Source organism: Orbicella franksi, chromosome 13 (assembly GCF_964199315.1).
Source record: "Orbicella franksi chromosome 13, jaOrbFran1.1, whole genome shotgun sequence".
NCBI lineage: Eukaryota > Metazoa > Cnidaria > Anthozoa > Scleractinia > Merulinidae > Orbicella > Orbicella franksi.
The window spans coordinates 12,646,394-12,789,730 of record NC_138157.1 but is presented as its reverse complement, the minus strand read 5'-3'; the positions used below and the strand labels follow the sequence as shown (position 1 = coordinate 12,789,730).

Here is a 143,337-nt window from a genome sequence, read left to right as displayed (position 1 = left end):
GGAAACGGTAACACGATTCAGTTAAAAAGTCTACAGTCTGTAGTCTGTATTTTACCCTGACAGTCTGCATTTTACCCCGGTCTGCAGTCTGCAGTCCATTTCTGTGTTTTACACCGTCCGATTTAACACTGAATTAGAATCAGTGCTGCATATTCCTCTTAAGAAGAAGCAATATTACTTACTTGTTGCAGGACTGGGATATGACATTGAAACATGTTTTTCTGACGAATTACATGACACTGTAAATATGTTTCAATTATGTATTTCACAAAACAATTGCTGTAGAAACTGTCTTTGGTAAATCTACCTGGCCTGTTTCAGTGACATATCGGATGAATCTGTATCTCTTACTATCACAAGAAGTGCTATATTATTGTCACATTCCACAATTAGCAACAGACACAGCTTTGTCAGCTTTCAAGCACATGTCAGTGTCCAGCAGGCTATTTTGCTTCGCATGTACAGCATTATAACAACCATGGATGTTGCACTATTCCTCTGTGTTTCACTACTACCAGTGACCTCTCTAGTCACCTTTTCGTTTCCCAAAGGAAATACTTTTGTGTCTCTAGAGACGCATTTTGTCCTTCGAAGGGAATTCACGAATTCCCAAAGGCTAGATTTTTTCTGGTTTGTGTCTCGCAGGACAATATTTTGATCTTCGAAGGGAATAATTATGGTATCATGGTAGGTGGATTTTTACGAAAAATGCGAAAAATCTTTCTTTGGCTGTTCAAATTGAGAAGACTGAGATCAATATTTTGCAAAAAGAATGGGGAAAGGCTTTTTTTACTTTTTAAGTTAAAGCAAAAAAACTATTTTTGAATATTATTAACCCCTTACAGCGCGTTGACACCTCTAATTAAAATTCACCGCCAGTTGTCACAAGTAACGCGAATTGTGGTGTGATATTTCATTTGTGCACGCGAACTGTTCTTGATCTGGTTGTTTCATCGCAAGTTGGCTTTCGTTCTGGTCAAATTTTCTTTATGTCAGGACGAAAAATTCTTGGCCATTTTCGTCTTCGAAGAGACCGCCGAAGAGGCGAAAATCTGGTGGAACCCACAGTTTCAGCGTCGAACTAGATCTTTGGCTCTGAGCGACCGTGGGTCGCACTATAACCAAGAAGAATGGTTGAAGGAACTCGAGGACACTAGTCCCGCCGATGAAGCTAAAGGACAAAATAGAACAAGCGCTAGTCGCACGAAACTGTTGTAGAACGGACGCGATTCCGAAACTTCCACAACGAGAGAGTCAAGCGCAGATGTAGATGTTGACAATGTAGACCTCGAGATTTCCTCTTTTTCATGCTTTTTGGCTTCACGAGGCATGGTTTCAAAAAATGTCTGGAGAACGAAGGAACCTAAACCTAAGCAACATAATACCAATGCCGCCGACGAAATCTTTTAAGTAAAAGATCACGGCAGTTTAACTTGTAGTTTGTCCCTTCTCGGACGACTTCACTGCGACGCGCGTTTCCGCGCCAGAATATTAGTCGTCTGTTTATTTCAAATTGTCATAACCCATTGTTGTGGTAAACTGACCCATGCCGACATCTGTCAGTGCGGAGGGGATTTTTAACACCTATTCATACAGATCTCATAAAAGGTTTTTCGTGTTTTTCTCGATAAAATAAAACTGCATATAAGGACGAACATTTTTAGTTCGTTTACGCGCGTCTTCCGATGGAATTGGCTGAAAATCGGCAGGTATGTTCTAGGATACCTCCTTCGAAAAACCGTGTCGCACTTTGTTTAATTTCGCTTCCGTTTCAAAGTTATGCCCTCTTTTGTAGAAGGAAACGTCCGCATTAAAAATATCAAAGTTTAGGAGGGTGTAGAAAAACAAACCAAACCACATCTGGAAAATCGCAGACACGATTTTTGAGGGTGATGTGTGAGAAAACATTTCCGATGTAAATCACGCCGCTCCGATAATTCACACGCGGAAGTGAACCAGTTTAAGCGAAGCAGTGTTTCTGGGTATTTCTTTTAATATCACTCCGACAATAACTTTTTAGAAAATTTCAAAGATATGATTGTATTCTATAACTATTAAGCTTTCAGAAAATGTATAGGTTGATGGGGTTTTCTTTCAAAGCGCCGGCGTAAGAGCGCGATTTCCAAACACTGTCAATCCACCTACCATGATACCTTAATAGTTTCCCGAGGGAAAATGTTGTAGCCCCGAAAAGGTTTATAAATCGCTAAATCCTGTACGATCCTGTACTACAAGACGGCCATGATAGCCGATTGATTTGTCCAGCTTGACATTGCGAAATGCTTCATGTACAGGATCGTATAGGATCTGGCAATTTATAAACCTTTTTTGTATCAGCGATTCTGGGAACGTATTCCTGATCAGAAGAAAATTCTATCTGCACCCTCAGAAGCCCAAAATCTTTTTACGAAGAAACACTGTGCACATTGCTTGAACGCTGTGTCTGATTACTGGTCCAAAATAGGATAAACACATAAATGCAGAGTACTCTTACCTGAAAACTCGAGCTCCCAACCAAGACGTTTTCGATACATTGTGCGTGAGTAGTCGATAAAACCTCGATCATTGGAGAGAGCAGGATTTAGCTTCGCTGGTCGTTTGGTATAGTTTAAGTCCAAAATGAGACCAGCAGACGTTCGATTATAGCGTTCGTGTAAAACCGAGAGAAAATGAATATTGTACATTTGTCTATTTTGTAACTACGAACATCGGACCGACTTCCGTTCGACTTCCCGGTTACAGACGACCGAATAGTTCCGAACACAATCCGAAAATTGGACACTCTACTTACTTACGCACATGATAACATAATGGCTACCGTTGCCTAGCAACAGTAGCCACAAGAAAAACCATATGTTCATTTGCAAATTCAACCAGAATTTTCTAGAGTTGCTCACTTCCCAACCAATGGTCAATAAGAACTCGGACTTTCGGTGCGAGGTTATAATGACAGCTACTGTTACAACCTATATGGATCATGTGGCTCAAAGCAGTAATCAGCCGAAGTGCTAGTGAAGATCTCACTTTGGCTACTCAGCTAGTTGCATAATTCTAAAGGAAGGTCCTATATGTAGCCGAAAAAAAAGGGAACTGACCTGATCCCCACCCATAAGGACCAGTCTTGCAATTCAACTGGCATGAGTTTCCAAACCAGAGTCATCCCACTCCCCCCCCCCACCCCCCCTCCCTCCTTCAAAACAAAACACTGTTGGATTGCCACAGTCACCGAGGAGAAAAAATCAGCCAGATTTGTGGCAAACTCTCTGATGCCAGCTGCTTCAGCCTGCTTTTGGTGTCTCTTGCTGTTCCAGTGAATATTTCTGGAACAATCTACCCTAATTCAACAAAGCTTGTCCAGTGACGTGCCAAGGACGGGCAATTCACTGCCTTTTTCCTCTTGAGGCTGTGGCTAGGCTGGGGGGAGCTGGTGATATAAGGTCAATAAGCCTTCCTGTCTCCATGGCATCACAGCTACAGCTGTATTAGAGGGCTCAGCTGCCAATATTGAGCAGCAAGAACTAGTATTCCAAAAAGTATCCTTAGAAGCCCTGCAATTGAATACCTAACTCAAGGCCTCCTAGGGCTATCATTTAGTTCATGGTCTGGGCTTCTTTGTGCTGCAGCAGCCCTGAAGCAATTGAATGGCGTCACGACGTAAATCAAAGCAGTGAAATTTAAAAACCTCCTATATGCATACCGCTGCTTTGGTAAAGTCTGCATTATCTGGAGTCGACAAGAACTAGTTCTTAATCCCACCCACCCACCCCCCCCCCCCCTCCTCCCCTGGATAGGACACCAGTCGTCTGGTTACCTCTCGGGTATTTAATTTGATGGCGCCCTTCTGAATAAAGGTACTACAATGTTAGCATCTTTTCCAAGAATTTAACACAGTGTCCTAAACCAGGGGTTAAACTCATTCTCCTCAACCCAATTAAGCCACAGTGCAGCTCTGTATTGCTGGTTACTGCTACAGACACCAGGATACAGGTAAGTTCCAGCGACTTCAAGACAGGAAAATGTGTCCTAATGCAGACTATACATTTGAAAGGGCATAATATATGTTTACAACACATGAAGCTGCAAGTGAGATTGTGATAGAACAAACCAAAGTTGGCTTTTATCCCGGGCGAAGGGGACTACTCCCAAAAATAGGCTATATACGTACATCTAGTGCCGCTGTGAAGGGTATGGTTTTCAGGCAGTTCAGTCTGAGATAGGGTATAGAAATCAGAAAGTGTTGGTCTAGATTAGGGTACAATGTACTGAGAAAGTGGCTGGTGAATAAATAATTTAGTCTAGAACAGGTCTTTTTACCAGTAAGGTTCGGGTATAATAGAAATTGAAACTCAGAAATGGTTTAGTTAGGATATATTGGACTACAATAGCGATAACGTTTCTGCATGGAAAATAGCTACTCTTGGATAGGGTAGGGGCTTTTGGTGCCTGAATGGTCTAGAAGCGTTACAAAATCAAGCTGATCATGGTCTAGTATAGGGTAAGGCTTTCAGTGTCCCAGTGGCGCTTAAGACCTCACTTAGAGATTTACAAAGTACCCCCAGGGCCTACATGCATATCATGCATTAAATATCTACACATTCTTGTGTCAACAATGCAGGCAAGGAGAAGAGTGGTACAAGGTGCGCCGCATCTTGAACATGAAAATGTTGAAACCCGAAGTTGTTGGTGAATATTCACAGCAATTGAATGAGGTCACAACTGATATGTTATCCCAGATGAAGACAACTCGAGATGATAATGGCATAGTTTCCAATATTCAACAGGAGCTATTCAAATGGTCTTTAGAATGTGAGTGTTTCTTTGTTAAGCAATAGAACAGTGATGTCATTCAAAACCCAGGCTGTGGTTACATTTTAAAAAATGTTGAGGTGTGGAATTAAACATTCCCCATGCAAAAAAAAAAAAAAAAACAGAAAAGGAATATAGCTAGAGTGAATTGCATTAATTTTATAATCAGGTATAAATTGAATACGTTAGATCGTTTCGTTGCCTTTTCATCTTTACTTTAGAGTTCACCAGTTTATAACATCAATTATCGAAAATAAGGCAGAAAAGCTCCTTCAAACCCATAATGATGTCTGATAGCATGTCTTAATCCTGTGTCATCTTTTAACAATTCCAGCGGTTGGTACAGTCCTGTTTGAAAAAAGATTTGGGTCCTTTACTAAGTCACCCTCAGTGGAAGGAGCGAGATTTATTGCTGCTGTTGAAAAGTTGTCTCGTGAAATCCTAAAGGTTTTCGTCACTCCTGTTTGGATTGACAAGTTTTACCGGTTCAAGGCAGTTCAAGTGTTCTATGATTGTATGGATGTCATGTACAACTTTGGCGACATTTGTATTGAAGAGAGGTTGAATGAAATTCGAGACAAGCTGGGTAATGGAGACTTTAACGACGAAGATGCCGCGGATTTCTTGACATTTCTGATCAGCAGAGATGACATAAGCTCTAAAGAAATTTCGGCAAATTTGGTGGAAATATTGATAGCAGCTGTGGAGACGGTAGGAATGAACACTCACTTTTCTTAAGACTTCACCTAGCTAGCTCCTAAGACGTCAGCTCTTTCCTCCTCCTCCTCATTATCATTATCATTGTCGTCGTCATCATCATCATCACTATCATCATCATCGTCATCGTTTTCTCTCCTTAAAAAAATCTTTATTACTTAAAATTAAACAAGGAGACCTCCAAAAAATCACCCACCCAAATTCGAAGTGCATTATCAAGTCACTGACCTGATATGGCCACGATATGATGACTGGGTACGGTAAATACCTAATCATGCCCTTTTAGTCCGCTTTGGCGGCATATCAGGCTCGTTTAGTCTCGCTGAGATTATTTTGGCTCGACTACGTTTGGCCAAAATACAAACCATTGGTCGACCAAACTCGCCGGTTATGCCGCCGAGGCGAACCAAAAAGGTATTACTTCATTACAAATTCAATCAACCTTACATTTTTTATAATTATTTTCTTATTTGTCAGAGAGTGATTTTTTTTTAAATTCTTTTTTTAAGTGCGAGTGGTGTATCAAAAAGACGGCTAATTTGAGTGTTTCAGAAAAATCATTAAAAAAATCACGTTTAGTTGAAATCGAAAAACGTTTTCGAGACGCTTTTTTATGTGGACTTTCAAATGGGAAAAACATATTGTATGCGTATGAGCACTTCAAAGCTGAGAGCTTGTTGAGCTAGTGATAGATACTGGGAGATAAATTTACAATACATTCTGATGAAAGATTTATTCATGTGATTGTATTTTGCAGACTTCAAACACGACTCTGTGGACGCTGTACTCGCTTGCAAGGAATCCGGACGTGCAAAAACAGCTTTATGAGGAGGTAAACTCGGTTCTGCAACCTGACGAACTTGCCACTGCTGCCACGTTACAGAAAATGCCGTTTCTTAGGGGATGCATCAAGGAGACTCTAAGGTACGGTACCAATTCACGTGCCACATTATCACGGATATAAATATACTGCCCACACCAGATAAACATAATAACGCACTTTTTTGCACAGTAGTGTCCTCAATATTCTCGGTGAAATTTATTTTTCCCTGCTTGTGGGATGCACAGCCGATGTAGTGTACTGTCTTCGGAAAATAATTGGCAACGCCTTGAAACTGAAGATGCGTATGTCCCCCATGGTTGTCCCTGGCTACGAAGGAAATTTGTGAAGTTACTTTTACAATTATAATTGCAATATTTCATAGTATCCCCGGTTATGGTGAGCCCTGGGTTTCACGTGTTTGAGGAATGGGGAGATTTTTTTACTGTGAGGAAGGTGCAAGTTTTTTGGTCGTCTGTTTTTCAGGGTTGAAGAACACCTTGGTGGATCTCTACCTGCCTTGGTGATGCTTTTATATCCGTGATGAGCATCATTTAGGTTTACAATCTCTGTTACCCAACGGTGTTCATCGTTTAGTTAAATTAAGTTTTAATTTCTTACTTTTTTTTTTTTTTTTGCACTAGGATGTTTCCTGTGGCCTGGGAAAACGCTCGCATTCTTAAAGAAGACATTGTCATTCAAGGCTACCGGATACCGCCAAATGTAAGTCATCAGTTTAACAAATGAAATGTTTTACTGATCTGAGACTTTGCTGTAGTGGACAATGTCTTCAGACACCAAAGATTCCTTCTCTTTTCTTAACCCGTCGACCAATGCAAAAGAAGCGAATAAGTGAGAGTTAACAATTGCGGCCCAAAAATTGTTTTTCGGAGCTGTTTTTACCTCTGGGTTTTTCTTTTGCTTCTTTTTCGCCTTTCTACGAGACAGCATGCGTCGCTCCTAGCTGTTTTAAAAGTCACTTAAGGTTCAATTTAAGTCCAATATTCGGAACTTTTTAAAACCGAAACCACCTGTCAAAATCACCGAAGACGTCCGAACATTTTCGAAGATTTCCGCAGGAATCTCAAGACTTCTAAACGTTTGCAAAGAACTGTCAATGCGTGTGCAACAAATCTTGTGTAAAGGTGTTGATCGAACTGTTGCGAGACGTAGAATGCAACAGTTGCTTGCGGTTGCTCGTGCTGCCTAAAAGGGAAGTTCGGAAGTTTGCTAAACTCTATATATAGACCCTTGGCTCCTAGGTGGAGCATAGGTCGTCTACAGTTTTCTTCCACTGCTCTCTGTCCTGAGCTTGTCGTTCAATTTGGGTCCATCGCAGGCCTATTTGCCGCAGTTCCTGTTCGGCTGATCTTCTCCAATTGTTTTTCGGCCTACCACGGTTTCGTTTGGGAAGTTCGGAAGTTTGCTTAACTCTATACAGTCCTTAAGGTCAATCCAAGATCATTCATTTCATAAATTTGTCTTTTATTTCTTGGACAGACAATGATACGTACCCCAATTTATGTCATGGGTCGTAATCCAGAATTGTTCGATGATCCCCTGGAGTACAAACCTGAGCGGTGGCTTAGGGATGATTCACACAGGACCCCATATCATGCGTTTGCCACGCTCCCCTTTGGATTTGGCACCAGGATGTGCATTGGTAAGTACATACATACTGACGGCTAAACCACAATAAATGAGTAAGGTGATCTCTTTGTGCCAAAACTTTCTGATGGCATGAAACTTGTAGAAGATAACAGTACACACTAGTGTGCGGACGGACTACTCGCCTATTTCTTGTAGGGACATGTATCTGTTATGTTGCGAGGAATATGTACCTAACACTCGACAGAGGAGGTGCACAGTAGCCTCATGGTTAGTGCGCTCGCCTCCGGATCGAGCGGTCTGGGTTCGAGCCCTGGCCGGAGACATTGTGTTGTGTTCTTGGGCAAGACACTTAACTCTCAGAGCCTCTCTCCACCCAGGAGTATAAATGGGTACCAGCGAATTTAATGCTGGGGGTAACCGTGCATGCGATGGAGTAGCATCCCATCGAGCGGGAGGCGGGAGGGGGGTAAAAATACTGCTAGTCGCTTTATGCTACGGAAACCGGATTTTTTTTCCACGATCCGCAGAAAAGAGTTCCCGCAAAAAAAAAAAATTCTCGCAAAAATTTTATCCGCAAAAACTTACTCTACTGGCGAAATTATACTTACAAACATCACAAGTATAATCTTGTTGCTGCCATCAGCCACGTAAAAGCACGATGTAATTGTGATGGAGTGACACTGGATTACTGTGTTGTACATCTCTACATATTGTTTCACTTGTCAATTGCATGCTGCTTAAATCAAAAACGTTTTTAATTTAATTTCAATTAAACCTTAACTTGATTTGAACAAAATTTCAGCCACGTAGGACTGAAAGTGTTGTTGCGAAGAATGAGCCCTCTTAAAAGAACGCCTTAACGATAGAGCTGCCGGCAGCTGTAACACCTTATAACCAAGAATACACGTATACGGTACATCATTTAACTTGCACAAAATGGTAATATCATTTTTGTTAGTTTTACGTGAGATCCACTTTGCACTAGTGAAGTTCATATTTCACTAGTTGCATTTGGTTGTGATATTTCTCGACGACACCAATGTCATCTACTGTGAGCGCGATATTGAGGTGTATATAAAGCAGTTCAATATATGTTTAAAGAGATTTTTTATTCTTTTGTTTAACAGGGCGGCGTGTGGCTGAACTGGAAATGCATATTTTTCTGTCTCAGGTACGTGTAAAATCTCTTTAGAAAAGGAATAATTGGATAGGAGAGGAGTGCCTTCTTCCGGCAACATCGGCTATTACCCGAGCAGAGAGTTTACTGACAGTTAAAAATGTTGTTGTTGTTGAATGTTTATGGTGGTCGATGCAGTTAGCTACAACTAGCTAGCTACCAGGCATACCACTTAATCTGAAAGAAACAAATATTGCAAATAAACATAACAGGCTTAAAAATCCCAACTGGCGGGAGGCAGATCAGTTGGTTATTTACAAGCGTGACCGAGGAGTTGAACTGGGGTCTATCAAGAAACAACTCCAGCTTAGTGGTCAGAGCGGGACTTGAACCCGCGACCGCCGGATTTCCTAGTCCGGCGCCCTAACCACTAGGCCACGCTGTCTCCACTAATATCGTCCGCTAATATTGTTATCGCTTTCTTTTCGTCTTATTACTGATGTTCGACTCGGCAATAACCAGGCGCAGGAATTCTGCGGAAAACTGAGGCTAGCCTGAAATGTGAGCCATCTTACGCCCCCAGCCCAATCACCTGGGGATTAAGCTGAGGGTGGGAGATGACTGACATTTCAGGCTATGTGTAGGCGTAGTTCCTTAATTTTAGTGGGCTTTGTTTTCTTTTAGTTGTGTTCTGGTTAATATTTCCATCACTTTGTCTCCTTCAGGTGTCACGAAGCTTCTGGATTGAATCCCTTAATGAAGTAAAACCAGTGAGTACTGGTGCTCTAAAGCCTGACAAGGAAGTCAAGTTGGCACTTGTAGATCGCTAAGCGATCGAGAGCACTGAGAAGACGTTGAATGAAAAGTCAACTTCATCATTTTGTATACAGTCCAACCCCTATTAAGCGGCCACCTCTTAAACGGCCACCCCTATTAGGCGGCCAGTAATCAAAGTCCCGATGAGGGCTTCTTTGTTGTTTTTACCTCTATTAAACGGCCAACCCCTTTTAAGCGGCCGCTATCCATTTCGCCGAGGGTGGTCGTTTAATAAAGGTTGAAAAAAAAAAAAAAACTGTGAATATCGCAGGATGTCTGTTGTGTATAGATGATACATGTAACGCATCAAAAGTTTTCCGTCCACACTAACTCGAAGGAATTTAAAAACTCAACAATTACCGGTCATTTTGAATTTGTGTTTGAGGAAAACTCGGTCAGGGAAATCACGTGATTATCGTGACGTCATCGTTTTCAAAATGTTTTCCGTCCACACGAAAACGAATAGGCCGCGTTTTCAAGTTATTCCGGTTTGAAGAGCGTTTTCGAAAAGCTCCGTTTTCTTGACGGATCAGTGTGGACGGTAGGCCTAACAGTAGAAATAAAGCTGGTTTTCAAATTTCTCCGACGTAGTGTGGACACTGCCCCAAGCGATAAAAATTATCTTTTTTTTTTTTTTTTTGGTAGAATGTCTCTGAAGCGTAATGTTTCGATTAGTTTGAATATTCTTTTTCAGGGTTTTTGCTGCATTAAATATGGCGAACGGTTTCCTCTTGTCCATGTGCCACGCTATAGGCTGCTGGACAACGACAAAAGCTTATCAATTTTAATATGAATGAATCTTTTATTTTGTTGCTCGTTGCTATAATATGAATGCAAGTAGCATCAGTAATCGTATTATTTTGTAAGCAGTGTAAGAATTGGTATCGTAAGTTAAATAAGTAATGGTATCGTTTTGTAGATTGTTATGCAAATTGTATTATTTTAAGTAGCACCTGTAATTGCATTGTACTATAAGTAGTGTAAGTAGTGCGTAAGAAATTGAATTGTATAAAAAGTTTTCGGAATGTAATGGACTTTAGTAGTTGTATTACTGTTGTAAATTGTGGAGCGAGTGACGATTGGTTTTGGTTTTACTTCTGATTGGATGATAAAGAAGCGCGAGTTTTATGAGGCAATCGCTTGGCGTACCAATGCAAAACCAAAGCAAATGCGAATTTGCTTTTCTACACTCAAGTGAAGCATCTTTATCAAGTTGCATCGGCATCAGTTTTACCAGAGTATAGTTATATAGTCATTTGCATTTCTTGCATTTTCAAGCGCCATTCAAACTTCACTCTAAAATATAATTACATGGGAACGGTGTTTGATCATGAGTAGTGACTAGAAGTTACAGGAATAGAGCCTTTTTGTCATTGCTACAAATTTTAGCAATAGTTTTCTTGAAGCTTAAAGGGACACTGTCACCATTTTTAGCATGATTTTGGAAATCTCAAACACACATATCGATCTTTGGAAGCTGAACAATAATGGTTTTATTTTGTAGAGCAGTACTCGACAAATGATTAGAACCCATCAGGAAGTGAGGATGGCTAACGATGGCGAGGATGGAAACAGATTGTGATATGGATTTTTGAAAAAGCGTCAGGATGTCAGTTTTTCAAAGGTTTAAGTTTGGCTCGAAAATCGTTGAAATTTTGCAAAAATGTTTCCACACTGTGGACTTTCTTCAAGAAATTGCTTTTAATCATTTAGTCAGCGCTAATTAAATCCTTATTACATGAATTTAGGCCGGACCATTCCGTGAATTCAAGTTATAACAGTTTTAAGCAAGTACATCGTGACTGTGTCCCTGTAAAGAATCTTCAATCAATCTGAACGTTCTACATAATGGTTGCCAATAAACACGTCTTTAAATTTGAGTCGCACTATTTCTTTCTGAGAATATAGATGTATTAAAATAACCAAAGCACAGTCTACCAGGAGTCATGTTGACACAGAATACAAGGTCGAGTGATCTCTTTAAATTACTTGTCTGACGTTTCAAATTGATTGGCCGTTGGAGAAGAGATGGCAGCAGAGTACCCGCACCTCCGCCAATAAGATATGTTAAATATTTTGGGTGAATGATCGGATAATTCTCTACTAGCCTTAAGTTTCTAGTTTCTCATATCAGGACTAGTAGAATAGAAACTACTTAAGCCAGGAAAGCCTTGGAAACAATGATCAAAAGATGTAAATAACTTAAAGGCGTCTTTCGAAACCCGTCTCTGAAAGAAAGGAAAAATTCGTGTCCCGAGCAGGATTCGAACCCGCGTCTCCCCGCACACCAGTCGGGCGTGATATCTACAACGCCATCGGGGCAACTTAGTGATGTGAGTAGATAGAACGCGGCCAAGCCAAGGGACATTTTCCTTCGAGACACTTGTGTGTTTCGTAGCTCCTCCCCGACAATATTGAGATTACGTTACAAGTAGAATAGAAACTGTTCTATTCTACTTGTTACCTAACTCTTAAGAGGTGGTGCGACCGACCTGCATGCAATCTGACCGTCCGTTATTCCGTCCCAAGCTGGATTTTTTTTCTCTCGGTGGACTAGTTCCCGTGTGAACAGTCCGCTGGTTACCCGAGCAGCCTGTTATGTCGGATTCTTAACAACGTTTTTATTTGAAATATTTTAAATTGGACTGCACGTTTTAAAATTACTGTGTATAAATAACTTTGTTTTACTTTTACAATTAACACAACGCTGGGATATTCTCATTATCCGTCAACAGTATTGACATGTAATAGTACTCCTGTTCTGGCCCTTCCTGACAGACTCATTCTCGACCCCAGAGCCCTTCTCTTTCAGTGGTGCATGACCGACCGCGCACCCTGTCGAGAGAGCGAAAGCTCTGGGGTGAAGAATGTCACTGACCGAGAAAGCTAGACTGCTGAACTATACCGGGAATTCACAAACATTATGTTCACTGCTTTAGAACAGAACAGAAACGGTTATATACCAAACACGAGAGACCGTGTTTCATCGAGATATCCAAACATCGAGAAGAGAGTTCAAAATGCGACGCGCACCGGAGCATTTTTGACGAAATTCTAGGTGTTTGGATAGCCGATGAAACATTGTCTCGAATATTTGATATATCTCCTCAATTGAAACAAATACTGAGGAGTAAACGCAGAAGTAAAATCGTCAAAATCTATGCTAATTAAGACCGGGTATCCAAACTTCCTTCACGGTTGTGATTTTCTTTGTTTTAACTTGATGAATTATTAATGAGTTTGAAAATTGTAGATAATAAAGTAGCCCGACTGGCATTTCATTCCTTTTGTCCATCTAAGCGCATCCAGTGAAATAGCAATGACAAAAACCAAAGAGGAGAGTTCGACAGTATCAACAAAAAAACAGCTGCTAAATCTGCTGATCTTTTAAAAGCATTTCATTATAACAGGTCAGGTCGATTAACGGAACTGTCGATAGTTTGATACAGTTTTACCAGCTTACCGCGATGATGATCCAAATATGGAATCTCGTTCATGATCATCCTCTTGCAAGTTTCGTTCAGTTCTTTGGGAAGATTTGCTTTCACTGCATAACCCTGCACTAACCTACCAGCGTATGGTTTGGTCAGAAACTTCCCTTCTCGTAGACAAACTACTTTAATGGATTCTAATTCTTTTCGAAAGAGCGCCAGATCCTTGTAGAAATCATCACCTTCTTCTTTTATCATTTCCCACAGCGTTTTGTTAAAAAAATCGTACAATAACACATCACCCGAGTTCCAAATCCGAATGTCCTCTTTCACTTTTCCCGGAAGATTTTGTTTATGTTTATCCATTCTTTCGTTGAGTTTAAAATACAAAATGTCCTCGATTTTCCAGCAAAAACGGCGTTTTAAGAGAACAAGCGATTCATCGAAGTATTCCATAAGCATAACCAGGTCAAACTCTTGTTGTAGAAACCGAATATAGTTTTGTACAACAGTTAAATTACTGTGATATTTTGTATCCAGACCCAGTTCAAAAAGCGCTGGATTCTTTATCAGATTTAACAAACCAGTAATGTTCTTGGCTTGTTTTAGATAAAATGTAGCATTTTGAAGGAACGTCTGCAGCGGTGACTTAACGTTTCGCAACCCCAGAAAACGTTTGTCTAGACGAAAAAAGTTGAAAACAGACTCAAAATGTTGAGTTGGTTCCCTCAAAAGCGTGATGTAACGTGTCGTTTCCTTTGGGAAGAGCCAGTTCATGGGAACCTTGTTGTACCTGGCGTGATTGCAGAGGATGTTTGGCGCTCTGCCAAACGCCTGCGCAAACCTAAGCTGAAACAGGCGTGGCCAGAAAAAGCTGTAGGTCACTCTCACAGAGGGTACGGCGAACATTAAATCCCTGCTATCACCATAACGGTTTAAAATATTAGTCACTGTGCTTGAGCCTGTCTTGTGCGTCTTGAGAAATAAAATGTTGTTTACAGGCTCGCATGTGGGTAGTGATGCATCCACCGCCTGATCGTCAGTAAGATAGTCGCGTGTCTTCGCTTTCAATAAGTCGTCATTTAGGTCCGTAATCACGGGCTTGCATGGAGGCGGCGTGTCGTTGTTTAAAGCGTCCCTGAAATCTTTCCCCTTGTCACCATTGCAGTTACATTTACCCAGTGTCGGTATTAAATCATCGTCCAGGATTCTTTTTCTAAACGAATAGATTGATAATAAGCACTGTAACCTGACACAAGGTAAGGTAAAGTCCCCGTTCGAAACTAGTGGCTCATACGAGGTGCGCTTAATTTCTGTTTCTGTTTCTCTAGGAGTATTTTTACTTCCCCTCCCCCCCCCCCCCCTCCCCCTCTGTCTATTGCAGGTTACTACACAGCGTTTATTTTCACTGGTACCCATTTATACTCCTGGGTGGAGAGAGGCACTGTGAGAGTTAAGTGTCTTGCCCAAGAACACAACACAATGCCCCGAACCGCTCGATGTAAAATTGAGGGCGTAAACCGTTGGGTCGTACCAGTCCTTCCCGCGCCGATTATCTTACTAACGTTCTCTACAAATCGTACGAGCATCAAAACAAAAGAACAACCCCACAAGATTGAAAACAGGCTTTGGTATATAGTTGACCAGACTCGACCCAAGCCACCCAGGTATATTTAACTATTATTCCACGAGCGCGCGTTGGATATGACATGATAGACAGCTATAATTAACCATCTTATATCAAACAAGCACAAGTGGAATAATTGTTTTATTAAAAACGCTCCCAAAACATAGGAAACTAGAATACAAACAAAAAACGTTCCAAAAATCACAAGTGCGCTTACCATGCTCTACTAACTCTCTCTTACAACTCTTGAAGTGCATTACACAGCGATCCAGTTTTCAAGTGATATATCAAACACGAGAGACAGTGTTTCATCGGGATATCCAAACACCGAGAGAAAATACGTAAATTTACGACGCGTAGCGGTGTATTTTTGAACAAAGTCGAGGTCTTTGGATAGCCGATGACACACTGTCTGGAGTGTTCGATATATCTTTTCAATCGAAACAAAAACTCAGGAGTAAACCGAGACGTAAAACGGTCAAAATCTATGCTAATTAAGAACGGGTATCCAAACTTCCTTCACGGTTGTGATTTTCTTTGTTTGAGAATAAAACGTATTACACGTCAATTACAATAAACGTTTGGGTGGAAATGATGAGGCCTAGGGGTACAAGGGATGCTGGGAAACGTAGTATGATATCCGGCATCGAATCCTTTCCTAATAGCAAAAGTATATTTGATTAAATGTGTTGAATGTTTCTCAGAATCATTTCGTAAGAAAAATTATCAACATCGGCTTCCCACAGAGATCACTCTTTAGCGCCTTGTTTACACATCTTCTGAAAATGGCAGACAGAAAATACTCCTATACTGTTTGTACATTGATCGAATTGCATTATAAACTTTTAATCGAACACCTTAAGTCGGTAACCACGATACTGAGTGTTTTAGAAAAACACATCTGTAAAGAATTTTTTTGTTCCTTTTATCTGGGCGATTTCTTGAACTCCTTTACTCCGTACAACCTCTTCTCGAGTTTGACGAAAAATAAATAAATAAACGCGATTACAGCACAAAAAATTCCAAACCTGAACTTTCGAGCGAAGCTTTCCATTAGATTCAAAAATCTTGAATTCTAATTTGAAATTATTTTTTATCCTTATCGCAAGAATTATACGCATAAACACTACATCGCATTCGACAAAAACATTTGAATTCGGCAATGCTGTCAAAAGCACAGCAAATATTGTTCGTTATTTCTATCGTTAATTTTAGTAATAAATGAGAACTTCCTTCTGTTTAAACAACACAGAAGAAAGTGGACAAGTCATTCTAGACAGATGGCCAGCTTGTGTACTCTGAAGATGCACACACTTGTGTTATAGCAACTGTCTTTACTTTGACAATCTTTTTTAATTATTTTCGCTTCAATGTCACACGACTGTGAAATTATACCAGAAGTCTGTAAATAAAAAATATTGAATTTATGGACTTGTTAACACTTATGATCCCTTGAATCCTAAGCCGGTCTTGCCACAGAAAAAAAGTCTTCTTAATGAGCCTTAGCGCTTTATAAATTATTGTGGTTTTTAATGTGTCAGCGTAATTTTCCGAATGTCTGTTTCCTATATTGACATTATGACAAAAACAAACTTGGCTTAATGAAAGAAGATCCATTGCTCGATCTGGGTTCATATTCAACAACGTAACATTCATCGTTCAAACTGAAAGATATTCAGTTGAAAGCAATATGCAGGTGATACGGCATACAAATCCTCCATGAAAATGCAAATAATGTACAGCTGTATTCCAATTATACATAAACAAGTATAAAGATACAAGGTTTAGACGTTCCACTCATTATCCATGGCTATCTATTTTGTGTCGCCATTCACCACGAGTCTCCAATATTCCTAGCTTTTCTTTGGTTTTCAATATTCTTGATTTTTTAAAAAAAAAAAAAAACCCAAACGTTTAACATTCGGTGACCATTTTCAACCAGCCGTTAATCAACGTATCAATCGCTTTCGCGTCTTATACAGTTTATTCATCGGTGTTAAACAGACACTAAAATCGCTCAGTATTTTCACATTTCCTAGCAATATGATCAACGGAGTAAGGTACACGTATAATGCACACATCGCAAGAAGATACATGATATTATTTCAACGATGGCATCGTTTCAGAACAATATGTTTCTGTCTGAGAGATCACTTGTGTATGAATATAAATAAAAACAGGGCTTGTACTTACTTCAATTCACAACCAAGGTGATCTGATGTGTAAAAATGCAAAATAAAACCAACGATGGTTGACATACAAATTAAACACAGCACAGTTTTGCGACGAACCAGTGTTATTGCTATCATCGCAAACTTAACTCTCTTCCCGAGCAAATTGTATTTTTTACGCGGAAAATAATACAACCATCAATTAGCATACCATTTAAGTCACATATCAGGCGGTATCCGGCATAGTAATGACATTTTCAAAACATCTTGTCATAATAAAACACAGATGGAAAAAATTGGCGATCATAAAGATGTTGCCCAGAGTCAGTGAGGATAGCAAAAGGTCCAAGCGTGCCACGTGATGAGGAAAAAGTTATTTTCTTACTTTTAAGTTTTAAGAATTTGTCTCACACGATTTAAAGAACTAAAAAACGTAATTGGCATTATCATTCGATGCATTTTTTTTTTTTTTTTTTTTGCCCTTCCTTTTCATTGGCCGAGCACCCATTCTCGTCCCCACAGGCCGCGCTCCTTTTGGTCAGCACCAAGAATCGCGACCTCTGGCCAGGTTCATCACGGGAAGTCCGCGATTCACGGACTTCCCGTCACTCTGCGCATGCTCAGAGTCAAGTCTGACAAATCTGATAGGCTCCGGTCTCATTCTATTGTGTTTGCAAAGACATTCAGAACCAGAATCTCACTGGACCTATCCAGAGGTCGTGATTCTTGGTGCTGACCAAAAGGAGCGCGGCCTCTGGGGACGAGAATGCCGAGAGCCCACCACGCGACCTGTAAATAACTGCCCACCAATAATCGTCTGCTCATGCGTAATACCGTCTAAACGTGTTTTGCTGCAAATAATAATCTGCTCATGCGTAATTGAAACCGCGCTCTCGGGTGAAAAATATCAGATCGCTTCCTTGAGCTGTCAAAGAAAGCATACTTGGTGATCGCATGATAAAACAGTTATTGAACTCGCCACTGACAAAATTAATTACGATATTTTTCTCAACTTTGTCCAATATTTGTTAATTGTTCTGCTTCCACATCAGAAAATTTCCGATCGTTTGCATCTCTTTCTGTCAGACGGCTGATTTAGAATTTCAAAACCCAGTCCAGCCACTTTGTTTACCTTTTTGTATGTTGTTTTGTCTGTTTGTTTGTTTGTTTATTTGTTTGATTAGAACACCAAGCTACTCGGCTATTCGGCAGCCAAACATTCATACATTAATGGTGAGTTTAGACCAATTACATAATGTTCCTAGGCAGCTCTCGTCCGGAAAAGGCTGTATTGAAGGCCTGTAAATTAAGCCTCGTTCACACTAGCGACGTAACGACATAATGACATCGCCATAACGACATAAGGAAAAGATCAGTTTTATCTTTATGTCGTTATGTTCTTGCTGTTATGTTGCTTAATATTTCATTATGTCTACATGTTTACACTACAAACATAACGTCCTTTTTACGTCGAGATAACGTCCTTTTTATGTCATTCGTGACGATGTCGTTGTCACACACTCGTTATCTGTGTAGTCACGCGACACTTGCGTGACCATAGTGCCACCTTGTTTATAACTTTACCCCTAAATTGCTTTTGGCTGAATTTGTTCCATAAAGATACAATGCGTAAACCTTTCCGATTCAGCTCAAAACTAGTCCAGTATTTATCAACTGCCGTAAAGTTGTAATTACTTCTCATTTCAACACGGTTTTACTGGTACTGACTCGAAGAGACTCGAGCTCGGTAGCATATGATTTCTTTAAGTTATACACCTGCCACCTGCTTTCTTCGAATCATTAAGGGCCTTAAAACATCATCTATGAATAACAAACGGGAGTCCAGCCAAGTCAAAGACAAAACAGAGGCTTTTCTGAAAATTAAAAAGTTGATTGAAATGCTCCTGAATATAAGCTTACGTTGACGATTTAACACTTTGAGCCGAGCGCCAATGAATTCTAAACCTTATTTTGACAATGTTTGTGCCAAATTTCATATTATAGTCAACAAAGGAGCCGTTAAACAGAATTCTGTAAGGGAAACCTCAAATCATGCATAACAACAATGCCTAATTGTCTGGATGTCAGTCACACAGCAGAACTGTATTAAAACGTGAATTCAAATCCCTCAAGCCAAGGTTATTTCTTAATATTAGTTACCACATGTGAACTTGACAAAAATAAAATACGGTATTGTAAATCGCGAAACTGAAGAAGAAAGATGACAAAGCGCGCACTTTCGAACTCTCGAAATATTATTGACAGCTCTAAAATTGCCAGATAGATTAGACTGTGTGTCTCCTTCTTCTTAACTGTCGCCTCAGTGTTTCCAAATTGACTAACTCTAAAGCGTTTATTGCAGCAGAGGTGAAAGAGTTTACGTGGAAGTTACTTATGAAGAAATCCTTGACTTATTGAGGACGAAACTAGAACATGTTATTGTATGTTATCACTACATTTGCATCTAATAGATCGCAGTCAAAGAAAATACTCACCTTTCTGACGTGGTGGGGGATGCTATTTCGAGAGGACTACTTTCAAATACTAGAGAAATAAGTCCAAGAAGGAGGAGAAGGAGGAATATCAGCAGTAAAATCCATCTCCGAGGACGAATCATAATCATGGCGGTGTGATGGAGTAGATTGCCAGCCGTGAGGATCGTGTTACTCGCGTGACTAGAAATCGAGAGGTTAAGCATGACGTTTACGGCAACCGGCAAACGGCAAAAATGAAACTTTTGTCGTCTCTCTTCAGCTGTGTGTAAAATTAGAGTAAAATTATTTTTATTTGCAATGAATAGTGGGAGACGTTATTCCATTTTTGTGGGCTTTATTTACGGATTAGAAGAAAAGAACTGAAAATCAGAAGTTGCCTTTGCCGTTTGCCGTCTGCCGTTAACGTCATGCTTGAAGTGCCACTAACCCCCCAATTTTTTTTTTCCTTTAATAAAATCTTCTAGTTTCCGTGATTACTTCAGCGAAAAAATTTTCTCGATTGATAAAATCCCTGCGTTTCTACAGGCGTTTAAACATGTAATTTCTATGTTCACGAGCGCGCAAAGTGGGATCTGGGTCGGGCTACTAGTGACGTCACTTCGGGAACCGGGCTAATTTTGACTGAGCTTCGAGGGCAGTTAAAACATTTTTGGGTTATTTGTGATTCATATTTTATCAAAACTGGACAAGAACTTTAAGTGAAAGAACTGTATCATCTCGCATTACAATTAGGAGTCTAGCTACGATTTGGACGGCTGCAATGTACATATTTTTTTCAATTTCGAAGTGCGGGTCACCGTCGAGATCGCCGCGTTGTATAATTATATTTAGGTCGGGATCGACAATTTGCCGGTCCATTTGGGTTATAAAGGTACAAATAATGACTGAGAAGTTAGCTTAAAGTTCTTAAAGAGTTATAAAGATGTCAATGAACACGAAGAGTTGGTAATTTGACTTAACGGAACGTGCAAATTGCGGAGTGTCAAAACATATTTACATTCAAACATTAATTTCCCCCGGAACACAAGTTAAAATGCGATGCAGTCGTACTCCACTCCTGCCTACTTCTCCAGATCAATCATTGAAAATAGTTTTAACATAAGAGATAAGCAGAGATGCCGGCAAACAATATTCGAAGGTGAGGAACTTTTCGCTTCGTTATTGTCGACCGACCGTAGTATATGCATGGTCAATTACTGTGTACGAACACAAGCTACGCAAATTTGCATATTTCGTACTAGTGAAATCATGGAAAATCCTTCGACAAGATCTTGAAAAGAGGTTCAGTATACTTTCAATTAAATGAATACATTTCTACTTCACTGTCATTTTAAATGAAATGTCCATTTTACCTACGCTAATAACCTGGGAGTCCTCGACTTATTAGTTTGCGTTTCGGTTGACTGAGAAGTGCATTCGGGTTGGTACATTTCACTGACCCCTAGTCCATGGACTACCTCGATGGACCTGGCCCATGGACTACTTGAATGGACTAACCATGGACTACCCTAAATGGACCACCCTGAAATTTGTGGGAAACATAAATTTAACGATGCTAGAACCCGAACAAAAGATGCAATCGATCGACAAACACAATTACGGAACACTTGCGATGTAACAGATGAAGACGAAATCTCGCAAGATCAGTATCAATTCTTTAAGGGTGGATTTGCATCTCGCTTGATGGAATGACAGCTGGGCTTGTCGTCCTAAAAACTGGATCTTTAAAAAAATAATCTCGACCACTTTTGTCCACTATGGCTTTCCATACTTTTAAAGATTTATATCTCGCAAGCGCGAGCGAATTTAATTTATATTGCAACCCGAGCAAGAGTCGACCAGGGCCTCGTTTCTCGAAAGCCCCGGAAACTTTTCGGGTCCGTAAAGCCATTTTCATCTGTATCTAAAAACCGAGAAGTGTATACGCCTGAAACTTCTTCTATGAAGAGAACCTTTGTTCATATTAAGAATAGGTGAATAAAACAGCTCTGAAGTCATAAGCTTCGAGATTTTGCCATGGCCTTCCGGGTGCGAAAACTTTTCGGGACCTTCGAGAAACGGGCCCCAGGACAGCTCTTTGAGCTGGAATCAGGAGCTCTTCCGACAGTTTTGCCCACAGAATACATCAAAAGTCGAATTTATCAAATGTTTGTTTGCGCCAAGATCTGTAAACTACGAGGGAATGCGTCCATTGTCGTTATTTCGCCTTTGAGAAGTATCTTTCAAGACCAGCTGCTGGAGATGGGATCACTCGGCCATATCACTTGATAGCATCACTGTTGCCGATTGTACCATTTCATCTCTAAAGTTTGTTCGAAGCCGAAGAATTTATGGATTTTCACGGGACTTTACCTTAATTCCTCGCCTCTCTAGCCTGAGATATATATGTGACGTACACCCTGTAGATTAAAAGCTCAGTTCAGTAGTATCAAAATTTCCACTTTTAACAGCCGATCTATTTTCCAAGCTACATGTAAGTGGATTCTTTGTTTTTCAACTACAGGTTCTTGCCTTTCTCACAAGTTCCAGACTTCCCGCGGCCATATCGTCTTTAGCCGAAAATGACGACGACTAAGAATAAGCCATTTAGTCAGTAATCTGTTCGAAATAATGTTAGTCAGTAAACAGCAAAACGGAGATTAGTCTGGCAGTTAATTTAATTATATGATTTTCTAATTTTTATGAGCTTTGGATGACCTTCGTTGGCAAAATAAGTCATGATTGAAGCAAAATCAGCTTTTGAATTATTGAAACTCAGTGACGTAATTTGGAGGCGCGGTTGGTTAGTGTGCTCGACTCCGGTTCGAGCGGTCTGGGTTCTAGCCTAGTCGGAGACGTTGTGTTGTGTTCTTGGACAAGACACTTTAGTCTCACGGTGCCTCTCTCTACCCAGGCCGGTGTACAAATGGGTACCGGCGCCTGGGGTTCGAGTGCTAGGGTCCTGCACTGAACTAGCAACCCATCCAGGGGCGAGTAGAAATACTTCTAACTCCCTTCCTGTTACAAAAACCGGATAAGCTCCTGCCTGATGGGCCGCTTGGCTCATATACAGACTTTGCCTTTCCTACCTATTGCGCAATTAGTGTTACGCTGTGGACTCCTATGCGCGTCTTTTAAGACCGTTATGGGATACCGTTATGCGGACACCATAGCAAAACGGCACACTGAACACTAAAAGTAAGCTTACTTCCTATAGTCGACCTCGCCAGGCAAACCAATTTCGGCTCAAAGCAATTTACTCCATTAGCTCCCTAGCTTTCTCATTCACACTCGCTCCGTGGCGTTGGAATTATTGAAGCTGGATGCCGCCTAAGTCACCCCGGAAAAAAAGTTTTGAGCGAAATTGTTCGAGAACTTCGCGGAACCTCGGCAAAAAGTAATTACAGTGGAGCCCCGTAAATAGGGTCACCAACGGGCCATGAAAATTTAGCCGTAACGGAGTGGCCGCCTGATTAACTGCGAGGTTGGTCTTAATTGAGTGACATCTTAACAGATATACATGTATCACAGTTGCACTTCTAAACAAGTGGTCTTTAATAAACATCTGGAACGTAGATATAATTCAGTTTTAAAAAAATTGAATCTGCAATCATTACATACAATATTAACAGTGGGCCGGAAAGACGAACATAACTGGTTTGAGTGGCCGTATAAGTAATATGGTAATAGGACTAAGTGGAGTCCAGTTCGGTCGGTTATCATAAGAGTGGTAACAAAATCGGACGACCGCGCAGCGGGAGTCTGATTTGTTTATCACGAGTATGATTACAGACCGAATTGGACGACACGAAGTCTTATTACCAATTAATCATAAAAAATTACAATTTCCGAGAAAAGAAGAATAGCCAAGTTATGAAAGAAAGGGAAAATTTGCATTAAAATACCTACAAAGGAGATGTAAACATTCTAAGGCCACCGCGCCTCCTACCGGCGATTAGGCGCCAAAAACACAAAAGCGCAAGCACGCACGCACGTAACTACAACTTTGAATGTGATTGGTTGATTTAAACTACAACTTTGAATGTAATTGGTTTATTAAACTGTCCGATAACAAACTGTCCAATAACGAACTGTCCGATAACAACTTGGCATGTGAATTAGTGGAAAATGGGAGTTTTTCAAACCAATTACAATCGAGGAAATTGTAATTTTTATGATTAACGGAGTAAAATTAAGTCTTATAAAGGATTATCCGGGTTTGGATTTCAGAATGTGGCCGTTGGCTGTGGTAAAACTACAATTTACATTTTTATCCTAAAAATGTTGTTATTTATTTGTCGTGAAAATCAGCAACCTTTCACTTAAGTACCGCATACGCTAAAAAGTCGATTATCTTTCCTACGTTAATCAGTTCATATTTTGTGGTTTATACGGTTACGATAGCAAAAAAAACATCATTATACCGGCGCTAAACAGTTAACTCCATTGAGACCCTCTCTGATTATCTTTCTTGTCTTTCCTCAGGTTTATTAGAATGCGCTGTTTTTGCATCTTTGATTTAACAAGATGTTTTGCTATTCGTCATTCTTAAGGTCGGCGCACACGAGGGAACTAGTCCCTGCGACTAGTCCGACTGTATCAACGGTTGAACAAGTCGCGGGGACAATGGATTGCAAAACAGTCGTTTGTGGACGTTTTCGGAAGGCGCGAAGCGCTGTAAGCGCGATCCTTGCGTGTGAAGCGCGCGGGCGAGAATTTTAGCGTCTCTCCCCATTCTCCCTCGCCGTTTTTACATTCGCGCAGACCTTTCGTTCGAATATTGACCGTCGCCCGCATTCGCAAAAAATATGACTGTTTTGCAGTCTACGGGGACAAGTCCCATCGTGTGAACTAGCCATTTTCGCCGCAAAATCTAGTCGCAGGGACTAAAATTTGGTCCCTACGACTAGTCCCACAAATTCAAACTGGTTTGAATTTTTGGGACAAGTCCCTGCGACTGCAAGTGAACTGTTCGTGAGAAAAGTCCCTGCGACCAGTGATCAACAGTCCCGTCGTGGCACATCTACAGGGCACTAGTTACAGATATTAGTCCCCTTGTGTGTGCCGCCCTTTAGCTGACATTTTAAGAGGGCCCTGTCAGTCCTGTGAATGGAACTTGTATCAAATGGAACTCGTTTTTTCCCGAGCAATTTGAAAATGGGAAACAACTATTGTTTAAAAGTTCTTCAACTCCAAAAGTAGCAATTCCCCTTTTTCCTACCTCCTTCCCCAGATCGAGCATTTGACACGTTGGGGTCAGGTTGTATGACTATAAAATCTCCAAGGTGATATCGTACCCAACGTGGTGCATTCGTTCCAAAGGGCTGCCCAAGGGTAAGGTAAGTGCTTTTCGAAAAACGCAACCTGTTTTATTTGACTTCGACAGAAACGACCCAGAAAACGTTAATACTTGATCCCCTTATCGAGATTACAATAGCTTCGACTAGCTTTTGCCCTACCTCCACCAACGCAAATGACACGTGACACCAGAAGAATGCAAACAAAGGCTAATAGCGCAGCCGTTACGATCTATCCTTGGGATAATATAGGGGAGATATTTCACGAAAGCCTTTAGAAAGGAACTTTCGAAAATAGGTTTAGATTTAATATTCTCATACTGATATAATGATCACGGATGTTTTAATAAATTTTCTTTACGAAGACCCACTTCACCAGCTGGCATTTCAGTCTCAATAAGGAGGTTTTTTCTTGTCTGTACTATCATTACGCTGTAGTTACTTTAGTTACCTATTTAGCTCTAGACCTTTTTATAGATTTCATATTTCAGATTTTTATTGTTTTGCACTATTTACAAAAATTATAACTTTAACACTATTTACTGAAATTACATTAATTAAAAATAGAAAAGAAATATAACAGTAAACAATTGGCACGACATATCAATTATATTAATATAAAAAAAAAGTACAAAAAGGAAAAAAAAATATATATATGAAAAATAAACGCGCAAAAGGATGGCAGAACGTAGATAAGCTATATGCAGAATATAAGCAGGCCATACAGAAGAGTAGGATTGATTGTTTAAAAGGTATAGTTTATATTGGCACCCCACACTGAAACGTTTATGCAGTGAGGGTTCCGCCCCGGGGTCCAACGTCAACCATTTTTATTTCTTTGCCGTAGCAAATGATAACCCTTTCACGTACCTAAAATATGCACACTGCGTGCCTTTTCTTTACCTTGGATTGAAGAGCCCCAATATTTACTGGATGACTAAGCCGTAATAAATTTGAAAATATGTTTCGCCGAGACATATTCCTAAAAGGCCTTCCAAATATCCCAAGGACAGTTTTCACTAACCTTTCCTATCCGCTGTTGCTTATGAAATCTCTCTCTTTTACATACCACAAGCCTTAAGAGGGTGGCACTATCGGGCGGAACCAGGGGGACTGACACAGGACACCCACACTAACACCTGTTCTCAGACTGTGAGGTTAGCCGAGTCCCCGGAGCATATGTTCCTGAAAATCCTCAGTGTTGTTCTTTTTTTGTCGAAGAATAGAACGTTAGCTACTGTTGCACAAACAAGCTTTATTATCTTCAAAACTGCAGAAACCAAAGGGAAATATAATTTCGATTCGGTCTTGGCATTCAACTGTACAGCACTAAAGAATGCTTACACGTATTTGAGGCTGATATAAAAATAAACAAATGAATAAACAAACAAAAGTCTAACTAAAAGTCTAACAGAATAACATGAGGATTTCATACACTGATCACAATGGCTATACCAGTATTTTTCGTCTTATGCAGTGTTTTGTGTTTTTAACCTAACTGTATCGTAATCTTAATTCGTGTTAAACGATCTTTATTCGTGCAATTAGCTAACCGAAGGACAAGAGAAAGGCAAGCATATTCTTCCTTCGCCCGTTGTGAAACGTTACTGAAAATAAACGCGAATTACCATCGTTATTATAAAATCTTTGCACTTTTGTATTCAGAGAGGGATTAGCACGGAGGGGAGGTGAACCAGAAAATGCCTGGAAATTAGAACAACAGTTTATTATTTTATTTGCTGGTGGCTTATATCATCACAGTTAGACTTTTGTTTGTTTATTCATTTGTTTATTTTTATATCAGCCTTCAGAGCCAAAATTCGTTATATTTACCCAAAATAGGATGAAAGATAACGCCTTCCAAACTAAAATGTGGTGTTCCAATTTGATAAAATTCAGAGTAAATACCAAGAACCACTTCAAAAATGGCTACTTTTTCGGTGTAAAATAGAAACCTGTCTCGGAGAAAAGTTATTTTTACGTTGCAGGCTTGGAAGTTCCGTTGGAAATGAGTGCAAAATTGGCCTAAAGTGAAACGTGGAGCTTAGACGGAAGTCTATGATTGCCATTTAATTCCAAAGACGATTTTTGCAATATACTAAGAATCTTAAACTGGTGTTAAAACTCAGAGGAAAAGTTTCCCTGTTTGCAAGGAATTAAAAAATTCTTCCAAGCAATTTCCTATTCTTTATTTGAACTGAAATGTAATGTTTAAGTCACGCATAAGACACCAAATGATTTTTTTGAATTTCTCGTCTCGAGAGGTACCTCCATAGAAAACGATTCAAAATTTCTGATCCCCAAACAACACAAGAGAGGATTCAAAATTTCAAATCCCCCAAAGAACACTAGAAAGGGTTCAGAATTTCTGATCTCCCAAAGAACATTAGAAAAGGTTCAGAATTTCTGATCCCCCAAAGAACACTAAAAAGGGTTCAGAATTTCTGATCCCCCAAAGAACACTAGAAAGGGTTCAGAATTTCTGATCCCCCAAAGAACACTAGAAAGGGTTCAGAATTTCTGATCCCCCAAAGAACACTAGAAAGGGTTCAGAATTTCTGATCTCCCAAAGAACATTAGAAAAGGTTCAGAATTTCTGATCCCCCGAAGAACACTAAAAAGGGTTCAGAATTTCTGATCCCCCAAAGAACACTAGAAAGGGTTCAGAATTTCTGATCCCCCAAAGAACACTAGAAAGGGTTCAGAATTTCTGATCCCCTAAAGAACTCTAGAAAGGGTTCAGAATTTCTGATCCCCCAAAGAACACAGGAGAAGATTCAGAATTTCTGATCCCCTGCAGCAAAGCCAGTGTTACATCCAATGTAGCCACATTAAATCATAACATTGAAGACAGGGTTTAGATCTTGCTGCCTGCCTGAACAATGTCTAATCAAAATATTTTTTCTTGATAACAATATTCAATTAGAAATTTTATACAAATATAGCATAATTCTTAACAGATTCCATACACAGTCTCAGATTATACTGAGAGAGTGATGAAGAACAAGTTTCTTCACAGCAGTCCATTAATATAAGTAACTGTAAACATCACACATTGTATTACAATGATCTATGCACTTCAAAATTACAGTAGCTGTAAGTCTAAAAAAACAATATCAAACAGTACCTAAGAGGATAGGAAAGTTCAGAATTGACCAAAAAAGTGAGATTACTCAAACTGCACAACTGTAGGCATAAATGCAGACTCCACTTCCTCTGGCAGAATTAGCTCACCTTGTGTGAAGGAAAAATTTCTAACAATTTCTGTTTAACATGGAAACAAGGCACCTCACTGTTATCAAACAAAAAGAGCGTTCAGGAACACTGCAGTGCATTACAGGGATGACAATTAAAGACTGCAATTTACATGTACATTTAAATTTGCAGTTGATACATTTAAGTGGGTCAATGTACTCTACATACATGTATACAGTGTCCTCCAAAAACCTGTTGTCATATAGCAGCGGCCATGGACTTTAGCTTTGCCCAACATGTTTTTACATCTTCAGTCTAACTTTTTGAGTGGGCTACCAGTTCATTCACACTTCAGTTACGCAACCAGTTTAACCATGCTCAAAGGAGAAGGGTGTGGGTAAAATTGTTTTTATAAAGACCTGACAGATATGGATGCAAGTATTGCAGCTAATGCTACAAGCAATTCTATTCTTTCTTTTTTAATTTGGCACACTCATCTTGGAGATGTTTCCTGGTAGCTGGCAATAGTTTGCTGTCCTCAGTTAAAGAAACCCTCCCAAAAACGATCATATCTTATTACTAGTTTATTACTAACTTCATGCTACTTGCAACTATCTCATTCTTGGTTGACGGATGAAAATCTCTATCTTTTTCTATCCAAGAGGTTTTGTAGATAGAGGATAGCTATCTTTGGCATGGCTTAAAGTTAACTAATATCTATCCATCAGATAGTTAGGAAATAGATAGACTAGCTAAAAACTAGCTTCCTGTATAGATATTCAACAGATGCTTAGATGGCCTAGCTATCCACTAACTTGTCTATCCAAAAACCACCACTACTGTAGTAAGCCAAAAACTATCTGAAGTCTAGTCTTTATATTGAACAATAAAACACTATCCCATCTGAAACCTACCTCTGCTGTAGTTAGTAAAAAGATAGCCTATCTGAAAACTACCCATCACTCATATCGCACTGTGATAAGCTACCCAAAAGCCAGAGATAGTAAAAAGATAGCAGCCAATCTAAAAATTATCCATCACTCATGTACACGTAGCACTTTAATATTAACCTAGCCAAAAGCTTTCTTAGTCACAGGTGGTGAATATATAGCTAACTATTGAAAACTCTTCATTACTCATTTTATATTGAACTTTGATACCTGCTCTTCAAATCCTAAACCTGAGTGAAATCTCTGTATTTACATAGGAAAATGTATAAATAACTCATAGTTTTATTTAAACCTGCTACAGTTGTACATTAAAATTTAATACCAAAAACAGGCACATCCAGATGCAAAAGGAGGACAAAATCTGGCTGAAAATGAGTTTCCATTATGTTGCGATTTATCACAAAACTTACTTAAATTTAATATATATCTTTCAAAAATCCTGTTTGAAACACTTCTCAGCTACTTAAATTGGAGTCTAGTAAATGTTTACATTCTTCAGTAAATTTTCATGAAATGTAAACAGATTTCGTGACCGGAAAAGCACAAAATATTCTTGAAATGAATTTCAAATTTCAATTACATTAATTTCTTCATGAAAGTATTTTTTTCAATTAATTTTATCCATGAATCATGTGTTTTTCAAATTATGGTAAGCCTTATGTACAAATTTCTGGAAGTGGTGAAAAGTAATTTTCCGTAACCTAGCTGTGAATTATATCTGCTGTTCTAAATAACCTCTATTTGCATAATGAAATGCCAAATTATAAAAAAACCTTTGAAATACTGCCCAATTAAAGAGAACTTCAACCACCCTAATGAAAATAACATCAGTCTTTTGCAACTCAAGTAATAAGTGGCAAACAAAAGGTCTTGATAATGTAATATGCACATCTAACATAACCTCAAGAGCACCACCATCAACCTGAAAATCAAAAAGGTGAAGGATGTTGCTTTTTGATATCTTGTGTTTTAGTTGTTGTATAATAAATACATGTATGCCCACTTGATCCTAGACAAGATATAGACTAGCTATATGAAATATATGTAAACTACATGAGAGAGCTCACATTTATTGCACTTATTGTACTTTTACAATGAATGATTTTCCCAACGCGAAATTGTTTGTATATTGTTGTGTTGAATACAGTTGCTTTCATAACTCCTTTAGGAAATGAACATTTGCATTCACGAAATCAACAAGACTTAACAGTGTGTTAAAGCATCTGCATCTTCTGTAATCTTCCACGATCAATTTAACCGGCCAGAACGTTTCCAGTATTTCAAGAACCTTCACAAATTATGCAAGAAAATCAGTTTACCTTGGAAAGCTGCAGGGACCATAAGCTTTCTGTAAACCTGACGAGTGTAAGAGAAACCGCCAGCTGCTGGCAAATAGTTTGATTGCCACACTGTTTTGCCGACGAAACTTCATACTTTTCCACCTTTACTGGGATTTGACTCAACTGGAATAACAACGGACATCTGTAAACAATTTGTGACTGCTTTCCAACGTAGAGCAAGGCTATAAAATAACAGAGCTTTGTTATCGAATCCTAACAACATTCACCACGATCTTCGCCCGCCATTTTGGTGTTTCCGTCCGATCCCATAATCCTTCGGTGAATCTGATAAATGAATACTTTTGACCAGCAGATTCCCTTTCTAAAGGAGTCGGTTATTTGCGCGCAATTTCGAATCCAACATTGTCAATAGCAGCAAGAAACATGGAATGATTTGTCCAAGTTCAAATGAGTATCTTGATTGCTTCGGTGAAAGAAAGGCAAGTCGCAGAAAAGTAAGTATATCATAATTGTTGCTCAACATTATAGTTAGCTGCTCAATCTTTGAATCGAAATCAATGTTGTGGCTGAAGAAATTTCGTTGTTATATTTATTTCGCGATCACTGAAACACAAGAAAAACGTTTGTTCTCCTGATTTTATTAGCACCCGTAACAAGGAAATTATTCACACGCATTTCCTATGTATGAAATGCTTGCATAATAGCTTGTTAGTGTGCTTTTTGAAGAGGTAACTTAAAGTTTACACTGAATTGATTTGAAGCTACAGATCACGCTCGATACACTTCACTACCGCATTGCCTACATACTGCTCTTTATTCTTTACAAAAGAATACACTCCCGATCAATTGATTAATGAAAAATAATGTTAATTCTATCGCTATTTATAAAAATATTTAGCTTCAATTGCTTCATTGCAGAGCAGAGGGGAAAAAAAGGCAAGAATAGCGGCCGTCAATCCGAAACGAACACATTAAAGCAGAAACGGAGGTGGCGCAGACGGCAGCTGAATCCTGATTAAAATTCTTGTTATCTTTGATGTGAACTTTAAATAACATCTTGTAATTCTGGAGCCTAAATTCATATCTTTTTGAATTGAAAATAAAACCTTTCACTGTCCGGCATGAAACTGCAATTTTTGTCTCGATCCTTTGGCGTGGTTTTAAATCGTTATAAATAATGACCTATCTGTGAATATTTCATTTGTGTACTTTTCTGATGCCCTTTGCTCTGTGATCCATTTTGTCTGTAATGTGTTTAAAGTTACTATCCAATCGTTACTTTTTAGCTATCAGACATCTAGTTAATTTCTTGTGAATTATAAATAGACGGCTATTTCTGTCCTGTCACCTGATAAGGGGGATCAGAAATTCTGAATCCTTTTAAGAATTATAGGTAGATGACCGTTTTGTTCTGATAAGTTATGCAGTGGGGGATCAGAATTTTTGAATCCCTTTAAGTCATGTGGGATCAGAAATTCTGAATTGTTGTAGAATTATAAATCGACAGCTCTTTCTATCGTGTTGGCAGATTTGGTGGGGGAGGGGTATCAGAAATTCGCAATACTTTTAGAACCATGAACAGATAGCCGTTTTTGTCCCGTGAAGTGATGGGGATCAGAAATTCTGAATGCTTTTAGAATTATAAGTAGATGACTGTTTTGCTCTGACGGGTTGTGGACTGGGGATCAGTTTTTTGAATCTATTAAAGTCTTGGGGGATCAGAAATTCTGAATCCTTTTAGAATCATAGATAGATGACCGTTTTATTCTGATAAGTTGTGGGTCGGGAGATCAGAAAATCTGAATCTCTAAAAAAGGAAAGCGCGATGGGTGCACGATCTTTTTTACATTAAATTGTACATTTTGGTGAAATTGGATGTATTGTCCCTGGCGGACTCAACTGAACACTTCTTTTTCTCCTTCCAATAAGCCAAAACCAATCGGAAACACAAACTTTTTCGGCATCAAATACCAGTACCCTTCGGAATTGTTCCAAATTGGAATGCCACATTTTAGTTTGGAAGGCGTTAGATAAGAGAGTGACTCCACCATACAGGCCTTGCTCCCGAAGTAATCCCTCCCAACGTATTTTGAAATCACTTCTGTTTTTGGAATCGAAATCCCTGGAAGGTCTGGAGGCTGATCAGTGTGGTATGTCGGATACAGCCTTGATTAGCCTCTTCCAGGTGCTCGGTTAGTTAGCAATTCGCGTCAAAAACGGTGAGTCTTTTTTTTTCGCGTTGCTCCCAACGTAACTTACCCTGGCCCCAGAGGTTTTCTTTTTCTTTTTCTTTTTCTTTTTCTTTTTCTTTTTCTTTTTCTTTTTCTTTTTCTGTTTCTTTTTCTGTTTCTTTTTCTGTTTCTTTTTCTTTTTCTTTTTCTTCTTCCTCTTCTTCTTCCTTTTTTCCTTTTTCTTTTTCTTTTTCTTCTTTTTCTTCTTCTTTTTCTTTTCCTATTTTTCTTTTTCTTTTTCTTTTTCTTCTTCTTCTTCTTCCTTTTTTCCTTTTTCTTTTTCTTTTTCTTCTTTTTCTTCTTCTTTTTCTTTTCCTTTTTTTCTCTTTTTTTCTTTTTCTTTCTTTTTTTTTCTTTCTCTTTCTCCTTTTCTTACTCTTTTTCTTTCTCTTTTTCTTTCTCTTTTTCTTTTTCATTTTCTCTTTCTCTTTCTCTTTCTCTTTCTCTTTCTCTGTCTCTTTCTCTTTCTCTTTCTCTTTCTTTTTCTTTTTCTTTTTCCTTTTCTTTTTCGCGTTGCTCCGAACCCGAACTCACCCTGGTCTCTGAGGTTTTCTTTCTTCTTTCTACTACTGAAGCGAAAATGCCGCCACGGCGGTCAAAGGGAGATAATGAAGATATGCAAGTGAACATATTCCAACTTCTGGAGCCGAGTATCGCAGAGGAACTTTAATAAAACTTGTGGTGTCACCAGCGGCTTTTAAGCATTTAGCTGAAATTAAGGGGATTAACACTGTTAGGGGTTTACACATCATGCCAGCATTATTTTGAGCATAATAGTGAAGCAAAAGAATCGAGAATTATGCCGGAATAATAGTGACAAAAACTGACTGATTCCGGGCCTTGGGCAGGTCGAGAGTATTTTGTTACCACCTGGTGGTCTCAACGTGAAAAATTGGCTTCAGTATGCAAGAAGGTTTTGTTAATTCAACCCTCTTCTGATGCATCAGAGCGAGTTTTTTTCATCACTACGAAAATCATTTCGTAATAATCAAGACAGAGCGATGGAGAATTATCACCTGCAGTTAGTGTTTCACACATTACGTTCAAATTTTTCATTTTTATTCTAATAATCGCATGACACTTTGAACATCGAGAATTAGTACAAAAATGAAAATTTTGAACATAATGTGTGAAACATTAAGTGCAGCTGATAACAACGTGCAAATGATCGACAGAAACTTCCTGTCTTAGCTTCCCACTAAGTTAACCAACCATTTCGATCTTACATGACGTGGAAAAATATTCTCTAAAAATGAAACAAAAAACAACCACAACGAAAAATTAACCATCTTAAACTGCCAAATAGAAGGCGTAATTCTACAGCAATGAAAAAGGATGAAATAGAAAAAATGGAACTCTGTTAGCCATCAAGTCAATTTTAGAAACAGTTGCCAAACAGAGAGAAAAACAGACAGAAAAACACCAGGAGGTTTTCTCTAATACGTGCAAGTTAGTATCCCAAGAAAGAGACGGCTAGTATACAAACCATCACATATGCCTGTAAGGCTGATTGTCTTCTGAATTAGGTTCAGACTTATGTATGGAACATAAAGGTTTGTTGTCAAGAAAAGCTTTGTGCACCTTGGCAACTCATAAAATACTGCTCAGTCAAAAAAAGACCATAATTAAAAGAGCTAAAAGTTACGAAAAGAGAATCTTTTATGAAGACATAGGTGATAATTATCGCATTTATATACACAACTTAAGCAGCTGGGAAATTATTATCTTTCATATATATATCCACTTGAGAGCAGAAGTAAAAGAGAATTTTACATAGACATGACCGAGTAATGGGAATCGGCCGGACTTTATCATGCAACATTATATTGACGTTGTCACGTACTTAATTGCTTCCTAACTAAGAAAGTTGCTAAATAGCACTTATGCACTTTATTTATTCCTAATCATTAGGAGAATAAGTAGTTTACGAAATAACTACAAATGATGGCAAAGGAATGAGGTTTATCACGTGGCATTGAATCAAACAAAGAGCAGTATTGAAACTTTATTTACACGGTTTAGGACAGCTGAAAACGTCTCATGAATTTAAGAAAATTACAAATCAAGTTTGTAGAATAACTGCAACTGAAATGATGGCAAAGTCAGTGTCCAATAATAGGTCTAAAACCGTTCTGCAAAGTTTCTTTTAGTCATAGTGTATATATTGAATCAAATAAAAAGCAAGTTTTTTAATAGACGTTTTTTACGACTTTCAGATCGACTAAACCTCTCGCTTGTACGTACATACGTTTCATCAGCTATTACGCTGTTCAAAGTCATTTATCTACGGAGAGCCTTAAGTTCTTTACGATAATTGCTGCTGAAAATAAAACAGATACAAGGATTTACGGCACTATTTGCTAAAGCCATAAAATAGACAACAGAGAGAAAGTATGGGACGCCACAATTAGGCAATATGTTGATATCCGTAAGGACAAGAATAAACCAGAAGATAGCAAGGGGCAGCCAGCATACTGCACACCCTAACACGATAGCAACGGCCATCTTTAGCACATTTCGCTCCCTTTGCTGACGTCGTTGTCCAGCGTTGGCTGATTGTGCGCCTGGAATCTTCTGCGACTTGAGCTTTAGATAGATGATAATGTAAATTATGGTTATCAACACCAACGGGATAAACATGAATACAACTGTAAAAGACAAGAGGTAATTCTCAAAGGATGAAGACTCTCCAAAAACTTCATTCCAATGCCGCTCACAAACAAGTTTTCTTGGATATTCAACAAGTTTGAAGGCAAAGAGCTCTGGGGAGCTAACAGCAATCGCGACGATCCAAGTGGCGAGAATGAAGAACGGGCACAGCTTTGAACTGATGAGTGGAGAACGGAGAGGAAATACCACAGCACCAAATCGATCTACTGCTATCAGAACAAGGCTCTGAATAGACACAGTAGCAGAGAGATCTGCTAAGGAAACAATCAGCTTACATAAGGCCTGACCAAGAGGACCACCGATCAGCCAGGAGTCTATATAGAGCTCTTGTATCCTCCTAGGGATAACAATTATCGGATGCAGCAGATCAGACGTGGCCATGTTTACAATGAAAAAGTTGATGGGTTTTCTCATGGTTTTCGTTTTGTAGACAATTATTCCGATGACGGTGTTCCCAGTCAAAGAAACAATGAAGATCAGGCAGTAAGCAAAAGTTGATCCAATTTTTTCTGCTGTAGAAGCGCTGGGGCAGCTCGATGGCTGTGTTCCATTCATCGTTGTATTCACGTTTTCCGACATTACCGTTTAGTTTTTGTTTCCGCTCTTACGCTCACAAGTGAGTTTTCTTCTGGTTGGTTCATCAAGTATAAACGTCACTCTATTTATGTTCTAGCGAGGGCAGCTTGATGTCGTCATTCGCGCGAAAAGAAAGATTGATTAAGAAATTTCCATAATTGATAGGCAGATCTATATTTGTTCCAGCTATAAGCTGACTATTTGAACAGTAATTAGGGTTTCCTATTTCGTGAGTAGCTCAACAAAATGAAGGGACCTATCAGCTTTCGCCCCAAATTGCTTTTTGCTTTTTGCCCTCCTTTCATATCTTTACATCGACGAAACTGGAAGCAGACGGCAAACTGGAAACTGGCACTGCTGCGCCAGATGAAGTAACGACAGCTGGCTTGGTTGTTTCTCAGAACTGTTCCAAGCATATTAAATAGTCGTAAAATTTTCTTCTTTCTGTTATTCCTTGGTCCTGCACCAAATTGTCCATCAAGACGAGTCAGTGAGAAGACAGGATGTTCAATTTTAGAACCCGTGCTCAATAAATAATATCATCATTTTGGCATCTCGATGCCCTGTCAGATGAGAACTTTTAATTAATGTCTAATATAATGACAGTTTAAACCGCCTTATTAACGGCTGTATGAGTTGGTAATCACGTTTCCAAACTGCGATTCGTGCAGCAGCACTCCGGATAATATTTTCAAAAGCCGCTTTCTCTTGTTTTCATGTCCTTTTTACTTTATGAGGGTAGATATTGTTTAATTGAGTGCTGGCCATTTGCCCAAGTGTCCCGATCATTTTACGATTTAAGAACTCGCACTCGTTTGCTTGCTTACATAAAATATCCTGGAAATATCCAACTAAAAAGACTGAAAAGCCCCAGGATCGACTCTCCACCTCTTCATGTCTAAGGCTACTGTTATTGTCTGTTTACAGCTCTGAGATGTCCTTAAGATGTTTGGGGGGGGGGGGGGGGGGGCTTCGAACAGTATTCTCTTCTCCCATAATTGCTCTAAATTTTCAGCGCGGCATGAGAGTAATACAACCAGTGACGTCACTAAGCTGTTTTGGCCGCGCCAAGATGGCCGCCAATTTTGGGCTTAACCAGCCAACTTTGAACGGCCAAAAAAAAACAGTTTTCGCTTACCGTATGCGAAAAAAGAAGTCTTCAGTGTTTCTAAGTAAGGCTGAAACTTTATTACTAAGCAAAAATCTCACATACGAAAATTTCGTTTCGGTAGCACTTTAACTGAACCCTTTGTGGCATACTTAGTACTGAAATATGGAATCCTAACTTAGTACAAGGGTTCCCAAACTGCTGTGATCGAACACAGTGGCTATAGCGGGTGTGGCAGAGTATGCGCGCTTGGGAAAGGAAAATAACAAACTGAAAGTTATAATTATGTTAGCGGTTATGTTGAGCGATTGGCTTCTATAGCGAAGCACCCTAATCAAGGTCACCAGTAAATTAAATTTGATTAGAACTTGAAATTAAAAATACGAATATCGGGTTTATAGGTTAAATAATTATATATATTCCTGGTTAGGTGTAGTAAGTAAGGATAATATAGGGGTAGAGTGTCTTATTGTTCTTGGGGAGGGTACTATTTCTCTTTAAGGGATAGTAAAAAAGGTTCCTTGTAGTTGGGGTTAGTTATACGTACCTACCGTAGGTATGTGAAAGGGTTACCATTTGCCATTTGAAAGGGTTACAATACTGAATATGCCCACTGCGTCCCTTTTCTTTACATTGGATTGAAGAACCCAAATATTTAGTTATAATTAGATGTGTTTGGTCGAGGCATATTCCTAAAAGGCCTTCTAGATACCCCAATGGCAGTTTTCACTACCCTTTCCTATCCGCTGCTGGTTATGAAATCTCTCTTTTGTATACCACAACCCTAAAAAAGGCAGCACTTTCAGGCGGAGTCCGGCAGGACTGACACAGGGCACTCACACTAACACTTTTTTTCAGACTGTGAGGTCAGCCGAACCCCAGGAGCACATGTTCCTGAAAATACTCAATGTTTTTTTTTTTTTTTTTTTTTTTTATCGAAGAACAGAAGGTTAGTTACTGTTGTACAAACATACTTTATTACCTTCAAAACTGAAGAAACCAATAGGAAATATAATTTCAGTCTTGACATTAAATTGTATAACAATAAAGAGGGCTTAAACGTATTTAAGATATTAATTTAAACAGAATAAACATGGCGATTTCATGCAATGGTCACAATGGCTATGCCAGTGGTTTATGTCACATGCATTGTTTTCTTTTTCTAACCTAGTGCACTAACCATTCATGTTAAACAGCCTTTATTAAAGTAATTGGTAAACCCAAGGACAAGAAACTCAAAGGCAAGCATATTCTTCCTTCGCCGTTGTAAATAAACTAGTTTGAAATAAATGCGAATTACAATCGTGATTATAAATCTTTGCAATTTTGTATTCAAAAAGGATTAGTACTGACAGGTACTGAGTGAGGGGACGTAGTATTTCATCAAAACCACGGTTTAACTTTGGTTTAACTAAAAAATAATAATTTTGGGTTTTGTAGAGTTTAACCAGACCTTGTTCACTCCAACTTTTGGCGTTTAGGGAACATTTTCAAGTCTCGTTCATTTCATTTTATTAATTTGGAATCAGAACTTGTGTCGTAACAATATCCATGTTACTACTGAACGCCAGGTAGACTTTTAACTTCTGGTCAAGGGTTTTCAGTGTATATTTAGCTCTTTTTAGAAAAGCAGCTCCAGTTTAAAGTTTCAGGTTTCTGAATTATCCGTTTTACTAGTCTTTTGTTTTAGTTTTTTTCCAAGTTGCTTGCAATTTATTTCAAACTTTTGTTCATCATCTCACCTTCATGTGAGATTTATATTATTTATTTTGTTTTCCCCATAGACAAATGTTCCCACCCTTTGTCAACAAAATACTGTTTGTTATTGTTGTTGTTGTTGTTGTTGTTTTGTGTTTTCTCAGCAATGTAGTTAGGTTCCAGGTCCCTCAGTCGGTGGCTTGGTCCTGGGATAAGGACATGTAATACTGGTTTTGAACACCCTCAGGAAAATACTTGTCCCAGTCATCTGGCATTACCGGTTCCACCAAATCACGCACGTCTACCAGCTGGTGAAATGCAAAGTACTGCGAACACATATGAAAGAAGTCAGTAAGTGTATAATTTCAGGAAAAAATGCAACTGCTCTCTCTTTTTTGGATATTTCAATGAAGCTAGCAACGCGCTAAAAGAGGGATTGTAAGTCCATATGGGACAATAGCAATATTTTTCTCATTGTAGGGCCGGGTGTGAGAAGAATTGATTCCAGACGTAATGATGATGATGCTGTATGCCATGAAATAAATATACGTATCCTTGGTTTTACCTCATTGAACATGACCCCATTGAATCCTCCTTGCAGGAGACACCTGGGCCGCACGTCCCATGGTAAATCTATGCCAGAATAACTCATAATCAGTTTTTTTTTTCTACAGATAGACTTATCAACGTATTTAAGACCGCAAATCGAAAACAATTGAGATTTTGGGAAAAATAATATTTGTAAGTTTAATGGTGTTATTTAGCAAGTAAATTTAACCCATGAACGAGAATGCAATTATAGGTATCTCGAGTTCCGGAATCTTACCAATCTTTACCGGCCAAATAGATTGGTAAGTAGTTTGTGGTCTGCTTTTCCTACAAATATACCTTTGATAAACATAAAATGTTGATTTGTAACGAGCGTAAGAGAAAGAGAAAATCTGAGTCTATAACAGAATATCAAACCCATGACCTCCCAGACACCGGTTGGGCGATCGAACTACTGAACTAGCAAGAGACACTAGGTGACCTTGGCCATTTTACCAAGTTCACATGTGACACGCGTCCTGCACACTGCTAGGATCAGCAATATTGAAAGCGTCATGTGATGTCCCCATTCTTATCATGCGACAACCCCTTCTCTTCCCTACCAAAATAGTTTGCTTCCTGATCGCTCTGTCCATATCCATGCTGGCCTTGAATCCCATCGGGAGAATAGCTGTCCCAGCCATGATCACAATACTACAAGCACACAAAATGCCAAAATAAAAAAGTAAAATTAGGTAATATTCCTACTTGACATGAGACAATGATTGGGATCCCGGGATAACTCCCACTATATAAAAATGACTCTGATCAGTTACAAATCGTCATTTCTTGGAGCGTTATTTCAGGAACGAATGCAAACCGTCTTTACACGACGCGCGATATATACAACGAGGGGGTAGGTAGGTAAAGTCTTCATACGAGCCACGTGTCTCCAGTGAGACCGGAGCTTATCCCGGTTTCTGTAGCATGAAGCGACTAGGAGTATTTCTACTCCCCCTGGATGGGACGCTAGTCCATCGCAAGGTTACCCCCCAGCATTAAATTCGCCGGTGCCCATTTACACACCTGGGTTATGAAAGGCACTATGGGAGTAAAGTGTCTTGCCCAAGAACACAACACAATGTCTCCGGTCAGGGCTCGAAGCCCGACCGCTGGCTCCGGAGTCGAGCGCATTAACCATGAGGCCACCGCGCCTCCCAAGTACACCGAGGAAAGGGGAAAAAAAGCCATAAATGTAACAACTACATGAGCAACTTCCGAACTGTGATTGTGGACAAAGGCCACCGAAAATCTAGCCATGGTTCGTATTAATCAATCACTCAAGCCAAGCGAGTATAAAGAATAAGAGAGTTGATCTCGCACACAGGCCTTTTTCTCAAGACAATCTCTCTCAAGTTATTTTTAGATATGGTATCCAGTTTCCTCGAGGATAATGTTACCACGCGCGTTACGTGGATGTTTTCGTCGAGGATGAGAATGCGTGCAGCGCTCCTTGGGCTGTCCACGTGAGTGAAATCCGCGTGACAGGTTTGGTTATTTTCAAGAAAGGAGGAAGGGTTAGAAATCCATGATATTGAGCTAAATGGTCTAAGACAATCTCTCTCAAGTTATTTTTAGGAATGACACCCAGTTCTCCCGCGGGTGATATTACCGCGCGCGTTGCGTGGATGTTGTCGTGGAGGATAAACGTGCGTGTAAAGCCGCTTGGGTTGTGAAACAAGCCTGCCACTCACCATTTCACATTGTTCTATTGAGCCACTGATCATGCTCATTGCAGCGGCTTCGGTGCCAGTGGAGTTCTTTGACTCTAGTGACTCCATTGGTGACTGTCTTCTCGTGTCTACTTTGTCAGGTGGGCGCTTAAAGGAAGGACTGCGTTCTAGAATACAAGAAAAAAAACAGCAACAATAAACAAGTTTAGTACATTCGCGCGACCGTTCGGAAGACCATTCACGCTATAAATTGTTTGTGTGCATTGCTACTTGCAGTTGCAACATTTAGAATCATTAGAGACACTTAGCACCAAGGTTTCCATGTTAACGGCAAACCGTAAACAGCAGTTTCAGGTTAGGCGTTTGGCGTTAGACGTTTGTAACCTCTGTTGGTCTAGTTACGAGAACATGAAAGATTAATTCACCTGAAGAGGCCGCCATATTGAATTTCCAGACAACAGCAGTGTTTGATTTTCAATTGGCAACAAAAGGTCCTATTTTCACTCATTGGCTAAAACATTATATCTAAGCATGCACTAAAAAGACAGGTTTACTAATTTCCTTACTGCGCACGTGGTATAAACAGAAATTCAGGATAAAAAACGTTCAGGTAAATCACTTACGTGAAAACCTACTTCTCGGGATTGAAAAACCGCCTTGAGATCTCCAAACGTGACCCGGCGCTTAGTCACGTGACTTCTAGCGGTTTGCCGATTGAGGTTTCCGCTGAAAACCTTGGTGCTAAAAGGGGAGGCAGTGTGGCGGGTTCAAGTCCCGCTCTGACCACTTAACTGGAGTTGTTTTTCGGTAGACCCTAATTCAACTCCTCGGTCATGCTTGTAGATAGCCTACTTGTCTGCCTCCTGTCAGTTGGGATGTGTAAGCCTATTATGTTTATTTGAAATGTTTCTTTCTTTCAGTTTAAGTGGCATGCCTGTGAACTAGCTGGTTATATCGACCATTATACACATTGAACATTGAACAATTTCTTCTTTGAACATTTAGACACAATTATACAGAATATGACTAACATTTTCTTCCTCCTTTGAGGTACCTTCACTGTTTTTAACTAAAAGCTTGAAGGTTCCAACTTGCCTTATCTCTGATTTCTTATTATTTTTTTTTTTTTTGGAAGGGGGGAAGGGGACGGTTATTTCTGACACAAATAACTCATTATCTGAACACAGAGAAATTTGACAAAATCTTTTTCGCGCTTAGGTATCTACTTTTGTGTAACTATGTATCGTGTTGAGGTAGTGATGCCGGCACATGATGGAAAACAGCGAACAGCTGCAGTTTACTTATCGATTCCTCCTTTCACGAAACCAGGAGAACTGAACGAAATCTGGTTCCGCTCTTTCCATTTTTGGAAAACCAAATAAAAATTGTGCGCGAAATGTTTGCTTAAATGATCGATCTACACGCTAACCGGGCAATCCGACTGATATTTCCGTTGTGTGACTGAAGATAAACTTGGCAATTTGAAAAAAATATAATTTCTCAGTGCATTCAAAGAATAAATTGCCAAGACGGAAATAAAGAGACAACACGCAGTACATTGTATAACATAACTATTCAAGGTTTATTTTAGTCAAATCTGACGGTACCATAGCGTTGTCCATAATGGGTTCGCAAGTTACTGGGGAAAAGATACGGAAGTCATACGTTTTTTTAGGTTATCAGATGTGATCCGAGACCTGAAAAACATTGAGCCTAGTTGGAAAAAAGGTACAGCTTTAACGTAATCTTGAGAAAACAAAGCATTCTATTGAGCTCTTATATATTGAAAACCGACCTTTTCGGGAAGCTGCCACAAACAAAATGCAAATCACGTTTGTCAGTGATTGACAATGAATAAAAGAATGAAACACGAAGGCGAAAATTTCAATTTCGACAGACATTCATGTGTGTGACAAACGCTTTAAAGGGTGTTTTTGGTATGGCTTCATTTTGACACCATTTTTTTTTTCAAAAATCAGATGAACTTGCAGTTGCTTACTGTGATTTTCAGTCCGATGGACTCTGAGATGCAGAAGTCAAACTATTTCCTGGAGCTCACACTGCGCACTTTCCATGGTAGCTTGCTCTTCAGGCGGAAACAGTACATCCTCTGCTGTCGATTTTCCTTTCGCCGAAGCATCCAAGAGTAACTGGACAGCGGCGAAAGATTTCTATCCTAATTTCCGGCTACACCCAAAACTTCCCGGTTTCCCCCGAATTGGCAGAGGTTTATTTATGCACTATTTTACTACTGTAATTAATAGAAGCCATTCTTCATCTATTCCTCATAAAATTGGTCATGATTTATGGGCTACCTTTACAACGCACGCGCTCTGAAGGCTATCATAACAACGTTTTTACTTTAGTATTGAACCCATACTATTAATCGCCATCTCTCTTTATTGCCTACGGGCAAGTGAATCAAAAGCGTGGGCACATTCCTCAATGCACTCAACTGCACTAAAAAATCATAGAACTCAAAAGTGCTCATTTTATTTCCAAATCGACAGTACGTTATATTTGAACAAAGTACAACGCGCGAGAAAAATCGCTCTGAAGAAGCGGCGTCAATTTTATCAGTCTACTTCGAGACGTTGATTACGGCTAAATCAAGAATTCATTCGACACTGAGCAGACTAAAACCTGCCAAGACTCCTCTGGACTTCTGTACCGTGAGAACAGGCTGAAGACCCAACATCAGACAAAATAAAGTAAGGCTGTCCAGTTTCTGTTTAGTACAGGACTCTCTATAGTCTTTTTTGTTTGCTATTTAATTTTTTTTATTATTTCCTTGTTTCGGAGAGGCCGTGAACGAAACAAAGCATCACCACCCGTTGCGATTCAAATGCTATTGAGACGCTTTCAACTAGCTACATAAACTTCCTTTTTCCAGAATGTCCTGCAAGATGTAAATCAAACTTGGCGCAGTGTCAAATGCTCAACTAATGAAGATGCAGCGAAGTGGTAAAAGATTAGGTGATCTGTGTTTCTGTTGACACTGGCCCATAGCCAATTACCTGCTTTCTGTAGGATACCTGTACGGCTTTGTCGTTAGGTCTTTCAAAGATTATAATAAGTGTTCAACGTCCGAGTAAGTATCCAGTGGGTGTTGTTTTGAAAACATGTCCTCGTTGCCTAAACGCTTAAGGCCTGTCATCGTTCAAAACAACAAAAAAAACAGTCTGCATGCAAGTCAGGTGGCCCATCAGGCCGGAGCCTATCCCGCTTTCTGTAGCATCAAGCGACTGCGGAGTATTTCTACTCGCCCATGAACAGGATGCTAGTCCATCGTAGGGTTACCCCCAGCATTAAGCTCGCCGGTACCCATTTATACACCTGGGTTGAAAGAGGCACTGTGAGGGGAGTGTCTTTCCCAAGAACACAACCCAATGTTCCCGGCCAGGGCTCGAACCCAGACCGCCCGATCCGGGGACAAGCGCACTAACCATGAAGCCACCGCGCCTGCCACGCCGTCGTCGAAGGACACACTAAAAGATTGTTTTATTTTTCTTTTAATCTTCAGTTTAAGCGGACTTTCCACTTGTAGTCTGTTACCGAAAAAAGAATTCCCCCAGCTTTTCCGCCATAAGTTTTCACAATGCCAGTACAATATTAAAGAGCCCGCCGGCGATAAAAAAAAAAAAGAGCACCATTAACCAAAACAAAAGCGGACATAAAAGCCAGTGTTGCAATATAGATAAGACAAAGGTGTCTGAAGTGAACAGAACACCTGCTAGCTGGTTGCCGAGTAAGATAAAAGAATGAAGAAACAGTTATGTCACAGTGTCTACTGAAATAGTTTAAATCCAAGAATTCTTTCAGTACAACTTCCTGTAAACATTCCGGAATAGTTCAGTGAGATGAGATTCATGAAGGATTCTTTATGAAACGAAGCATTATCCAAAGCTAACGGAGAGAGACTTGTCACATCCTTAAACATTATAAACACAGAGAAGTAAAACAGTTGTTGGGTGGCTGTGCGATAAGCGGTATCAAAGCACATTAGTGCCAATTATCTATAAGTGGCTAAAAGCATTGAAATATTGATTTGCGCAGCGAAAAAGGTGGAAATGGGATTAGCAGGTCAGGGAATAACCCTTAAAATTCTAACGTGACTTATTACCATGTTTTAGTCATCAAACGGCGCGTGCTTCGCGAAACAATTTCAAGACCTGGAGATGCCATGCTTGAAATAACACCCTTAAAGCCTGGCAGAGACTCGATATCGATGAGTCTTTTAGAACCCTGCTTGTTTTCAGAGTAGTTAAGCGACTACATTGCTGGATTCCGTAAGCAGATGAAAATCAAATTCCCCTGGCATAAATTTATCAATTCCGGACTATGGTCCAGCACTCGTGCCTAAGCGGTTCTTTTCTCGTCTAACTTGCATCAAGATTATTACAGTTTCCAACTTAAAATTTCGGCCTCTTTTGCCACTGATGAAGTTCTGTTAGGAAACACTTTTAAAAATTAGATATGTCAAGAGCGTTATTCAATTCATTGATTTGAAGACTCACAGGCCATCAAGAGGGAAAAAGCGGAAATTTTGCTGAGCTGAAGTTATGTGCCGTGTTATGGTAACCGACCCTAAAATTCGCAAGTTGCAAAGGAATCAGGGGAAAATAACAGTGAAAAGAAAGAGTAAATAGCGTTTATTTCTCTTTGATCAAAAAGTTCCAATATTCTTATTCTTCGACGTGAACCAGTCCTAGAAATTCTACCATTCAAATTTGTCGGACAACTTTTAGCCCGGAAGATTTGTGACTGAATCAAAGAAAACAACTGAAAAAACATTCTTGCTTCAAGATAATACAAAATGTCTCGAAGGTATGTTATTCGCTCCGCTATTTAACTTTATCCTTCTCTTATTTCTTTATTGATTTGTTTTTTCTTCTTCAAACTTCTTGTCCTTGTGATATTTAACACGACGGAGCGAAATCTGTTTGTTTGTTTTGTTTGTTTTTGCCTCACTCATTTCTGAAATTACAGGCTTCAAATATAATTCTGCCCTTGATAAAGAAGCCTTTTACCGGAATACAAACTCCTAGCGCATTGTGAAAAGCTAAATCTTTGCTGGATTAAATTTTTTTTTCCTCTAATCGAGGCAAAATTCATTTCTTACCGAAGTATTTTTCGTTCGGAAAGAATTTAATCAAATATTTTAATCGATTAATCGATTCAACAGAGAATCATGCCTATAGCGTTAAAGGCCGCATTTCACGAGCACATGGTCATTTAAAGGACTGCAGGTACCCTTCGAATGTAAAATTGACAAGTATCGTCAACTATTGCCTTTGAACAGAGCAAATTGCAGAGACATGACACTCGCACTATACCTTTCAGTTTCGGCTTAAACCTGAATGCTCTGTACGGCTTGCTTCCTTCTAAGCTTCCCAGCTCCTTTACTTCGACGATATCTGGCATCTTATGAAGAGCACAGCGAAACCTGGTCTTCCATGTGGAGGGATCGGGTTGGTCGCCTTGCCGGTATTTTCCGGTGTGTTGTGCCCAGCGTTTAAAGAGCTCCGCATGAGTTTCAAGGACGAACTCGGGTTTATCCACCCGCACCCAGGGAACTTTGAACAGCCCTTTCTCTCTGTCGATCCACTCCAAGCCATCAATATCTCCTCGGTTGATCTGCTCTTCTAACCACGGTGTAAAACGCTGTCGTTCCTTCGTCAGCCTCGAAATTCTTTTGCCGCGTTGGAAGGATCGATCTTCTGACGAAACTCGCTTATTCTTAGATAGCATTTTTGGATTCTTGCAGTTTCGTGCGACGAGTTATTTCCGAATTACAACTCAGTTCGAACTTTTCTGGACAGCTTTCGCTTTCCTGCTTCGAACTTTCACTGCATGCGGATGGGCTGATTGATCACGCTAGATTTCTTTGCGCCGAGCTCTGAACTGCAAGAATTGGAAGCTTAAACGAACGAGGGTTTTTTGCTGAGCTAGTTGCCTCTTTAAGTTAACGCCCCTATCCTGAGTGGAGCACCTTACTGATGCCTTCGCTGTGATTGGACCGGGATGGGATCGAGGTAGTTGTTTTAAAAATACTCTGCTTAATTAATGGACTTCAGAATAACATCATCGACTTCCGCACTGTAGATAAATCTATAGATAAATCTATACTTTCGACTAATATTCTTTAATAGACTAGTAGTCTTTTGCAAGACTCGGCATCATTCACTCAAAAATCACACGTAGTAAAGCGCTAATATCCGGTTTTTGTCACAACAACCGTGAAAATATTGCGCGGTTTTGTCACTTTTTCAAGCTCTTAAATCCAGCAGGCGACTTCACGATACTGTTGCGGGTCAGTTCGTGATAACTGTTCTCCATCTCCTTTTGTTTACCGTCGAAACCTAATTATGTTTCCCTTATATTATTATAGAGAATCCGTCGCACGCGCCTTTGTTGTGTTTTTATAAATAGATTTGCAGTTTTCAACATCATTAACCAACCGAGACCGTCCACGCGTGACATCAGGGTGAACTCAATAACAAAAATAGCATCCATGCGTGTCTGATATGTCGAGTAATAAGCCCAGGTACAAACTTCAGCACCTATATTTGACAGAGTCGTAGAAATCCGGGGAAGTATCATCTAGGAATTCTTTATGGTAGTGTACTGCAGGCAGGAATTTTTTAACTCCATCTTTCTTCAGTTCAAATGTGTGTGAGTTTGCATATCGCTTTTAAGACCTCTAAAATCTATACCGTATATCACATTTACAACGAAGAAGTATTTGCATAAACAACTTTCGTCTTGAAGATCCCTTTGAAAATTATACCGACTCTAGATGCTTTACTTTGCTATGTATAGCCCTTTCCCACACTTCCCCTCCCATACAACTTCCCTTCCCAACCCCCTTCAACCCCTCTTCCCCCCTCCCTTCCTGCCCTCGTCCTTACCCTCTCCACTTCGTCCTTCCTCTCTGTAGGGGGTATCAATCACAATCGACCCTACCACCCCTCCCCTACTAAACCCAGGATCTGGTTTCATTCTACTTCCTTAATTTAGAAAGCTATGTACAACAGAGTTCAACAGATCTTGTCTAAGCCTGATACAACACGACAATCACCCTGTATTTACATTTCGCTGTAAGAAAATTTCATGAGAGAGCGATGGCGACGTGGCAAAGTAAATGTCGCGGCACATTTCAGTTTACTATCTCTAGTTTTTCGCTTTCAATTGCGCTTTCCAACCAAATTTGTCATATTTATCAAAACCTTTGACAGTCTTCCGTCCGGTGTTATCGAAAGCGGATTATTGATGCGCTAATCAAGGAAGACAAATCTGAACTTCACAAGGTCTCGTCCACACTACGCCGCCGGGAGGAATTTGAAAACGCAGGTTTAACTCTGAAAACGCATCAAATGTTTTTCGTCCATACTGCGCCAGAAGAATTTGAAAACGCAACAATCAGCGGCCGTTTTGGATTTTTGTTTGAGGAGAACTCGGTCAGGGAAAGCACATGATTATCGTGACGTCATCATTTTCGAAAAATTGCTTTTTCAAAATGTTTATCGCCACACGAAAATTAACGAAAAGCCGTTGTTATCATATTCCTCCGGTTTGAAGAGCGTTTTCGAAAAGCTCCGTTTTCGTGGCGGATTACTGAGTGTGGACGGAAGGCCTAACCGTAGAAATAAAGTTGCGTTTTCAAATTCCTCGGGGGTAGTGTACGTGGGGTCTAAGAAGGCAACACAAAAGCCTTTTGTTTCCAATTATTGAAAACAAGTATCTTGCGAACGTTCCCATCATGGACAAAATGCGTGCACTGATGTTGCATGCAAATTATAGTTAACAATTAGATTATTCGCCCTCGATGTTTATTGTGTGATTGTGTGACAGTTGACGAGGGCTTTCCTCTTCAACTATCACGCGATAGAAATCGAGAAAGGATGATCTAACTGTTTTAGTGTCAATCGACTAATCGTTGAAAACTTTAGCTAAATCCTCTTCACAGACACCTCCAAAATGCAAACAAGCGGCCGTCATTTTGTTAAAACGGCACACTGCTAGGCTGCTCACTATCTACAACAGAATGGATAGTGGATAGTAGCCAGTCAGAGAACGGCATTCGTGGTAGAACGTTAGTAGATTTATACTAATAAAACATAGATTTTTTTACGCCATCCCAATTTTCATTTATCCGCAGTTACAATAGCATAAATCTGAATCAAGGCAAGGCTCGTCTTCAGGCCAAGACCCGCGCAAATAGACGTTTTTAGCTTGGGCGGTTTATTTTCCCTTTGTAGACCACGTGACATTCTTTAAAGAGTTGTTCTTTTATCCATATAAAAATTCTTCATTCATATACCTGCGACTATTCGCAAATTTGAAAGGCAGGAATTCTCAAGAGTATCATCACATGGTTTGAAATGAGGAAACAAACCGCCCAAACTAAAAACGTCTATTTTTTGCCCTTACAAGATCAACAGAAATTAATTAGTGACGTTTCTGATGACGTCATACCTTTGGCAGTGAGAAAACCTCAAATGGGGTAAGGTTTAACATAAGCCAAATGGAAACTGTTAGTTCTATTATTTGCCTTTATCCAAAATACTATCTGTTAAGTTTCCGAATGGACAATTTTTTTAAAAATCAGTCTCCTTGTGTCAGGCGACCCGTTTTTCTAATTTTCTCTTAAACAGTAAACCATAGTAATATAAAAGGGACAACAAGAAAAATACAACAAAGTTACGAGTTACAATCATAATATGGCATCTCGGCGCCCCATTTCCAATTTGCTTTCATTCCAATCAAACAACCGATCTAAATAATCAGCTTTTAAAACGAAAAATGACTGAAGGTCATTATATTTCCAGCGCCTAATCGTACCTTTATGGTTCGCTTCGGCGGTGTATCGGGTGACTTTGGTCGAGCCATGGTTCATATTTTGGCGAGACGTAGTCGAGCCAAAATACCCATGGCGAGACCAAACCAGCCTGATATGCCACCGAAGCGTACCAAAAGGTATGATGAGGTATTTATCGTATCCAAATTCGGCCAAGTGACCTTGTTATGGTAGACATAACGGATTAGTGATCAGATATCGCAGAATATCAGGACTGTAGATATGCCTTCTGATTGGCTTATTGCGAATTTGGGTGCGGTAATGATAAATAGCTGCAATATGATTGTTCTCTGATTTTATGCAAATTAGCTTTGAGTCATGCTTTATCTTCTTGTTCAAACTTATAATTAATTCAACATGACAGAGCGAAATCTGTTCGTTTAGAAATTATGGCCTCACTCGTTGCTTCGCAGCTCCTTTCGACGTAAACCTGAACACTCTGTGCGACCCATCTAAGCTTCCCAGCTCCTTTACTTCGACGATATCTGGCATCTTCCGAAGAGCACAGCGAAACCTGGTCTTCCATGTGGAGGGATCGGGTTGGTCGCCTTGCTGGTATTTTCCGGTGTGTTGTGCCCAGCGTTTAAAGAGCTCCGCATGAGTTTCAAGAACGAACTCGGGTTTATCCACCCGCACCCAGGGAACTTTGAACAGCCCTTTCTCTCTGTCGATCCACACCAAGCCATCAATACCTCCTCGGTTGATCTGCTCCTCTAACCACGGTGTAAAACGCTGTCGTTCCTTCGGCTCCCCTAACGTTGCTTCGCGTTTGACGGATCGATCTTCTGACGAAACTTGCATCTTGGATAACATTTTGGGATTCTTGCAGTTTCGTGCGATGAGTTATTTCCGAATAACAACCCAGTTCAAACGTTTCTAAACAGCTTCCGCTTTCCTGCTTTGAACTTTCGGGCCGGAATACTAAAAGGACAATAAGATGATAACCATAACGACTTCATTTATATTCCATATATGACATCTCGTCGCCTCGTTTTAAATTTCCTCTTAATTCAATCTTGAAAACAATCATAAACAGGTCAGCGACCTAAGAGTAATCAACCTTCAAAGCCAAAACTCATTAGTACGCTGGACAAAACTGTTCTGGATCGACGTTTTACCACAAAAAATTAAAACAAGCAAAGTGGCACGACTAATTTTGTGATTGTCTTACACTCTACTAAATTCCACACATGGAAATCACGCAAGAAAGGCTTTCGTCACACCTTGTCCAAATTTGGTAATAGAGTTACAGAAATATGTAAAATAACGTGATTTCTGAGAAATAAGAATCACATTTAGAGTGTTGTTTTGCGAAGAAACTCTTTGCATGCTGGTGGATTTTTGGGCAAGATTTTGACAAGAAAGCATAAGAAAGACATAACTTTATTTGGCTACTGAAATACGACACTGTCTTCAGAGACTTCTCTTCTTTGAAGTCTTTAAACTGATCTTGCCACTAGACCGGTCTTCCGCCTGTTTTGAATATGGATGCCTTTAGCTCACGCTTCGTACAAGCCACAATTGCACAAGATACTACTGCGTTAAAGCGTGATCAGCCGAGAACCTCAAACAGTGCTACTTTTGCTTTTAGGAAAGTTTCCGGACCTTTTTCGGAGCTCACCTACCGGGAGCTTGCCATTCTCACAATTTTTTTGCTTAACCGCTTGAAATAACTTTCTTTGGTTTGCCTTGTGGCCTTCAGTGGTAGTAGCATCACAACTTGAATCTTTGCTTCTCTAAACCGCTGATGTATTACAGGATTATAGTGCTGTTTAGATGGATATCGCTCCTTCTTCATAACATCTCGTCTAATTCATGAAAGAATTCCACGAACACGCAATGATGTTCTTCGTACAACAACACTGATCTAACACTACCATGTCAATGCAAACTCTGACTATTTTTTTTCTCAGAAATCGCGCAATTTTCCGCACTTTTGTTATTCACTCCGCAAATTTAGATTCTCTGTAACTCAAGTCTTCCTTGCGTGATCGATATGAAAATAAATTTCCATGTGTGAAATTTAATAAAGTTTAAGACACTCACAAAATTATTTGCATCACTTTGCTTGTTTTAATTTTTTGTCGTAAAACGTTGATCCAGAACAGTTTTGTCCAGCGTACTATGGACTGCTAATAAGGTACGCTCGGTTGATTTATTTATATTTGGGCAAGCATGAATTTTTTTCGGCATTTCACTGTTCAAAAAAAAAGGCGCCTCCTGCCTGCTGAGAGGCTTTCTTGCTTATATATTCAGTGGTGTGCTTATATGGATGTAATATGTAAAGAGTGTTTGTGGAAAAAATGTGTCTTCGCGCCGAAATTTATTGCATACCGCGGGGAAATAAAAGGCTCGGAAACTTTTAGGTTAATTTTGTCCGAAAAAATTGATCCCCCACGAAAACAATACACCAGCTTTCCATTAGTGGCGTTAAAATGTTGCTGCTTACAGGAAAAATTGGAAAAGCATATAAAGTTCGTAACTTTTATTTATTTACACGATCGACCAAATTCCCGCCATTTCTTTTAAACTTGGAGGTTGGCGCGGGGCCAAAACTCGCGCATGCTTATTACATTTTGCCGCTCTGAATATGCGGTTCTTGGATAAGACATCTGACTCTCCTAGTCTCCCTCCAACAAGGGGTATAAATTACTAGGTACTAGCGTTAGTTCAGCATCCCATCCAGGGAGAGTAGTATCAGGGAAACCAGCATAAAGCGCAAAAAGAGTGCACCATTAGACTACGAGCAGTCCCTCTTTCACTTAGTCCGTCGTGCGCGACGCGAAAGAAAACCGCGAGAAAAAAAATAGTCGCGCGAAAACCTGGGGGCGAGGAGTGCGTTCCTTGCCCCCAAGATTTGGCAGGGCCATTTTTTTCTCCCGGTTTTCTCTCGCGGCACGCACGACAAACTAAGCGAAAGAGGGACTACTCGTAGTCTAGTGCACCATAGAGTGCACAATCTTCTAGAGAGATTGGGCTCTACTTAAAATCGGTTGATAAACAAACGGCTAATAAAAAGTACTGCGGAAAACACGAGTGAAATAGAAATTCAGTAACAAAGCTAAAGTAATCAAGAGCCAGTCGTGAAAGAACAAATATAAGACACCTGATTATCTATCTATCCATCTATCTATCTAATATAACGGTTTAAGGTTTGAACAAACTAATCGTTGGATTTGGCTTTCGCATGATACAATTGATTTTCTTTTTCGGCAAGTATATTCTTATTATTCTGCCGACTTTAGGCTGAAAATAGTCTTGTCTACATATTTAGATTACAGAGTATATTACAAGTATCTCAGTTAGATAAAACGGGTGCGACCAGGAATTTAACTATCAAACAGAACTGACAAGTGCCCTCGTCATGTCAATGTAAACATGTGCCCCCGCGTACATTTGAACTTCGCTGTCGTAATTTTTTTAGATTTTCATCTTTGTTGTATTTTCCTGCCGTGGTTGAGATTTTAGGCCAGCCTTGTCGCTGTTTTTGGAGTTTTGAGGCTAGCTTCTTCACGGTTTCTAGCCATTGTGATTCGCCGTTTATTGCATGTTCCGGATTACGTGTTGGTTGATTAAAATAGTTCTTTGGAGTTTGAGCCTGCAACTCGCTGAATACAATTCCCAACAACTTAATACAAACTAACGTATTCACGAGGGAATAAAAGGTGACAATATGACAAAGCTAATGTGCATTAGCTATCAGCTGGTACACACGCACTCTGAAGTAATATATCTAACACGAGAGACAGCGTTTCATCGAACACCGAGAAGACAGTTGAAAATATGACGCGCAGCGGAGTATTTTTGACGAAATTCAAAGTGTTTGGATAGCCGATGAAACACTCTCTCTCGTGTTAAATATATCCTCTCAATCGAAGCAAAAATTAAGGATTAACGTGGAAGTAAAATCATCAAAATCCATGCTAATTAGGACCGGATATTCAAACCTCCTTCACGGTTTTGATTTTGATGAATGATTAATGAGTTTGAGAAGGTACTGAGCAAGCCTGGACCGGGTTTTTCAAAGCCCGATTAAGGTGGTCTTATACCTTAAAATTTAATGGATCAAAAAGTTTGTTTAAATATGGTGAAGAAAGATCAATTGTGTGCTATTGCAGTCAAGAAGATAAATTAAATTTTGAGAGTTTTACTCAAAATGGTTGCTATGGAAACCAGCCACAGCCTTTTGAGGCAGTGTTTTACAGTATTGACACCAACACTTCCTGCTCTTTTACAAAACAAGATTTGACTGTCAAATAAGCATATCGTGTAAGTTTCTGGTTTTTTTTTTGCGCAGTGAACTTACGTTTTGACAGTTTACTCTTATTTTCGGTTCTTTTTACAGGCTTTATTTAGAAATAATCTTATTTTATACCACACTCAGTGGACAAATCATCTCATGTTACGTGACAGACGTTAAAATATTTCGCTTTTTTGGTTTATATCATCATGACACTATTGGCCTTTGATTAGCCTAAGATTCAAGATTTCTACTTAAAAATCTTGCAAAGTAGAAATGTTGGCGCGAAGTCAGTCGGTACAAAAGTAAACAATTAAGAAAAATGCACTTTAAGTTTCTTACACGAAGTATTAAGCATTTAACAAGCCACAAGTACAAATAGCGGGGGGTGCAGATTGAATCTCGGGAGAGGGGTTGCAATGGTTGTTCTATTTTGTAAAAAGTTTCCGCAGTTGTGGGAAATATTCCTTTTCATAAGGGAAATGAATGAGCCTGTGATGGCAATTCGAGGCAAAGCTTTTCACAACTAATTATACCAATCGAGTTGTGCATGTCTTTAAAGTTTTTTCTAAATCGTTTTGTTCATATATGTTAAAACTAATCTATATTTTTGGTCACATTCTTAAAGTAAACAGTCATTGCTATGGCCGCTGCTACGTGAAAAAACTTATATCATTGTGTATTTTCCTTAAATTTCCAACTCATCTAGAGGGAAATTCGGCAAGATCGTTTCAAAATGTTTTTGACAAGTCCTCTAGGGTCTTAAGTCTTGTATTTCCAAGAAATTGATTTTTCATGAACATCGCCACATTTTAGGGTACCATACCCCCTTAAACTAACCCAGGATTAGCAAGAATTTTGATTTGAGTTTTGTAACTCTACGGTGGGGTTTTCTGTTTATATTGTTTGTCCTTTAGTGCTCTCAGTATTTGAATAATCTCAAACTATCAAAAACATAAGCAGTGAAAAGCATTTATGTCCAAGAAAAATTAATTCTTCCGTGAACTTTTTATCCTGGGTTAGAATTAACTGGCTTTCGAACAGCCCGGCCCCTGAGGATGTCTAAGTCCCTCGAGCTGGAAATCTGTTCAGCATCTGTGTTGTAACTTGTAATAATTTTTCTGAGATAATCAGGGACTCCCCGATTACTTGAAAAGCAAAAAGGCACTCCTTCAATCAAAGAACTGTTTTCTCTGATAACAAAGAGAATGTCTGACATTTTTCGAGAACGCGGTGGCGCGTGAGTCGCGCTGGTTTTTTTGGGAACGTTTGTGACGTCAACATAATTGATGCTTACGTCATAAATTGAAAACACAGTATCTGCCTTCGGGAGGATTATTCATCAGAGAGAATACATTTGAGATTTTCGAAGTTAACTTTCAAAGTGAAAGCCAAAAAAAGAGAAACAAAGGTGAGTATGAGGAAAGATAGACTCTTGGTCAGGAGAAATGCAATATCTGATTTGTTTCTTGTGTTTAGATTTTGCCCGATATCATCATGAATATGGTTACTGCTCCGCCTTCACGTACAAGTGGAAGGGCTTCAGTTAAGTGATACCATGAGAAAGATCAAGAAAATCAAACGATTTGTTCAGAATCACGCCATTCTTTTCACAGTGCTTGGAATCATCTGCCTTGTAGCTTTCTCTCTTTTTCTTCTAATCCTTGCTGTCATGGCGATTCCGTTAATGTGTGTTTTCTGTTCGTTTATGGCTTTCCTGGTGGTGTCTTCCTCTATCGTTTTCGGATTTCTTTTTAATTTTGCCGTGGTTGTGTTTGTCGGCGTAGCGTCTTGGTATGTCATATACCGCCTTATAAAGATTGCAGTTGTCTGCATCCAAGCATGTTTAAACTACATAACGTCTTGCCAGTACTCCAATAGACGAATCTACGAGTTATTTTCACAGCTTCGTGAAAGCTTTACTGGTGAGTTAGCACAGCAGCGTGTGAACGTGGAAGAATGTGTCGACTCTAATAATTCAAGTGAACTTGAAGATATTGAGCCAGATTACAGAGATGGACGAGATAAATTATATGACGCACTACTTACCAGGCCACAGTATACAGGGCGAGACACGTTTGAACCCTTTCAATATTAAATGGTACAATAATAGTGGAACTTCGGGTAGCCTGACTCTCAGACAGTCTAGGTCGCTAACGGCCTGAAAGGAGGGATCGCATGTCCGTGAGAGACCTGGAAGGTCTGAGAATCAGAAAACTCTGCTTTATGGTAGGACAATTTTTTTCTTTCAAAATGCATTTAAGGTATTCATCAAACATGTTGTTCTGGTGCATTTAATTTTAAGTAACACTTTAATTATAATATCAACAGAAATTTTCCTTATTCACAGGTGTCGATAAAAATAAAAAGTAGAACGAAAAACTCTTACTAAGTAAATTAACTGGAGAAATTGTATAGAACTACCTAATCCCGAGATATTCAATTTGTTTTTACTGCGAGACAAACTGGAAGTTCCGGTCACCTTGCTCTATTACCGATATCCTGTCTGAGCGCTACCACCAGTATACCGCGGTCACCTCTCTCAAAGGTTTTTCAGTATTATGGTTTCTGTTCATCAACACCTAAAACATTGTTTTTCTTTCGACTATTTTCTCCGTCTTATTTAAAACAATTACATTATTATCATGGTCAACGATAATTGTTGTCCTGTGAGTGAAAAGTCCCGCATAATTTCTGGTTTCTTCCCGGTCACTGACTATATAGGACTATTATTTCTCGAACTCATTATTAATTTATCAATTTTAAACAAAGGAAATCATGTGTGTCTGTGTCGGTGTTTGGATATCTGGTCTTGATCCTCCTTTGAGAAAAAAAGATGGCAGCTGTACATTTTACCACAATACCACGCGAGCCTTACACCTTACACTGTTTTAGTTTTCGTGCGCTACGAATTATGGGTAAATGTACCAGTCGCCATCTTTTCTCCTATGGAGAATTAGCATAGATTTTTTACGATTTTATTTGTTTTCTCCTTGGTTTTAGTTTCGATTGAGAAGCTTAAGATATATCAAACACCCAAGACAGTGTTTGACCATATTTCCAAACACCTACTTCTACACCTATCTTCTCGATGTTTGAACATGTGGTCCAGTACATGCGTTCGATATATTACGTGGAAACCAAACCGTAAAAGAAGTCAATTATTTTGATCCTGTGGAGTTAAGTTGATTTGGAACTTTAGAAAGCAGTCGAAAATTAGGAATTCCTTAAGTAGCACGGACTTCATAACTTGATTTTTGTTCGGTCAAAAGAAACTAACTTAGGTGAAGATTTTCACGACACCGTAATCTGTAATGTTCGCACTGAATAGTGATCTGAGAGGGGAATTTTGTTGTCTGCGTTCGGAACTTGGAGTGTTCTACACGTTTTCCTTCGTTGGTCACTGTAAAAGCGGTCATACATTGTCAAACTTCACTTATTAATCTAACGAAATTCTACACAAAATTAATGAAGATAGGTCAAGATAGCTAACGAGGCGTGTAGCGCCGAGTTGGCTGTAATTATCTCATATGCAACCAGCGCGAGTGGAATAATTGTTTTACTAAAAATGCCCCCAAGACATAGAAAACTAGACTAAAAAATAAAAAAAAATTAAAAAAAGCCAAGAACTCACGTGTATGCTTACCATATTTGTAGAGCATGGTATAATGGCTCATAGCCCATGATGGCTAAGCCAATGAAAACTCGTGTGGGAGGAGACTAGAAAGTGATTAAACAAAATTAATTAACTGGATGAAAAACAAGTTTCCTTCCGTGCACCTGAGGAATAGTCCAACGAGTTCGATTTCTAGAAATATTACGGCATTCAGAAAAGAAAAAAACATATTTTGACTTGCGACAAGAAAGCAACATTAAACTACCTTTTGTTCACTTTGGACTCAAAACTACATTTCAACAACAAGACTTCAATTGATTGGACACTCCTCAGAGTTAAAAAACTTGCACGCACCTTTTGTTTCATCAGCTAAAGATAATTTATTTTTTATTGCAATAAAAAGTCGAGTAGGAAAGCACTTTTGGTAAACCACCACGTAGTACTACGAAAATATCGCTTCTTGATGTGACAGCAATGATTTTCATTGACCTCACATAATTTGGCGTGCGCAACGTCATACCATCAGGTCGCTTTCGAAAGTGAAAGAGAGTAAGAGTATAAATTGAAAGTTCCGCACTAGAAACAAGCAGGCGAGGAAACCCGAACAGGGGAGATCGAGCCGTCTCCCCTGCTAGGAATCACTTTGCTGGGCCCCGCAAGAAAAATGATGGTCTTAACGTCCGCGGTCTAACCCGGGGTCTTTATGCTATAAAACCGATAAATCCTTTGATGAATCGAAAATGCTTGTTCAGTCCAGATGACTGGATTTTGGCCAAGTACTTTTTTGCATGTTTACGACTCCTAGTAGGTCCATCTGTCCTCTTACAGGACAGTTATTCAGGCTTCAAGAGCCGTAGATACTTGTATAACTCTCACGCTAACGCACACGTCTACCAACCTCGTTCCCTGGGTCCCTCTCTCGCTCCAGGGAGCGAGAAGAAGAGAGACCTTAGAACGAGGTTGCACGTCTCCTTCTTTCCTCCCTACCACCCTCACAGAACATTGTATAACTCACGATGAAAGTAATCAGTAACCAGTATTCGAACGTAACCCTCTTGTATACCTGGCGTGTCACAGAAAAATATTATTATACTGGTAAGAACTAGAACCTTTTTGGGAGACAAACTTTAACAAGGATGAACAAGATACTAAATGAGCTGAGCCCTGAGATTTAGCTAGTTCATGCATAGCTCATCCTCGGAGACTCCGGGGTAGAGGGAAAGTCCAAACGACTGACAAAACATTAGACTACCAGTAGTCCCTCTTTCCCTTAGTCCGTCGAGCGTGGCCATAAATAACCTTCGAGGAAATTTAAGCGTCCATTTTTTCCTCGAGGTTTTCTTTCGTGTCACGCACGACGGACTAAGCGAAAGGGGGACTACTCGTAGTCTAGCAAAACATCGGCACAGAAAAAGTGGGAGAGAACGAAAACGGCCGTCCAACTTTTTCTTCGTCTTTGTTCCTCCCGTTGTTTCGGCTTTCGCTCGCTCCCACTGACAACCCTGGGTCTCCAAAGATGAGGACAGCTATGAAAAACACTCTTGTCGTTGGTTAGTCCTCAACGACAATGGTGACTGCCTTCACTGGACAATTACAAGAGACGAGCTACACGTGTGAAAATCAGAAGCAACACTCTATAACACAAAATATGTTTATTAAACAAATACTTAGCGGCATCCTACCTAAATATAGGTGATAAAAACTATTTAAAAATAGCTTGATAGTTCAGCAAATTGTTTTGAGCCCCTCGGATGTACGACCCATCTGAACTCAGCATATGAAGGGCATTTGCTTCTAATAAAAAGGACTGGGTGTGAGACAAGTGCCTAAGGGGACTGGACCTCAATTGGTGTCGAAAGAATGTCATGCAAGACCTGAAAATTTTTCACCCCCCTCGCCATCTCCAGCCGCCAAAAAAATGTGTCCGTAATTGTAGCTAAAATAAACAACACTTTATGTACATTTGTGAATGATATTCTTTTTGTAAATGGCTGATTCTCCTGAGTGAAGGAGAGAAACAAGAGCCTCAGAGGTGAAAATACTCGTTTTTTGTTTACCCAATAAGGTCAAAACGTTTGACAAACAAGACTAGACAAATTTAGTGGTGGCTACGTTGATTGCTCATTCGACAACCGAGGCCATGTTCATATAAATATAGAACAACAGCAAAAATTTTACAAGATCCTAGCGGCTGTTGTAACATAAATGGTAAATATCCAAGCATACATTGTTCGGGTAACACCTTTTTCTGTATCGCACAATATCTACTAATGACAGCGCGCCTATGCCAACCCTGATACGCAGCCTTGAATGTACCTCGACGAAGTACCTCTTCTTTTCAGAACACCTCCCTGTGGTGTTTTTTATTGTTGTCGTCTCTTTTTTTCAGACACCAGTTGACTTCAGGAGATTGGGGTCGGAACACGTTCTCTGTGACATCGCTGGACTCATTTCAAACGAGCTGGATTCCACTGCTAGCGGAGTGCTTATCAATAATCTACAATCGTAAATACGACATTTATTTACCAGAGACTGGCTGTTCAAAGGGTAGATATTAATTACTATCCTCCGGATAAATCAACTATTCAGTGCTATACACAAACACATACGTGTAGTGCGTAAATTTTTAAGTGCATTAGTAGCGTTACCTATTCCTTCAACAACCAGGGCCAAGTCAAGTTTTCAAGACAACACAATACAAAGTTTGAACGATATTCGAACACAACAGCAGGTGTCTAACTGAGCTTATACAACACGAACTAGCAACAGCATGCCAATAAACTATCACACAGTAGCTTACAGAAAAACCACATCTTACCGCGCGCCTTATCTACCTTGCCTTACCCTCCATGCCGTAGTTAATAATATATTTTAAAATCACCTTTCCAAATACTTTATAAGTACTTTTTAAAAGTTTAAAAATATTGTAACAAATATTTGACTTTGCAAAGCGCTATTCAACACCCACCGGGAAAAAACATCTATCTAGATTATATCAGTTTAACAAGAAAAATGAAAACGTTTGAGAATTACATTCCCATTCATGTGGTACAGTTTATCATGTTATTTATCGTATCATGTTACTTCAGTGAAGTCTCTTAATGAAAACCTAGTGTGTGACCATTCCAATGAAAGCTTTTGACCAGAACTTTCATGTGGTGCTATTTACTTTTCTACACGGCAGTTCTAGATTAAAGTGGGTATTGCTTTAATGTTGTGCTGTTTGGATTGCTATATTTAATATTATTTGGGTTTATTTTCAATTTGGGAATTTGGCAATTTGGCACTATTGGGAGAGTAACGTAGTTTCCTTAGAAACGTTAATTTTATTTGTTTGTTTATTTGTTTGAATGCCATTTTTTCAAAATGCATCTAATCGCTTGTCATCTTTACATTTAGTAGCAAAGTTATAAAAAGGTTTAAGGAATAAATTGTTTATAAAAAGAAAAACATTTTTCAAGTTAAGACGTTATTAATATTGTATTATTTTACAAAAGGGACAGATTATCTAAGTTACGTTATTTATAATTTTACAATTGGTAATTTAGTTTCTTGGTTATATCGTGTAGTTATTCAGTCGCCTTCCATGTTTAGTCTCTAGATTGGAGCCCAATATTCTCCGAAAACTGCTTTGAAGAACAGTGGTGTGAAAACCTTGGGCTTCACTTGAGCGACGGTATATCATCACAGCTTCAGAGCTGGGAATTAGAACAACGGTTTAGAATTTTATTTGCTGGTGGGTTAGCTTTTTAATTGTTTATTCATTTGTTTATTTCTATATTTACTAAATTATTCATCCAGTCACTCGTTCAGCTATCATTTCCTCACTCATTTCCTGATTTTACAGTTTCTTTTTCATTACTGATAGTTTATATGGCATTTGTATGTCTATTCTTTATTTTCTTTTTCAAAACAAGCCGTTATTTATAATACACATTAAGTCTGGATGTTTTAATGGATTATTTATCAATTTCCTCATTTGCCAGTTGTTTTCGTTTTGTTCATCCTCTTCATATTAGACATTTAGCATATTAATCCTGGACTTCCCATCCTAGTTTACATCTTTAGAGTACAGTTGTAGTTATTAAACTACTGTCACAGACTTCAGAAAACTTTCACATTAATCTGGGGCCCGTTTCTCGAAAGCCCCGGAAACTTTTCGGGCCCGCAGAGCCATTTTTAGTTAATTGGTATTTAAAGATAAAGAAGTGTATACACCTGAAACTTCGTGTATGAAGGGAACCTCTGTTCCTATTGCGAATATGTGAGTAAAACAGCTCTGAAGTCATAAGGTTTGAGATTTTGCTACGGCTTTTCGGGTGCGAAAACTTTTTGGGACAATCGAGAAACGGGCCCCTGGAGTCAAAAGACAATCGCTCAACTGTAGGTCCCTTACTTTTTAAGCTACACATAAGTTGCCTTTCTAGATAAAGCAGCTAATGTTTCGAGTGTTAGTACTTCACATACATGCATATTTCATCAGAGCAACATGAAAGCATACTCTTGAGGAATAATTAAAGTGTGTTAGTCACATCCGATTTGAGAAGCTTGCTTAGAACGGAATTTGTTTTTGTAGCCAGAACTAAACCGCAATTACTTGTTGTTAAAAATAACAAGACTTAGTCTGTCGACGTTTCGACATGAGGTCACGCAACATCTATGCGCAATAGTCATTGACAAAATTATTGCGTGACTTAATAATGAGATCACTCGTAAGGTAGCACTAGTCGTGCGTGATCGGTAAGTCACACTTACCCTGCAGTTGAGCTGCTTTGTGGGAAATGTGGCAATTGTCCTCGCTCCTTCTTGTGCTTCTTCTTCATTAAGAATTTCCCTAAAGAAGACTGAATAGAATAGTAGGTTATTCAAAGCAGATTATGCCGCGCACACAAAGCTAACCATTAAAACCATTATTAATTGAGGTCGCCTCCCCTATAAGCCTGGTGGTTTTCCGGAGGTCTCCCCGAACAATTTAAATCACCGTAACTAATAAGTAATTCTTTTTTCACGGCAAATAATCAAAGATGACGAAGAAAATGGCTTCATCAAAGATTAATAGTGAAAACCTCACCTTGTGAAAATGACACTTTCGGGACAGAGACTACACATGAAGTGGAATTTCATTCGTTCCATGTAAAGACACGCGCGTTCGTCGCGCGAGAAACTAATACACCAGAAGTACGTCATCGTGAAAGCTTCCTTGTCACAGATAACGAGCAAAGGAAGCGTTCAAGACAATAATGGCGACACTGAAGTTAGCATACTTGTAACATGCCGATATAATTAAATAAGTGTAGAATCAGATAAATTTAAACTCGCTAAATTCAAAACTCATTTGTGGACATTGAGATAAGGCCTAGACCAATCGCAGAAGGCACAAATGAAATTAAAGATAATTTTTTATGACATAGTGAAGAAAACGGTAAATTGTGTCAGCTTCTCAGTGTTGTTCTTCATTTTTTTTTTTTTTTTTTTTTTTCAGGCAGACAGAATGCAGGAATGTGTTTGCGCACATCTTTGCCAAACATGCTGTAGTTGTCGTTTTCTGACCTAGATGGATTAAATAAGGGATTTGTGGTCAAACGTGTGAGCGATGGAATTTGTCTATCGCCGACCTTTACCCAAACACTCATTGCCGACTTTAGCTTTGCTTCAAACAGTGCTTTCGCGTGATTGTTTGCCCGGGATATATGACCTTGTGAACGCTTTCTACGAATATTGTACTCTAGACAAATCTATAAAATATTTAAAATTAATTCGTAATTCAAACAAACACCAGTGTCTAATGCGAGGAACAGACGCGTCGACCACATCTCATTCAAAACAACATTAGGCAAAACTGAAGTAATTACCAACTGGAAGTTTATTTTGTAAATAGGAGTCTCTTGTTCTTAGTGTGTGGTCAACCTTTTCAAAATATTTATTTACGTTCAACTTTAAAAATTAATCCTTGCTGTGGACACAAATTGGGTCTCAACAGCGCTAAGTAATTCATCTTTAATAGCTTGTACACCAGAAATAGAATATCAAGTTCTATCTCATGTTTTCAAATTTAGCAATTTCACTTTTCAAAGCATCCGTGGAAACCGGCATCAAAACAGCGATACCAAGGTATTATACTTCAATTTTCATATCAGCGGAATTTCAAAATATTGCGTAAAAATATCACACGGTATCTAAATTAGACACATTTCCGTGGGCAATATCTCTTTGAAAAATCAGCCAATCAATTATGTTATCTTAGTCTTTCGAATCAAGATCGAGTTTGACATGTCTGCAATCGCATGACCTTCGGGCAAATAATCAGTACATGCTTAATCGAAACCGGTTTCACAGACAAGCGTCCGTGGACATATTAAAAATATTAGACTTGGGCGGAAGGGACGCACTTGTACGTGGATGAAATCTAGAACATGCCTCCGATCCTATTTTCAAGCTTCAAGATTTCCACCAGCGTTTCGTCGCAACGTCAAATTTTCGCTGGAAAAAGCCGTTACATATTTCCTCAGAGGCAGAATCGTCTGAGAAACCATAGCTTTCTGAGATGACTTGGAAAACAAGAAGCGAATTTCGAAAGGAAGTTTCCCTAGTACAGGTCGTGAACCGAGGTAGAACAGGTTTAAACTGCTGCTGACAAGTTTCTTTTCGTCCCTCCGGACAACTTTACGTCGATTATTCCTGTTAGGTAAGTATGGTTCAAAAAAACAACTCCTTAGAAAGACACGTTTGAAACCCAATCAATTCCCCTTGACTATAATTACGAATACACATCCAGAATTTATTTTCCATAAACATTATCGAATACGGTTATTGATTCTGATATTAGACTTGTAAGGCCAGAAAACGTACATTTTCTCTTTCTTTGAAACTTGCTTGTTACAAAAACAATTCAAGAACAAAACTAAACCACAGAGACGAGAGTTGTCGTTTATAAAAACCGGCACGATCAACTGTGAAGAAACCACTAAACATTTACCTTTAACTCTAGTTAATTCTCAAAGTACGGCGGTAATGTTTAATAGTGGTGTTAGAAAACACAAAACGAAAACAGTTTCCAGCAAAAGAGCGAGAGATTTTTGAAACCTTGCCTCTTTACACCGTATTCCTAGAATTGATTTATGCCTAGAAAACAACTTGGAAAATATTTCCGCAGGGTATTATGCAATATGCAGAAATTTTCTCAAAAATATTCTCGAACACTCTTTGGTAATACTGCACCCACAACAAATATGTCTACAAAAACAATATGAAAACATAGCAGAAAAGTTGCAGATATTGCACTTCACCCAAGCTAGAAACCTGTATCTCATTAATGTGTAATGCACTTAAAAATGCTTTAAAATGCGAACTGCCACCAAGGGGACCTAATCTATGAATGGTTTTGTTTACTCTGATGAGTCCAAAGCGGCGGAAATAACCCTATAAACACTACAGCCAGCTGTACTGATATACAAACTCTCAACGATGGTGGCAGACAGTTTCTTGGAACGAAAAGAATTGGTTTAAAACAGTAGACTGGCTAATACAACATTCTTATCTGTGATAACTTGTGCAAACAAAACTCAAAAGAGACGATCTTCTTAATCAAGCTTTCACGACACACTCACACTAGACAAGACTTAACCGACTGTAAAAGTAATTTTCTACGACCATGGCCTGGATGCTCAAACTATCCAGTCAGTCATGTCATTTATAAACATATTAGTAAAAATCGGAATATCTTGTCGGAATATAATGGAAACTGCTGTACCCTACAGCTGTAATGCTGTTTTCTATTGGACGAGAACGTATCACGGGATTCCCCTCAAAGCTGTCTAACTCGCGCGCTGGGGCAAAAAAACACTCACTAATCTCCAGTACGGCCAAAACGGCTCGAACCTTGAACTTGCACGTGATTAGGACGCACGCCTAAAAACAAGGAACGAGAAGCCATCCGACGTTGTGGACCAAAGGGTAAGTTATTATTCAATGTTTTGCAGGTGATCGGGAGTCGACCGTTGAAATACAAAATTATTTCAGCATGCAAAAATTTCATTTGACCCAAAATGATGTACAAACTCCAAAGCTACATTGAAGTGTCTACATCCTAGACAAAAAATTCGCTCACTGTTACATGGCTGGAATATTTTTTCCCAACAGCAAGGGCATCACATAGCATCTAACAATGGCATCTAACGATATCGCCGGCCTAACAGGCGTAAAACGCGGGTAATGAATAGGGGAGACGATAAACACCATCTGCGCAAAGGGGAATGGAACGTCTCTTTCCCAGCCTCCTCTCTCACCTTTTCGCTTCCTGTTACGCCAGCTATAGTGACTAGTAACAGCGAACCGTCACATTGACTCAATTTCCTTTACTTTTCACGAAAGGCAAACGTATTCTTCTTCGTTGTTGTATCCGGGGAGCCTGGCTAAACAAAGGCTAACCACATTTGCGTTTTTTTTACAACTTGTTCATCAATTTAAACGAGGCTGAGAACCGAGAGAATTTGTCGTCGCTCAAGTCTGCGTCGCTTTGGGTCTCACAAGTCTCGAAACAAAACGAATTTGGATTTTTGTTTACATCTTTGTAAACAAGAAATTTGCGATTCCACGAATCTACGATGTACTTTCAGTCAAACCAAGTGAAGCGTACCCTTCAAGATTACATTAATGAATTGATTATTTGAATATGGTACCCGCTAGTCGTTTCAAGAATACAATAATGAATTGACTATTTGAATATTAAAATCGCTAGTCATTTCCAAAATGAATAGCAAATTGAGTTTTTTGAACATTAAATCCATTAGCCGTATTCTTGGAACGACTAGTGGATCCAATTTTCCATTAATCAATTCATTATTGCATTCTTGAAACGACTAGCGGGTTCAAAATTCAAATAATCAATTCATTAATATAGTCTTGAGGGGTAGGCTTCGCTTGCTGTGACTGTAAAGGCTTTTCAAGATTGGGAAACAAGTGGTGCATCTAGTGCATGAGCCATAGTTCTAACAAAATTAGCAGTGCTTTGTTCTGCCGGCCTAGCAGCATAACCCCCTCTAGACAAGCCCTCGCCCATGTGATAAATAAAAAGAACGATAACAACGACACAAATAACCAACAACAAAGCAGTGCGTACGGATAAGCCGATGACGAGGTTGGGGAGTGGGGAAGGACATTATTGATGCGGGTTGAGGTTGAGACATCCCATGAAATGAAGAAGAATGATAAAACAAAACAGCAACACAAACAACAACAACAAAGCAGTGCGTACGGATGGAACGATGATGAGGTTGGGGAGTGCAGTGGGTAGGGACGTTTTTGGTGCGGGTTGAGGTTGAGACATCCCTTTAAATAAAGAAGAATGATAAAACAAAACAGCAACACAAACAACAACAACAACAAAGTAGTGTGTATGGATAGGACGATGATGAGGCTGGGGAGTGGGGAGGGATGTTTATGGTGGGAGTGCAGGTTAAGACCCCCCTTTAAGTAAAGAAGAACGATAAAACAAAACAGCAACACAAATTAACAACAAAACAGTAATTACCGATCTCGATCTCGTTTTCTCTTCTGATGATTCATTTTTGCTGCCCTTTTCGTTGTTGCTGTACTGACTGGCTAGCATCACACTTGGTGTGGAGCTGGTAGAGCCGAATTTACTGTGCACTGATCCGTAACCTGACGACTCCGATGATGTATCTACATGAGAAACAATACCATATCAGCGTCTATATTCTCCTTACAGCTCTCTATAAATTTCTCATAGCATAAGTTGAAAGAATTTGAATAGTTCCCGTTTTCTTGAGATACGCGAAGAGAAACGTGTTGTGGAGTAAGCTACTGTAGTATATACTCCAAAGTCTGGAGAGGATAGCAGGAGACACAAGCAGAAGTGGACACCCTAGCTTATCATATGTAGGAGCATAAAAAAATAAGATTCTGAAATACTCGTGATCGTCCTTTCCAAAAGAGCACTAGCATATTAAGAAGAGCAAACCGTTGCCCCGTTGACCGTGCTTAGCGATGTCGCGGTTTTCACAGCAAGGGCATGCGTGCACATGTTTTTGCTCGCATATGTTCACACATACATTTTCCTGAGATCAATGAATTACGAGGGAATTATAATCCACCCATCATTTATTCACAGCCGCAAAAGCTGCTATCAAGAAAACAGTCAATAAATAATCCAAGACGAAAACCCCCAACAAAGCTCACCAACACCCATACCCGCTACTGACCACAATGAATTCATCAAGATGAAATTGAAATGCTCAAATATTGTTAAATGTAAGAAAGAACAATAAAAGGTAATTAATCCTTAGCTGCAAACAAGACATAAAAAGTACATCATGCTATCCAAATGCACCTTCTAAGTCCTACACAAAACGTCCTTTCCCAAACCATGAGAGGATGCCTCGTCCGTTAAACTACACAGCTCACTGCTTGTAATTAATTCCGAAGGAAGAACATTTCTACTGCTTTGCCTTTTCAAACATCTTAGCCAATCGCAGCCAGCTATCTCACGTGCAATTTAAAGATTCATGACCTTTCTTGAGTAGGCCATCACTGAGAAAACTTACGTTTTGATTGGCCACGAAAATGGTACAACAAGAAAATATCAAAAAAATGATCTTAAATGGTAACGATAAAGCACACTTCACGATGAAATAAGTTTCAATCTCCTGTGCAATGCAAAGCTTTACGACGGTGATTAACGGTGAATTCTCCACTACACGCCCTGTTTAGAGGTAAGTTCATTATTTATCATTTTACATCTAGAGCTACTAGGCAAAACAGTCATAGAGAAAAATCGCTTGAACACTATCTTTAAAGAGTGAGTTTCTCTGTATTCACGTAAGAGACAATTTGGACGGGAAAACAATTTAAAGTGTCGTTTTTGGGAAAGCTCAAGAAAGGCTTTTTAACTAATTTTCGGTTTCTCATTCTTTTTAAATATTGTGGCCCGTGTAATTTAAAATTTTATTTCTAGTGTCTTTATAGTAAGCGAGTTGTATTTTCAGCTGTTAGCCTTTTATATTAGCATGGAAGAGCCAATTTTTCATGGGATTTGCTACTAAAACCGTTATTTTCTATTATTAAATACTCGATGAAGCGACCGAAAACTTTCCAAATTTAGTTGTCCAATCAGAAAATAGTATGAAAGCATCGACGGTGTGACGTCATGCGGCCGTCATGATGTAGCAACGTGTTACTAAGCAACAACTCTAAAGAAAACTGCAAGGTTGGTTAGTTCCGAGAGGCTAAAAGACCAAAGTAAAAAAGACAACACCACTTGAGTTGTTTCCTCGCCCAACGCAAAATCGTTTGTATATCACAGGCGATTCTCAGAAGTAAGCAAAGATAAAATTGACCGTATACCGACAAGAGACAGTAGATCAGCAGTCCTGAGAAAATAACCAAGAAGAAAATGAACTGGATGGAAGAAATATCTTTTTTTTTTCGTTGAATGGTTCATTTTTGACAAGTCCAAACAAACCAAACAATTGGCACTGGAACACTTGATTATTTGCCTCTGAATTTATTCTACACTGCGGGAAGTCTACACTTTAATTTGTAGCAAACAATGTCTTCACAAACGTATTGATGTGTACAAATGAAACGGAAGGAGATCGCAAGAAAACATACACGAGTTTTATTGGAACTGAAATCTGTTTTCTAGAATTGCTGACGTGACCGCAGAGACTATTCCGAAATTAAGGGGGCACTGTCACATATTTTAAGCAAGATTATGTGCAGCTCCTAAACAAACCAGAATCAACGGAAGACAACCAATAATTTACTCAGTTCATAGAACATCAGGAAGTGGGGATTAACAATGGCGAGATCAGGAAAACGGTTTAACTTCACCGAGTCATTTTTGTCAGTATCGACTCTCAATAACAAAGAAGTAAACATTCGAGAAGAAAGTTACAGGCCGACATGTTGTAAAGCTGTATGAAACGGCTCCCAATCGTTGGTCAGTTAGCAAGTTCGATAGTTTTCAGAGATGAATTTCTTTTCGATGTTATGAACTGATGGTAAGTCGTGACAATGTCCTCTAGTGAACGATACTCGTTCTCATTGCCTGTTTGTTTGGCAATGTATTGATATTGCAACAAGAATTTAGAAGTTGATAACTAATGGAAAATAAAAGGTTAAAAGGTTTGCACTGTATGTCTTTTAACTGATGCATCTCATCCTCTCTGATTCACTACTTTTCTATTTGTTTTTGAAATGAGCTGCAGGGAAGGCAATCGTTGCAATTGAAATGGTTCCACGAACGATTTCCAAGTATTTAGAACTCATTTTGCCAGCGTATAGTTACATTTCCCCTCATTAGCCCTCACCAAATGCTGTCAAGACCTTAGGTATATGAAAGAAACTAGAGAAGAACAAATACATTGTCTTACCAAAACCAGACTAGCGAAATGGAATGATAATCTTGGACAGAACAATGTATGCTAACAGTATTATGGATACCATCTCAGACAGTTATAATTCAAACAGATTAAGACTGATCCCATTTAATACAAGTTAAAATAAGAACGACAAAATCCAAATTCTGCACAAGTCTTGTTCCAAAGGTTGTATAGTTGATTAACAACATTGATTATGGCAAAAGTACTCAACGACAGCACGTTCCACTAAAAAACCGGATTTTATCTTAAGACTTTCGATTCTAAATGTTTGTAATGTACAGCTGATACCATGCAATCTTACTATAATTACTTTTTTATAGTTTACACAAAACCCAGCAAAACGCGTTTTAAAGCTAAGACAGAGTTTCTGTCTAATGAAAATGTTTTCTTAGAAAACAGTTTACTCACAAATGTAGGCATTGCGACAATCATTCATTTACATCCTACACATTTTCACATATAAAGCCATCGGCTGGTGTAAACTGTCTCATTTCGACGTTCTCTCCTTATTGTTATTTTTGTCCTTCTTGCCGCGCAGACTCAGTCGAAGCATTCCAGCCCTGATGATCCCACTACAACGTCTGCTGCCCTTTGGACTTGTAAGCTCATCTAGTACGTTCCAAAATTGCGCGGATAAAAAAGGATCTCAACAAACGTCTCACCAGATTATGTTATTCTGGGGTTACAAAAGTGCCCGCGATGTATGGCTACATTGTAGCTACCGTCTCCAACATAAAATGACAAACCAATCAATGTGTAGGAAAAGTCCCCCAGGGGTTTAAGTCCCCCCCAACCCATCTCTCCCGCCACCGACGTTAGAAATGCTATGTCCAACAACCTATTTGTTCCCCTGATGCCACAATGAGACAAACCAACTGAAATCAGCAAAGTTATGAACTTCCATTTCTGCAAACACTTGAAGTCCATTAAATTTTGTCGCTCAACTCCCTTCGCTGCTGTTGGGTGGCTCATAGCCAAATGCGTCTTTCCACGACAAGTTTAAGTAGGTGCTAACCCGTGAAAAGCCACTTATACTACATACATGTAACATCAGGTCCTATCCCCAACCTCAGTGTAAGATGGACAGGTGTTACTTGGCAATCGTAAGTACTGACCACCAAATGTCGATTGCGGGCTCAATAGATTCTCGAAGATGAATTTCTAAAAGGAGCACTATTTGTCCTTCACCCCTTCCCGAAAGGACAATGTCCAAGCGAGAGGCAGTAATTATTCCGTACTTACCCAACACCATATCAAGACAATTCATTCGCAAGCATGCAGTGTTGGCAAATGTTTTACATAAACTATCAAAGTGAACACTAATCCAAAAGTAAAAACACGATAGCTCTACTACCGATAGTTACCTGAGTAATTTCGGAAATGATACTCCAAAAGCCCTAAAGAGAAACCAAACAGGCCACCATGAGTAAAATTAACCACCTTAGGGAAAATGTTCAAACCATCTGTAAAACCCCACAATGGAATTAACGCATATCCAAGGAATAAATGGAATGCTACGACAAAGACTACTTGTCGCAAAAGAGGTTCAAAGAATCGCTACTTTAGATAACTAAATTGTGTCACTGTGGCCATAGTTTTAAATCGGCCTTGCGTTATGCCCGCTGCTAAATTAGCTTGAAATTAGACGCCCTAAAAACTGAATTTTATTCCGCTCAGTCCTAACCATAGTTTATAGAGTGGAATGGTTATGAAACTCGTAAAATTCTTTGTTGTATAGACTGCAAAACAGTCGTATTTTTTGCGAACGCGAGCGACGATCAATATTCCAACGAAAGGTCTGGAGCGAGTGTAAAAACGGCGAGGGAGAATGGGCGTGTGAGGCTCGCATGCTTCACACGCGAGGATCGCGCTTACGGCGCTTCGCGCCTTCCGAATATGTCCGAAAACGACTGTTTTGCAGTCTATTTGTTGTATGTTTTTATTCTCTTTTTTGGCCTTGACGGTGCACAAAGCACAATAGTTGTTTACTCCGTACTGGGGAACTAACCAAAAGAAACGTGTTGGTTACGTAATTCATGCATAGTGTATGAGCGCAAAACAAAAGATTGTGCTCGGTCGTGGACCTTCCAACATAACTCTTGGCATTTTTGTTTGCTCCTTTGATGTTTGCCAGGCTTCATAACCAGTCTCCTCGATTAACTATGTCCTAACTGACTACAAATTATAATTAAAGCAAAGAACCAATCAGATTCGGGAGCAAACACTTAAGTGATTAAGTGGCATAAGTGATTAATAACATGAACTATAAATAACGGCGTGTGAAGAAAACTCCATCGGTATCCTGTCCAATCAAGTACCTTGTGCTTCAATCGTTAAGGAATCCCTGGCCACTTGTTTTGGTTTCTTACCACTGTGATCACGACTGTTTATATCAGCTTCTACAGAGACAACAATTCAACCTCAATAAAATGTCTCCAGCACATGTCAGTGTACAGATCAGGCCCGGGTTGTTCAAAAGGTGGATAACGCTATTAGCTATCCACCGGATAACTCGCTATCCAGTGAATAACTGTTAACAAAACAAACCACGCCATCCACTGGATGGCGATTTATCCGGTGGATAGCGTCATCCAACCTTCGAACAACAGGGACCAGATAAAGGAAACTATACATGCGGCTGGACTCGACAACTTCTTGCGTTTCTTACGGTTAGATGTTCAACTTCTTGCGTTTCTAAAAGTTATAGCGGCCAAACTCAAAAACGTCGAATTTCCACTTCTTGCGCCGACTTGCGTGTTCTTGCTGTGCAAGAACTTCTCTCACCACTTCTTAGGCGTGCGTTATTTTTGGGCTGTACTGTATATTTCAATATCCAACAAAAGAAAATAAGAGACAAGACTCACCATATTCAGACACTAGCATTTTTATGACGTCATCATGCCCGTGTATAGCAGCCAGATGAAGAGGCGTGTAACCCTACAAGTAACGAAAAGGAAAATTTAATTTTATTACATGGCTTGTTGTTGTACAAGTGGGCAAGATGAACCACATCTTGCACTGTACTTGGCTACCAGAGTGGCAAGATGGGGCTATATTGCCCTTTTTTGATTGCCCGCTGTGTCCTGCAAGGAACTGGTGTCCCGTATGCCATAATTATAATAAATCCTTTTCTTCCCAGACTTGCTCAGTCAAGATGGCTGGATATTGGCAAAGACCTTTTGTTGCATATTAATGAACCTCGCCTTCCCCCAGTCCATGAGCAGGCAAAAAAAAGATCTCGGTCAATACCCAGCCATCTTGACCTCATGCTCTGTCAATAACCGATATAGTTGAGCACTTTGCATTTAAGATACAGTAAATATCACAACCAAGCTGTACAAAGAGTAACTTACCCCCTGAATGATGTCCAGTTGAAGCAATTTAGAAAATGTAGCAAGAGAAAAAAAAAACATTTACATGTATCAGTATTCTTAACATGCGACCACACTTGTGAAAATAAGATCAACAACAGAAATCAAAAAAGGTTTAAAATAACAACTTCTCGACATGTGAGTGATAAAAATTTTATCATCTCATGTACTTACATTCTATTGATGATGGTGATGACCATGAAGAAAAAAAATAAACAATATGTGAGATAAATTATTGATTTGAGTTAGTGCAGTATTTAACATAATTATACCATCACACAATCACACTGTACATGTATATGTCAATTCTCGATGTTTTACTATAATTATGATGCTACAAACACGAAACATGTCTCTTTCATAAAATGAACATTCTATCCAGTGTTTCACACAGCCAAGGGAGCTACATGCACAATAACGTTTATTTAAAACTTTGTCAATCAGTTTAATGTAACAGCCAAGGTCCTTGGAGTACCAGATGTCTAGAAATGCCTTTTTCTCTTGGTTGTCATACACTACCAGCATACATGTAGTCGAAAATTAAATACCAATAGCAAACCTTGTGTCCTTACCGTTCTTACATTAACATCAATGCCAGTGCTGGCCAGCAGTTTAACGATATCTGCTCTTCCATGTTTAGCTGCCCAGTGAAGTGCACTCTATAAATGTTCACAAAGTAAGTGTCAAACCCAGAGGAAAATTCTACTTAAGCTGAGCCAGTGAGACTAAAAACCATTAGATCCCCAATTTACTATCCCAAATAACCCCACTCCTACTAGTCAAGTGCCCCCACCCCCAAAATGAAAAATAAACAGCCCTTAACAATATCAAGATTATGGGTCAAGAACAATCACTTAAATTAATAACCACTTAGAGCCCACTTTTTTTTTCTGCTAACACAAATCTACTTGTTATTTGACATATGATTTTTTTATTCTGTTAAACCCTCAATTTCTCCAACCAAATGTTGAAATGGCACCAAAATCACTGCCATATATTTTTTTTTTATGGCCAAGTTTGAGAAGAATAGGTCCTGTTGCGATGTCTACCCAGGAAGGTTGAATCTCTCACATCCTCTCATTTCCTTTAGGATGGTGCAATGCAAATGCAAAAAGTGTAAGAGGCTTGATTGTTGGAGGAGGTGGCTGATTTTAACATCTATTTCTTTACAATCAGTGGAAATTAGCCCAGTGGAGAAACCCAGCCAAGATCACCAAGTATATCACTATGGCAAAGTTTGCCGGCAACCAGCTACATTGTACTCTTGACAACCTTGTATGTACAATAATATGCATGTACGTATTAATGTACCTGTACAATGTATGTGAAATTATACTTACATACTGCAAGTTTGATGTACAGTCAGGTTGAAGAAGCACATATTTAAGCCATGAGGGGTTAAAAAGAAAGAGTAAAATTAATTCACAACAGCTCAACTACAAATTTCAAGAAACAAAACTCGTATGACACTAGTCAAAATCAAATCTAAGTTATGTAATACCATAAAATAATGAATAATAGTTACATGTATAAGCTGGATGGTTGCACTTAAAATCTTCATTGGGGGAATGTCCGTAAGACTACTATCAAGATCATAATATTCAGAGAGAAATGTTTCAAGAGAGATACTTTATAGGGGAATACTTTACATCAATAATACAGTAGTTACACACTTCTCAGTTGCTACCCATGTCTCTTAACAATGATTTTTTTCCTTAAAAAATTTCATGTAAATAATGACAAAAATGCGGTTAGAATTAGGGTTAAGTAACAAAGCATTGTTTAAAATCCTATTACAGTTCAACCCCTATTAAATGGCCACCCTCTGGGATATGGTAGTGGTTGCTTAACAGAGGTAAAAACAATAGAAAAGTCATCATTGAGACTTTGATTACTGGCTGCCTAATAAGGGTGGTCATTTAATAGGCAGCCACTTAATACATGTAGGGATCCAACGGTATGTACTAAGTTTAATATTGACAGTTACATGTAAACTGAGCAATACTTACACCCTGTATGAGGAGAATGTAATCAGATGAGCAGTGAAAAGAAAGGAAAAACACTATGGTTAGTACATATTATTTTGCACAGTTCACTGGCACGGTTACATTAACATGTGCAATGCACAATTTATTGTCACATTTCTGAGAATGAGTGAACATTAGAGAAACTCGAATAAGCGATAACTTAGTAATCAATTTGACAACATAATATCAATGCTAAATATACAATTCAATGTCATCTTGGCATCACCATCATTATTTCTAACTTGATAACGATGCAAGGATGACATCAAAATGTTGTTTTTTAGCATTGATATTCAATTTGTCAAAGATAGAAACCTCTTATTACCCATTGGTACATTTTTTTACTATGATTATTACTCAAGATTCATTAACAAGATCTATCAACTTTACAGTATTTAACAAAGGTGAACATTCACTTAAAAATGTTCAGTTTGAAATGTACTTACCAACATAAAATCCTGGTTTTGAATGAAAAAAATGAAAAAATAAGGAAATTAGTTAATAGCTTCGGAGCTTACTGAGTCACAAATTTACCATCTCAAAATATCCAATTTCAGTAAGAAATTCTGAAATACGTGTAAAATGTTCAATTAGTAGATTTTCACAAAATCAAAGGTAATTTTCAAAAGTGCACAAAAAGCAGACATTCAGTACTTTCGCTTGTTTCCATGCAAATGCTACAAACAACTTATTATTAAGCAGTACTCAAAACCCCAAGCCATCTGAAGTATCAGAGGATAACTGAGTGCAATAAACTTTACAGTAGCAACAGAGGAGGTAAATCAAAAATGTGTACTGTAAAGTCGCCATAGGTTTTGGTTTTACACGTAACTCCAATTGGATGACAAAACGGTGCGAGTTTTTTTCAAGCCAGTAACTTTGCAATGCAAAGCCACAGCAATAAATTGCAAGTTATGCTCTGCACTCATGTGAAAACTGCTCTAATGTCACCTACATGTTCAGCAACAAAAACAGATTTACACCCTTAATTATAATTCAAGGGGCTGGACATAAAACCACGCCAAATTCGAGTGAACGATTTTCCCTTCAAAAGTGCCTGAATTTTTTTATGTGGTTTTCAGTTCAATAAAAAAACACTGCCCTGTAGTTCTTTTTTTTTACTGGTGTGTACATTGTTTTCAAGAAAACTAGGACAAAATAGTGAGTTGGTATTAACTAAAAGGTCAAAGAGCATGACTCTTATGCAGTTCTCAAGATGACTACCTTTTTTGTTGCTAAGTTAGGGTCCTGCTCCAAAAGACACATGATCTGTGCTCTGTTTCCCTTAGCTGCCGAGACCAGCCACTCTTTTTCTAATGGCTCCAGCTAACAACAGCAAATAAATTTATTTCAAATACATGATTGTACAATTCATGAATCAAAAGTAACCAAACTCACCTCAGTCTATACAATCATGTACCAAATTAAATGTTAGAAGTTCTAACATTACTACACTTAGCATACATTCTTTCACATCAGTGCAAATGAAGTAATACAATAGCACTCTACGTTAACATGTCCTTGAAACTTATAAAAAGATACATTGTGGTTTTTAACAGTATTATAATTAACATATAATGCAATAAAATTATCAACAAACTTACATGTGCTGAAATCCCTCCCATTAAAAAGTCATCTGAGAATAAAATGAATTTAAAAAAAACATTCAGTAAAAACAAATTATTAGAGATACAGTGTACATGTAATTTATCCCACTACCAACAAAGCATATTCTTTTAATTAGTTACTAACAGTAGTTTGGCTGAAAATCATAATGCCCAAGGCTTAAATGTCATAGGTCTAATATGATCATTGCAGCTCCAGAAAATCATACATGTAGACTTAATACAAGATAACCATCAACTCATTTGTAAGAAAAGACATCCTACACTACAACAATGTGTACTGTTAACCACCATCAATGTATTTTGATGATACAGGTGTACATGTATATATCTCACAAAAAACAAGACATGTTAATGAGAGAACAGTACTCAATTTCATGAAAAGCAGGACTTAAAGTCTACTACATATGACTTGGTACACTTTGGGGCGATAATGTATCAAGTAACCAACAGATTCAGAAACAGACTTTCTTACAATCAAAATAACACAATGAGGGCATTTCAAACTTTCAACCATCAAAGGGCACACTTATACAGGAGATCAAAGTGTCAATGATGACAATTTTGGTAACCATTTACACAAAACAAAAAATACCATTTATAGGTCTCCTACCATCAGGGCCACCCACATTTCAGACCCTTGTCTAAAAAGTTTGTCACTGTTACAGGTACGTCTTAACTAAGTCGAAGTTTTATTTACAAGTGTATTTGTTCACATGTTAATGTACATGCATGTGTTTGCATATGTATAGTAAACAAGCTACTATTTAAAAACTATTTAATTTGACAACAAAAACATAACACTTTAAGATTACATGTTTACAAGGGCATGTGTAGTATTATAATTTATCACTATTAATATGCAGTTTAAGCAGACAGACTATAAGAGCCAGCTGCCCTTGTATCAGACAAGTAAATTTTCACTTTTTCAGAGCGTAAAACTAAGTATTGTGAATAACTACATTCCCTTTAGTGTTGTAAAAACTGACTTCAAGTGGAGCACTTGTCAATAAGAAAATATAATATTCTTTGTAATACTATATATAGAGAGATTATTTTATGTGCATCATTTGACTTTTACAAGAATTCTATATAGCTATAGGGTCATAGATTTAAAATGCAAATCAACAACTTACAACTGCTTTTAAATTCATACTTCATGGCTGAGAACAATATTATTTAAACAAAATGAAAATGGGTCACCAAAAGAGAGATACTACAAGTGATAAATTGATAACAGAAATGGAAACTTTGTCACTTTCAGTCATGTGGCGATAGTTCAGAACCCTACATTTCATTTACATGTACATGTAGTAAGAAAATTGAAGAGGAAAATATACCTTAATTTAAATAAAGAAAATCAATATTTATTCTATGTACTGCAGTACTGCAGTTACCTACAACAGCCACATGTAACTTGGGTCAATATACTGTAAATTATTTAACCTTTGGAATTGGGGTGAAATAAAATCTGATATCTACAAGTGAAGACTCACTTTTCTTTCTCCTCAAATGGCTGGCCATGTACATTTACTACCATAACTCATAAAATTATCAGTGGCACTCATAACAGACAATAGATTCCGTAAAAATCTTTGCTCACTATTTTAAGCTCATCTCAAAATAACACTTGAGCTCCTACTGAGATTTATCCTTCTGAATGCACTGAAATCCTTTTATAAGACCTCAACACCCTTGTTGTGAACTTCAATCCATTTATAGCAGCCCTATTAGCAGGTGGCAGCAGAAATATGATCAATTATTGACACAGGAAAGAACATGCTTGCCAGTAAATAAGTTTTCCATTTGCATAATGATAAGTATACATTGATCAACACTCAGTGACATCCTAAAATCTAAATCTTGAGTGATTCCAAACACTTCAAAATAGAACATGTTAAATATAGTGTACATTTACAATGTAGGCTAAATTAGACTTGAAAATTCTGGTAGATTCATGTGTTAACTCAGACATACATGTATCTCACTTGAATTTAATATTAGTGAAAAATGATCATCAACAAAATGGCTTACACATCAAATCAAATGACATGCCTGATTTCAATCTATAGACATAGAGGATATTATTCGGTAGCAAGAAGATATGAATTTTACTGTACGTTCAAGTGGCATAAGTAATATTTCATGAGTGAGCACAGCAAATGAGTGAAACATTGTTTTTGCCATGAGAGCATAAAATTCATATCTTTGAGACAATGTGTAATGATCTTCTTATCAACATATACTTCAACAAAAACTTCACAGACGAATCAAAAGCACAAACTGTATGTACAAATTATGTAAACTGCAGCTCGACGGATAAAATATCTTGAACATCTCTGCTTTGGTTTACTTTGAAGAAACTCGCGGAATAGTTTTAAGCCACACAAAGTATCTTTCTTTATTTTGGCATTTTCATTCTTATTTTCATTCTTTCATTCATTTTTGGCATTTTCATGCTTATTAGTGGGCAATTTTATGTTGCCTTCAGTGAATTTTACTTCCCTATTGCTCGCCATCTTTCAACCAACGTTTGACAAAGTTTGGCAGCCATGCAATGCAATGGCGAGAAATCACACCATCAAAATCCTCGCTAGTAAGGATATGGAAAATATTCCACTATGGTCCAAGATGTAAATTCATACAAATTTTACGAATGGTGTATTTTCCAGTTAAACAATCGTGTCTATACAATAAATAATATTATATACACAGAGCAGCACTGAAGACGTATATAAAAAAATTATATAATTTTCATACTTAAATAACTGTAGTACACATACTGTAGCTCTGTACACAACAACAATTTAAGGAATTTCAGCTGACAAGAAAGCAATTTGTGCTGACTTACATGTAAGCAAGACAAGATAAATTTAACAGTACACTAAATCCCTTAAATTTTTGGCAAAAAACATCTTTAATAATTATAATAATTTATTAATAATAGCATGATAATAATCAAAAATAATCCCTCACTTTGACAAGATACACATATTTTATGAATTTACACTTGAAAGATTAAATTTTAATAATGTCTGGCAACAGCAATACCATACACTGTACTTAAGGTGAAATGGGAGATTTATAGTTCTTAGGTGACCAGGGTAAAACAACATGTTAAAAATTAAGAAATAACCAGCATGAATTTTGATTTATTAAACTTAAACTTATATTCAGTGTTCAAAATTAATAATTATAATAATATAAGTAGCTTCGTAAAGGTAAAGGTATAGTCTGCATCAGGGCTCGAAATTGCAACTCACTGGTCGCCAGCTGGCGACTCGCGTTTTGTCCAATAACTAAAGAAAACCACGACACAACTTTATTTTTAAATCTTTATATTAGGAAATCAATCGGATATGGTAGCTAGTATACAACTCACCTTTCCGTCCCCAGTAAAATAATGTCTGAATATTACAAGATAATCGAAAAAATCAAAAAAATTGAATGTATTTCGACACGTCGATACTGCGTTCACGGCGCGCCATATTGTTTCAGCAGCTTCTTCCGAAACTGGGATCGCTGGCGCACTTCAACACCATGTGCTTTTCATTTGCCGCGAAAATGGCAGTAGATACCAATCAGTTGAAGGAATATACGTGAGTTTTTACATGCGGGGAATGAAGATTCAAGCATGGCGTTGTTTGTCGGCAGCGAAAGGCGGCGAGGAAAGCAAGTCGAAAATAAAGAACGGCATTTCGAAGAAGTAGCAAAGGAAAAATACGCAAGGACCCAAGTTTGTCTGACAATGAAAACCACAGACTTAAAACGTTTTATGCTTCGCTTCGTTTAAAATGACTATGGAGACAACCATCACCTTCGGACCAGAGACATATCACCTGAGAACAACAGTAGCTTTATAACTAAGTGTTACTTGTGTTGTTTTTAATTGTTTTCGCTCTTCAATTGTGACTTTTCTTGCATGCAAAGTAACGTATAAAATCGTGTTCTTGTGTAAGTTATAATTATATAAAATAAGTTGGCGACCAAAATTACGATCTGGCGACCAAAATTTTTCCGTTAGTCACCAGCTGGCTCCCAAACGAAAAAAGTTAATTTCGAGCCCTGTGCATGTGAGCCAAGTGGCTCCTGAAGTTGGTCAGCTTATCCCGGTGTCAGTAGCATGAAGCGACTAGGAGTATTTCTACTTCCCCCTGGACAGGATGCTAGTTCATCGCAGTGTTACCCCCAGCATTAAATTTGCCGGTACCCATTTATACTCCTGGTGGAGAGAGCCACTGTGAGAGTAAAGTGTCTTGCCGAAGAACACAACACAATGTCCTTGACCAGGGCTCGAACCCGGACCGCTCGATCGGGAGAAAAGTGCACTAACCATGAGGCCACCACACCAGCTTCATAACCCTTCTATTTACCTTGCTGGAATTGTAATAGTATTATAGATCAATTATAAAACAAATACTGACAGAAGTTACTAACCTTCTACATCATCATCCATTCGATCCTAAAAGAAAAAGGATTGAATCAGTAAAATACATAAGACTTGTGATATTTTATGAAATGTTCCAATGCAGTGATGTAACAATTTGTGCAATACAATCATCGGGAGTTTCATTAACATTCTCAGCAGGAGGGTCACTGGTTTTCACAGGAGGGAAAAACTATTTGAACCAAACTTTTTAATTAGGAAAACATTCCCCAAGATGGTCGAACCAGCTGAGCAAAATCGTCCTCACAGCCGGTCAATTTGCCCAGTGCCCGGCCATTAATGAAAACTCCTGCTGCAGCAATAAAACACAGTCATTAACTGTTTCAAGAATTTCAACATTTCATCTTCTTAGTAATTATTCCTGGTTATTGCTCTTCATCCTCTTGGTTATTACTAAAATGCATCCCACACAAAATTTCCCACAATGCGCATGTACATATATACACATGTGCATACATGTAAACATATGTACCTGCATAAAGCCATTAGGCCAACCATGTTATTTCTGAAACAGAAAATAAATTTAATTTCTTGATCTTCTTGCCCTCCACCCCTAAGCTAGCAGTGGAGGCCACTAGTGCCCTCCAAAAAGGCCTTTCATTAATTCAAAAACCTACTTGATTGGAAATTCAACAATAGGCCAATTTCGGTCTGCTCAGAGGTTCAGTGGACACCGTGTAAAAAAAAAAAAATAATTTAATTACAGTGTATATGCCTCTTAATACCACTGCAATTATCTGTTGGTGTACTCTGCTAAGTCTCAGAGCCAAGTGAAAATTTATGTATCCAAATCAGGGCTGTAACCATAAGATCTGTTTTAGCTGAGTATGTTTTATGTGCCCTGATGATAGAGGTGAATTTGCCTGCTGTTGTTACAATTCACCCAAAAAGTTTGTAGATCAAGGCTACAGGTAAATCAAAACTTAATGGGCACCCTACAAATTAGCCTATTATAACCAAAACTCTACTTAAGATACTATACTCACCAGTTCATCACTGCTTCGTGAAATTCTCTCAGGTTGTGTACTGGATGGTACTTTACTGGAATTTAAAAACTGGCTTTGTAGCATTTTAAAAGTAGACTTGGAAATGCCTCCAACTGAACTTCCAGAACCCTATGAAGAGGGAAATAATCATTTAAATGGCTACATATTATTACTACTTCTAACAATACTGCAACTCATTAAAAACGTCTACCTTCAACTTTTAGATAAATGGTGTTCTTTCACAAATGCCACAATGCAACGTAACAAAATGGATACACAAGTCTTTATGAAAAGACCAGTTTAACATCCAATTCGCTAGTGGAGGGAATTTGCCTACGAAGCCCGCGGGCTGCAACCTCAGTCACATCCCCAAGGCGCTAGAACACCCACCTGGCCTGCCCAACCCGCAACCAAGCCACGAGCCCCCCCGCGCCAAGCCCCCTACAGGCACCCGTCCACCAATGCCATCTGGCTTGAGTGTGAAAAAAAAAAATGCTGAAAGGAGGGGGAGGGATAGGGAGGGAACGCCGAGAACCACTAAACTATAATTCAATCCACAACGCCACACTAACAGAGCGGTGAACACACTACGAGCATGTGGGACGACAACACATGTACTAACCAAAAATACCGCTGGACAATGTCAGCCCCAGGGCTCTCACGACCATATGACTGTTGCAAACGCTACAGCATGCACCAAACGCTAAACAAACGCTAACAGATGGCCAAGGCACTAACAAATGCCTACAAAAACGCCACTGACCAGACTCGCTCCTGGTCATAAACTATGTAAAATTTCATTGAACTATATCAAACGCTACAGAACGCACCAAACGCTAACCAAATGCTCACAGACGGCCAAGACACTAACAACTGCCTATAAAAAATGCTAATGACCAGACTAGCTCCTAGTCGTTAACTATGTTAAATTTCATTTAACTATATTTTATTCCTTATGTTTTTTATGATTGAATGCTATTATGCTGTAGTTATGTCATTATGTTGTGTTGCTGGCAAATACATGTACTGTACCACCAAAGTTAACCTCAATTAAAGGTGATGTTTACATTTTGTGTGACCTTGCCATGGGGGATGCTCAATATGTGAACCAGATCTTTGTGTCAAATATTGGGGGATAGATCTTATCATAGTTTTCGACACCATCTTGACAGGTAGGCAAAGCGCTCAGAAATTACAGTGTTTATATGGGAATCTGATGGCAAATACCTTTTTGCAAAATCAAATTTTACAAAATTTGTGAATCGCAATGTTAAAATACTAAGTTTGATGGATGTAGCGTGTCTAGAAGATGCTCAGTTAATTTTTCTAATTTTGCATGCATTTGTCTGTAAATTTGGCCGGGTAGACGCAGTTCACGGGAAAAAAATTTACCGACAAATGTATGGAAAATTAGACAAATTAACTAAGCATCTTATTAAGACATTGTGTAAAATTCAATTTTGGAAAAAGTTATTTGCAATTGGATTCCCATACAAACACTGTAATTTCTGACCACTTTGCATACCCGTCAAGATGGCGTCGAAAACTGTGATAAGGTCGATTAAGATATCAGACGTTTAAGGATTTAAAAGGTCAAGTACATGTACGTTACATGTACATTTTGCACTGTAACAGCATTCTTGTATACGCATTTAAAGTAAAATTACTATCAAATTAAAAAATCAAGTTAAGAAAACTGTGAAAGATGGACTAGCAACCCATACTGGGAAAGATTAACAATACTAGTGGTAGTAATAGAAACTCATGAGCCATCAGGTTGTCCTAATTCCAAGAAGATTACTGTATGAAAATGTAACTCACATCACTGTCAAGGCCACTGTCCACAGAACCAGTGCTTTCCAAGCGTTTCCCATCTCTTCCGTCACTTCGATCAAAAGGTTTGTTTTCCTTATTTGGGTGACTAAGATCAGGAGATTCATCTGTTGACTGGCTCCTGACTGGTGTCGGTGGTCCCTCCCTTGTTGGCATTTCTTCCAACTTCGCTCCTCGAAACACAGGGGGGAGAGATACTGGTCGGTCTTTACGTGTGTTTGGCCTGGGAGGTTTACGAAGCACTGCCGGGGCTTCTTTAGCTTTCTTGAGGACAAAATATTTTTCTCCCTACACATGCACGACAAAAAACAAAGGCCAAATAAGCCTGGTATATGAAATAAACGCTTAGAAAAACAGCCTTTCACAACAGTGAAGAACACATGCAATTTCCCTAAGGGCTGCTCTACAAGCATTTGCATAGCGGCAGTTAATGCACGCCTGGAAAAATACTTCTGCAAAGAGAGATCTTGTTGAGTTCTGCCATACTCAGCAGATTTCATATATAGTTCATAAATTATTGTAAGTAGATGTATGTATACTAAAGCATACATATGTAATTTTCATGTATGCAACTGATACAATTTTCTTTTAAATTTTCCAATTTTTGAGGTAAATTTTCCTATGTGATGGTATAGGGATTTCTCTGACGAGAAGGGCAACTGCTGTCAAGATTTTAGTCTTGGTACATGTATATTCTGTTGAAGACATGTATAAAAGCTGATTATGTCACGTACAGAGGTATGTAATCCAAAGTTGAAAGCAAGATACATGTAAGTTACCTGCAATAATGCACAAAGACATTCCAAAACACTCAATGCATATAAGAAGACTGAATAAAGTGATAAGTTTGACCGCAATTTGTTATGAAAATTCTAACAGTTGAACGCATCGATCTGAACAGAAACTCTGATTGAAATTTTGTTTACCACGTACTTACATCGATGGTTTGAACGGTAGCGATAGTGTGCACAATTTCTTTAAATTCCCCTCGTACTTTGCCTGAAAGAAAGCAACAGCTCGTCTTAATAAGATGCATTTAATAACATTTTCGCTCCGCGAAAAGGAAAACAACAAAACACACAACTCACTTTTGTTAACTGGGTCATTCAGCTGTTGACGAAAGTGATGGACAAGGTCTATATTTTTCACCTTGCCATTATTCTTCACTAAAAATTCCCGAACCGAAGCGTGGGTTATTCCTTCGTTTGCCGACATGCTGAATCTGTGTGGAACAGGGTGAATTAGTCCATCATTGCTATCAGAAATACCTATGAACAACGATGATATTTTCCGCCGTCATCACAACTATGTCCAAATGCATGCTGGGAGCTCGTGAAGTCCTCGAACCTCGCGTGGTAGACGTACTGCGTGACCACAGTGCGTGTATTGGCCGTCGGTCTGGCCGTCGATAAAACGGGGAACAAGGAACATGGAACATGGAACATGGAACATGGAACATATAACATGGAACGTCAAAAAATTACAATAATTATGAAAAAAATGTATAAAATTAAATTAACAAATAACCCATAAAGATAAATAAGTGAAAAAATAAATAAATAAAAAAATAACTAGTTTCAGCTCCGAATTTGCAAAAAAAAGGGAAAAAATGCGAATGACTGGCAATGAATGAACACTTTCAACTTTAACCTTTTATGTAGCGATGTCGGGAGGGAATGCACAAGTTATATATCTCCACTTATCTCTTTCCGCCGGTTGTTCCGGCTATCAGTTAAATCAGATGACGGTCCCTTATTTTACAGTGTGCGGGTTGAAGAGATCGATTACCACCATGTTTTTTTGTTGCTGTTGTTCTGTTCTTGGCGAGCGAAAGCTGCGGACAGTACCTGTCAACGGGGTAGGGGCTTCTGTGCTCTTCCTGTATTTCTTTCATTCATAGAAAACCAAGATAGTGGCGTTCAAACTCTTCAAGTAGACCGAAAAATGTGGGACTGTAAACAGTCTACATAAGTTTCTGATTTTTTTTAATTCAATTCATTGCGTCGAAGACAAGCGTATACACGATTTCCCACGGTTTTACAGGGCATATAGTTTCTTGTGTAAACTAACTGTTATTTAAACTACCGGCGAGTGTTGATGATTTATTGACTTGCCCGCCAGACGGAACTTGCTCGTTTTACAACAGGTCTACACCACAAATTTACTTGCATCGCAGACCTTCAGATCCTGCCAAAGGGGCGGTTTAAAGAAAAGAAAAGGAAAGGCTTATTTTCTACCACTCAAATCATCATTTAAAATACGCTCAACAACAAGTTATCGCACTTTATTACCTGTAAACATGAACCTGAAGGGGAATTTATACTGGGCCAGGAACACCGGTTTGTTTGTTTGTTTATTTATTTATTTATTTATCTATTTTGTAATTATTATGCTTTCTTTAATTATCTTTTATGGTTATTTCTTTATTTAATGTTACATATTTTTCTCATTTTTACCATAATTGTTTGATGTTCCTGGATGTTCCCGGTTGTTCCGGAATGTTCATTGTTCCTGGTTTTATCGATTTTTTATCGAGCAATTTCTCCCAAAAAAAAATCCTGCTCAGCAAAAACGGCTAAAATTTCTTGTGCAAAAGAAGCCATGGGACCCCCCCCCCCCCCCTCTTCAAAACAAAAAATGGGCATTACTTCCATTATCTTTAGAGGTAGTTATAGAGTTGGATAGTCTTAGGTTTCTTATGAAAAAAAAAGACGTAAATCTTCTAGGTAATGAGCGGTGAACACTCCCAAAAAATGGCTGCGGAGACTGAGCCGTGACTAGAAACAATGTTGAGGAACTCGATATTTGCATTTATAATTGTACTGGGATACCAGTGCTGGATCCAGGATTTTAAGTTCATAATCGTTAGCTTCACTCTTCATATCTGTGGCCTGCACATCACCTTCGCTAGCTGAACTCTCGCTTCGGCTTACTTGCGGTTAGCCGCGCTTTCAGTCCGGTTTGCTTATAGTTAGCTTTCAATTCGTTTGTTGGTTAGAGCAGTATTAAATATATTTTTAAAATATCATAGTAACAAGGATGTTTATTTAATTTCACTCTGTCACTATAGAAAGGTAGTCCTGAAAGAAGTCCTGGCTCGACTTCTCACTCAGACTGGAGTTAAACAAGATCCTGGTTAGACCAGATGCAGTCTGAAGAAAAGCTAGTCAAAACTTGAATATCCAAAGAAAGGCACAGGATAATCAAAACAGAAACGTTTGGGACAAGGGTTAGCGTTAGCAACTAGCCATATTTCTGCTTCTCACTGGAGGGGATGTTAGTCCATTGCAGGGTTACCTCCGCCATTAAATTCGCCGGTAACCCATTTATGCACCTGGCTAGGGGAGGTGTCCAGTGCCCGGAGGGGGGGTACTTTAGGAATTTCTGGGTGGGGATGTGTCGCTGGAACCCTGGAACCCTTAGCCTATACCAGAACTGGTTCAGCTAAATTTTGCTACCCTATACTAGAGTAAACCCCCCAAATCACTCCTATCCTAGAGTAGCTGTTTTCCAGAAACTGCGGTCACTAGCACAGTCTAGCCAAAACAAAACCTTATACCACAATCTCTCAAAAAAGATTTATTTACACTTGTTCAGTTTTTTTTCCATCAAGTCCTAAATTTCAGGTTAACCTGATTGAATAAAGAACCGTCATGAGTGTTGCTTTTTAGGTACAACAGCAAAAAAAAAAAACACTTACCTTCTTTCTCTAAGTCACAAAAAAACCAGTCCACCTCCTTCTTCGTAGTAACAAAACCGTCCACCTTCTTTCTTGCAGTCACAAAGAACAGTCCTAAGTGAATCCTAATTTTGGACACGGGTTTTCGATTTTCAACCCCGTATCCTGGTTGCGTCGCTGGTCGGGGTCGCTGGTTACATGTTGAACAATGCCAAGCACGCACGTACGCATTATCAAGACAATACATTGCTTAATTTTAACTAGTATTAAAACCACCGATTTCCGTCCGCATCCCGATTTTTGACAGTTAATAATATCCAGAAGTGTTTTATGGTACGGTAGTCATCTATCGACGCTGTTGAGGCTGAGTTGCGAAAATTTGAACTTGCCAATTTCATTCTTTTTATATTTTTGAGTGGCAATTCCTGGTTTCCTTAGTCTAGATAAAATCTTCAATCAACTGGTCAGTTTCGTGAAAAATGATACCCTATTCTAGACCCAAACGCTCTGATTTATATACCCTATGCTAGAGTAAAATGCTTGAAAGCCATACCCTTCACAGCGGCACATACCTATATAGCCCCTATATGGCAGTACCCCCCCCCCCCGGGGTCCAGTGCCTGAGAACACAACGTATAATGACTCCAGTCAGAATTCAAACCACTCAATTAGGAGTCCGGCGCGCTAATTCAGTTTTCAGGGCTTTTCCCTTTCCCTGGGAAAGAGGTTGGCGCTATCCATTCCTCCAAAAATAACGTCCATTCCTCACAGGTAAGGATGGTCTAAAATTGTGCGCACGTGTCCAGAGGTTGGTCGGTGCTTGCGTGAATGCGTGTTACTTTTATTAACAATAGCAGAACGCCATTCAAAAGTGCGTCAACGTCAGAGACACCTTGGCACGTTTTCCCTACTCGAATTGGATGAAGTTCGTGATAAACTGAAACTCGAACCAATGAAGGTTGCTAAACATAATCTAGGGTCAACTTTTACATAACTGCATTTGCCAAGCCTTGATCCGCGTTCTGTCCGTTCTAACTGGGCTGATTTTAGACGGCAAGTAGCTATACTCTGGCCCATATCATCAGCATATGACATGTCAATAGATACTCTCCGCTGAAGAACTTTCTCAGTTTTTCGCGTGTTGAACTGAAAAGGAAAATGTAGTGCTGATGTCGGCCATAATTTAGCAACAATGGAGCAACAACTTCCTGCATGACAATCTTAAACTACTCGGCAGAGCTTTATTTTGCAATCGCGAGTCGATCGACTCGCCCACCACCGGATTTGTCTGAAAAGCCTCTTTTGTGTTAACGAGTTAAACTATAAACCGATAAATTGGTTTTCAAAGGATCTTTGAAATCAAATCCAAGCACGACAAGAATGCGGATTATCTCAAATTTGCGGGAAGGCATCAGGATATATGAATAGCTGTTTTTCTAACCTGTCTCTTAAATTACCGTATATGTTCACAAGGCGAACAAAATATGATCACGACATTGGCACCACCCGGAGGGGCACTCTGCGGAATGTTTTGACGGGGGTGCAGAACGTGGCTTACAAAACTCTGACTAGATTTTTGAGCAGATTACAAGATCTTTTCATGCCTGATTCAAGACTTATCCGAGGCTAGCATCCGTTCGCGTGTCACACAGGAGAACTTTCCTTAAGGCCGGCTCATAGTTATATGCGTCCGTCTTTTTGCTTATTCCTCAAAGAAAAGTAGAGAAACTTAACCGTTTTCTTCTTTTTGAACTTTCGTAGAGAAACGCCCCCCACTTTTCAACATTCAGAGCAAAGCTGTCCAAAACATACAAAACTGATTCTCAAGGTAAAGAAAAGAGATTGAGACAGAAACCGAAAAAAAAAAACTTGAATTATGAGATTTCCTAATATTTTAGTTTCCAGAAACAAACCAGTGATATATACCAAGTCCTCTTGGCAAACATACTAGGTATGTGTAGGAGATTATCCGCACCCCCCCCCCCCGCCCCCTCCCCCTCATCTCCTGCTATAGCACTCCGGTAGCTTCCAGTCATTAGGTGAGCAAAATTCACTTCAGTCGTGTTAGATACATGCAGAATATAGGACGTGTTTTCGTCCACTTTTGCCCTGGGAGTCACAAGGGGACATCGGAAGTTCGGCGTGCACATATGGCCAGTTCACTGAGCTTTATACAATTAGTGCATGGTTCATTTCTCTCCTCTCAGTATGAGACCTACTTCAGTCTGTTTGCCAGCCGCGATCGCGGTCTCCATCAAAAGCAACTGTAAAATAAAACCAGAGGAAGTCTATGCCGCAGTGATGATACTTCGATGGTTCGATATGGATACATATCCTATTCTGTGAAACAGAAATCCCCTTGTCTTTCTCAGTGCTTCGGTGAGAGACGTCGGAGAGGGAATGAAATTCCCTCTACTCTCTCACCGAGCAGAAAGAGAAGGACAACTCTAGACTGATCTGTCTCGCAGGTTATGCATATGCGTAATCCCACGCGTTGGGATTTCAGTGATGGCTTTCATTGTTCATCTAACAAGCAGGACAGTTAAATCAACAGTGAAGAAGTTCCTCAACACGTTGGGCTTTTAACAGTGTTTTAAGTCTTCTAATTCCCGTTCGATGACAGCAACAAAACCAGTCGCCATCATAATCATCTAATTTCGATCTTATCGATAAAGCTTCAGTGTTTGTTAGTCAGAGGTTATAGCCATCGGCCTCGGAGGGTGTCCACTGTAAAAGATAATTCTAACGATAGCGGTGCGTGCTAATTCCGTCGATGAAGTTGAGCTTCAAATCATGAATAAGCGTAAGACTGAAGATAAAAAAATATATATTTTGCGAAAGTCATTCAACCCCAGTTACTGGTGAGAATCTAGTACCACATAGTCAGTAAGCCTCACGGTTTAGCAGGTGAAATAATAAAAAACAAACTGCATCTGCTCAACAGCTTTCCTACCGACTTAAAACTGAAATAGACTCACGCTTTATCAATTAGACTGAGCAGAAAATAGCTAGGGATACGTGAATACACATTGACCTAACCAATTGAGACAAAAAAAAGTGTGAAAACTAATTTAAGACAGCCTCAATTGTGTGTAGAGTTTCACGGGCAGACTGTTCATGTTTGGTTTCATTTCTGAGGATGTGATTTCTGTTTCAGATCCAAAACGGAGATGAAAACCATCTAAAAACACAACAAAGAAAGCATTTAGAGTTTTGTTTGAAAGCTTAAGAACTTTTTTACAAAACTAAACACAGAAAGAGCAACAACAACTTCAACGCTGACTTGTTTACTTAGGAAGTTAGTTGTGGGTAAAACATCCCACCCACAAGATTGACACAACTATAACGTGACTTCAAAATTGCACGTAGTTTAGCGGTTTATGTAGCATCCCTGCCAAAACGACATTTATCACGCGAACGTAGATCGTTATCTTGAGACGTTATCAGCATACCTCATTTGACATTATTTTATCTTTATATCTATAGCACGTAGAAAACATTCAGGATGTTGATCAACCGCGACACAAAATAGGCATGAGGCATGCGGAACCATGCGTGTTATTCGGACTTGTGTAATTGCCAATGAAAACCTTGTTTTATTTATAAACTTCTGTCAGAATTTTTTTTTTGCTGATTCGCTGCGTTTCTCAATTTAAATCAAGAAGTAGAAAATTTTAACTTCCAGTACTAACCACAAATGATGGGTACTGCTTACGATTAACGTTACTTCAACGTGACTTCGAAATGGCACATAATGTTATGTCGATCTATTTTTGAGAGACTAACGACACAACTTCAGATCTGTATTAAAATCCCTTATCGTGTGATTTGTATCTAAATCACGAAAATAGATGAAAAAAATAACATGTCAAAAATACGTTCTCCTGGGGTGATTTCATTTCTCCAATGTAATACCATTGTCTGGATTATAGAAACAATGGCCTCCATTTGGCGCGAAAATATGCTCGAATATTTGTCCGCGGACATTATCTGTTCCGAGAAACGAACAGTTTTCCGAGAGCGAAACTCGAGGAAAACTGTGAGCTTTGAGGAACAGATAATGTCCAAGGACAAATATGCGAGCATACTTTCAGGCCAAATGGAGGCTATTGTGTTTATTATCCTTCAAATATTTTTCGCATTACACGCGGTTTTGAAAATTGGGGAATATTGTAAAATAGCCAAATTTTAGCTCCATTAAAGGTATTGTATCTAAAGGTGTTTTCGAAAATGGCTTTGTACTTGTAGTTTTTTAAAGAATTTCCCGAAGAATCTTCGGCCTGTACCAGATGATCTTATGTTTCGGAAGACGAAAAAATTTCGGAACACTTCGACGATACTCGGAAGTGCCCGAAGAAGGTTCGGTTGAGTTCGGCCTTAATTAATTTACCCGGGACAACTTCGGAATCTACAGGTGTTTTCGGAAGTTGATGGGCACAGTTTTCCGAAAACTCAGACAAACACTGCTATTTCCTAAGTATGTTTGGCTCGAAGGAAGAAAGAGAGCGCAGAGAACTTTTCTATTTCGCCCACATCTGTTTTCCGTCCAAGAATTTCAATAAAAGGAGGCTTGAAGCATTTGTCGTTTCAATTCTATGAGGGAACAACACACCCCATTTCAGTTTTCGGTTATTACAACACTCAAGTCTTGTCACATGCAGAATTCCTGAAATTTAAAGAATGCCGACGACGAGTCCAATCATTTGAAAACGATTTCATTTTTCGACTCGTCATGTAATTTCAAACAGGATATTTTGAGACAGCGGTAAATACCGGAAGTTTCACGAAAAGTAATTAACTAGCTCCTGCCTAAAAATAACCTGGCTCTGTTGTTCGGTCTAAAAACTGTTAACTACGTTACGCTTGAAAAGTGTGAAGGATAAGAATCATTGCCTTTAGATGGAACTTTTGTTCTTTTCTCTAAGGCTCACTGGGTTCAACTGAGGGGAACATATGGAACCTTCAGGAAATGTTTTTTTTGTTTTATTTGTTTTGTTTTGTTTTGTTTTCGGTCGAGTAAAACTGCGTTGGTGTTGGTCTTTTCCGAGTACAATGAATCGAAGGATTGGAGAAAGGGTAACAGAAATAACACGCCTGTCAATTTTTATCACTTCATTTTTTACTTATTTTTAGGTCTTCGTTTTCGCCTGAATAAGCCAGTAGCTGTGAAACAAAACTGATAGAAAGTTATCCAAACATTGTCTTAACACTTGCGGCTTACCGCTCCCACTTCCTCCTACAATGCGTGAGCCAGGGACGTTTTAAGGGGGCGCTGTTACGTAAATACGTAAAATAATCTATGTGTTGATATTCTAGAATGTGATGACAAGCAGACCCCTTACGCTGTCAGATTTTTCATGTCATGAATTTCTGGTGCATTCTCCGTCGCATTTCTTATAAAACGCGACGGCAGCTTCGTCGACACAGTAGATCGTGTAGAGCTCGTGAAGTCATAACTGGTTTATCACTGACAAAACGTTTGTTTCTCTCGACGCTGTGTTGCGAGTCACGAACCTGTTACTGGAAGCACGCTATAAGACGATTAAAGTCGTCATCCATCTAGTTGCGGTAAGGATTCGATACCCTGTCACGATTTTATAAACGTATAAACCGCTCGCTTGTGTTGGCTCATCTGAGAAGCAACTCGTTGCCTTCGAAGACATTTGGAATCGACTATGAAGAAACAAGTGAAAGAGCAGAAGAAGGTGGAGGGCAAGAAGAGAAGCTCTGCGTATCTGAAAATGTTCACAGTTGTTGTATTCGGCGAGGCTCGGACTGGTAAATCGTCGCTTATCAAGACTTTCCTCGGTGAGACATTCACCGATGAGTATGAACCCACTGTTGAGGACTTCTACTCCAAGCAAATTCTCTATAACGATAGAAACTATCAGGTGGATATCATTGACACTTGCGGCTCGGAGAATTTCCCTGCCATGAGGAGAGTGGACATACAGAAAGCGGACGCAATTTTGCTGGTATACTCGCTGGACAATCCTCGTTCATTTGAACGGTTGGAACAGCTCAGAGAAGAAATCTTTCAAGAAAGAGGCCACAATCTTCCGGTCATGGTTGTGGCGAACAAATCGGACGCCGTCTTAGATGGACACGCATTAGAAATGAAAACGAACGATGGGAGTCTAATAAACACAAAGTATGTCGCAGAGAAGGAATGGAATTTATTGTGGACAATCACATCAGCGAAGATGTCCTGGGGCGTTGAAGACATGTTTCATGGTCTAATAGATGCATTCTATGTTCGTAGAACACAAACTCTTCCAGCTAAAGGTAGCCGTTCGTGGCTGGGAAGTCCATTATTAAGTAGCCTTAGGCGAAAATCGAAATGAAAATAGAAATAACGTGCGCCTGATGACATGTTAGCTCTGTAGTATATTTTCGACGCTCTCAAAATCTTATGACGTTCAATCTATGATGTGAGATTTTTTTCCAGTTGCATAATAGTTTAATTAATCTTTCGTCCTTCAAACGCCATTGCATAAGATGTTTATTTTAAACTTTGTACATTTCTCAGTGCGTGGATGAACAGAATGTAAACTATTTTACGATTGTTTTTCCAGTTACATGAGGTTTTGTTCACAATTCATGGTTTAAGGTACGCGTCTTAAATATCTTATTTCATCTCGAAATTTTACCCAGAACAAATTTGAAATTAGTGGTTGAAAAATAATTTTATCCACTTATATAATATACTAATTGATTAGTCAATAAGGCTTTGAACTATTTCATACTGTTCAATATTTCACATAATTGGTGCAAAATATGTAAATACCAAAACAGATGTATAAGCGACATTCGAAGACAGTAGTTTATAATAATAAATGAACTATCTGATCTTGACTGACTGATCTTGTTGTCTTAAAGTATTATCTATGTGATGGGAGGTCCAGGGTCATGGCTGCATATAAAATATCTGCTTTGAAGTTCTTTAGGCGCGCCAAGAAATTGGAACCCCATTTTTGTGAGGTCAGTGCGAGTTTCGAAAACAAATAATTATATTTTTGTCATGTTTCGGGATAGACATGTAACTAAGGCCAGGCTAATACATGTAACGAGCCAGAAATGAGTTTTTACCTTGTATTGAGGTAAACTTGAAGTCTCTAATTGCTTGCACACAGGCGCTTTGCGCGGGGGCATTTTCTTTCCGCTTTGTATTCCAAACAATGCATGTGTTGTCAGAATATTTCCTTTCAGTCTTCTCTTCCCGTCTTTGACCTTGAGTCCACTCAACCTTGCCTTTATTTTAAACGATCGAGTTTCTGCGTTTGACGGACATGGAATACAATCAGCCCACTTTGTGTTATCCCGTTTATAGTTTCACTCACCTGTACCTGCATAAATTACACTTAATCTGGTTTTCATTTTTTTCGCCATCCACGGAGTAATTTTCCGTTGGAAAAGGTGAAACTGTGTAAAAACTGACCATAAATAAAACTTCTTTGAGACAGAAATATGGACACAAACAAACTCCTAAGATTTAGAATTGAAATAGACGGTAACTTCAACGGTTGACAATAATCGGGTTTTTTTTAGTTCAGCAGTAATGTCATTGTTCCAAGTGTTTACCAGATTAAACATTTATTCTATTCCACACGATTTTATAAACCAAACTTTTAAACGATGCCCTGACAGTCCAAGTGTCCTTGATATTCGAAAATGCCCAAGAAGTTCCGATTCGTACTGCACACACCGTGGATTAGAATTTTAACTTATTTTTTACGAACGAAAACTATTATATGAAAAATGTACGATGGCAAGTAACAAAAGGATTACGTAATGCCTAAAGGTATTGGTAAACAATAACGAGTGCAATTGCCCGTGTTCACTACGTAATGCCCAAAGGTATCGGTAAACACTAACGAAAGCAATTGTCCCGTGTTCACCAAGGTCAATGTGTCTGCCATCACAGTCTACGTAACATGACAAAACGTCTCAGTTTCACTGGCTGAGTAAGAGTTCGTACCTAAATTTTAATTATGGCTTTGGCACTCAACGCCTATGATCCCAGTCTTAATTGCCAATTAGCCTGTAATAAAGGCGTGTTTTGGCGAGCGAACGCATTTTGATCAAGTGAGCACCATCTTGGATGCAAACTCCGAAAAAGCAAACATGGCGGCGAATCTACTCGAACGTGGATAACACTCGAGCACACAGAATACGTCTGCATTGCGAGCTTATTGCCACTGGGCAAGATTTGTCTTGCAAAGTTGGGGGTATATTCATAAGTCCGGATTTGCAACTATTCCTTTCCCATCATTGGTCTACCTACGAGGTACCAATCTGAAAACAAACTTCGGTTAACATTAAGCGACGAACTGGTTTTACAACAAATCTCCTAGTTTAATATTTTTCTGTTCCTGTAAAAGTTAGCCAAGTTCGAATTACATAAGCCATCGTAGTGGACAAATCTCAAAAGTATATAAGTGAGGTAAATCGTTCGGGATGGAGTTGTCGTTATTTTTAGTTTCAGGCGTGTTTGCTTTTTGCTTTTTATTTTGCTCATTCAGTTTTGCTTTCATAGCTGGGAAGCTTACGCCATATCTTCACTTCCAGAATAAAGCGTTAAGATAAATCAAAGTAATTTATGCTTGAATACGTACCCCTAGTTTCTAAGCCCAGACATAAGACCTCCACGGCTATAAAATGTTTCGTGTCTCGTAGCCCGGACCGTGCCATGCAAGTCAGGCGGGTCTATCAGTCGTTTAATTAACCCTTAGACACTTTTGCCTTTATCTATTTTTCAAGAGGAGGACTTTCCATAATTGTTATTTGATAGCAATACAACTTTTCTTTTCATGTTTAACTACAGTATTCAGTAATTTTGTAACATGTTTTGAAGAGTTGTTCTTTCAAAACAGCTAAATTTAAACTGTTTCCGTAATAAAGTTACTTGTTTTACCTGAGCTGAAAATGGATAATTAGAGGTTAAATCCAAAAATTTGAAAGTAATTCACCTTAGAACCAATTTAATATAATTATATCACATTTTTTCAACCAGATCTCTCTTTAGGTATAGACAAATAGGTAAAGAAATGATTGCAAATAGCTTTTGATGTTAACAAAGAGGTGCTCAAGGACGTGTATGAGGGGTGAAGTATGCAAAGTATCATGAACTTGGACACAAAATAGGCTGCAGAGTGGCCAAGTAATGGAAAAGGGGACTCGAGTGGTCTATCAATATTTTCCTGTCAAAATTCAATGTTAAGAGATGTGTGTATAAAAACACTAGGGAAAGATCTGACCTAGCCTACAAGCAGGCTCCCGGCGTGAACGGAAAAAAATTTCGACGAGTGCGAAACAGAAGAATTCGGAGAACGAAGCGGGAGCCTGTTCGCCAGCTAGATCTGACCAGATTTCCCGAAAAAACCGCGCCTTGTGAAAAATATTCCAGGAGAAGAAACGCTAACAGTTAGAATGAAACTGGGAAGTATAATCAGCGTAAAATGATTCGCTAAAACTTTCTTGCGATCAGCCACAACCTTTTAACGAAACTCAAAACCTGGCGTTTGATTGTTTTTCTCTGTGAAGGGTGAACCTGCATTAATTAGAGGCTGGACTGAGCTAATTACCTATTTATCTTATTAAAAACTCAAGAGAGGTTTATTTTCAGCCCTCGAACATAGCGACGGGAAGTACTGAGCATTTCATAGACTTCCGCATTGGTAGGTACGGCTCATATACGATACAGTTTCACTAGCTGGGTTGACAAATAAATGAGCATTGGACCATCATAGCGGAGCTCCGCCGGCCCAAAGGGCCGCTAAGCGGAGCCCCATACCCACATTGGAAAGAATTAACTTGGTACTTGGTAGGTGCAGAGTCTAAGATCTTGAAACAGTCTAAGTTACAAGAGGTACGGCACGACTCTGAAGCCTGCAAATGCTTATAAACGTGAGAAGATCTGTCCGATGACAAGTGCTCGTGCACGCGCGTGGAGAAATGTCGGCTTGTTTCGCCAACGTAACAAGCATTACAGGCTGACAGGCTCCGTACGTGCATCGTGTACAAATTTTCTTGTGCAAGCTGTAATGCCTGTTACGTTGGCGAAACAAGCCGACATTTCTCCACGCGCGTGCACGAGCACTTGTCATCGGACAGATCTTCTCACGTTTATAAGCATTTGCAGGCTTCAGAGTCGTGCCGTACCTCTTGTAACTTAGACTGCTTCAAGATCTTAAACCATGAATTGATTTTCTCATGGTTATCATGGGTAGCGGTATTGCTCGTGGGCGCGTGCGAACGACGACGACGACGACAGAGTCGAGCAAGATGGCAGCCATACTCCAGCAAATGGGTTGACAGAGACATGCAAACGTACAAACACAAACGTACAACTACCTTGAAACTTACAACTTGATGCCAACTACGCAGTCTGCATATAGGAAACACCACTCTACGGAAACGACCTTGCTACGTGTGACAAATGACATTCTTACAGCGATTGACCGTCGCCAAGATGTTGTATTAGTCTAACTCGATTTATCAGCGGCCTTTGATACTATTGATCATACGATCTTGGTGGAAAGACTTGAGTCTTACTTTGGTTTCTCAAAATTGACACTGTGCTGGTTCAGATCTTACCTTGAAAACCGTCGGCAATCAATAATCATTGGAGATCAAGTGTCCACTCCTTGTGCTCTGCGTTATGGTGTCCCACAAGGGTCTCTACTTAGACCATTACTTTTCACCCTGTATATCGCCCCTATTCAAGATGTAATTGCTCGCCATAATTTGAATTCTTTGTTTTATGCAGATGACACTCAACTATATATAGCTACTGATCCTGCAAATCAGGCCCTGTCTCTGACTGCCCTCCGAAGTTGCATAGAGGATGTAATGCGATGGAACACGCAAAACATGCTAAGAAGTAAAGCTGAAAAGACGGAGGTTATACTATTTACATCCCGGTTCACCGAGACACCTAACATCGAGAAGCTCTCTTTTGACAATACCGTCATTGAACTAACTGAGAGAGTTCGTGATCTTGGTGTTAATTTAGATAAAAACCTATCACTGACATACCACATAAACGAGACGTGTAAGAAAGCAACTAACGCCATCAGGTCCATAGGCCGCATTTGCAAATGCCTCACCAAGGAAAATCTCAAACTGTTAGTTAATGCGCTTGTAATATCCCGTCTGGACTACTGTAATAGTATCCTTTATGGTCTCCCAAAACAGGAACTGGATAAACTTCAAAGAGTTCAAAACACTGCCGCACGCCTTATCACTGGAACCAAGCAATACGACCACATCAAACCTGCCCTTCGAGAATTACAGTGGCTACCTGTTGAATCACGGATTACATTCAAACTTCTGCTCATCACTTTTAAGATTATCCATGGACTTTGTCCAGCCTACTTGTCGTCCCTCCTACAACAATACCACCCGCAACGGAGTTTACGTTCATCCTCTAAATTTCTTTTCACTGTCCCTACTGTGAACTCTGTGACATATGGTGAACGTACCTTTTCTTTCTCCGCACCTATATTATGGAACAATCTACCGGATTCTGTTAAAAATACAACATCTCTTTCGTCTTTTAAATCTGCCCTCAAAACATTCTTATTTCGGAAATCCTACTTCTGATTTATTTTATTTTATGAGAAACTGTATTTTAATTAATTATTTCATTTATTTTATTTATTACTGTTATTAGAAATATTTTATAGGATTTAACTAATTTATTTTTTATAGTAATGTAAGCGCATTGAGTTTTTTTAAATGCGCCCAAAAAACTTTATTATTATTATTATTGTTATTATTATTATTATTATTATGCAACCTTGATTTATAGCCTCCTTCTTTGATATTGGACATACATGTTATGGTCAATTGACACCTGTCAAAACAAGGTATCCGCTGACCATTATCACGTGACCATATCGAGGGCTCAAGGTTATAGCGCATCGAGGTCACGTGTTTTTTACCGCTGACCAAGAGCTGGTTTCTGTTAGATCGCGGGCTCATGTAAGGTTAACTTGTGGCAACAGGGCCCAGGTTGTTCGGAAGCCAGTTAACGCTAACCCAGGATTAAAAGTTAACAGAATTATAAATATGCCTTGTATACAAATGTTTTTCACTACTTTTGTTTTGCATATTTTGAGATTGTTCAAACTCAATGTAGACGGCCAAACAATATACAGAAAACCTCACTGCAAAGTTGCAAAACTAAAATCAAAATTCTCGCTTAACCTGGATTATCTTAATCGGGCTTTGAACAGCCCGGCCCAGGAGCTCTAGTTTTAGGCTTGACTAAATCTATATATTAGTCTATCTCGATCGGGAGAAACCGGCGCGAAAAGTTTCTGAACCAAAGCGGGAAACAAAATCTGCGTCATGTAAGGACGAACAAAGTGTGCCTATTTTCCTTTCCCTGAGGCAAACCGCTGACAAATGAAACTGAACACACATTCACGCGTGGCACTCTGGGTAGAAGAAAAGATGAAGGATGTTAGCGCATGTTACTAGTCTGGGAGCAAATGTAATCCCTTGGGAAGTTCGTGCTGATAGCAAGCCACCAGTCTAAAAGTGTTCATTAGGGTCTAGTGAACATTAAAAGTTTTGGTGGCAACTCTGCAACTTGCTAGGACGGGTTTTAAGGAGGGTTGAAAATCGGATGCATATGAACCAACATGAAAACGAGGCTGGTACATTAAATTCTTTATAACCTCATCAATTACCATCGGTTCACCACCAAACTTGGCAGATATTCGTAAGTTTCTTATTTAGTGACAATTGCTGATTATGAAGTGGTCACGTGATATTCTAGCATGAAAACGAGGCTGGAATAGAATATTACATATTACTATATTTAATGTTTGCAAAAGCTTGTCAAACTTACCCAAAATGGGCAGAAATACGCAATTTGATCAGTTAGTGACAGTTGCCGATTATGAGGTTGTCACGTGACCTAACATCAAAGCGAGGCTGGACCAGAAAAACGCATGTAACCTTTTTTAAATGTTCACAATAGCTTGTCAAACTTACTCAAAATTTATCCCTCGATGATGCGGTTGCACTGATGATATTCTCATTTGTCACGTGGTCAAATTTCCTGCACAGAAACGAGGCTCTAAGCAACCATTCATTTTATGATAAATTTACACTGGTAGCAACCTACCTGGTCTCGTAATATACTTTAAAAAACAAACTTTCTTATTTTTTCAAGAAATTATTACTTTATGAGCATAAAAATATATTTGTCCAACGTAACATAGGTGTTTTCATATTGGGGCCAGTTGTCTGAAGATCGGGGACCAGTTGTCTGAAGATCGGGGGCGAGTTGTCTGACATTCCGCCATTCCATTAGAAATATGACCTTATTTAGTTTGATAAAGGTGTATGTTATTGTTAATCAACGTATAATCATCGCACTAATAAAATATACTGTAATAATTGACACAAGTCCGTGGGACTGACTTCGTTATGCTGTTGTGGAACTAATATAAGTGCGCTCGTGCACGCACGAATACTGCTGAGTTACCCAATTGAAAAACATCGATGTTTACGACTTCAGCACTGGACACCACTCGAATGTTACACAACGCAATCTTTCCACGACTTTATTGTTTGGTGAAAATTCGTCAAGATGCTAGTTTTCAAGCTCAAATAACCCGAATACGAGCTCGGAACTTCCATTTTATGTCGCAATTCGACTGAATCAACCTTAAATTTCATTTAAAATTTTCCAAGAAAAATTTTAAAAAAACAACAACAACAGACCTTTCGTTTGGACTCCCTGCTATTATTGAAATTGTTATGCAACGCCTACCGTGGGTCCGAAATTTTACATCCTCTCTTAGGATTAGAGAGATGAATTTCAGTTTAGAAAGCTAGGTTGTACGTGCCAGTAAATTCCAAGTTTACCGAAGGAATAGGTATTTCGTTGCTGTAAACCAATATTTACAGAATCAGTTTAATTGGTTATTAGTATTCACTCGGTTGATCGTATGAGATGGATATAATCGCGTTATTTTTCGTTTGTGTTTTTTCAGCTTTTACAAATATTGAAATAGAACGGTATATATCAGTTCAGTCATCGCTTCATTTACAACGTGAATGAGTTTGATGGGAGCACCTGGTACCACGGCAACCGATGCTTAAGGACAAGATATTGATGGACACCCACTCATTTAAAAATTTGCGCGTCGCTTTTCGATGACGATTAACCGTCTAATAAACCTTGATCAATTAACGTTTGATACCTTTCTTACTTTACGTGCAATAATGATAATTGTCTTCGTACTGACTGACTTTGGTAATAGAAGACAAATATTTTGTTATAGATAATTATATATGCTTCAATTAATTTTAATGTTCACTGGTTTTGTTAGGCTTAATTTATGGACATTGTCGCCTTATTGAAGCCTGCTCTGCGAAGTTCAGTTAATGAACTCTTTTGGGAATAACGATGTAGTGCGAATGCCCATAAGAACATTTCAAACAGGTTAAAATTAGTTAATTGCTATAAGTAATCATTCTATACTAGGGAATCGCTGCTTAGCTGGACTGAATAGCAGTGAATAACAGATGGATTAATTCTGACGGCATCACAGTTTTTGTACAATGTACTTAAGCCGACATATGCAAATCTGTAGTTGTTTTAAATGCCTTTATGGCTTTACACAAAGAATTGCCGTACGGATTTTTAATTGTTCCAAGTCATGCATGAGGCCAAATGGCTGTCAGACACACCTGAACGAATACCGCCTTTTATAAACAATTATTTCACTGGTGAACGGTATACTTAAACGAGATTTGGTGTTGTACGCAAGAAATCTTTACCCAACTAATCCCTGAAAACTGACTTTATTCCGAAGTGGATTGACGTACAAACAACGGATGTCTGGTTCTTTGATCTTCATTAGATTTAACTTCCGTTTGATCGAAGAATCTACGATTCTACTCACGTCGTTTCCGTAGAAGAGAGAAAGCAACTGCGAACTGCTAAGTCAGTGACAAACCATGCCGAAAGACAAAGAAGAAGAAAACGAAAGCTACTTGCAGAAGTTCACTGTTGCGGTGTTCGGCGACGCGGGAGTAGGAAAGACCTCGCTTATCAACCGCCTGGTCGGGCTACAATTCAACCCCGAACATCTACCCACCGTGGAAGATTTTCATGTCAAGCATTTAGCTTACAAGAACAAAACTTGCGAACTTCAAATTATCGATACTTCAGGGACTTATGAGTTTCCCGCCATGAGGAGGGTTAATATGGACAAGTCGGACGCGGTCATCTTGGTATATTCTCTGGATCGACCTGAATCGTTTGTAAAGCTTGAGCGATATTTTGATGAAATCAAAGAAAGCAACGCTGCGTCGATCAGTGACAAACCAGTTGTGGTGATTTCAAACAAATCTGACCTTTCCGACTTCGTGCAGCCAAAGTTTAAAGATAAACGAGGACTAAATGTCAGCGTAGGGATGCACTTGGAGAGCAGATTTGGATGTCACTGGTTCGATGCCTCCGCCAAGCTGAATGACAATGTTGAAGAGACATTTTACAAGGTTTTGGAATACTTATTTAACAATACCTGTCCTAAGTTGTTAAGAAATGGTCGTTCACAGCCTAGGAAAATCAGCAGTTTAATACAGCGAAAGATGAAAATTTCTCGATAATACAATCGGACATTCGGCACGACAAGTTTGTACATCGATTATCGAAGCGAATTATACAATACATTCGATCCCGCATTGTTTTATTAACGGTTTACTAGCGGATTCAGCCCAATATATCAATACCTGTTCATAATATTTAACGTAACTGGAAAATATGACTATTTATCTTCCAGAAAAAAACATACCGTACTTATTGCGTGTGGTAACTATCATAGACTCGAATGAAGATGATGTTTGTTTGGATCACGATAGCATCAAAGAACATAGTTAGTCGCTTTCACGCACGCCCATATAATTGCGCAGTAAATTTTCGAACGGTAGTGTTAATAATCTGTAGAAATTTTTGTATTGCAGGTACGAGTCAAACGCAATACTTTGACCCACAAATAAAAACTTTTCAGAGATGAATAGGGCTCTCAGAATCAGACAGTCGTTTTATTGCAAGCTAATATCAGTAATCATGTGAATAGATGCAAATTTAATTTACAGCACTAGAAATGCAATTCTTGTAACAACGAAAATTAATCTCAGTTCTGTTCAGCAAACAACCTCGGCGATTTCTCAATACAATTGATTTTGTCATTCTTTAAACTGGAATTCTCTTGATGTGGACAACTAGAGAGCCAGCAGTCTCTAGGTTGCTCGAACATCCGCGAGGGAAGAACGCAAAAACAGATCGAACTGGCAGAGGCGGATTTCCTAGCAAAGGAGAGAGAGACTGCTCGCACTCTAATGGACGGCGAAAGTAAGGACATGTTCTAATTGTTCTGATAATCGAGCAGACCCTCTAAACCGGTTCATTTGCAAAGGTGGTTACGCAACACTTAGCTGAATATTACGAAACAACTCAGGACCGTTGCGCCGTATCCATTATCAGTGGTTCTTACTGTGGGCTGGGAATGTGTGATGTCAAAACCTCATAGAATCGGCCTTTCCACAAATATCTGGATTTTTGGGAGGGAGGAGATATTTAGAAGTTTCCGAGATATTTAGAAAATATGAAAATACTTGGAAAATTTAGGGATATTTAGAAATATTTGTATTTTTCTTTTGGCTTAGCCCTGTGTTTTCCTTGCTATTTCCTTGAAAATATATTCAGTTATTTACCGGAAACAGTCCATGCAGTTCAGTGATTTCCTCCTTGAAAAATCGGTTTATATTTAAAACAGAAATAACAGATATTTAGAGGTTCTTTCGAGATATTTGGAAACGTTTTGTGATATTTTAGAAAATATTTTTGGAAATTCCGGAAATATATTTAGGCGATTTCACGTGATATTTCGAGACATGCAAATCTTGCCATGTGAAGGCGTTGATAATAGATTACGGGCGTAACCCATGTTACTGGGCGTCCGTTGTCATTGACGTAATGCTACTTGTGCCACTTATGAGTCATGCTGGGTGGTTTTGGCACTTAGAGCTAGCTTAAATATTACCTAAATAATAAAGTGAGCAATTTTACATTGTTGCCGAGATATCCACTGATGCAATCAAGTAAAACTACATTCGATGCAATCAGGTTAAAAATTACTCTGTCATAAACTTACTACTATTTTGTTATTGTTGTTGTTTTTGTTGTTTTTGTTGTAGTTGTTGTTGTTGTTGTCGCTCCCGTTGCTGAGCATAGTTAACAGGGGGGAATGGTTATAAAGCCTAGCAAACATCAAAAGGAGTCGACAAACCTAGCCAGATTTATGTTGGAAGGTCCACTGGACCGTGTACAATCTTTTGTTTTGCGCTCAAACACTACGTTTGAATTACGTAACCAAAACGTTTTCTATTATAGTTAGTTCCTCAGTCACTAATAAACAACAGTTGTGTTTTCTGCACAGTCAAGGCCGAAAAAGCGAACAAAAACATACAACAAAGTACTTTGTCGGGTTTCATAACCATTATTTCTCTCTAAAAACTATGTGCCGAGTAAGTAAAAGTTAAGTTTATCAATTCAGCAACCAGGGTTGTTGTTTAATCATTCAGTTAGTCTCTATACCAAGTCAATTTGTAAATCATTCAGCTCTTAGTTTTTATATTTCGCTGTAAAAGAAGCAAGTTCGGAGAAAGACAAGTCTTAGCAGTTCTTCGAAGCGCAACTCCTCGCTAAAGTAACGAATAATTTTGACAGGATATGTTGAGATGAATTCAAATGGGAAAAAATTATTTTAAAAGGATTTTTAACTAATAATAGGTTTTCGCCTGGATTCGGGCGCAGCCCAAATCCAGGCTAAGTTAGCGACCTTAAACCCAGGGGGAGCTCCGTTAAGGCCAGGCTGGGCACATGGCCCAGGCACCGGCCCATCTGCTGGTGGCTTGCTGCCGGCCAGCTGTCAAAAGCAGTGGGGAGGGGAGGGTGTCTTGTACTGACACTCTCAGCTAGCTAGACTTTGAATTTTCAATGTTAAATAGCCTTGATATTGACTGTGTTTTGGGGTATTTTACTCAGTTGTTTAATGTTGTTTGAGGTTCTGTGTTGACATGGCACCCTGCTGGAGTGGTCCATGCCACGTGCATGCGTGAGGGGCCAATCTCCTAGCCAGGGGGGTGGTCAGAGGACTTCTGGTCGCTGGGACTATCTTTGAGTCAATGCTGGCATGTTTTTGCGAATTCGGTCAGGTACATATTGCATGTGCAGATTTGTCAGATTTCGAGAAACACTATGGAAAGTGAGGAAAAAATCAAAAAATCAAATACTTAGATCTCTGGAACATATAGAGGTTTTGTTTTCATATCCTTATTTATCGAGATTGAGGTTCTCGCGAAACTAAAGGAACTGTTATCATCATCGTAATCACCAGCCAATCCTTGATGAAGCTATTTTTAATATTGGTCCGTCTCCAGTTTGAACAAAACCAAGAATACATTATCTTGTCATAACTTTTAATTTCTGTATTAGAGCTACAGGCTCGACAACAACATTACTGGAACATTGAAAACCTCAACTCTCGAACAGTCATTCGTGGACATTCCCAGCACTAAAACTGCGCCGTGACGGTCTGATAAAATACACAGGCCCGTTTACATGAGACTAAGCTCAATGTTGCGAAAGACACTTGTCGAGTTTCGTGTTAAAACTGTCCTCGAACCATAATTAGACGGTCCAAGGACGATCGCAGTGACGTCGAGAGGGTTAAACAACCGTTTAGCCTGTGAGATAGTCCACATAGTTGAAAAGACCGACAAAACACATAGGATGATTTTAAATTTTGGTGTAGTATATTTCGGCTGGCCAAACCAGCCGTCTTCGCGTATCTGAAGAAGGCTGGTTTGAGCCGAAATGTAGTACACCAAATTTTAAATTCATCCTACGTTGTGTCTGTCCCTGCTCAGTTTAGATTCTTCATTTTCTGTATACCAGCAGGACCATCGTTCGTAGCGGCTTGCTTTAACATTTTGAAATGGTCAATAAATTTGCTGATTAGTCTCATTATACGCTGCGTCTTCAGTGACGATTTTCGCATGATTCCATATTCCCATTAATTTCTAGTTGGGATAGGAAGTTTTTCTCTTCCCCTCTGCTCTTCTGTCAGTTTACTATTGGGCTGAAGATGCGAGTTTGTTTTTGGTGTTCCAGCTATTTTTCCATCTTCTACGCAGTTTTGTAGCGTCGTATTTGATGATTTCCTTATTTTCAACCAGACGTACGCTAGCTTGGTACCGAAGATACTGCAAAACATAATGGCATTACGGACAGGTCTTTAGAATAGCCCGCAGGCAAAGCGGTAGATCAGCGGTAAGCCGCACTCATCCACAACCGAGATGTGTTTTCTGTTAAACATAGAACTCTGTAATGTCGGTGCCCTCCTCCATTGGCTCATCACGCTTAGGTCTTCGCTTCTTATCCGTGGCCATTTCTCGAATTTCTTCAAGCATTGCACTCTGCTTCTTAAGACATGACGTTATCTCTCTCAACCTAATGAAATATAAACAATTAGATAAATAATAATAATAATAACAAACTTTATTGAGTACTTTTTCATACAAATTGAATCTTGCATATGTCTGGTAAAAATTCAAAAATTTTGTTGTTAAGTTTTTTCCCTAAAATAATAATAATAATAAATAATAATAATAAAACAACCAATATACAATAGCTCCAGTTAGCTTCACCATTTGCATTACAATGAAATTCAACGTGGATGCGAGGCAACGTCAGGCTGAAACTACAAAATTGCTCGAAATTGCCTCACCTACATGTTTGATTATATTATAATGCAAATGGGAAAAGTTAGTCATGAAAAAGGCTATCAATTGCTGCTAAATTTCTCCCCAGGACGAGCTACTAGCTGATAATAGGCAAGTGAACTTACTGCTCATCGTGTCTCTCTATAGTCTCTCTGAGGTCTGCAGCGATTTCCTGTTTCTCGTCGTCCTCTTGGCGAGGAGAAAGAAGCTTTACAAGCATATCCACAATCTGATAGAAATCCAAGCAGTAAAGGAAAGTTATTGTAAAACTCCGGTGTAAAACGTCCTACAAAGAGAGAATCTCTGCTCGTGCAGCTTTACTTCGCTGCTAAATATTATTATTATTATTATTATTATTATTATTATTATTATTATTATTTTGCACCTATTTCGTTGTTGTAAGTTTTTATTGCTGCTGCTGTTGTTGTTGTTGTTGTTGTTGATGTTGTTGCTGTTGTTAATGCGTTCATTTTATTGTTGTTGATGATGTTGGAGCAGTTTTCAGTTGATTGCATGAGTAGAACCAAAACCAAAGTTAAAACTCTAGTCAATCACAAAGGACACAGTCAATCCAATGAACCAATCAAAACTTGTAGTAATTACACATAGCTGACACGAAGCGCGGGAAAACGCACGCGAAAGAGTCACAACTGGTTTTGGTTTCACTTCTGCATGATTGGATCAAAGTGGCGCGAGTTTTTTTTAAGCTAATCGTGTTGCGTAGTAATGTAAAACCAATTACTTTTCGACACTTAGTGAAAAACGCTCTATCGCCAACGGCTTGCTGATGATTTTGTGAAACTTATTATCGGAGAAAAGAGCTGTGAACAGGAATCCACCAAAAGCAACGATAAAGTGAACAGATGTTTTCTTTCATCAGTACTTCAAAGTAAAAGACTTCCATTAAAATGCAAAAAAAATGATCTCTGTCCGAGATAAATGACTTCATTAAGTGTTAACACACCTTAGTCTTGAGGTTCTTTGGTTTGTTAGGATACTCCACGTACTCTGTGACCAGTACACTGTTTAGAATAAAGGTTGGAATGGCGCGTTCAAGCTGAGACAAATGCTCTACCTAAAAGGGTCAAAATACATAGATCAGCGTGCTGGAATGAATCCAAGCGTAATGAAATGCTACTTTACCTTCTCAACAAAGGAAGAAAACAGAAGGGTGTTAGATCGTGTGTGTATTGACGCGCTGATAATGAAAGACTGTTTATAAGAAATGGATTATTGACTATAACTGGTTTTCCGAAACATGTTATGAAATAAACCAATTTCGATTTAATAAAATTCAGCCTAAAACAATAGACCTCAGTAACGGGCTCCAGGGAATGACTACAGAGTTTGCGGGGTTTATTCCCCAGAGCCTCGAGCTGAGGTCTATTGTTTTAGGCTGAATTGTAATTTAAGATATCGAAATGAATCCTACAGTAGTGTTAAAGTATCATTTCATTACTGAGAAAATAACTTCATTGTGATTGGCTGAGAACTGGCCAATTTATCGATAATTTGCAAAATTAACGCATGCGCGTTCGTTGTTTTCCCAGTCATAATAAGTGAGTAATCGTACGAAGGCTCAAGCATTTTGGGGATTCACACTACTCGTGATACTTGACAATTCTTTTAAATGTCACTGGTAGTGTAAAACTCAAGTTGCACTCGCATTCATGCGATTACCTATCCTAATAACAGCAACATAATGATTATATTTAAAAGTAGCATCATAGAATGTATTTCATGCTAATGATGAAGCCTTACTCTCTGCATGCCTTGCGTGCCTATAATGCTAGTACTGTTAAGAGATAAAAATCGCGCGCAGTCGAGTGCGCGCTTTTATTACAGTGAGTACGTGTAACATATAAACTTACCTGGCTTGTGTATCTTTCCAGAGCTGCTGTCTTGCGGATGGTATCGATATCTCCTACTGCTAAACCAATCTAAAATTCAGAGACTTGAAAACTCAGTAACGAAACACAACATGAACGGAGTAGGACCAAAATGTATATTACAGAGAAATCACAGAAATGAGTGAAGGAAGGATGGTGAAGTGTGGGATCGCTCTTTGCCAAACCCCCCCCCCCCCCCTCCCCTACCCATCCTCTCCAATGTTCTCTTCCGGCCTGGTCGCGTATGTGGGTTGAGCTTGTTGTTGGTTCTCGCCTTGCTCCGAGTTTTTTTTCTCCGGGTACACTGGTTTTCCTCCTTCTTCCAGTGGTTAGGTTTACGCGAAATTATTGAAAGGGCTGTGACACCAAGGTGTTTTTAAAATAGATATGCTTTTCACTCACCAGTAAGTTAAGAAATATTATCGGCATCATAAAGCAATAAGCGATGTAAAGGACATACAAAACCAGGCCATTGCCGGCGCTTCCACTGTAATTTAAAAGAATGTTGTCATACTGCAAGTTATCGAGCATCATAAAGAAAGTGGCTGCAAACGATGAAGCAATGTTTTTGAAGCGAAGATTTCCGGCCTCCTAAAAATAAACGTAGATTTATAATCATTAAGAAATGGTGTTTGAATGCAGAAGTAAACTGTGCGTCGGACGAAGTGTGCCATGCCGCCGAAGCTTATCCCAGTTTTCGTAGGATAAAGCTATTAGGATTATTTCTACTCCTCCTTGGATTGGGTGTTAGTCCATCGCAGGGTTACCCCCAACAATAAATTCGGCTGTACCCATTAACACTTCTAGGTAGAGAGAGGCAGCGTCAGAATAAAGTGTCTTGCCTAGGAATATAACACAGTAGCCCCACCCAGGGTTCGAGCCCGGGCCGAGTCCAGTGTGCTAACGACAAGGTATATCAATAATTCATAGTATCATTAGCCTTTTTACAGAATTAGACCAAACAGATAAGACCCTGGTGTTTAAAAAATGAACATCGCTTTCCACTGGATATCGCAGTTTGCTTGCCAATACTAATCTACTGAGAAGCGATTTATCCAATGCGTAGTGTAACGTACACTTTGAACAACCAGGGCCAGCGAAACCTGAAAATTTAGAATTTCAAGATCATCTCATGACGTTGCGTTAATAACTTACATCTTCACCTACATCCTTCGGGACAACGACGTAAAGTGAGAACGCAAATGCAGCGAGAAGAATAAGAAGAATAACCATAACCTACAAAAATAAATCAGACAGGCCTTTAGAGAGCCAATCAGAATGCATATGCACCCTGCTGTAAGGGGGTAGTCTTCCATTGGGTAGATACGTGTTCATGTCTTCCATGATGATACATAGTTTCATCTTAGCACAAGCATTTCAGTTACAATAGTGAGTTTACTGTAGAGTAAAAGCCAAGAGGTACCAAACTGCCATGTACATATATGAGAGAATAACCTCCTTAACGTAGTTATATGCGTGCGGATACACAGTTCAGGCTTACATCACAAGCGTGCCAGCTATAAGAGACAGTGTCCTGTAACTGCGAAAGAAATATCAATTGCCTGAGTCTTATATTTATGATCACTTACCTTGGAAACTGTTTTTATTGTCTTTGTAATCATCACAATATACAATCCAACATAATTAAATCTGAAACAGAGGAAAAACCAAACTGTAAATAGCCAACTGGTCAGCCTCCCACAAGTTAGGATTCTTAATAGTTTAGGTTCTATTTGAAATATTTTTTTTTATTTATTTACAGTGTCTAAAATTAGCTCAACAGTGCTAAATACATTTGACACTTAAATAAAGTAATTTATTGCTATCTCTTTATGTGGTCAATCAGCCTGCACGGCGCGGTCAACGGCATATCAAGACTGAACAAAACCTGTTAATCAGGTTACCAAACCGGTCAAATAAGAAACAGTGTGTCAATTAGGTAAAAGAACAGATGAAACAGGATACTGACGCTATCCGTCTTTTCCATGCCTCTAGATATGCTAGTAGTGTTCTTTCATGGTTTTAAATAAGTAATATGCATTTTATGAACTGATATAGAGTCTTACTTGCTAATATACTGCAGAAGTACAATCCACACAAGAAAAACGCAAATTCCCATTTCAGAAATATCCTGAGATCGCGGCCTGACGAGCGTGACCAGGGTCAGAACGTAAAGCGTGACTTCCAGCCAGTTGTTAAGAGTAAACAGGTACTTCACACCCTTAGAACGAGAAACATAAAGTATAGACGGATTCAAAAATAGCCGCAGAGCTTTTAACCGTGTTTGCTGCACTGCTAAGAGGGCCAATAACTAAAATTGATCAATCAGACTGCTCCATTGCTGGTAGCTGGTGCAATATTCTCTCAGTATTGGACCGGGAACTCTCTCGGATGATCCCGGACGATCACTCTTCAAGATTTTGTGGTTGTTTAATGGCTTCCGTCTCTGAAAGAACTTGCTTCAAACATAAAAATTCCATTTCTTTTTCTTCCAACTCTCTGTTCCTTCTGGTGTTTTTAACATCAGACGTGAGTATACGCCAAGTCGGCTCCCAATCACGATTGCGTGCTTTTGTCCAGTCCGTGTTAGTGGCATTATTTTCTGAACATTTTTTGTCGTGTAATGAATCTCTTATTAACCAAGCTTGCTTGGGACCGCACTGGGAGAATATCGGCCCTCAGTCCTTTTTTGTACGGAACTCTCTGCGCTCGGTCCGTACTGTTAGGACATCGGGCTGATATTCACCCCGTACGGCCCACGGGTTTGGTGGATAAGAAATAGGTACAGATGGCGTGTCCAGACCGCCCACGACATGCGGTTGAACTTCCCAAAGTGGACAACCATGGGGGTAGAAGGAATATGCACTCTGGACTACTGATCGGTTATGGGGCAAACAAACGATGGATATAATTTCTCATTGAAGTGCCTACCTCATCGAACATCTGAAAGACTTCTTTCGCCAGATTGTAACCGCAAGCTATTATAAGGAATACTGACACAGTAGCATGAATCCAGCTATCCTCAAAGCACAGTGCAATCAGTGGTTCGGTTCCCTGACAGAAGAACAGTAAATTCGGTGACCGGCTCCTCTCTTTGTAAAACCTCAGAGAAAACCTCCTATTTCTTCAACGATACCTCATCTATGAAAGCCACGTGCGAAAAATATTGCTGGCCGTTTTCATATCATTTGCTTTATGATTGTCTAAATGTCTGGCACGCTAATTTGCGCGCAGACTATGCATAAAAGTCCCGGATGTGATGCGACATCTTTGGTACCATTTCTAAGCTTACAACTTTGACAGCAAACACTCAGCAATTATCAAATTGATGATGATTTGTTGTAATTTCAGAATAAACCTTTTTACCGATTTTAAGTTATTCCGATTTTTTCAAAAAAAATAAGCTTCACTGTTTAATTTATTACGGATAATTTAGGAAAATATGCAAAGTCATATAAGAATCCGGTGCAAACTCATGGAAATACGAGATCCCAAACTTGCCAATTTTTGCAAAGATCTGTATGCCCGGGGGCAAGCGTTGCTCCCTAACATACATTTCTTTGTAAAATTGATAACACGGTAAATTAATTTTGGGAAAGAATGTTTTGTCTTTATTCGAAGAAGAAAAAATCAAACGAAACAACTTACGTTTTGCCCTTTAGCATCCACTTGTTTCTTCATCATTATCATCAGCAACAACACAAACAAAATGTAAACGCACTGGTTCAGCAATGCACACACAAGGCCAAATTTTCGCCTGTCGGAAATTAAGAACAAACAAATGAAAGTAAATAACCGCGTGTCAGAAAAGAGCAAACAAAAAGACCCGTGGAGGTTTGGAAAAAGCAAGTTACTCAGCAAATTAACTGAAAGATCTGAAAGCTTTTCAAATTTGTCTTATTAACACTTTATAAAGGTTTTTGTCAGTTAAATTGTGTTCGGGTTTTAATCACCATTTGATATCCATGAGAACTGAACACAGGGTGTGCGTAAGACATTGAAGTCGCTGATACTTTACCATCGTCTGTAAAGAAAAAGAAACAAAGTTAAATTTCCACCTAGTGCTTTGAGAGGATCACTTGAATCTAGAGAATATCTGTTGAACCTGGACATCGGTGATTTCTGAAGTTCTCATAAGGTCTCAACAACTTCTTTTTCTAAAGTTTTTCCTAATTAAAGTTGGACCACATTAATTTGTGTAAGTTTTGAGTCTGGGAACGTAAGGGTTAGAGAAAATTAACGGTAAAATGTGCAAGGGATGTGATGAAACTATGCCTCATAAACACTAAAGGGGAAATACAGTTTGGCTTTCTCTCCGCACCTGAAAGAGATTCTTGACAACAAGGATTTTTTGACGAAAAACTATGACGTAAAGCCTTAGCCAAACGGACTCGCAAGTAGACGCAAGTTGAAACCTTGGGTTAGCCTCTTCCAGGCGTTCAGTTAGTTGGGGCCAACTAACTGAACGCCTGGAAAAGGCGAAACTTGGGTCTACTTGTGACTCCGTTTAACCAGGCCTTGCGTGTACTTGCGTTGACCTGTGCTCACTTTAGTCGAGGTCAAATTCAGTGCACGCGAGTCGACGCAAGTTTTTCTCCGTTTGTCCATCCAACCCAAGTCAACACAAGTTGAGTGACGTCTATTCGTTCTTATTTTGTTTGCGTGATGGGTACATTTTGGCCTCGCGAGACTAGCCCCGTAGCCTTGAAATGAGAGTTTTTGCTACTTGCGTGTACTTGCAAGCTGAGAAAACTTGCGAGTCCCTTTGGCCACCCAGCGCAAGTCTCTACCCAAGTTCAACAGGCGGCTACATGCGACTACTTGCGAGTCCGTCTGGCCAGGACTTAACAACATCAACCGTTGCATGATGAAAAGGAATTCATGTCGTATACACATTCACTGTATGTAGACCAGACCCAACAATACGGTGTGAAGGATGAACATCGTTATGATTTAAGTTGCAACAAAAGCTAAAAAATATTTCCCTCTGCAAAGGAGATTGATAATTTGAGAGAAGTTGGGCATCTCGACCTTGATAATTATAAACATCACGCTTTTACTTCTGTGCTTGCATCAGACAATGCAAATACACATCAACATCAAGCTTTTAGTATGGCAGTGGAAAAACAGGGATAACGTATTTTTATAAACCCATTTGAAGTAGTGAATATCTTACATGAAGGGCGCTGAGCGACTCCTTAGCATTCTTCCCGTTGCGTTTTTCGTCCGGCATTCCTTGAATGAACCGAAGGTCGTATGAAACCTAAACATCACGTAAGGAAAAAAAATTTTTCATAATATTCATTGATAAAACTCGCGTTGATGAAATAATGTCTGAATTTGCTTCATCTGCACTATCAAGTACAATACTACAATTATGATTTTAAAATGAATGAATGAATGCTTTATTGAACCTCCCCAATGGGACTTTTCAGGAACAATAATAATTATGAGGTAATAATGTACATAGTTATTTAAATTACTTACAAGGTTAAAAACTAAAAAAACTACTCATCACTATATCAATTACATCCTAAAAAATCCCATAAAAGTTAGCTCTTAAACGCTTATTAAAGATTGTTTCGTTACTACAAAGTTTTAAATTACACTTCGAGAAAGAACTTCATGTTCTTCATCATATTCCCGGATAAAAAAATTTAACTAAAAAATAGCACCTATTTACCTTGTAATTTTCATCCTCTGGGTCACCTTCTTCGACAATGCAGCGATCAAGAAATTTCTGCACAGAATCATTAAATATATTCCTCTTAGGGTACGTAAATCACAAGGCTTTCCTTCTTGTTCATTAAAAAGGTCGCTTTGTGCCGGAAGATGGCTATTAATAATATCAATAAAGCTAAAGGAATAGTTTGCTGCACTCGGGGAGTTTTGGAATCACATATAAGTTGACTTTTTTTGCAAGGTTTAAATCCAGGTTTTAGCCTCGTCCGTGTTTCTTTTCGCAGATGCCATCTAACTAAACGCAAGGGACAGTTTTATAAAGTGTTGATCGCCAAAACAGGCCCTCTCATTGGTTGGATAATCGTTTTCAATCGGCTGTCTAACTGCACAAGGACCATGATAGGAAGTAAGGATGAATAACGATCAGGATTATTAAAATGAACAATTTAAAATCATAAGGCTGACGTCTGTGAGACTGGGTTACATTGTCAGAAACCTTGTTAAAACATGAAATCCTTTTACAACTACTTTCTATCATTTAATTACCAATTATAGAGCATGTTTCAATACGTTTTTGCCCCTATTCAAATATCACAAGAGATTAACTAAGAACCTTGGCTACTTCCGGCATATGTTGGACGAGAAGCTGGATCTGAGTGTGAGAACCATGTGTCGTGCTTCGAAGGACTTCTTTCCACCTACAGAAAAGATGAGAATTTTTCTCAAAATAATTCCACGAATTGATTCCCCTTAAAAGAATTTATGTTTTAATGTAAGTTTATCTACACCATTTACAGTACATTAGCATTAGAGCGAGGCATGGAGAAAGTAAGATCTGTTACAGTTCGGATACTCGAAGGAGCCAGCCAATTCATTGACACAGGCGTCAATTCCAGCTACAGTAGCATAATAGCACACTAGGGGTACTGACACCTCTCCAGTGGCCCTTTTCTCGAAAGTCCCGGGTAGTTATCACCGGTCGGTAAAAAGTCGTTTGTGTTTGGTGTGTTTACATTCAAGATCGAGATATTCATATTGTTTGAAATTCAAACAATAGAAATTACAAGAAACGAAGCAGAATGGATTGGTTTTTCAGCTAAAACCCACACTACTATTCCTCAGATTTAGATCTTAAAAGATGGCTTCGGGTCCGTAAAAGTACCGGAACTTTTGAGAAAGGGGGCCCTGAATATGATACTAGGGCATTGCGGGATACCCCTTAGAGCATCTTATCAGGTTGCTCAGACACTTTGGAGTCACGCACTAGTACTTATACTCCTGTGTGGGGCGAGTCACTCGGCAGTTAAAATGTCTTCTTCAGTGATCCCACCCAGACCTCGACCCCGTACCACTCGATCCAGAGTCCGATGTACTAAAATGAGGTTACGAGAAAGAGCCGTTGTATATCTGCATACGGCGGTCAAGCTTTCTTGTTCAGAGAAAAATAATCTATTAAATTTGATAACCCCTCACTTCTTTTCTCTTTCTTTTCCCACTTTTCCTTTTTTATGTTATTCACTTTTTCCTGACTTTCTATTTTTCTGTTTATTACTTAAAAAAAAGCATTTGTAACTATTGATAGATTGGCCCGCCTAGACTAGCACTAGCTATCCGCGGGCCAGTCCAACTGTCAAGTGTACATTAAGAAATAAAAAATGATTGATCGATTGATTGATTGATTGATTGATTGGTTGAATTCTAGTTCACATTCGGAAGATTTACAGCAAGGAAGCTCACCTTCTATGTTCTACGATCCCCATGGCAACGGCTTCCTGCCTTGCTTCGATGGCAATATCCAAGATATTCTGATTTCTCTCGTTTACTGAAACAAGTTGTTCTGATTTGGAAAGCAGGTACTTCAGAATTTCAGCATGACCGCCCTTGGCTGCCATGTGTAATGCCGTATTCTGTGAGAAATATGATTTTACAACATTATACTATAATCAGTAGAATTCTACTGGTATACTTAGGCAAATGCCGCAAACTGAGCTACTCGTATACCATTAGTGTACAGTGGCTGGAGGTCGCCAAAATAGCAACGTTTCCTCGTTTTTGCGACGTTAGGAAAGAACATTAAGAAGGATATTCATGGTTTCGTGACTTCCAGAAAATGTTGAGAAAACTGATGAGCGCGCGTGCACAAGCTCATAATCTGACTGTTAATTAGACCTTACATAGCCACTCAGTACCATTAAATAGTCTGGACTTGGTATCAAACTTTTTTCACTTTTCTTTATTGAATATTATTTTTTTCCATTTTTTTTATTTCTATTCAACGGCTGACATCAATTTGTAAAAAAGGCTAAGACTGATCCACCCATTAAGGCCAAGGCTTTCGCTACGTTTAGTATATATTTATTATGTCGAGTTGTGCTGCGCTGGGCGTCGTAGTTTTAACTCTCCTCTCGTTGTTTAAGAACATAGTCAAACACGGTATTTCGTGTCTGATATATTACATATACATAGCTAAGTCACTCTTGGTAGTAAGATTCCACATACCTGATTTTTGTCAGTTACATTAAGACTCTCTGGCTTACTCGCCAAAATGAGCTCAGCTGATCTTTTAGATCCTTGAAGCGCAGCATAGTGTAGGGGAGTTTGGCCGTGTGCGTCACTAGACAAGAAGGATATAAAGTTAATTCCCAAACTGGTTTTCGAATATCCGATGGATTTTGGGAGGCAGTAAAACATTTTGGTTCATTTCTTCTGGGAACTGTGGAATACAAGGCATCTTTGAGAACAGAGAAAACAGCGGGTGTAATCTCAACCGTGAACATCCCCAAGGGGAAAATTAGCCTTTTTCATATCCATAAGTTCGACTCAATCCTCGATTATATTAAACTGATTATATTTTGCAAATTTCAACACCACAACTTATTATTTGTAGTCAGACATTTGATTTGAAAGTAACAATAGCCCAGTTTTAAGTTAACCGAGACCGCTGAAAGAAAAGTAGTAAAGATCATTTGAAGTAAATTATAAAAATACAAAAGTGATAAACACAAGAACAAACAACAGACAAGGTTGTTACGTGTAATAGGTCATGCTCTCAATGTTATTTGCAAATATTTTACGTCAGATACAGACTTACCCAGTGTAGTTACGTCTTTATTCCTGTTATTCATCGGTACGTTTCGGTTAAGCCGAAACTGAACTAATCAAAGCTCGTACAGAATTGTATTGTAATTGTGTCAAGTTATCGGTTGGATCGCTCTCACCTGTCAATTTTCCCTCCCTTCTTTAAGAAGAACTCCACCAATTCGTCATGTCCTTGTTGTGCGGCGAGATGAAGTGGTGTTCTTTCGAACACGTCATTACCATTCACTGTTCTCTTCCCACGCCCGTCCATCAATTTCATAGCAACGGATACACACCCGTATCTGTTACAACAAACCCGTTTAACAGGTTTATTAAGCATCCAAATAAATGAAATGTCGGAAAATTTCTAACCTTAAACTTATAATTTTCAACTATAGCAACTTTAATAACATAGTCCAAAAATATGACCACGAATTGAATAGGGAAAATACTTTAATTGCGTTACGTAAATTATAATCCATCAAATATTTTCGCTCGCGCGCGATTGGTCTAAACGCGTCATGTGACCGAATATTCCCCAGCTAAAACTGGGGAATATCGGAGAATACTTCCCAAATCTCAAAACTGCGCGTGTTGCGAAAAATATTTGAAGGATAATAAACACAATAGCCTCCATTTGACTTTGAAAATATGCTCGGATATTATTTAACGGATATTCTTTAAGGTGGTAAGATAGCTGTTTGACACTGACTATTTTTTGAAGTTTCGTTCACAAAAAAAATAGTCAGTGTCAAACCATTATCGGCTTACAATGTTAGCTTTTGACTACCATGTACATGGCTGCTATGAGTAGTATAGTAAGGTACCTGGCTGCTATGAGTAGTATGGTAAAGTACCTGGCTGTAATGAGTGGTATAGTAAGGTACCTAGCTGTTATGAGTAGTATAGTAATGTACCTGGCTGCTATGAGTAGTATATTAAGATACCTGGCTGGTATGAGTAGTACAGTAAGGTACCGGCCTAGTATGAATAGCATAGTAAGGTACATTGCTGGTATGAGTAGTATAGTAAGGTACCTGGTTGTTATTAGTAGTGTAGCAGGGAACCTGGCTAGTATGAGTAGTATAGTAATGTACCTGGCGGCAATATGTAACGGCGTCTCTCCTTGACCATTTGTAATGGTTGCTCCTGCTCGATATTTCATTAGTATAATTGATGCATCCTGAATTCAAAACAAATAGATTTTACTTTTGTGAGACTGATTTTAGTACTCATGCACTTGAAAAAGTACTGATACGTCCACACATTCTGAGAAATCCATTTTCTAATCAATGCACAGTAAGCAGGATAAAGGACCCTCGCTACTGCTGAATTATTCAGCGACGTCGTCCTCCTCCCTTTTCAGTTATTCACAAATGTTAACCATCATTTGCGCAGCTTCTAAAGCTGTCACCCCTGAAGACAAACAAAAATCACTGACGTACCTTCACGCAACCCTTGCAAGCTGCATAATGGAGTGGAGTGTTGCCAAGACGATCCTTTGCACGAATAAGAGAATTAGCTTTCACGTCCTGAGAATAAACAGCATTGGACGATTAAAAATAGCAACTGGTAACGGACCGCTGTAACAGCACTCTGTGAGGCACTTGTCGCTTTACTGATAATCAGGAAACATCATCAAACTCTATGATAATATCAGCACCCTTCACTCTGCAATGTTACGTTTCTTTTGTTTTAGTAACACGCCTTTGTATCGTGAACTAGTTTATATGTAATTGAGAAATGGAAAGCATGTACCATGTTTCACAATTAGATTGTGAGCTCGAGATTTCTATCGTGTGATAGTTGACGAGGGCGCAGCCCGAGTCAACTATCACGCATAGAAGTCGAGAGCAAATAATCTAATTGTTTTGGTAGAAATCTACTAGTCGCTCAAAACTTTATCTAAATCCTCTTCACAGACACTTCGAAAACCCCAAGAAGCGGCCGTCATTTTGTTAACAAGGGCACACTGCGACGTTACTCACTATCTATCACAGAATAGATAGCGAGTAGCGTAGCCAATAAGAGAACGGCATTCGTGATACAATGCTAGTAGATTTGTTAGAAACACGATTTTTAACCAATCGGCGCGCGTATTTTCTTAGGACTGTTTTCTAACAATGGTAAACACTTACCTTCAGGATTTCCTTGACAATATCAGAACTTCCGATAGCGTAGTGCAAAACGGTTTTATTCTCAGAGTCTCGGACATCCACATTAGCTCGGTTCTCAAGGAGGACTTTGGCGGTGTCATAACAGTTGCACTGTGCAGCGAGCATCAGTGGCGTTCGACCCTCGTAGTCCGTGGTGTTAATTTGATCCACATCCTAAAAGCCACAAACCAGTTAAAATTTAAAATCTGTGGCCCATCGATCTGAGAGTTAACTCCGGGGACTGCACCCCCGATTACCGGTTACCCCTCCCGGTGTTTACCTCAGTCTTACAGTTTGTCGAATCCCATTTATATTCTCGAGCAGAAAGACATTGCTAGAGACGTTGCCTGCCAAAAAACACAGCATGAAAATCATGGGCAGGAATTCAGCCTTCTTTAGCTGAAACCCAGTAAACCAAAATTCTCAAAATGATATTTAGGATCTCAAGGAACATTACCACACAAACTTTAAATACCTTTACCTGTCTGAGAAGGTATGAGATCACTTCTGCATGGTTTGATTGCGCGGCCCTGTGGAGCAAGAGTATTGGACAGCGACATCAGTAAATTACGTTCCAAAGAAACTGCTGAAGTCCGGTAATTATATTGTGAATTGTGAATTTTTAAAAGGAAAAACACAATATGCAGAGGGCTGGGGTTTTTTACTTGAACTGCAATGAAAGATGAGAACTAGATGCAACTGATAAGTGTCTTACTTGTGAATAGGCAGCATTCCATCTTGATCTGGAGGCGGGTCCAAGATGAACGCAACAGCCTTCATCAAAATATCCAGGATGTCCATGTACCCGTATGAGGAAGCCAGGTGAACAGGTGTGCTACCGTCAGATGACTGCAATGAACACGGAGTCGATTTGCATGAATAAAATTATGCTGGAATCTATAGAGCCGCTTCGAAAGTGAATCTTCATATAAATTAAAACCCCACAACTAAAAATGATTTTTTTAAAGCTCGCAACCAAAGCAATCCACATTTACCCTCCATCCATCCGATCACAATACACCCAAACACCACAATGAACAAATCAAGGGCCGTAGCGAAATCTTGAAACCAGTGGCAAGCCCGGGAAAACTCGCGAACTCAATTTACAACTGGTTTTGGCTCCACGTTGTACCTGGTTGTCACAACTGAACGAAAATTGCCATTTACAAAAAAAAAAAGTTCTGGATTGTTGGAAGGCGTGCCCTGCGTCAGTCTGTTATTCTTACAAGCTTCGTAATGTAAGGGAATAAGGCCTCAGATGATTTTTTAGGCAATTTCTTTTTAACAGTTCTGTGTTTGGACATCTAACCTTTACTGAGTTCGGTGCCGCTCCCTCGTCCAGACAAAGTTCAACAACCTGTTAAGAAACGAACGTTAACCATTAAAAGAACGGCTATACACCATGTAAATTTATTAAAACTAAGGCACATACAAGGCTGTCTAAATAGGCTTAAGTGTCGAGGGTGCGTCCAGTGGACAGAAACCGTCTAAAGTCAAAAGAAGTTCTTAATAGGCTTTGAAATGGTCGTCCAGCCAACATATGAGGGTAGTATTTACCATCAATTGACAAACGATGGTCTTAATGGTTTGGTTAAAGCTCTCACAGTTTACGAAATATAAGTTAAACAGTCAACTGACAGGCGTATTTTTCGCTTATATAAGTTTTGTCGAGTTAGACAATCGTCTAAGAATGACGTTTAGTACCTTGGCCACTCCACTTTCTACCGCCAGATGAAGCAGTGTGCTGTCAGTGTTATCAACGTGATGAAGGATGTCATCACGGGGAATTCCTTGGCCTTTTGCTGCAATTAAGGTTATAATCTAAAATGTTTAATGATTTCACACTATCTCTTAACAGGTTGTTTTACTTTGTCTGGAAGCATACTTTGTCAGGACGCAGCGTGGCCGAGTGGTTCAGGGCGCTGGTATTGTAATCCAGAGGTCCCGGGTTCAAGGCCTTCACCCTGCCACTGGCGGGATTTGTTTCTCGGTAGTCCCGAGTTCAATCCTCGGTCCCGCTTTGTAAATAGCCAACTGGTCTGCCTCCTGCCAGTTGGGATGTTTAACTATGTTATGTTTATTTGAAATATTTGTTTCCTTTGTGTCAGTGGCATGCCTGTAAACTAGCTAAGCTTAGTGCTCGTATGGCTAAGTGCACGACCACTATAAATAAGATTTAAATTTTACATTTTTTACGTCATTGAATTGTACCAACGTTCAAGTACTTTCTAGTACTTTCTTGTTTGTTCTACGGCGGAACAACTTCTTGCCAGGTGTTTTGTGAAAAGGTCATGAAAGCAAGTTTCAACAAAGTAGTTTAACTCGTCCTTGACCCTTTCCTGCCGAATTCAAGCCATATGTTAACAAATGATTTTACCTCTGCTCAGCATAAACTATCAAAATGTCATGATCGCACTAGAGCAGCCCACTTTAGCCGCAGTTAAATATTGGCTAGTGTAATGAGCACATTCTTAAATTATTTTATTTTCTTAGCAACATCCTAGGGCCAGAGACAAGATTACACAGAGAGGCCCAACAGTGTTACTAATACCGTAAGTACGACGCATAATATTACTCACAATAATGGAACAAGCAGACCATGATGTCATAACAGCCGTGCAAGGCAGCATGGGCAATAGGCGTCATGTTCTTATGATCACGTGCTAGAATCTTGGCATTGTGTTGTAACTGTACAGCAGAGAAAGGAGAAGCTGAAATTGCTGAATAACTACAAAGATAAATTACTTAAGTAACATAAGCCTCAAAATACTTTTGGACGAGGATGATAATTAACACTGCTTAGAAGGATATATTTAATAAAGTGGAACACAGCTTATATTATTAACTATAAAAGAAGATGAAGATCATTAAAAAGACGTACACACACATAGACAGTAAAAGTACTCATAATTCTATAGAAAGTTAGTTTTCTCATACGGGACCTTGTATCAAATTCACCAAAAAAAGCCATCAATATAACACTGAATTGAAAGCTTAAGGTTAAATTAATGAACACAAAACAGATGTATTGATACCAGTAGTTTACAAATAGCGACGCTGTTGGCGTGATCCAGATGAGCTGCAATGTGCAGTGGAGTGCATCCTGAGTTTCCGACAGCATTTGGGTTGGCATGACCGTCACGCAACAAGGCCTAAAATGGCAGGAGGCCATACTAAGTTACAAAACATTTAATAAATGAAACTGCATGACATTATAACAAGCTAATTGAATAGGATTCTAGCCAGACGGCTTTCATTTTCGAGGACAAACACGTGACTATTGTCACAGGCCAACCTTTTTTGGAGTAAAGAACAGAGGAATAATTATATCTTTTTACTTGAAGAGAGGGATCCTGAGTAGTGTAATTGCACTGACCGTGTCAGGTTCGTTTCAGCCTATCAGAATCCTCGATTCACACCCTTGCCGTGGCGCTTGTCTTGCATTTGTGGGCACGAAGGGTATGCTCTCAAAGTGTTTCTGAAGCTCAACCCTTGAGTATAGTATAACTGGGTATTGGCAGAGTTTTTAGGAGAGGGGAGGGTGGGTAGCTGGTGATCATCCCATTACAGAGATCAGTAACATAGCACCCATGCACGTGCTGTTGCCTCCAGTTCTTAGCACTAGAGTGGACTTTTAAAATCTGACTTGCACTAACCAGAACAATGTCGAGGTTTCCAGTCCTGGCGGCAGTGTGTAGCGCGGTGTCATCTCTGTCGTCATGGGCATCCACGTCAGGCCTGTAGCGCAGCAGACACTGAACGATATCAAGCTTCTGAGCCCCCACTGCACAGTGCAGTGGAGTTTTACCGTACTCGTCATGCGCATCAATGTCTACAAGGAAATTTCCAAGAAATAACTACCTCTCTATAACATTTGAAAACTGCATGACATAGTCGCTATTTTTAAGGCAAGCTACATGGTCGTGAACTGTCATTGGCTGTTTTATAGCCAATGATGTGAAATAGCGTACGCAACAATGCCAGTTGGTATTATTGAGTACTGATATAAGCCAATATTTCTGCCAATGCGCTATAAATGATTGTTGTAATGCATGCACATCATGTTATGTACATTTTGTTCAGTAAGTAACGTGTGCGTTACATACATTTGTCTGTAATGTTTTTTTTTTCCGCGAACCGCGTCTACCCAGCCAAATTACAGACAAATGAATCGAAAATTAGAAAAATTGCTGCATCCTTCAAACTTGGTCAGAAGCATATCACCTAGCTAGGTTATATGCTTCTGACTTGGTGAATACAATCTGCTACTTAGTTTTTAACGTTGCGTTTTTTTAACGTTGCCATTGGATTCCCATACAAACACTGTAATTTCTGACCGCTTGGCCTACCCGTCAAAATGGCGTCGAAAACCGTCTATTGTAATTGTTTCTTAATTTGTTTTGTATCATTAAAACAACATTGTCGCGTACGCTTTTACGCCGGCTTTTGTACAACCTTTCTCGAAACAGCTGTATATCCATATCAAGAAACGCACGCAAGCACGCAGAGCAGTGAAACACGTATCGCCTCTTAGGTAATATATTACGTATGTGTTAATCAACGGTCAGTTACGTTATGGAATAACAGTGACTATAATGAGAGGTTTCACCCTTTCCGGAGGACAGAAGATGTTCCACGTCACTTTCTTTGCCATTAAGAACAGCTTTGTGAAGGCCTCCATGGTGATCCCGGTTGGTAAATCGCAAGTTGATTCTTCCCTGTGAATTAAAATACAGGATCGACAGTTTGCTTAATACTGAGGTTAAACTCTATACTTGCTGACGTAAAAGCAGGGCCCTTCCACTCTAGGACCCCCGAAACTTAAACACCCGAAACCCTCCAAAGATTCTCCTTCCGAACTCCCCGCCCTGCATACAAGCCCAGGCTTACATTAACAATTAGATTCTGTTATTTTCCGCTGATCAAGGACTCCCGCCATAGGATTGCCTTGTTGCGAAATGTCTAGACTTCGTTCAACCACTGTTAAACTTATTCTTATTCATAATATCGCTATATTTGTAGGTTTTCTATTCGCTTTTGATAACTAGCTGGGTGGAATTCTCATCTGCAGCCAACAATTTTCAGGTAGAATTCATTCGATAACAAGCCGCCTTCCTCCCCTTTCGAACGTTAAGTCTATCACTCAACCGGACTCATGGCAATTTTTCTGTTTTTGTTGTTGTTCAAGTTGTTGTTGTTGTTGTTGTCGTTGTTTCTGTTTTTGTTTTTTGTTTTACAATCGAACATTGTATAAAAAGTCAGTTCAACTAATTTCAGTGACTGTAAATTCCACAACAATACTGAGGAAAGGTTAAAAAGTTAACCTTTCCTCAGTATTGCTGTTGGTTTCTCTCTTTCGCAATCGAATATTTATGAACTTGGCGGTAAAATCGTCACGCATAATTAAAGAACAGCTGCGGAAGCAACACATTCACGAGCATAAATTACCCACGAAATTTTTCAGCTATTAGCACTTCTCACTATCACTTGAATTTTTAAGTCGGTTGATTACAAAATATTTATGTAACACTGTTATCCTTTACTCATGAAAGAAAACAATCAAGGACATCAGTTCCCGTAATGTGAAAAATAAATCCTTACAGACCCAAATTTTACCCGTAAATGAAATACTTCACTCAAACTGATTGCATTTGTTTTCTATTGTCTTCCGCAGAATGTTTATTTGATGTATGTAAATCCCATTTCTTTTTCATTTGAACTGGTTTTTATTTTAATTCAAGGAATAATTTGCCTTGTTTCTGTAATAAGCCCTAACAATTCTCAGTGAGATAAAGTAGGTTATATCAAAACCAATATATATTAAAACCAATTCCGAAATGTAACCCTTAATTTCTTATGTTCCCTGCCAGTCCGGCAATCTCTCATGGTAAATTAAAATCATGACCTCACGAGGAGAGGAAAGAAAAACGTTTTGAGAGCGATTTTCAGTAACGACCGTGAGCTGACATAATAAACGACACATAAATTTTTCATCTTGCCCGGTGAAATTACTGTAGACTGCAAATATGATTTTAAAAAATCTGAAATTACTTCTTAGAGAAAAAAAAAATCGCCTCTAACATCACAATTTCTAGCAGTGACTGAGCAGAATTGAAAAAAAATGCTTCATTGCAAGAAAAGAAGGTCTCTCATTTGATTGTCTTTAGCGGACAACATGAAAAATCGACAAGATGTTATTACTTGTTTTAAACGCAAACATTGGTACTGTGTTAGAAAAACAGTTATTTTATAATAAAATACCCGAAAGTGTACAAAATGTGCCAGGGTTTGCCAATTTTCCTCTCTCGCAGCACATCCCTCCATGCATCCGTTCAGTGTGTTGGCTGTAGCCTTTACCAATCCTGACATCTTGATTCCGTGGGTTTCTCTGCCTCTCTCTTTCCCTCTTTACAATTCTGATTCAGAAGCTGTCGTTGACCCCTTAGCTAAACACCGAAAAGTTCGCGTGTATTTCGTTGAAGGCAATTTACTCTCGACATGAAATTTTCGAAAGAAAGTCCTACATATTCTCTAAGCGGAAATTAACGGACGTCATTTTTCATGCACTTGGCCAATGAAGAAATCGTACAGTTTCATATTTACTTTTCGCACATCAGAATTGCATATCTTAAGTGCTTTTCGTTTGACAAAAATTAGCATAACAAAATTGCTTTTTGTATATCGCACCTTCCCCAATTTCTACCTGTATGAAGCTGAAACTCGCTTTCAGAGGAGAGGTTCTGTCTGAATATTGTAACTAATAAACCCTTTATTACTTGATGAGCTGAGAAATCGAGCCTCAGTTTGAACAATGTTGTTTTGCTGATGGCAAAAAAGTGACAACCATAAATGACATAGGAGTACAGTGTCAATAAGTGCTGAAACAAATAACGTCTTCCGTCTATTTTTGCAAACATCAGGCACGTTTTATCTTGCTCGAGCTCTGTTGCGCGAAACAAATTTTGATGTTTCTCCACGGTCTACCATTAAAAAAGTTTCTAAAACAAAACAACCTTGCGAGTGTTAATAATTTGTTCCCTGTTTTAGGTGGGTAAATAACACATAGAACTTGGATGCTTAATTAACGCAATAAGATCACGGTGCTTCTTAAAATAATGGAAAAGAGCAATATTTATTCCTGTAAAACCAAGTTAATCCGAGCAAGCAAAAAATAAGAAATAAGGTTTCATGTACATGAAAGTCTTCTCTCAAACCTATTTTTGGAAGGCGGTTGTCATGCAACGGTAGTCAGAATGACGTTTATTATCAGTGAAGTGCTTCGTTTAATAGGCCCTTGAATTGTGACACTAATGTACCATGTGGGTGATCCCACATATAAACAAATGCAACATCAGTCAAGTGGGTCAGAGATTCCCAGATCAAGTCTCCAAAACACGCCAGGTTTATACCTTTCATTAAAAAACACCTCTGCGTACGCGATAAAGCCAAAAACATTCTTCGCCGAATGGCATTAAACTTCGAGTACGACATTGATTGCGAGTACGATTTTCGAATTTCAAACCAGTGACGTCTTCAAAGCCCTCGCTCTTCATGTTCGTTTCAGGTACAGAGGGTAGCTTATGGAATGAAATGGGTACGTGACGTGATAATGCGAAGCCTGTAAACTAGAACTGAAAAGTCGTTCTCGCTCTCAAATCTAAAGTCCCCTGATTATTTCATAAGAATGCGAGGTTAATTTTCTCTCTTACTTTTAAAGTTTGGTTAATAATTTTTTCAACCAAAACTGTCGGTCGGTGAGGCCAAAACAGAGTTTCCTTGGTGAAAAAATTCAACTTAACAGGAAACAGTGATCCGACAAACGACCAAAGCTTTCTTTCTTTTTGAAATATTTTTGTCTTATTGGCCTTTTTTCTACCTCGTGAAACATTACATGACACTTTCTCCAGTGGTGAGAAAATTCTGTAAACTGAAACAATTCTCGTGTTTCCTACATCGACAGCTCATGCCACCTTCAAAAATACGCTAATAAAATTAAAAAAACGACTACAGTCGAACTTTAAAACCAGCATTAAACTTGCGATATGTGTTTCTTTGAAAATTGTGCTTATCAATAAAATATAAAAGGGTTATTCGATAAGATTGTTTCACTGCCCCTTCAACTCAAGGAAAACCTGAGGTGTTTCTTAAAAACCTTCCTTCGCCTTCTTTGTTTTATGTTCGATGGGTAAATACAGTTTTCAAACGTTTTTAAAAATATGTCTTCTGACCATAATCTGGTAATAGTATTTCATTACACATTTGAAATACAGTAACTTGAAAATTGAAATTGAGATAAATAACGACAAGTATAACTGTAGGAGTAAATAAAAACTGTGTAAGACTTGGTTCACTCCCAATATTTTCCTGTATTTTATATTTGTGATATTCTTCTGGTAGTTTTCATCATACCTAAGCCATAGCATTTTAGTGCATTTTCTAAAGTACATGATTATCATACTAACAAATGGCTAAGCCTTACTGTCATCGATAAACACGATATTTAATTTCGGCTGTGTCAGAATATCCTACATTAACACAACAAACACATTCTACTTGAAATGCTCAAAGGTCTGGGGATTATCATGTACTGGAAAATTCACAAGCTTTAACCTGCAGAGTATTTTAACATGTTTACTGTACGATTTATATTTCCCATGCTTACTTTGATCCTTATAAACATGCATTGTGACTCGTATTTTAGCAAATTGTGCAAAAATTTAAAATGATCTGAAGCTACGGTTACTGGTAAAGCCGATGATCGTAAATGCTAATCTCAGTTTGAATGTAATAAAATGAAACATAGCCTGTGGCAAGATGGTTTCTGTAGCGAGTTATTTGTCGCAGCAATAACGCTAAACACGGCATGCGGAATTAATGAATTGTTTAGCTTTAAAGTATCCAAAAAGCCTTCTTTTAAATAATTCTCTTTTTCCCCAATTGCTCGCCGCGCAGGTGTAACAGTGGGCATAATTTTGAAATCAATTGCATTCGAATAAAACAAATAAAAATGTTTTGCTTTTCGCGTAAATTCGGACACAGCAAGTTTATAAAATTAGTGACGGCACAGAACGAAATGCTGTGTATAACCTTATTCAGTCCCGTTCTTTTTTAAATATTCATATTTTTTAGTTATTAAAATTTCCGGTGCACAATTCCATAATTGATTTTGCCAAAAGCAAGGATCGCCGCATGATTTAGTTAGTGCCTATTGTTTCGGGGACGTAAACGTTTTAGCCAAATTTTCCATCTCGACGTCTCTATGTCTTTTTGAGTACAGACTCTCTCGCTAATTGAGCCTGTTCCTTTCGTTAGTTTCAAATAATACCGTATTTGAAGGATCTTATCTCGTGGATATATTTGAAAGTGGCGGCCTTGTGTCGTGAAAAACGGACTGTTTCGTGCTGTCTGTGTTCTGGCTGAGTTGGGGGCAAAATATAAAACGACTTGAGCCTTCCATAGAGGCTATAAAATTCGCCAGTTTTCCAGACAATGGTGTCGGTTACAACTGATCTGGCATAAGCAAAAACCTCGTGTAATAAATATCAGTTCAGCTTGCCCATGAATTAAAAAGATGAACAAAAATACGTAGTAAAAAAATATTTTGTTCTTTGACGCTAAATATGAATCAAGAATATTGTTTTTAAGAACATATGCATAAGAAAAACGTGACCACAGAAATCATATGAATCAAGAGTATTGTTTTTTAAAACCCATATATAAGAAAAACGTGGCTACAGAAATCAAATGTAAAGGTTTGTGAAAAAAGAGCGAAAATAAGGTAAAAAATCCTTTGACCAAAATGTTTTTGTTCCTGCAGCAATATATAAAAGAGTTGATGCGAACAATAATGACATACGTATGGGTGAGGCAGTGAAATAAAGGTGATAAAGAAAACGCTCTAAACAATAGCCCAATAACAAAATAAGTTGGGAAAGGGCCATCGTGTTTTGCGTACGAAGTTACAAGTGTACGTCATTTTGAACAGGTTTTAGCAGGTGCAATGTTTGGCTGCGCGATTGAAAATCAACAAAAATAGATCTTCGCTTTTTAGTGACTGAATAAGAAAATATCAGGGCTCGCGAAACGAACTACTGTAATTTAGTCTCCGCGATAAATTATTTCGATTAGAATCTAGGAAGAAATGAGCAAAGTTATTAGTCGCCGACGATATTACATCATTATTCGCAAGATCAGTGATCAGAGTAAGCAAGCAAAACAGTTTGGAAAGAGCGAGTCCCTTCCCCTTACCTTTATGACCGCAATGTTGAAGGCATGTCGAATCAGTTCGGGGGTTGATAACCGAACGCCTTCTTCGTTGTTGGATTTTCGGCGGCGATGAGCGGCCGTGAAAGCGCCTGAATCACTGTCCGTATCCGTTTCGTTCTCCGACGCTTGAAAATACGATTCAACCCTCAAACCGTTGTGATGCACCATTCCCAGTGAATCGCCGCTTGTCGATTGCATGTTTATTTCAGTGCGGTTTATGTTCATTTCGACAGGAATGTTTGCCGTTGCCACTTGCATGAACAAACGCGATGTTTTGCCATGCAAAATAAATTTACCTTCCACTACATATGCGGCTCGAAAACTGGTGATCAATATCGGTATAGCCCTCAGTAAAATCCCCCTCGCAAAAATGTACTAATTTTCGTCAATTTAGGCGACCTATGAATTATGCATACCCCCTATGTGAATTTTGATGTATTTCACATCCGAACACTGCATGATACAAAGCAATATATTAAAGATCAACCAAAGTTCTGGGAAATAAAAACAAAAATAACAAAGAGAAAGATGTCCAGTTAAGCTGGTCTTATTTTACACTTAAAATATTTTTAAACACATTTCTGTTTCGCCAAGATTGACTAAAACCAAGCTCATGTTTTATTTATGAGTAGAGGAACCAAAAGTAAATTGTAATAAAAACTCCTAAGTTGATATTTTCATTTGCAAATGAGGACTTCGCAGAGTGCAAGGCTTAAAAGTAAACGAGGGCATTAAAAAAAAAGGTCGAACGCGCGCCGTGAGGTAGGGTTTGTTCCATTCTGGAAACATTTTACATACATTACGAAACTAACCATGACTATAAAATGATCCGCAAATTAAGGAAAATTTTTAACAAAAAGTCACCTTGATTACAATGAGTGAATAGTCCAATTTTTTGTTTTTATGGTGCACTAAAACATGTTAATTGCAGTAGCTAAGAGTTAATTTAAATAAATGCAAAATATGGATAAAATAAAGGAAGCAAATATTATGCATCTTCGCTCTTAATAAATACCACTTTTACTATCAAAGGTTATATTTTCTTGTTGCAATCCGCAGCATTAAGCTTGATCGAGCGGAACGTTCGCTGTCGCACGTTTATCGTTATCATCTTAAAGAGGGCTTTTTCGATGGTATGTATTTTGGTCTTTAGATTATTTGCGTTCAGTTACGTTCAAACTACTTTTTTTATGTTACGGCGTAATTATAATAATGCCGATTGACGACATACACCTGTATTTCCAGTCGAAAATCAAGTTTTATAACACGTGAAAATGGGACACTGTCTAATGGGTAACTAGATGCTCCATTATCGCACAATAATTTGGGAATTTCAAGTTACAGTTATTAAAATTTAAAAAAAAATGTTGCGTGGTGACCCGACAATATCACGATGTAAGATTGGTAGAGAGCGAAATTTCCGCTCACTACTAAATATTTTGACAACAGAATAAATCAATTTCCTTTATTTTTTAGCTTCGGAAGTATTAATTTCCGTTCTTGACAAAGGAAAATAAAAGGCGCCGTGGCTCAACAGCAAAATTACTGAGAAAGAAACAAAAATCTTCCTGGGAAAATGTTGAGTTGTACAATGGGTGAAACTTCAGGAAAACAAAGAAACGAGCAAGCTCTCTAATACGACACATGGTGCAGAAGCATAAACAACATCTATCAACAAGACAAAAGTGCACTTACGCTCCACCCACGCTACACCGGAGAAATTTGAAAACGGCGTTTTCACTCCGAAATAGCATCAAATGTTTTCCGTCCACACTAAGCCGGAGAAATTTGAAAACGCAACAACCACAGGCGGCAGAAAAGCTTGAGTGCACCATTAACGATTAGGTCTAGTCACATTCTATCAGGACGTCATTGTTGTCTAAACGGCTCCGTTTTCAAAATGTCTTCCTCCACATTAAAACTCAAAGCCGGCTTTTTGAAATTCCTCCGGTTTAAAGGGCGTTTTAGAAAAAGCTCTGTTTTCGGTCACGACTAGTGTGGACGGAAGGCCTAACCGTAGAAATAAAGCTGCGTTTTCCAAATTCCTCCAGTTTGAAGAGCGTTTTCGAAAACCTCCGCTTTTGTGACGGACGATGGACCTATCCGTAGAAAAAAAAAGATGCGTTTTCAAATTTCTCCGGCGTAGTGTGGACTGGGCCTCAATCTCGAAATTTAGTATTGATACGACTGATAACTAATTTGATCTCGTGTCGTACAATTCAGAGAGAAATCATGCTGCTAATTTCAAATCGGCCTAACGCTGCGCTCTGTCCCATTTTGAAACTACTTGAACATGCGTACCTCACAATAACACGTACTTGCGACACTATTTTCAGTTTACAAGTATAATACTTTTTAATAAAACAAAATCACTATAATTTGGTTGTCGTTGTTGTTGTTGTTGTTGTTGTTGTTGTTGTTGTTTTCAAATTGGCTAATGCTCGTTCCGGGATCGGATTGACTGAATAGATTAAACCGCTGAACGGCTCTGACCAGAAAACCCCGCAGATTCAGCACGGCCTGTTTTATCACTGGTGAGTTTCAGCAATCTTGGTTTCAGATTACAAGTTCTACTTAAAAGCAACCATCGAACTCTCGTTGACGGGTAAGATACTCTCTCCACTTAAGAGTATAAATAGGTTGCGGCCAAATCTGAACGACCTGATGGAATACTGGATAGGATAGCCTTACACCTAGAGAGGTTAATTCTAGTGATATGGGCCACTGTGGCCCAAAGAGTGCAAACGTTTATATCCATTTATTGAAGAACAAACGATCATGACGCAAAAGGCTGATGGCAATAGCACATGTTATAAACAAGAGACTATGATTGTAGTATCTTGCTGTGAATTGTAAGTGGCATCTTTGAAACCAGTCGCAGTTCTCGTGAACAACACTGAATTGTTAACAGAATGCGCAAAAACGATAGCATTACTGTTCAAGGTAGACTTGAGTTTCCAAAACAAAAAGATAGCACTGAATCTCTTTCTGATTAAACTTCTACTTATGTCTTGGTTTAACGTTGTCAATTTGATGGCATTTCTTCATTGATTAGTGCCAGGGCTAATTTGATAACCTCGGTTTATGTAGCGTGAGGGAGACTCGGGATACACGTTTTACTACAACCCAGAAGAAACCAAATCCACTGTTTTGTCAGCTTGGCCAAACCATTGGCAGGCGCACCCATATTTGCTCACCTTTTCGGGGTCTTAAAATAACTGAGGAGAATGTGCTTCCTTTGCAATTACTTCTACAAATGACCGTTTACGTCTTCTCGAATAAGGACTATAAACCGTTCGTAAGCCCCGTCTCCTCCATCTTCAGTGTTTATACACGATTAGCGGGGACGTTAAAGAACACATACACTTATCGCAAAGATCCCAGTGTTGTGGGCTGACCTTGTCTCATTGGCTGGTGCTTCACATAGAGTTAACCAGCTCATTGCACCTTTCCCCTTTGGACAAAAATGTCCAAGAAAATTGCTATGTGAGAGAGCTTGTACTGTGAGAGTACAGCTTCTCGTTCGAGTGGGCTACAAAACCGCATGTTTGCCAAACTCAAACCTGGAACTCTTTTGACTGGCTTGAATATACAAACTTTGAATGTTATGAAACAAAAACAGATGCAGGAAAGTAAAAAATCTCAGCTATAGCTCCACTAAGCAGACGACCGTTTGCAGTTTGAAGCCTCCAAACCCGAGTTTTACTGTCACATCGCCAAGTTTTCACTGAATGTGTAAACAAGCGTGCAACGTGCAGCATTTGGAATATCCTGTTTCATTTTATGGTTAAAATGATTTTAAGTTGTTATTTCCACGCATTCCAAAGCTACCATTTGTGTGCGGCAAAATGCATAGAGTGGAAAAATAAAGAGAGACGTCCCAAAGTTTCTGTAAATTGCGGGTTTCCAAAGACAACAAGAGGCACTAATCTCAGATCATCAACTCTTGTCAAAGGACCCCAAAGAATAAACTTCACTGACTTATGTTTTACTTAGCAAATAAAGGCTAAAGCCTGCAATTTAAAAGCAACCAAATGATGTTTAATGCCGTGACTTAAAATTCACTTCAAACTTCAGAAACTCATCGAGTTCATTTTTATTTCTAGCACTAAAATTTACTAAGTGTTCTTTTCTCAACTTCAAAACCTGCAAAATATTTATTTGAATAGTCTGCGAAATTTCCCATTGGCCTGTAGAAAGATTTTTTTGCGATCAGGGTACACTGAATTAAAAATGATAGCTAGTAGCTAGTGAAAAATGAAAATCTGCCATGCGCCAATGACCAGCGTCCTTAAAGAGTTAACTTTGTATTATTGAGAGCGTGTCACGCACTGGTCTGTATATTAACTGGTGTCCGTATTATGCGGCTAATATGGGATAAAAATATATGACTTTGTCGCCGGCACAAACAAAACTTTCCTAATGAGCGAGTGTCTGTGATAAACTGGTGTTCGTAAAGCGGAGTTCCACTGCATCAGCGGCCTAAAATTAATGTCCTTGTGTTGTTCTTATGATAGCATGTTAACAACGCGAAAAAAATCAGAATAATGCCCGAGAAACTAACAGCCGACGACAGCTGTTTCTACTTTCACATTCTCGTTTGCGCGTAGCTTTCGCTCTTAATTGTAGGACCTTAAGCATACATCATAGTTTTATCAGTTTCGATTTTTCTCTGTCACTTCAATACTCCGTGCTACTGTTCACCCTCTCTTCCTTCCGCATAACACTAATTATTCTCTGCCTCTTTATTTTTCGACTTTCGCTGCTAAAAAATATTCACTTTCACTTTGTTCAAACAGAAGAAGGATGCGATACAAAATGACAAATTTTCTTATCCGATATCACAGCAGGTCCTCGAGAACGCGAACATTTGAGCCGTAATCTCGATGTGACAGTTTTGCTCCAGCTCTGCCATAATTCATATTTATATTTATAATATAATATCTATTCTTTTGACCTAACTTATTAAGCCTTTTTATGCGCAGCTTTCTTTATTTGTAATGTGCCACTGAACACTAGCTAGAGATCTTTAAAATTCAAATCCAGCCGTTAAAGTTTGATTGATATTTCTTTACACAGCTTTCGCCGACATAAGTTCTTCTAAATATCGTGTTTTGAAGTACATGTGAAAAGCTATATTACTGACCCCAATTACGTTCCTCGCACAAGCAAGTTTTTTATTCAAGATTGCACTGTACGCCCGTGCATGAGTGTTTTCCACGTAAATCAACGGGTATTATGATGGTTAGAAAATAAATAGGTGCTATGAAGCGAAAGAGAAATTTGTTCATGATTATGTGTAATTATCCAACGCTGGCGACTAAGGTTTGAATTTAACATTACGAAATGAGCCCCGCGCCAAAGATTGCATTCTTAAAAGCATGACTATGCAACTTTTCGTCTCAACTGTTCTGAACATTATATTACTGAAAATTTGAGCATACAGGGTGAGAAGAGTAATCAACATTCATAACCAGCACATCCACAACCAGTAGTTTTAATGGAAATATGAATATATTTCATCGCCGAAATTTGTTGTTTTTCACTTTGTGGGAAAACAAAATAAACTGGCATTCAACGCAAGCTGATTAAGAGCCCAAAATCTCCGATCCGATTATCATCCTAAAGGTGCGCATGTAGTCGCTCACGCAGGCTTTTCTGAATCTCTCAGATGCAACGACAAAATTGTACAAATATTAAAGAAATGAAATTGACTTTCTCACCAACGTTGCTAAGCTGGGAAGGCGCGAGTTCGACCCTCGTCTTCTACCAGTTTCCACTGGTGGACTTGAATCTGGGGGTTGAGTATTACCTTCGACATCTCTGCGAATGTTCGGACTTTCCGGCGCTAGTAACATATTAGAATTGTCCATTTTCCATATCGAAGCCATTGCTGTAGCTCTGTCAGCCATTCAATCAACCCCGACCTCGGTAATGTTTTCAAATTTCATGCAAACGAAAAAACTCTAGAACCTCATCGATTAAGTCGGATCCACTCACAAATTTGACTTTTTGTGATCGTAAATTTTCCAAGAACAAACATTCTGACAGGCAGACAATGCGGTCCCTTCAATCACGTAGCAATGCAAATTTTGCAGGTCCAATGTTTGAGCGTTGATTCGCCCCTACGTGAATTAATGACCAGTGCAAAGAAATCCAATTTAAATAGATTTGTACTGCCGGCTTAGCGTTGTGCTTAAATTTAAAAATTGGATTTCACATTTCACTTGCAACGTGCGCTGCGTGAATGACATTTCGACACTTGTTCTCCTTTCATTTTAAAAATAGCGACGTAGCTAAACCCCAACAAAAGTTAAAATGACGTGAAATTTATTCCATTGCAGATTTTATAAATGAAAACTTCAAGCTTGAGGCCAGAAAGAAATAAACAAGATAAAGGATTATCATAAAACTAATGGCATTCCCACATCAGTTAAAAACAGGTGTACGTCACAAAGGAAGCAAAGAACAGTAATAGATAAAGATTGGCTTGCCATAATAGCATTTCAAATTATATATCTCTATTTCCTGGCAGTAATTGTATAATTATATAATACTTCGTGTGTGAGCGAGAAGCGAAATTACAATTTTTGTAATTTGGGGGAATTTGGAAACCTGAAAACTTCGTAGACATAAGAGAAACTTAAGGAAATTTGCTGTAACTTTGTGTGCAAACATGTTTGACATTTAATTAAGAGGATGAAAAGGAAATTTTGACATGCAAGAAGGATGGACAAGCTTGGTCAAGCCAGTTCGCGGGTGGCTAACATCAGAAGCACGTTATCTATCAGGAGAGGAAATACCAAGGAAAAATCGTTCACAAAATCTCCTTGCGTAAATAATTTGAAAGGAAATCTTAAAAATATTGATTTAAAGCTCAACATTTCTTTGTTTGAAAGGAACAATTGTTTTGTATTTTTGTGAGGTGCTTCAATCAAGAGGGACAGTCTTAAGACATAAAGTACAACCACTGAATGAATCGAATTATTGAGCAAATGGCCTGAATTTAATATTTGAAGTCAATGAGATTTTTTGCTAAATGAGGTGAAATGTAGTACTTAAGAACTACAATTTCAAAGGAAACCAGTTAAACGCCGTTGTGAAACAATCCAAGATTTGTTATTATTTTATTCTTTATTGCTCCTTTTTTCATTGGTCGAGAGACCAGTACGTCACCTGCGGGAAACTAGGGACCTTAAGCACCGACGACGAATGGGACGACGACGACGACGACGAGTAAAATTGTTGTAGGACTGGGTCGAGGACGTCGTTCACGGCGTGAAAACCAAGTGCGAGTACATGTAAACAGAGCTGAGTTCTTGTAAACATGGACCTAAAACCATCGAAAATTTTGTCATGTCTTCCTTTCGCGAGCTCCAAGACCTGTTTCTCTTGAGCTACGAAAACGGTACTATCGATGACAACACATTTTCAGTCCTACGTGAGGAATTGATGTCGAAAAATCCCGATTTCTCATACGAAGAACATAACAGGTTTTCACTCGAAGAGATGAATGATGCCGAATTTTCGCCCGATAAAATCTAAAACGACCTTCACGGTATAAAATTCTATCCTAAAAACATAAGCGAAAGCCTACATGTAGATAGGAACCAGAAGAAACGAAATACAGAGTCATTTTTCAATTTCTGAATTCATTTAATTTCGTAGTTTCGCTGACAAGCAAATTCAACAACGGACAAATCCCCGACAAAATAAGGTTATTACCAACGATTTTTACACCAAACTCGCCGTAAAATCTAGTTGATACAAAGCTAAGAGATTAAATAAATAACCAACTTTCATTTCAATAGTTTGATATACATTTTCTGCCTGAAACACAGCGTTAATAGATTAATACTTACTCACGTTCGCTCAGGACGGCAAACCTGACGTTTTGACGTCCTAAGCTTTACGTGGACGACGAGTCTAGCATGCGCAGTAGCGCGGAAAGGGGAAATTTTACTTCCGGTCGTCGTCCTCTGGGTTCGTCGTCGTCGGTGCTCAAGGTCCCTACTTCCTCGACCTGCCAATTTCATTCCCAGAGCCCGAGCCCGCGCGTTTGCCTGGTCGCTATGTTACGAAGTCTGCTCTCGCAGTACAGGAGCCCACCTAAACCTTAAGAAAAACAGAGGCCATTTCTCTCTCACCACATCTTCAAAGCTACTTTTCAGAGAACAAAACTCATCGGTTGTATAGTAATTATCACAATCACAAAAATATCGACACTTATCATCGTCCCCAGGGTCTTGTACTAGATAATTTTCAAAGTGGCGGGCTCCCGCCCAACTCTCTTAAGAGGAAAGAACGAGTAAAGCATACGTCTTTCTGAACTGTGCTGCTATCGCACGTGCAAGTGAAAGGTTCCTGTTTTCGTTGTGAGAAGGATATAAAAGCAGAGACCGATACAACGAAGGATGATTTTTTAAAGGTAAAAGTCTGCACACATGCCAAGAGGCCCATCAGGCCGGAGCTTATCCCGGTTTCTGTAGCATGAAACGACTAGGAGTATTTCTATTTCCCCCCCCCACCCCCCCCCCCCGGAGTTACCCTCAGCATTAAGTTCGCCAGTACCCATTTAAACACCTGGGTGGAGAGAGGTACTGTGAGAGTAAAGTGTCTCACCCAAGAACACAACGCATTGTCCTCAGTCAGGGCTGGAACCCGGACAGCTCGATCCGGAGACGAGCGCACTTAACACGAGGCCGGCCATCGCTCCTGCCTCAATTTTTTAAAAAGGTGTACTATATTTCGGCTCAAACCAGCCTTCTTCAGGTACAATGAGAATTTTACATCGGAAGGGGTGTTTATGCAGTATATTTGTGCAACAGCGGAAATACGTAAAACTAAACTGATTGACAGCGTAAATTTTAAAAAGATAAGGTAAAGTAAAATAATGAAATAATATAATAACAGGAAATTACAAATATGTTTCTTCGCGGATGTTAAGACCACCAGGATAAAGTGTTCTGCCTTTTGAATTAACAAAAATTCTCTGGCTTTACGGGTTGAGTCTCGGTTTGTGGGCCGTTCTCAACATGAGGTAAATAGTTAGTTCTCTCCACTAACTATGGTAAACTAAATTTATTAGCATAGATCATTTTGCTTTTGGTCAAAAATGCCCCGCACCAACATCCAATATTTGGCATTGCGTGGAGAAGGGAATACATGAATGTCGACGGTCCTTAAAAATAGCCGGTGTGACCTGGCACCTGCAATACTGAGACAGATAAGGTAGCAGTTTTCTTCAATCCGCAATGGCTTTTATGGTCTTGAACCCTCGCTGAAATAAGTTGACCATCGGCAATGAAGCCAAGGAAATGTCCGGTGCTTTTAGGCTCTAATGCATTGCACTGTCAAATTGTTCGGTGCACGTTTCAAGGAAAAATTACATCACTGGCAAATCCGTGCCCGGGGGGACTCCCTTATACGGGCTACATAGGTATGTACTACCCAAAGGGTATGGTTTTTCAGCCGTTTTGGTCATAAATAGGGTATCGATTTTGACCATTATGGTCATAAATAGGGTAGGGTTTTTGCACTCAAGTCTTGAATTGAGTATGTTTTTTAGAAAAAGTTACTTTTTCATCATTATCAATGAGACTAGGGCTTGCCACAAGTTGGCAACTTTTCGTATTTCGAGCAACTTTTTTTTGTTTCGAGCAAGTTTTTGAATTCTGAGCATTTTCTAGTTTTCTAGATATCGGCGCAGCTTTTAGTGCTTTAATTGGACATGCTTCCATATTTTACAATGTTTCAGTAGACAATTTGTGAATTTCTTTAATTTTTTTAAAACTGTTTTAAATATTTTTTTTAAAACATTTTTTACATTTTTTAAAAAAAAGATATTGATATTGATGCACAGCATTTACTCATAGGTATCGTGAACAAATTTATTTAGCGACGCTGGTTACAACGCAAAATTGCACAAAAATGTTTAAAAATGTTACTTTTGTTGTACAGATTGCATATTTTTGCATCAGACCAAATAAAAGTAGAGAGAAACAAAATAAGTTTTTGCTTTTTTTTTGAGCAACTTTCGTTACAAAAAGCAACTTTTGACTTTTTTTGGCGCAACTTTCGAGCAACTTTTTGAGAAATTTCGGGAAACTTTTTGGGAAATCTCGAGCAACTTGTGGCAAGCCCTAAATGAGACCATCGACAAAAAAGCCCTTCATAACTTATGCTTAAAGCAACTGTGCCAGCCGCAACGGTCATAAACAGCATATCGAGTTTTTGGTCAGGTCATAAATAGAGCAGGGAAAATCGCAGGTTTTGGTCATAAATAGGGTAAGGGTTTTGGGAAGCGAGCCGCACAGCCTCATCCCACCCAATTTTTCTGCGAGTACCCCTCTCCCCTCGGATTAGTGTACTGAAAATTATTCGTACATGAGACAGCTCGAAATATCACCTTTTTTTGGCTTGAGGCCAAAGGTTTGTCGGAAATTTTCGTCCCGAATTTCCTAACTGACATTTCATAACTAGTTGGTCAACATTAACTTGAAAAGTGGTTACAAATCTCTGAAAGGTGTCCCGGCCTTCACAGGTCTGCGCCGCGTTACAGGTTATGTTAGTAAAAATTATTTTAAGATTTTTACTCTGAAAAACTGAAGCTGGAAATAATCAGCCATAGCTCTTGACAAATGGGTGCGCGAGAATTCTGTTACTGCTGAAAGTAAAAATACCTGCAATCGTAAACTTCCGAAAGTAACAACCCTTCCCGAAAGTAACGTCAAAAAATTGTGGCCGCAGGTGAATCTCGAAAGCAGCGAGCCCACTCCAACCCCCAACCCAGAAAATGGCGAGAACAAGGTTCAGAAGAATATTTATTTGTCTAATTAATAGTCAAGGGTAAGTTCCGTATGGTATTATAGTTGATAATTATGATTAAGGCACTCCACAACAAGGGAAGGTATCGATAATTCAACGAAAACCGGAAAACTTTCATGGAGTAACAACAACGTACTTACAGAAAATTTCATCAAATTAAAATTGAAACCTCTGTGCCATTTTTAACACTGCCGTATTTAAAGGCGAACATTTCTTTAAACTATAAGTGAAAACTCGACCGGCGCACTGAGATATTAGAGAGTTTAAGCATGACGTTTACGGCAGACGGCAAACGGCAAAGATGACCTCTGATTTTTTATTCTTTTCTTCTGATCCTTAGATAAATCACACAAAAATAGAAAAATGTCTCCTACTATTCACCGCAAATACAAATATTTTCACTCTACTGTACAGACAGCTGAAGACAGACGGCAAAAGTTTCATTTTTGCCGTTTGCTGTTTGCCGTAAACGTCTTGCTTAACCTCTCTGTTGATACAGCAGACTAACGTAGCAGTGCGTCAACTTACTACTTTCCTGCCGACCAAAAACACGATCTAGACTTCAATAACCCCCCATGTGGCAGTGACAAATTTAAAGAATGTCAGTGTTCAGGGCTGTTTTTACGAATTTCCGCCTTTTTTTCCGAGAAAGCGCTAAGCGGCACCAACTTTATACATCGCTCTTTGCTCCCCGAAAGAAGCGATCCCTTGAAAGTAACGACCCCCCGCCGATAGTAGCGAACCCCAGAGGCTGTTAATTCCGAAAGTAACGAGGGTCGTTACTTTCGGAAGTTTACGGTAGTGCATGTTAATGAAAAAATTACTCCCCAAATCGTTTCTGGTGACACGTTCCACATCTGCTGCTCACAGTGAAGAACCATTTAACCTAACCTGGAAACAGCACCTGTTTCAAAGAGTCCGTTCCCCGACCGTTTTAAAAGTGTTCGTCTTGGAAAGTGTATTTCAAACACTGAGCGTATAACTAAGGCCCCGTGGACACCACACCGGAGGAATTTGAAAACGGAGGTTTCACTCTGAAAACGCATCAAATGTTTTCCGTCCACACGATAGCTATGCAACAATTAACCGTTACTTTAGATTTGTGTTTAAGGAAACCTCAGACATCGTTATGGAAAAGCTCCGTTTTCAAAATATTTTCAGTCCATACTAAAACGAAAAGCCGGCGTTTCTAAATTCCTCCGGTTTGAAGAACGTTTTCGAAAAGCTCCGTTTTCGTGACGGATTAGTGTGGACGGTACGCCTAACCGCAGAAATAAAGCTGCGTTTTCAAATTTCTCCGGCGCAGTGTGGACGGGGTTTAAAGAAAAGGGCTAGAAATGTAACGCCGAATAAAACCAAGCACGAGCTATTCAACTCCTTTTACTCGGCCAGTCGGCGTGATAAGTTGAATATTAACAAAACTCGTTCTGAACAATGTGCTTTTTTGGGCCGTTTTCCTCTAGTATCGAATCTAGTGGTGCATAGGAGTCTGGGCATTTGGTATAAGAGTGTAGGGTCTCAAGAAGGACCAATTCTGGCCGGGGAACATCAGACACAATGGCACTTACATAACTTTGAACTCAAAATTTTGTGATCAAGGTTACGTCTGAAAAAGGCGTAATTAGAAGGACTTTTCTCGAAAACTAATGCAAATGCTGCAAT

At 39.0% G+C, this 143,337-nt stretch overlaps 10 protein-coding genes and 1 non-coding gene across 16 annotated transcripts in view; 3 read left to right on the top strand and 8 right to left on the bottom strand.

Annotated features, from left to right (window-relative positions):
* Positions 1-11,825, top strand: part of LOC145466126 (cytochrome P450 10-like) — a 20,681-nt gene extending 8,856 nt beyond the window's left edge. Inside the window, exons 2-8 of the mRNA XM_081449898.1 lie at positions 4,616-4,806; positions 5,141-5,517; positions 6,281-6,447; positions 6,988-7,066; positions 7,844-8,006; positions 9,082-9,125; positions 9,797-11,825. Coding sequence (XP_081306024.1) covers positions 4,616-4,806; positions 5,141-5,517; positions 6,281-6,447; positions 6,988-7,066; positions 7,844-8,006; positions 9,082-9,125; positions 9,797-9,901 — 1,126 coding nt within the window. The 3' untranslated portion in view covers positions 9,902-11,825. The remainder of the gene's footprint in view (positions 1-4,615; positions 4,807-5,140; positions 5,518-6,280; positions 6,448-6,987; positions 7,067-7,843; positions 8,007-9,081; positions 9,126-9,796) is intronic.
* Trnap-agg (transfer RNA proline (anticodon AGG)) lies at positions 9,438-9,524 on the bottom strand. The gene has a single exon. It is a non-coding gene; the product is annotated as a tRNA-Pro (tRNA).
* On the bottom strand, positions 10,428-20,333 carry LOC145466127 (galactosylceramide sulfotransferase-like). Of its 2 annotated transcripts, none has more exons than XM_081449899.1 (2): positions 19,612-20,333; positions 10,428-14,534 (listed from the first exon to the last, which is right to left on the bottom strand). In XM_081449899.1, exons 1-2 carry the CDS (start codon positions 19,812-19,814, stop codon positions 13,289-13,291), a joined length of 1,449 nt encoding a protein of 482 aa, XP_081306025.1. In that variant the 5' UTR covers positions 19,815-20,333; the 3' UTR covers positions 10,428-13,288. The 2 variants fall into 2 exon arrangements, with proteins under 2 accessions (XP_081306025.1, XP_081306026.1); XM_081449900.1 differs by lacking the exon at positions 19,612-20,333 and adding an exon at positions 17,139-19,598.
* Positions 20,334-34,844: 14,511 nt separating this feature from the next.
* On the bottom strand, positions 34,845-35,830 carry LOC145465595 (QRFP-like peptide receptor). The gene has a single exon (XM_081449372.1). It carries the CDS (start codon positions 35,811-35,813, stop codon positions 34,845-34,847), a length of 969 nt encoding a protein of 322 aa, XP_081305498.1. The 5' UTR covers positions 35,814-35,830.
* Positions 35,831-37,765: 1,935 nt separating this feature from the next.
* LOC145466097 (uncharacterized) lies at positions 37,766-47,264 on the bottom strand. Of its 2 annotated transcripts, XM_081449876.1 has the most exons (5): positions 46,214-47,264; positions 40,899-41,044; positions 39,768-39,858; positions 39,182-39,249; positions 37,766-38,942 (listed from the first exon to the last, which is right to left on the bottom strand). In XM_081449876.1, the coding sequence occupies exons 1-5, from the start codon at positions 46,626-46,628 to the stop codon at positions 38,805-38,807; spliced, it is 858 nt and encodes a 285-aa protein (XP_081306002.1). In that variant the 5' UTR covers positions 46,629-47,264; the 3' UTR covers positions 37,766-38,804. The 2 variants fall into 2 exon arrangements, with proteins under 2 accessions (XP_081306002.1, XP_081306001.1); XM_081449875.1 differs by having other exon boundaries at positions 38,865-39,249.
* A 145-nt stretch (positions 47,265-47,409) lies between these two features.
* LOC145465536 (interferon regulatory factor 2-like) lies at positions 47,410-50,843 on the bottom strand. Its single transcript, XM_081449316.1, has one exon. It carries the CDS (start codon positions 50,548-50,550, stop codon positions 50,125-50,127), a length of 426 nt encoding a protein of 141 aa, XP_081305442.1. The 5' UTR covers positions 50,551-50,843; the 3' UTR covers positions 47,410-50,124.
* Positions 50,844-59,228: 8,385 nt separating this feature from the next.
* Positions 59,229-73,539, bottom strand: LOC145466767 (uncharacterized). 2 transcript variants are annotated; one of them, XM_081450479.1, is made up of 7 exons: positions 73,348-73,528; positions 72,859-72,931; positions 72,313-72,393; positions 71,359-71,391; positions 67,123-67,274; positions 62,349-62,437; positions 59,229-60,090 (listed from the first exon to the last, which is right to left on the bottom strand). In XM_081450479.1, exons 1-7 carry the CDS (start codon positions 73,405-73,407, stop codon positions 59,979-59,981), a joined length of 600 nt encoding a protein of 199 aa, XP_081306605.1. In that variant the 5' UTR covers positions 73,408-73,528; the 3' UTR covers positions 59,229-59,978. The 2 variants fall into 2 exon arrangements, with proteins under 2 accessions (XP_081306605.1, XP_081306606.1); XM_081450480.1 differs by lacking the exon at positions 59,229-60,090 and adding an exon at positions 60,957-61,291 and having other exon boundaries at positions 73,348-73,539.
* Positions 73,540-73,714: 175 nt separating this feature from the next.
* Positions 73,715-85,829, bottom strand: LOC145466766 (uncharacterized). The gene is made up of 9 exons (XM_081450478.1): positions 85,372-85,829; positions 85,221-85,282; positions 84,272-84,571; positions 82,451-82,579; positions 81,455-81,479; positions 76,997-77,028; positions 76,617-76,718; positions 74,706-75,850; positions 73,715-74,024 (listed from the first exon to the last, which is right to left on the bottom strand). Exons 1-8 carry the CDS (start codon positions 85,496-85,498, stop codon positions 75,809-75,811), a joined length of 819 nt encoding a protein of 272 aa, XP_081306604.1. The 5' UTR covers positions 85,499-85,829; the 3' UTR covers positions 73,715-74,024; positions 74,706-75,808.
* Positions 85,830-90,026: 4,197 nt separating this feature from the next.
* On the top strand, positions 90,027-96,839 carry LOC145465900 (ras-related protein Rap-2a-like). Its single transcript, XM_081449663.1, has one exon. The coding sequence runs from the start codon at positions 93,638-93,640 to the stop codon at positions 94,304-94,306; it is 669 nt and encodes a 222-aa protein (XP_081305789.1). The 5' UTR covers positions 90,027-93,637; the 3' UTR covers positions 94,307-96,839.
* Positions 96,840-102,691: 5,852 nt separating this feature from the next.
* On the top strand, positions 102,692-105,542 carry LOC145464783 (GTP-binding protein Di-Ras2-like). Its single transcript, XM_081448575.1, has one exon. The coding sequence runs from the start codon at positions 102,945-102,947 to the stop codon at positions 103,596-103,598; it is 654 nt and encodes a 217-aa protein (XP_081304701.1). The 5' UTR covers positions 102,692-102,944; the 3' UTR covers positions 103,599-105,542.
* A 194-nt stretch (positions 105,543-105,736) lies between these two features.
* LOC145464782 (transient receptor potential cation channel subfamily A member 1-like) lies at positions 105,737-137,072 on the bottom strand. 3 transcript variants are annotated; one of them, XM_081448573.1, is made up of 29 exons: positions 136,572-137,072; positions 125,192-125,300; positions 124,239-124,414; positions 123,618-123,734; positions 123,162-123,270; positions 122,287-122,384; positions 121,892-121,939; positions 121,298-121,431; positions 121,064-121,112; positions 120,565-120,756; positions 119,872-119,958; positions 119,524-119,609; positions 118,567-118,728; positions 117,848-117,962; positions 117,086-117,255; positions 115,962-116,046; positions 115,350-115,406; positions 114,843-114,929; positions 113,620-113,690; positions 113,315-113,423; positions 112,598-112,720; positions 111,733-111,887; positions 111,256-111,316; positions 110,822-110,902; positions 110,069-110,257; positions 109,649-109,717; positions 108,742-108,852; positions 107,903-108,006; positions 105,737-107,505 (listed from the first exon to the last, which is right to left on the bottom strand). In XM_081448573.1, exons 1-29 carry the CDS (start codon positions 136,758-136,760, stop codon positions 107,364-107,366), a joined length of 3,285 nt encoding a protein of 1,094 aa, XP_081304699.1. In that variant the 5' UTR covers positions 136,761-137,072; the 3' UTR covers positions 105,737-107,363. The 3 variants fall into 3 exon arrangements, with proteins under 3 accessions (XP_081304699.1, XP_081304698.1, XP_081304700.1); XM_081448572.1 differs by lacking the exon at positions 136,572-137,072 and adding an exon at positions 130,831-131,389; XM_081448574.1 differs by lacking the exon at positions 136,572-137,072 and adding an exon at positions 126,844-130,817.
* Between the last annotated feature and the right edge of the window lie 6,265 nt (positions 137,073-143,337).

What these genes read in the sequence shown, in the direction of transcription:
- LOC145466767 (XM_081450480.1), bottom strand. Translation starts at nt 73,407, where the DNA reads ATGTTTTTTTTTTCTCTTGCTACATTTTCTAAATTGCTTCAACTGGAC. An exon ending in AACTGGACATCATTCAGGGG is followed by an intron (nt 72,932 to 73,347) that starts GTAAGTTACTCT and finishes CGTTACTTGTAG; the next exon opens with GGTTACACGCCTCTTCATCT. An exon ending in CAAAGCAGCTCAACTGCAGG is followed by an intron (nt 61,292 to 62,348) that starts GTAAGTGTGACT and finishes TCTAATTCCCAG; the next exon opens with CTCTGAAGCTGTGATGATAT.
- LOC145465536 (XM_081449316.1), bottom strand. Translation starts at nt 50,550, where the DNA reads ATGTTATCCAAGATGCAAGTTTCGTCAGAAGATCGATCCGTCAAACGC.
- LOC145465900 (XM_081449663.1), top strand. Translation starts at nt 93,638, where the DNA reads ATGAAGAAACAAGTGAAAGAGCAGAAGAAGGTGGAGGGCAAGAAGAGA.
- LOC145466766 (XM_081450478.1), bottom strand. Translation starts at nt 85,498, where the DNA reads ATGTCGGCAAACGAAGGAATAACCCACGCTTCGGTTCGGGAATTTTTA. An exon ending in GAATGACCCAGTTAACAAAA is followed by an intron (nt 85,283 to 85,371) that starts GTGAGTTGTGTG and finishes GCTTTCTTTCAG; the next exon opens with GCAAAGTACGAGGGGAATTT. An exon ending in CTAACTTAGCAACAAAAAAG is followed by an intron (nt 75,851 to 76,616) that starts GTAGTCATCTTG and finishes ATTCAAAACCAG; the next exon opens with GATTTTATGTTGGTAAGTAC.
- LOC145466127 (XM_081449899.1), bottom strand. Translation starts at nt 19,814, where the DNA reads ATGCTTAACCTCTCGATTTCTAGTCACGCGAGTAACACGATCCTCACG. An exon ending in TCCCCCACCACGTCAGAAAG is followed by an intron (nt 14,535 to 19,611) that starts GTGAGTATTTTC and finishes CTATTCGTTTAG; the next exon opens with AAAAAGAATCCTGGACGATG.
- LOC145466097 (XM_081449875.1), bottom strand. Translation starts at nt 46,628, where the DNA reads ATGCTATCTAAGAATAAGCGAGTTTCGTCAGAAGATCGATCCTTCCAA. An exon ending in GTTTAAGCCGAAACTGAAAG is followed by an intron (nt 41,045 to 46,213) that starts GTATAGTGCGAG and finishes CTTGTATTCTAG; the next exon opens with AACGCAGTCCTTCCTTTAAG. An exon ending in CAATAGAACAATGTGAAATG is followed by an intron (nt 39,859 to 40,898) that starts GTGAGTGGCAGG and finishes GTGTGCTTGTAG; the next exon opens with TATTGTGATCATGGCTGGGA.
- LOC145464783 (XM_081448575.1), top strand. Translation starts at nt 102,945, where the DNA reads ATGCCGAAAGACAAAGAAGAAGAAAACGAAAGCTACTTGCAGAAGTTC.
- LOC145464782 (XM_081448572.1), bottom strand. Translation starts at nt 131,106, where the DNA reads ATGCAAGTGGCAACGGCAAACATTCCTGTCGAAATGAACATAAACCGC. An exon ending in AAGGGAGGGAAAATTGACAG is followed by an intron (nt 117,963 to 118,566) that starts GTGAGAGCGATC and finishes CTTCTTGTCTAG; the next exon opens with TGACGCACACGGCCAAACTC. An exon ending in ATGTAACTGACAAAAATCAG is followed by an intron (nt 117,256 to 117,847) that starts GTATGTGGAATC and finishes TATTTCTCACAG; the next exon opens with AATACGGCATTACACATGGC.
- LOC145465595 (XM_081449372.1), bottom strand. Translation starts at nt 35,813, where the DNA reads ATGTCGGAAAACGTGAATACAACGATGAATGGAACACAGCCATCGAGC.